The sequence below is a fragment of the Gymnoscopelus microlampas genome, assembly GCF_963454915.1.
Source record: "Gymnoscopelus microlampas genome assembly, chromosome: 17".
Lineage (NCBI taxonomy): Eukaryota > Metazoa > Chordata > Actinopteri > Myctophiformes > Myctophidae > Gymnoscopelus > Gymnoscopelus microlampas.
This window is the reverse complement of record NC_139954.1, coordinates 48,125,655-48,269,833: the sequence shown is the minus strand read 5'-3', so window position 1 is coordinate 48,269,833 and position 144,179 is coordinate 48,125,655. Positions and strand designations below refer to the sequence as shown.

Here is a 144,179-nt window from a genome sequence, read left to right as displayed (position 1 = left end):
TTGCTCTGCTCTGCTCCACACACCAGGCTAGGTTCATGACACCAAAGGATTAGCCAGTGATGTCATCATTACTGGTCAACACACCAGGCTAGGTTCATGACAGCAAAGGATTCGACAGTGATGTCATCATTATGCAACCCGGAAGTACACATCGCCGGCATTGGGATGCCAGGTTGGGATGCCACGCCAGAAACAAGCAAGAACCTGCATGATTTTTTTTTTTTTTTTTTTTTTTTTTACCGTTTGGAGATTTTCCTCCGACGACTTTGCCGCGGACCCCCTGAAACATAAAAAATATTATTTCTTCCCAATTTTTTTCTCAATTTTTTTACTTTTACATTACAACTTCTTTTTTTTTTTTTTTTTTTCCCCAAATGTTCATCCCATATATACACGCGCCCCGTGCGCGGCTAGGGGTTTCTACGGCCGCCCGGACCTCTAGTATATATATATTCCACTATGGAAGAGTAGAGTACCGATGTCTGTGGCCAATAGAGACACAGCTGAAACCTGGCTCTGAAGCAGAGATGAATCACCCCTACCTCTGTCCATAAAATGGATAGAGAGGAGGGCCTTTCAGAGCCCCCCCCCCCCCCCCCCCCATACCCCCCCCCCCCCCTCAGTAATCAGTTCTCTCAAAAGCCTGGGTCTTTATGAGGTCCTGTGTTGTTGGCACAGTCCGGGCAGAGCTTCTCCAAGTTGGGAGCTTGGAATGTTTAAAAGCAACCAGAGGGCTTGATTCATTGTGATAGCCATCTATAAAAGTAACAAGAAACAACTGGCATCAACGTTTTAGCACTGGGGGGGGCAGTGGGGAAAACCCCCCCTTATGGCCCGTTTTGTTCCCAACTCCTCCTCATCGCCCAGGATGGTCATGAAGCAGAAGCACCACTTCAGCCTGTCCTTCCCTAGCTTCTATTCAGGGACGTGCACAGATAGACTCTAGGTGGTTCTAGAGCACCTGCCCTTTGCCCTCTTGACCAGAAGTGCCCTTTTTTCAGTTTACAGCAGGGGTCTTCAACAGGGGGTCCTCAGAGTTACTACAGGGGGTCCGCCAAATCTTTATGTGATATGCTTTTTCTTTTTACCGTAACCACTCGAAACCTAGCATCCCTTTTCTGAGGAGAACTTTAGCCAAAAATAGCAGATCTACAAGCCCACAACGCCTCGCAGCGCTAGATCGGCTATTTTTGGCAAAGAGGTATAGGTGTAGAGGGAAAAAAAGAGCAGACCAAGTAAACAAAAAAAAGTACAATTTACTTGAGCACCTGCCCCTCAAAATGTCTGTGCACACCACTGCTTCTATTCTCCTGTGGGGCACAACGTTTACGGGCCCTTAAATAAAGTTGGTAGGATATTGGTAAGAGGCAAGACTCAAGTTGCACTTTACTCTGGCATCCCACATTAAAACAAAGCCTTTAACCATTTAAACAGTTATTTACTCATTTTTTTTATCATTGAAAAAGGTTACACATATTTCAGAATGATACCTAGCTTGCGAGGTTACTGTAGTTCAGGCAGCAAACACTCGAGAGGTTACACTGCTCATTACTAAGTGAGTGTATACAGCGTCATGCCAGACCCATACGTCATACGCCAGGGTTCACCAATAGGCGGCCCGCGGGCCATTTGCGGCCCGCGAGAGGCAACTGTCCGGCCTGCGACGACTCCTGTCATTAAAAATAATTGGAGAAAAAAAAAGTTTTTTTGTTTCTTTGAAGAAAAAAAAATATTTTGTTTAAAAAAAAAAAAATGTGTATTACTGTTCAAGCAGACTGTAACAAACATATCTGTAAGTAAATTGTTGATTCTGGACTTATTTAGATTTTCAGTATGTTCAACCGGCTGCTGTTAATCTGTATAACTTTTCAAGCAGACTGTAACAACCAAATATTTTAAGTAAATGGTTGGTTCTCAACTTGTTTTGTATCAGGCCTAAAATAAGACAGTGTCAAATTAGCTAGATAGAGGGGAAAAAAAGAAAAATGTGCGCGCGACCACGCGTGCACGATTTCGGCGACCGCGCGCGAATGCCCCTGGCCCTCGGCTTGGTACCCTAGACATAATTTGGCCCTTGGGGAAACTAATTTGGGGAACCCTGTCATATACTGATGTGGCAATCAGCTGACCAACTGGGCGGGTTATTTAAGCTCACCTAAATCTGCGTTCCTTCCGCTGTATCTGTGCCTGGTTTCTTGTTATGCGGCCGTTTGCTCCCACCACCACCACCCCAGCACCACCGGTGGGCTCTGCTATTGGTTCTGTTCCCCATGGGAAGGTTGTGTTATTGTATATCTGTCTCCCTGCTCTTAATGGTTAATGATGGTTGTCTAATTGTGCTGAGCAGGGAGAACAATGTACGCCAGGATCAAATATTACATCCACACTGTATTCTCATTCTATAATATTTGGTTCAATCTATTGGTGAGTTATCTGCCTGAACTTTGTTCTTTTTTCTGCCATTTTCAAAATGTTATTTTATAATGAAAAGGCCCAAAATAGGGACGCCAGGTTGAAAGTGGTTAATATGCTGCCTGAGAGCTGCGGGAAAGAAAAGAATATGTATAGATTTTGAAGTGGAGCCGCAGAATATCCATTGATCATCCTCTATCTGTTAACCTTAACAAAGGGGTCTTCAAGGTTTTCAGGCCAAGGACCCCCTAGCTGAGAGAGAGATGAAGCAGGGACCCCCTCTATATTGTATAAAACTGTGTTTCAGATAAACTTTTGCTGCTCTTTTTTTCCCTCTACACCTAAAACTCTTTGCCAAAAATAGCCGATCTACAAGCTCACAACGCCTCGCAGCGCGAGGCGTTGTGAGCTTGTAGATCTGCTTTTTTTGGCTAAAGTTCTCCTCAGAAAAGGGACGCTAGGGTTCAAGTGGTTAAGGTAAAAAGAAATAATCACACAAAGATTTGGCGGACCCCCTGTAGTAACTCTGAGGACCCCCTCGGGGTCCCGGACGCCCTGTTGAAGACCCCTGCCTTAACAAGATAGGAGGTACTAGACTGAGTAAATGATAGACTACCCACCAACAAAGTCACATTTAAATCGATCGTAAAAGAAACCACAAAAAGTGTAGAATGGCTGTAATAAAACCATAGTACACTGCCTTAAAAAAAAAAGAAGGAAAAAAAGGAACTAAAATAAACAGGAAGTTGACCACCGTGCAATGAGAACAAGTCATGTCATTGTTTATTGAGTGTGTTGTTCACACAGTGGATGGAAAGCCACAGTCACACTACAGTAAATGGTGTTTGTAAATGTCTGCGTTCAGACCAGCTGCTGAGGGAGGGAGGATACGGTTAATGAAGGGCAGGAAGCTGCAGGCTAACAGGAAATGCTTATAAACGGCGGCCTCACACCTGGTGGTGAGGGCCGTGGATGGACGCCCTCTAGAAATGGACTGGACCGGAGGCTATAGTAGATGCTCCACACACTGGTTTCTACCCGACACACTTAGGGCCGCCATCTTGAAATTTCAAGTAGCTGTGGGTGGCTTATTGTCAAGTGACCCACAGAGACTGCTCATGCCAATTGTCATGCTTGTATCACCAAATGAACCATTATCTAACTTAAATGCTCCACTAAAGGTTCGGCCATCTTGAAAAATGGCCGCCATCTTTGAAATTTGAAGTAGCTGTAGGTGGCTTATTGTCAAGTGACCCACAGAGACTGCTCATGCCAATTGTCATGCTTGCATCACCAAATGAACCAATATCTAACTTAAATGCTCCACTAAAGGTTCGGCCATCTTGAAAAATGGCCGCCATCTTGAAATTACAAATGGCTCAGACAATTTTCTTGTCAAGTGACTCATTACTCCGCTCCACTAATGGAAGCATGGATAAAAACACGGTTGTGTGCAGAACTATATTTTGCTGCTTAAACTTGTGTATTCACTCATTGATTCACTCATATACCAAAATCTGTTTTCACTGAAAATAAATCGCTTCTCAGGGCAAATATTGATATGTGATTAAACATGCGATTCATTTCGATTAATTAATTACAAAGCCTCCAATTCATTCGATTAATATTTTTAATCGAGTCCCAGCCCTATTAAATTGTATTGTTGTTTTGTTTTACTTTATTTGATATGTTCAGTTTTGTATTTGCTTTGTTCAGGACCCCAGGAAGACTAGAGGCTCATTCATGTGTCTCTAATGGGGATCCTTTAATAAACATAAACATAAACATAAACCAAGCACTTGGGTTTACTGCCCACAGCTCCTGTTGCCTCTCAGCTGATAACCCACTACCCCAGATCTGGAGAGGGCTGCCTGGAGGCCAGTGATGCAATCCCATTAGAGAGAGTATACCCAGAGAGAGAGAGAGAGAGAGAGAGAGCGAGAGCGAGAGCGAGAGTATACCCAGAGAGAGAGAGAGAGAGAGAGAGAGAGAGAGAGAGAGAGAGAGAGTGAGAGAGAGAGAGAGCGAGAGAGAGCGAGAGCGAGAGCGAGAGCGAGAGAGAGAGAGAGAGAGAGAGAGAGAGTATACCCAGAGACAGAGAGAGAGAGAGAGAGAGAGAAGGAAAAAGGAGAGAAAGAGAGACCTGACCACAATGATTAACCCATTGAGACCTGAAGCCGATTCTACATGTCTCCTAAATCTCAACAGTTTTCTGAAAAACGTATGTTTCTATATCAGTGGTGCTCAATCTTTTTCAAGTCAAGGACCCCCAAAATGATATGTATTTGGCCGCGGACCCCCATCAAAATATCTTGTTCCAGGGACCCCCCAGAAGCAAAGATTTGAGTTAAAAATGTTCGCTTTAAAAATATATATATTCAAGATTTGCCCACATTTATTTTACTCTTTGGGCTTTTCAAAAATAGCAGATCTACAAGCTCGTAGCGCGACACTCGGTGCCGCGCTATGAGCTTGTATATCTGCTATTTTTGAATAGCCCAAAGTGTGAAATAATGCTTTTTAGCTCAAATCTAAAAATGACACAGATACCAGGTCTTAATGATTAAACTTATAGGATTACACTGGCTGGCAGAGAGCCCAGGTTTAGTTAAAGAGAGGAAGTGCAGTACGGTAGCGTTCAATTCATCAGCCTGAACTTTGATTGATTATCCACAAGTTTCCTATAGGGCGTTGTTGTGGGCATCACTTCCTGTCCCATGTGATCCCTGATACCTGATCAAATCGACAGGAAGTGATGCCCCGCAACGCCCATTAGGAAACTTGTGGATATAGATCACAGTTGGTCGTCTTTCACCATAATCAACATCTGCACGCACATAGCTGAACGCTTTACAGCAGGGGTCTTCGACAGGGGGTCCGGGACCCCTAGGGCAGTGGTTCTCAAACTTTTTCATGTCAAGGACCCTCAAATTGACACTTATTAGCCCGCGGACCCCCATTTGAAAAGATATGCCAGGGACCCCCATAAGAGAAGATTGTTACGGCTCTATAGCAGTGGTTCTCAACCATTTTAATTTCAAGGACCCCCTGTTTGACATGCATTAGGCTACGGACCCCCATTTAATGGCATTTCTATCTCTGGGACCCCAATTCATATTGTAAAATGGACCCGTTAGGGTCCATTTGGTTCCATTTGTACACTCTCAGAGTTACAGACCCATAAGGGCCCATTTGGTTCCTATCCATCATCATTTAGCTGGGGACCCCCTGGAACTCCCTCAAGGACCCCTGGGGGTCCCCGGACCCCACTTTGAGAACCAACGCCCTAGGGGGTTCCTCAGAGTTACTACAGGGGGGGGGCACCAAATATATGTGTGATAGGGACTTTTTTTTTTCTTCACACTAACCACTTGAACCCAAATCGTCCCTATTTTGAGGGGAACATACGCCGGAAATAGCAGATCTACAAGCTCACAACGCCTCGTGCTGCGAGGCGTTGTGAGCTTGTACATCGGCTATTTTCGGCAAAGGGGTTTGGTGTAGATGGAAAAAAGAGCAGACACAGTACAGAGCCAATGGTCAAGTTTACAAAGTATTTTTTTTCACGTGGTCACGTGGGCACTTACTTGGCATGGCTAAACTCTTTAACCATAAAGCTCTGCTCCGCTACGTCAGTAGAAACAGTAATCTGGTGTTGCCAAACATGTGAAAGTCAGATAACCTCCTGGGCTGAATAATAATAATAATAATAATAATAATAATAATGTATGGTCTAGTAATTGGAGGTCTTTTTATAGGGCTTTGTTGAATCCCTGCTGACAGAGCCTGCCATGTCACGGACCATAGAATTTAACATGAAATAATCATCTTATTTTCTGTGTGTCCAGAATTCCTGAATATTTTAAGTGCTTCACTTATGGACGCTCAAAAACAAAACAAAAAAGGGGGCGTGTCTAGAGTAGGCCTGTCACAGTCATTACATAATGGGCTGTGGCTCCAGGATTACCACGTATTTTACCTACAATAATATTAGTACGAGACGCGCTTTGTTTTCCCGCCTTTGTCACTGACCCAGATTATTTGGCCTCGGCTGCAGAAAAAAAGGGAAAAAAAAGAATTATATATAATTTACAGGCCCAGCCAGGACGCGTAGCGTAGCGGGCCTTGTGTGCTTTTCCAGTCTCATCTAAAGTGTGAAAGACATCCGTCTCGCTCGCTCACCCTGAGGGAGACGAAACATTGTGCACGCGCACGTGCACACACACACACACACACACACACACACACACACACACACACACTCACACACACACACACACACACACACATACACACACGCCACGTGCTAGAGAAAGTAAAATCAACAAACCATCTGTTACTTATTAGGACGGTTGAACTTTAATTTCTAAAAGCAGTCTGAGTGGCTACCTATCCGCTTCCACCGTTTGTCTGTCTGTTTTTCTGATTTTATGTTTTGTGTGAGGACTGGGGATGAAAATTAGCATCTTTGCTAAATCCGGTATATTTACGTTCATGTGACGTTCATTAATATGCTCTGTCCTGTCTAAATAAACAAATAAAGTAAAGTAAAGTAACATGTGAGTAAAACCACTTAAGCCCCATTTTATACCGTGTCATACGACACACTGTTGTTGCATGACGCACATGTATTTATTTGTTTAAGCGTTTTGCCTGTAATAAATAAATGGCACGCCAGGTTTAGAAAGCGGTTGTTGAATGATACGGACAAAACATATTCTACCTCAGAGGAGTGGCTGTGGGAGAGCAGAACACAACACTGTGTCTCTTCCCAAAGCCAAACAAATGATATTAAAGTCCATTATGTAGTGTAATAGACTGTAAATCCCCCAGAGAGAGAGAGAGAGAGAGAGAGAGAGAGAGAGGAGGCAGGCTGGCCTCCGGTCCCGGGACGGCCGAGTCACAACATCACAGCTTGTTGGCAAATCACACAGATTAAAGTCCTTCCCTATCTAGAGCAGCAGCTAGCGGGCCAACAGGGGCTTTGATAAAGCACTGGCCTGGATCCGCTTTGTTACAGCGGCGGTGGTTCCAAAGACACCATCATGTTAAGGACCCCCATGTTTAAAGATAAAGCAATAGGCTGCGGACCCCCTTTTGCCAAGAACCCCACAAGAGAGGCTTACCTTGCTACTCCCTTTCATGTTCTGCACTATTTGCAAACGGTTAATAAAGTATTCAATCAATCAATCTATCTATCCATCCACCTACAAAGAAGATCATATAAATCTAATAATTGATTAGATTTAAAACGATTTAAAGATATTTTTGGGGCTTTTTTTGCTTTGAGAAGCAGTGCTGAGAGCATTGCTTCTCAAAGTGGGGTCCGGGGGCCCCCAGGGGTACTTGAGGGGGTTCCAGGGGGTCCCCAGCTAAATGATAGACAGGAACCAAATGGACCCATATGGGTCTGTAACTCTGAGAGTGTAGAAATGGAACCAAATGGACCCTAACGGGTCCATTTGGTTCCATTTGTACACTCTCAGAGTTAGATTAACATTGATTTTACAATATGAATTGGAGTCCCAGAGATATAAATGCCATTAAATGGGGGTTCGTAGCCCTAATGCGTGTCAAACTGGGGGTCCTGGTTGAGAATCGCTGCTAGAGCCCGTAAAAATCTTCTCTTATGGGGGTCCCTGGCTTATCTTTTCAAATGGGGGTCCGCGGGCTGATAAGTGTCAATTTGGGGGTCCTTGACATGAAAAGGTTTGAGAACCACTGGCTTAGAAAAGCAGAGTGTAGCTACAGTAGATAGATGGCTGGTTCCAGTGACCTGGAATTCACAGTCTCTGCCGAGTGTGACACTTGACTGACTGTCCTGTAAGATTGAAGAAATGCAAGGAGTTACAGCAACACTAACCCTGCCTGGTTATACTGGACTTTGTATATTTGATCTGACTGCTATCTGAATTGTTCCGTGTTCCTTTCTTCTCCATTGTCTCTCTTTCCCCGTACCAGTCTAGCTCATCCTGATATGCATTGTAGAGCCATGTCTAAAGTTGCATTCTGATAGTTTGCCTCATTCTCAATTATGTAAAAAACGGTAAAAGCATCCGTGTCTATTTTTGATTTGTGCGTTGGCTAATCAATAACTGCAGATCTACAAGCTCGCAGCACGGCGCGAAGTGACGGTGCTATTTTTGGAGGGGGGTGGGGCCGGGGGAACCCCTAATTGCTCCCGATGAGCAGGTTGGTGCCTCCCTTGCATGGTTTCCTCCTCCATCGGTGTGTGTGTGTGTGTGTGTGTGTGTGTGTGTGTGTGTGTGTGTGTGTGTGTGTGTGTGTGTGTGTGTGTGTGTGTGTGTGTGTGAATGAGTGTGTGAATGGGTGAATGTAATGCACAATCCATGTAAAGGGCTTTGAATAGGAGCGCTATATAAATGCACCATCTACCATTATTGATAACAGAACAAACTGTCTCTTTAAGTAGAGCTATAAATGTGTTTTGCATTGAAAGAGAAGTGGCAGCAGGTGGAGACGAACACACGATGTGGCCGCAGGTTAAAAATGATAAGAAACGCTGGCTCTGTGCCAAGTTAACTTCTTAACTGCCGTGGGTTTTCTGTTGTGCCAAAAACAAGGAAATAACAGAGCGATGCATCTTTTGTTAAACACAGAGACTTCAGGGGCTTCACATCCCGAAGGCCATTGTCCTCTCCCCCCCCCCCCCCGGTGAGGCTTAAGTTCCATAAACTGCAAACCCCTGTGTGACTCATCAACATTTTGAACATGTCACTCCATTATGAAAACAACACAGAGCACTTTAACCCATTAAGACCTGCAGCCGGTTCTACAAATGCCTTCTAAAATCAGTCAGTTCTCAACTCTTTCGCGCCACAAGGACCCCCAAAATGATATGCATTTATCTACAAGCTTGGGTTCAAGTGGTTTACGGTTAAACCTGTATCCGTCCATAATAGACAGACTAAACTCAGGCCAACAACGTGAAGACAAAACAACCACTGGGAATATCTTTCCTGACTTCTATTAATAGGCTACAAGACTTAGGTTTGACTTTGTGGAAAAAATACTGTATATACAGTCTGACTGGTTCCTGTGTCATTTACACCTCTCCTTCCTGTAACCCCAGCCAGTGGTGGAAAGTAACTGGGTACATTTACTTAAGTACTGTACTTGAGTACAATTTTGAGGTATCTGTACTTTGCTTGAGTACTTCCAATTTCCAATACTTTTACTTCTACTCCACTACATCTCAGAGGCAAATATTGTACTTTTACTCGACTACAACTATTTGATGGCTTTAGTTATTAGTTACTTTGTAGATTTTGATTATTATTACAAAACATACATTAACCACTTCAGCCCTGTATACATTTCGGCCATTTGAAAATAGCCGATCTACAAGCTCACAATGCGTCGCATCGCGACGCATTGTGAGCTTGTAGGTCTGCTATTTTCAAAAGATTTGTATACATTTTATACATTTGAAAACTTGTGAAATGGGACATACTGCACAATGAGTACTTTCTACTTTTGGTACTTTAAGTACATTTTGATACTAATACTTTTGTACCCTTTTATTCAAGTCAATTTTGAATTCTGGACTTTCACTTGTAACAGAGTATTTCTACATTGCAGTATTGATACTTTTACTTAAGTAAAACATTTGAGTACTTTTTACACCACTGTATCCCCACAGATCTGGATAAGGTGTGACAGAGAAAAGTGTGCTTTGCTTAACTTCCTTTGATCTGACAGTCTAGCCTGTATGGACACAAACACATATAGTCCTCACATCTGAGGTTCTTTCACCAAAAGAACCTGAACCGCTGTAAAAGTGAGCCGTACGTCCAGCCATGTATTCAATTCATACACACAGTGCAATCCTCACTGTTAAATCAATGTGTAACTCTTACAGTTTACACAAGTTCTTTGTTTATGAGAATGATAAATTGAAACATAAGTACGGTTTGAATTTCCAGTATTTAAAATGATGTTGCCCTGCCTTGTAACACTGTGTGTAGTGTGTGTAGTGTAGTGTGTGTGTGTACACACACACACACACACAAGTGATTTACAGAGTGTTTTCCAGTAGCCATAGATATGCACACACCTTCAAACATTCCACTGATTGTAACTGTATTTACTGTAACTTGTAAACCTTGTATCTCCATATTGTTTTATTGACGTGTCATGTTATTTACATAAATCAATGCCCTACTTAGTCACACAAGAGTGTCGCATAAGTAGTAAAAATAGCGAAACTACAAGCTCACAGCGTGTCGCGCCGTGAGCTTGTAGATCGGCTATTTTCAAAATGTTTTTTTTCTTCCAAATACTAATACGAGGTTTCTCCACCCGACCGACAGTGTGGATTATTTGCAGGTTCAGCGTAGGCAGTGCAGCCACACTGGGGCTGATGGGGTTTCACAGAGCTTCACACACACACACACACACACACACACACACACACACACAGCTCAATGAGGAAAGCAGCTGCCCTGGACCTCACAGAGAAGAGCTGTAATGGGCTGAATCACATTGCACAGAATTACACCACTAGGCAGGGAGGGAGAGTGGGAGAGAGAGAGAGAGGGAAGAAATACATCGGGTTCAACCGCTGAACTTGAGAAAGAAAAGTGCTGAGTGTGAAAGCACATGGGTGAGAGAGAGAGAGAGAGAGAGAGAGAGAGAGAGAGAGAGAGAGAGAGAGAGAGAGAGAGAGAGAGAGAGAGAGAGAGAGAGAGAGAGAGAGAGAGAGAGAGAGAGAGAGAGAGAGAGAGAGAGAGAGAGAGAGAGAGAGAGAGAGAGAGAGAGAGAGAGAGAGAGAGAGAGAGAGAGAGAGAGAGACAGACAGACAGACAGACAGACAGACAGACAGAGTGCAAGTGCATGCCATTATGAGTATTGTGATTATCATAGATCAATCCCTATTCCCCATATAGACCACATTTACTTTACAACGACATTGATTTCATGTCAGAGCCATGACGCATTGCACTAGAAACGCCAGCATATATGTTTTATTCAAGCATGTGTAGAAACTTGCTCCCTAGATGGACCCATCTTTGTAGATGCAGGTTTTAAAAATCACATGAACCCTTGCATGATCACCTTCTATTCTGGGTAGTGGGGGGGGGAGGGGGAGGGGGGGGGGAGACATTCTGCGAAAATATAACCGATCTACAAGCTCACAACGGGTCAGGACGTGGGGTCAACCCTAGCCTCGATCTCCAGGCTTTTATTGTTTCTTTTTTCTAAAAAATAAAAGCCTGGACCAGCGCGTCGGTGTACTCGGTATGGGAAGTTTTTAATTTCCCCAACCAACCAGAGCGCAGTGGGCGTCGCTCGTAATGTTGTGTCGAGGGGGCAGGGGCTGACGGACAGATCGGTGAACCAATGGGATCAGGCGCATTCTCTCCGCGCTGATTTTAAACCCGCCCCTCTATACACGAAAGCAGGAAGGCTAGTGCAGCCTAACCCTAACTGAACCTCAAAGGAGTATGATGGGGTCTTATCCATGAAGGAAAGCTGGAGAAGAGAGTTGGGGTGGATGGACCCCTGGAAGCTCTCAAGGACCCCTGGAAGACCCCGGACGCCCACAGTCGGAACCCACTTTTGAGAACCACTGCTTTAACCCATTAAGAGCGGGAAAGCATCTGTCACATTAGATTTTAAGCACTTTAACCATTATCTTATGCTTTGGCTATTTCAAAGATAGCAGATCTACAAGCTCATAGCACGGCACCGAGTGCCGCGCTATGAGCTTGTATATCTGCTATTTTCTTTTGAAAATCATGAAAGAAATTGCAAATCATTGAATATATGTTTTTTCAAGCGAGCATTTGTAACTCAAATCTTTGCTTCTGGGGGATTCTACAAATGTCTTAACAGTGTTTTTTTTTTTTAAACGTATGTTGCTATAATATCAGTGGTTCACAAACTTTTTCACGTCAAGGACCCCCAAAATTATATGTATTTGGCCGCGGAGCACAATCGCAAAATATGTTGTTCCAGGGACCCCCAGAAGCAAAGACTTGAGTTAAACATGTACAGTATATACTGTATGTATGTGTGTGTATCACACACGCGCACACAGACACACACACAAAAGAAATGGCAGATCTACGGCACATTGCCACGCTATGAGCTTGTAGATCTGCTATTTCTACAATAGCCAAAGAAATGTTAAAATGACACAGATGCGTTCCCGGTCGTAATGGATTTACGACCGGGATCCTTTGTACAACTCAGTCTGAAGCCTTATTATTAAGCCCACCTTCCTCCCTCTGGCACAGACAGAACATCACTGTTTGTTTGATCAGCAGCTCTCTCTCTCACTGCTGCTAATAAAGTCCCCATCTGGAGGACGGCCCTGCTGAGACGCTATTGGCCCATGGAAGTACAGCGGTGCATATTTGGTGAAAACCAGAACAACCGCTGAAAGGATCCCAGGGGCATTTCTGATGAGTTCTAGAACCGCTTCTGGATTCACTCATTGGAAAACAGTAAAAAAAATAACTTAAAGTACATAAATAAATAGGAATAAGAAAGAACACAAATCCTCTTTTATCAAAGCGGGAGAACGAGGAACAAAAGTGTTTCAGGACACATATCCACTGTGTACACAGTAAGCTGTTCTCCACTTTCTAAACCTACAGGAACATGGAGATAAGAGGAGCCGCTGCATGTCAACAGCAACATGAGGGCAAACGCAACAAGGACGACAGTCCCATGTTTAGACTCAATACAATCAACAGTCTGCAGGCCTTGAGTCACATACTGGACATTGACGATGATGCAGCAACTTCTGTCTGTCCCTGTTTTGTCTTGTGACTGTCCCCGTCTTGTCTTGTCTTGTCTTGTGACTGTCCCTGTCTTGTCTTGTCTTGTCTTGTCTTGTCTTGTCTTGTCTTGTCTTGTGACTGTCCCTGTCTTGTCTTGTCTTGTCTTGTCTTGTGACTGTCCCCGTCTTGTCTTGTCTTGTGACTGTCCTTGTCTTGTCTTGTCTTGTCTTGTCTTGTGACTGTCCCTGTCTTGTCTTGTCTTGTCTTGTCTTGTGACTGTCCCCGTCTTGTCTTGTCTTGTGACTGTCCTTGTCTTGTCTCGTCTCGCGTCTGTTCCTGTCTTGTCCCTGTCCCCGTCTTGTCTTCCGTCTGTCCCTGTCCCGTTTTGTCTTGCGACTGTCCCGGTCTTGTCTTGTCTTGTCTTGTCCCTGTCTTGTCCCTGTCTTGTCCCGTTTTGTCTTGTGACTGTCCCTGTCTTGTGTCCTTCACAAATCTCAGACTGCTGTTCAGTTCTGCTTGTTTTCTCTTCACACAAGAAAACACTGTCTTTCCTTTGCTTCAAAAGCCTCTAGATTCAAACTGAACGGTTGCAAAGCAGACACAGGGCTTAAAACATCAAAACAGCTGGTGTTGTTGAGCTGATTGTTAATGTTTGCATTTAGATGTAGGAGCCTGTATTATTACAGTCAGTCTATCAACGCTATAATGGCCTCAAACACACAGGCAAGACGTTTCTCAGGGACTGACTACAGTACATCTGCTACCCCCAGAGTGGTTCTCAAAGTGGGGTCCGGGGACCCCGAGAGGTCCTTGAGGAGGTTTCATAGGGGGTCCCCAGCATCACATTCAGTTTAACCACTTTAACCCCATATACATCAGCCATTTGAAAATAGCCGATCTACAAGCTCACAACGTGTCTACTTTCCAAAACTACATCTTTAACATTTTAACAACACAAATCGTGTAGTCAATGGGGGGTCCGTGGTACAACATATGTTTTTAGGTGGGGGTCCACAGCCAATTATACATATGAATTTAGGGGTCCTGCTTGACATGAAAAGGTTTGAGAACCTCTGGTCTATTATTGCAGTCAGTTAATGGGCTCAGACAGGAAAGATGGTTCTCAGGGACTAGTGACTACATGTGTTGGGTACATCTAGGACTAGTGACTACATGTGTTGGGTACATCTAGGTCTAGTGACTACATGTGTTGGGTACATCTAGGTCTAGTGACTACATGTGTTGGGTACATCTAGGTCTAGTGACTACATGTGTTGGGTACATCTAGGACTAGTGACTACATGTGTTGGGTACATCTAGGTCTAGTGACTACATGTGTTGGGTACATCTAGGTCTAGTGACTACATGTGTTGGGTACATCTAGGTCTAGTGACTACATGTGTTGGGTACATCTAGGTCTAGTGACTACATGTGTTGGGTACATCTAGGACTAGTGACTACATGTGTTGGGTACATATAGGTCTAGTGACTACATGTGTTGGGTACATCTAGGACTAGTGACTACATGTGTTGGGTACATCTAGGTCTAGTGACTACATGTGTTGGGTACATCTAGGACTAGTGACTACATGTGTTGGGTACATATAGGTCTAGTGACTACATGTGTTGGGTACATCTAGGACTAGTGACTACATGTGTTGGGTACATCTAGGTCTAGTGACTACATGTGTTGGGTACATCTAGGACTAGTGACTACATGTGTTGGGTACATCTAGGACTAGTGACTACATGTGTTGGGTACATCTAGGACTAGTGACTACATGTGTTGGGTACATCTAGGACTAGTGACTACATGTGTTGGGTACATCTAGGACTAGTGACTACATGTGTTGGGTACATCTAGGACTAGTGACTACATGTGTTGGGTACATCTAGGACTAGTGACTACATGTGTTGGGTACATCTAGGACTAGTGACTACATGTGTTGGGTACATCTAGGACTAGTGACTACATGTGTTGGGTACATATAGGACTAGTGACTACATGTGTTGGGTACCTATAGGACTAGTGACTACATGTGTTGGGTACATCTAGGACTAGTGACTACATGTGTTGGGTACCTATAGGACTAGTGACTACATGTGTTGGGTACATCTAGGACTAGTGACTACATGTGTTGGGTACATATAGGTCTAGTGACTACATGTGTTGGGTACATCTAGGACTAGTGACTACATGTGTTGGGTACATCTAGGACTAGTGACTACATGTGTTGGGTACATCTAGGACTAGTGACTACATGTGTTGGGTACATCTAGGACTAGTGACTACATGTGTTGGGTACATCTGCTTCCCTTTCGCCCTGTCGTTTGAAGTTGCACTGGATTGGATTTGCTTTAACCTCACAGTGTGTGCGTGTGTGTGTGTGTGTGTGTGTGTGTGTGTGTGTGTGTGTGTGTGTGTGTGTGTGTGTGTGTGTGTGTGTGTGTGTGTGTGTGTGTGTGTCTCTCTCTCTCTTTCTCTGCAGTTTAAGTGCACACATGTTGACAATTAGCCATTGCATTCTTGATTAACTATGTTAAATCACCCTTGATTTTTGGGGAGTGTGGGAAAGAAAACAGTTGGGGGGGGGGGGGGTACAACCCAAAAAAACTCCATGCTGTCTGTCTGTCTGTCTGTCTGTCTGTCCCTCCCAACCCCCTCCCTCCTGTCCTGTCCTGCACAAAGTGAACTCGAAATGAATGAGAGCTTTTTGAGTGTAACTTCAGCCTTTGTGTTTGAACACATGTGTCTCTAAACTCTCTATCAGAGACACAATGTAACCAATGGATCAACACACTGTATCAACACACTTCATCAACACACTGGATCAACACACTGCGAACAAACCAGGGTTTGGAACCTCTGCAACAATGTAGCACATAATGTGCTTCACAATGAAACAAACTGTAACAAAGTGCTCACACACTCACAGTTAGTGTGATGTAGGGCTAAACCCTCAGAGCTCTGTGACTCTGAGAGTGTACACATGGAACCAAATTTGGTTCCATTTGTACACTCAGAGTTTAAGGTAAAGGTCCATGTGTCAGAGAGAGAGAGAGAGAGAGAGAGAGAGAGAGAGAGAGAGAGAGAGAGAGAGAGAGAGAGAGAGAGAAGCAGTGATACATATAAAGGGTTTCTACTTTACCTCTGTGTGTCGTATTCCTCCTCCAACTACAATCCACTGGATGGACAAACTGGATGGAAGAAAATCTCGTCGGGTTCTAGACTGTCTCCCTGTTGAACCCCTTCCACTTTTAATGGTGTTTTTAACTGTTTGTCTGCTGCTGGATAAAACGTGTGTGTGGACGAGTCTCCATCCGCTCTGTGTGTGAACGCTGTGAATGGAGAGACTAGACTCTCTGACTGAATGATGTGGGACGGGCTGGGAGGGAGGCGTCCCCCTAATCACCTCCTGCTATGGAGGGAGGGAGGAGGGAGGATTAAAGTTCTCCATTGATGCTTCACACGCTGAACTGAACTCCAGCATCGGGTCCCAGATAGCGCAGCACCGCCCTCCTGTGGTGCGTTGGGAGAATGCTAGCCATGGTTCACACGTGACGCTCGTCCGTCACAACGCGTCATGGCGGAACTTGTTCCTGGTTTTGGAAAGTTTTTCATTTACAACCAGTACATCTACATAAACGTTCATATTTCAAATATAAAGTGTGGAACCCACGGCCATGGATGTTACAAGTTCAAACGCTTAGGTTTAAGTACCCTTATTTTCCGTATTGTTAAATAAAAAAGCATTGTAATCCAATTGGTGGCCATTTTTTAAAGATTTCCTTCATATTTCAACAACGCGACCCTATTGGTTGAAAGGTGTATTGCACTCTGATACATTATAACTCAATAAAAAAAATGGCCACCAATCAGATTAAAAATATTTCTTATTGAACAATACTGAAGATACGGGTACTTACACTAAAGCGTTTCAACTTGTTATATTTATGGCCGTAAATTCAAAACTTTATATTTGAAAAATATAAACATTTATGTAGATGTACGGGTTGTAATGGAGAAAATGTAAAAAACAGGAACAAGTTGCGCCATGACTGTCAGGGCTAGGAGAATGCTAGCTCTGGTTCAGAGCGTTAGTGACTTCTCTCTAACTTCTCTGCTCATAGAGCCAATATTACACTGCCGTAAACCTAAACTACTTCACTATTCACCAAAACAAAGGCTGTTATATGTTGTTTAAAGTCTATTCTCCACGGTGGGAAGCCTTTCAGCACCCCACCTTCTCTGTAGAATACACTTTATGGGCAGAAAGTAAAATATGTCCCGCCAGGTGTAAATGATTAATTCTACTCCACTGCGCCCTCTACAGATCTGGTCACTGGTTATTTATATTGACCAGATCTGTAGGGGGCGCAGTGGAACAGCTTAAATACACAACAGGCAGCTCCACGGATCATGTTCAACCCAGATTTTTCTCAACAAAGGAAATCAATTCTTTCTCATGCTATTCAACACAAATGTGCAATGCCCTACCTAAAGGAGTAAAGGAGTGTAAAACTCTACTCACTTTCAAAACTGCCCTAAAAAAACACCTTCAGGAGGCTGCAATTCCAAACTGGCCCCTGTCAAAGTCTTAACCTATGCCTAATGCCAATGGAACACTGGATCAAGGAAACTTGAGAGACATGATGAGTGATTAATGAAGGGCATGACATGATTTTAAATTGAATGCAGTGTCACAGTAGTTTAATGCGAAGGCACCTAATTTTGATCAGAGGTGAGCTAACCTTTAGGTTGGAAGACGTCCTAGGCCAGGGGTGATGCAACTTTGATGATGGAGAGGGCCTGAACAGATCAGTTTTTGATCTTTTCCTACAGTTTAATTGTCTGTCCACACCACATATGTCCTCCCGACACTTTATGAGTCACCAAAAGTGTTTCAAACCAATTTGAATTCAAAGTCTAGATTGTGAATATACATTATCATGAAAAAAATGTTATTTGTAATGTTATTTTCTTTCAAAATAAAAAAAACTAAAATGGGCCACGGACATAGACAAGTCTTGCCGCGGATATATTTGTCTGTGTACGGACATGTTGATGACCCCTGCTTGTACATATTTCTTAAGCTGATTGTATGACATTCTGTATATAGTATAAGTGTGTATATCTGTCTGTCTCTCATGTCATCATGATTTGTGTGATCTCATTTTAAACAAGCTCAGTGCTTTATGAGTCTTCCAGTTTAGTAGACCTTGTATTGTGAATTTGTACTTCCCTGTACTGTTGTTCTCATGTCTTACTAAATAAAGTACATCAATCAATTAATCAATCTCCGTTTTGGTGAGTAGCAAAATAGTTTTGTTTATTTTTACTACAGTTCGAGACCTCACAGGGCAATGATGTAATGTTGGGTCTGTTCCCTCTAGGATTAACAGATCCATCCATCAATGGTACTGTACACAAGGACACTGTATGGAATATGATCTAAAATGATGACCGAAGAGATGTACGCTTACTATTACAGTACAATGTCCATCGAGTCATTTCTTTTATAAAATGCAAGTGATACATTTTATGACACAAACATCTGGTTTTACTGTAGCAAAAATAACATGAGACAGAAGGGGAAGTGGAGCTGTGTTCACAACAGACTCTGTTTCCTGTATCGATAAAAAAAACAAAAACAATGTGTCATTGACCAAAAACTGAAAATGTGAACATTTGAAAATTCAAGTTCTCATCCAATATAATGCCAAAGTATTTGACTTCTTCACGACATGTACAAGGAGGGAGACATAGCCAAAACATATAACAACACCCACTTGTCTTTATCCTCAAATTAAAATAGAATTCTTTTCTGGTAGTGTGAATACCTATTATAAAGTTATACTTTCCCCTTAAATCTTAACCCGCTCATGATCATTGGAAATTTGCATATTTCTTGATAGTATTGTACTTTTGTTGCAAACATAATTTAGCTATTTGATATTTTCACAAGTTTTGTACATTTTTAGTAATTTAGGAAGTGAATATTTTGCGTGTTCCTGATACTCAACATTCCACACATTTTTTTTTTTTTTAATGAATTGACATTATAGCATTTTTAGTTGATTGATTTCAGATCCATAAGTAGAGATACTCAAGTACTTTCAGACATTGCTGACATTTTCTTTGTAGTTTGTTGTCGTTCAACCTTCCATTTCTCTGAAACAGGTCGACTGGTTACAGAAGAGACTTGTACAATTTTGTACAGCCCGAGAATAATGTCAATTGACCTGCAAAAGGCACAGGAAAGTTGTTTTGTTGAGTTTCCAATTACATTTTGTGTATGTGTTTTGTGTACGTCAATCAAAGTGAATGAAAACTAATGAACTAACTCACTAACCTTATTAATCAACCCAATAACTATTTCATTGAATAATTATAGATGCATGCAAACAGGTGTGAGCTGAGTGCTCGTTCTCTTATCACCTTGTTTCACAGCTGAAGGGAGGGGGCCCCGGGACCCAAATGTCCCTAATGTGGCCACCAAGATCAAAAAAATAAATAAATAAATCGTATAGCCTTTGATTATGTTTTTTCCAAGCCATGGAGGTGTTTCTAAACTGGGGCCCGTTTCACGAAACCTGGATTAGGGATAAACCGGGTTTAATCGGCTATCCTGGCTTAAATTATCCAGGAATCGGTTTCACGAAAGCCGAGTTTAGCCAGTAAACCTGGATATGTTTATCCATGATCCGGTTTCACAAAAGAAAATTGAAGCAATCCTGCCTTAGTTACCATGGCAATTTAGCTGTGAAGTTAGCCTGGTCCGGACCAGGCTAACAGCCAAGGTTTATTAATCCAGTGCCTTGTTCTTCATTTTTTTGTGAAATAGCTGTTAGTCCAATGACTCCAATCGTAAACCAATGAGTTTTTCCACACTTATGCAATTCTTATGCGAAAATCGAAGATCTACAAGCTCGGAAAAAAATTGTCTTACGGCGGCCGGGGGTCCACGGGGTCCCTGTGGCGGCCGGGGGTCCACGGGGTCCCTGTGGCGGCCGGGGGTACACGGGGTCCCCGTGGCGGCCGGGGGTCCACGGGGGCCCCCCGTGTACCCCTGGACCCCCGTTGACCCCCGTGGACCGGGGACCCCCGGCCGCCAAAAGGCAAGCTTTTCATTTGTAGATCTTCTTCTTAATTAGAAATTAGAAAATGATTCTAAGTGTTTATAATTATAATTCCAATATTCACATAAACTCCTCATGTTTAAGCCTAACTGAATTATATATTTATGGACTTGTATATAAATTAGTTGCATATTTTTGGACAACTTTTGCATTTAATTTGTCGGCAATACTTTGCCACGCTTTCTCCCTGGATCTATATTTATTGCGGCCGTGTTTCCTTTCTTGCTTATTATACATTTTACGTCCTTGTATGATTCCATGAGCTGCTGCAGTGCTGCTGTTCAGCCACAGAGAAGAACGCCGCTCTGGTTTTGTGCTTCATGATTGGTCAAGTTCAAGGATTCTGTTATCGACTTTCATGGTCTTTTATAGGAATAGGTGAACTCACATTCAGCCTGGTTTAACGATCCTGGCTTGACAAAGTCGCTCCTTCTCAGCCACGCTTGGCGTGCGTGGAACTGAATAAACCAGGCTGAACAGTGCAGGCTTGTCAAACCTGGATTTGCCTTTTAAACCAGGATAATTGAATTCCGCTTTCGTGAAATAGACCCCTGGTTGGCCAAGAATGTTGTGTTTATATCCCCGATATGTCAACTGTGTCACAAATTGTTCCGCAGATCAATATCCTTTGCAAAACATGACATCACAAGACAGTGTAGACACTAAATGGGATTTCTTTTCTTGGTTAGACTCATGGGCTTTACCAGGCATTTCCACAATTTTTAAAGCTGCAATGCCATTCTTTTCTTGATACATACTGTTGTGTGTGGGAATCCAATGTATAAAATCTATGATTGCCTAAGTATATTGCCTGTTATTGCTCTTTCTGACTTGCATGACGAGCCTTCATGGGACTTTGATTTTGAAGGCTTGTTTGAGGACGAAGAAGAAACAACTGACCCATGAGCAAGCGCGAATCGTGCTTAGAGAAGTGTGATAGTGCTAGTACCCCCCCCCCGCAAAAGCAAACTCAAAAAGGAGAACTGTTCTATCATGGCGGACAAGAGCACACACACACGCCCCTTTCCACACAAACATAAGCCCTCTTTCCACACACACACACACACACACACACAAGCCCTCTCCCCAACCCCCAACAGCCTTTCCACACACACACACACACACACACACACACACACACACACACACACACACACACACACACACACACACACACACACACACACACACACACACACAAACATGGCAAGCACATACACCGAAGACAAAAAGGACAACTATTTTTTTTGGAACGGAAGACCTGAAGAATATTGTGTATGAATTGTCAATTGATACTGATCATATGAATGATATACCCGGTTGAGGGCTACGGCCGCCGATCGAAAGAAAAACAACAAGATATTACATCAGGGTGGTTGTGCAATTAATTGAGGGCGATAGTCATCTTTTCCTATACGTAGGTTTTTCAACTCTATCCACAATCGTATCTATCATTATTGGCCATAATCAATTGACATTCAATTATTATTTCATCAAATGTGATCATTAATGAATAACCTTGCATTTAGTCTTATGAAGATTTTACTTTTAATGAATTAATGTACCAACATTTTCTTTCTTTCTATTATATTTGCATGTAACAAAATAAGAAAAAAAAAGTATGGAATTGAGGAAGAAGTTATATGGCTGCTTATATCTAACCTTTGAACCTCTAGTCCCAACCTCCCAACCTCGGTCATGTGATAAAGAGGTCAGACTTCCTGTATCGGGTTGCTATGGCAACCTGCCAGATCAGGCTGAGGGTCTGATCGGAAATTGGAAAATCAATCAAGCAGAGAGTCTGATCACTGATGGAGGTGGGGTAAGGAGCCTTAAAACATAGCCATAGATCTGACCAACAGTTTGTGACGGGTCTTGGAGGCATGTGGAGTGATCCTGCTTGCAAATCCCGGACTGAGCTTTTTTCAATTATATAGTAGCATATAGTAAGATAAGATAATAAAATAACTGTCCACAACTGGACAAACTGCAATAATATTATAGCCTAATGATAAAATACCTATACCATAGAATAATTGAGACTTTACTGGAGTAGGCCTATATTTCCTATAATTCAATACTTTTACTTCTACTCCACTACATATTAGAGACACATGTTGTACTTTTACTCCACTACAATAATTTGATAACTTTAGTTACTTTGTAGATTTTGATTATTTTTTACAAAAACAACGACGTATACAGTATATATACTTTGAAAATTTCAAATCTTAATTTGAAAATAGCAGATCTACAAGCTCACACGTGAGCTTGTAGATCTGCTATAAGGATATAAGGATTTGTACACATTTTACGTATTTGAAATCTTGTGAAATGGGACCTTCTGCATAATGAGTACTTTTACCTTTGGTACTTTAAATACATTTTGATACCAATACTTTTCTACTTTTACTGAAGTCGATTTTGAATACCTTACTTTTACTTGTAACAGACGGACGGCACCCAGTATTTTATGGACCCGACAAACACAAAATGTTTTTCTAACGCAGTAGGCGAGATGTCAGCTATATCATATGAAATCCAGCCTAACATATAGCAGCTGACAATAAGAGACATTGACAATGACATTAAATTGCATGTTTTCCCCTCATATATGAAATAAATGTCTGATTTAAATTTGAATGCATATCTGTGTTTACTTGTGGACAGGGATTTTTTTTTATCTTTGTCATGTGGCCAGGGATTCTTTTTAAAAACGGAGGACTAAAATATCCGTTTAGAAAAAGATCCATATAAGTGTAGCCTATAGGCCAGAAGTCCTGGGCTTAAACCATTACAGGCTTATTCAATCAGTGGTTCTCAAACTTTTTCATGTCAAGGACCCCCAAATTGACACTTATTAGCCCGCGGACCCCCATTTCAAAAGATATGCCAGGGACCCCCATAAGAGGAGACTTTTTTTACGGCTCTAGCAGTGATTCTCAACCATTTTAATTTCAAGGACCCCCAGTTTGACATGCATTAGGGCTACGGACCCCCATTTAATGGCATTTCTATCACTTGGACCGCAATTTATATTGTAAAATCTATGTCAATTTAACTCTGAGAGTGTACAAATGGAACCAAATGGACCCGTTAGGGTCCATTTGGTTCCATTTGTACACTCTCAGAGTTACAGACCCATAAGGGTCCATTTGGTGCCTAATCTATCATTTAGCTGGGGACCCCCTGGAACTCCCTCAAGTACCCCTGGGGGTCCCCGGACCCCACTTTGAGAACCAATGTATTAAATGACGCTATAGCATGGAATCATTCATTTGATCCCGCAGGAGCGAGCGCTTCTCAGCACCAACCGTGGCCGAATTAGAGATTTGATATGTCATTTTTGTGACAGCACTACTATAAGCACGGACATGCGCAAAGGAATGCATGTATTCGAAACAAACAGGAGTGTTCGGAATAAAGTGTTTACATGGTCAATTCCGATTGGCACATACCGATTCAAACGGTATATACCACCCCTCCAAACCCCAATGAAAATTCACTCGGATCAGAGTGGAATGGAACATTCTATTCCAATTGAGGTGTTTTACGTGAGCATTTCTATTCTGAATCCGGGCTATGGTTGATGCCTACACCCCCTGCCCGACCACTTCGGTCTGCCACCTCGGGGGCGACTGACTGCCTCGTCACTCAAGGGTCCTTCATGGTCGATCGACACGGTCACGACTTTTTTCTGTTCTGGCCCCACAGTGGTGGAATGAACTTCCCACTGAAGTCAGGACAGCAGAGTCACTGCCCATCTTTCGCCGCAGGCTGAAAACCCACCTCTTCAGGAAACACTACCCTTCCTCTTTGCCTGGCCTACTTGTTGTTAACTAGTTGTACAAACTCTTATTTTATTGTTGTACTGTTTTATTGGATCTTGTTTAGTCGATACACTTTTGTATTAGCTCGTGCTCATTTGATTTTGCTATTTTGTCTCATCTGTTTGAGAAAGTAAGTACTGTAGCTGATATATTGCACTTTTACCTTAGCGCTAGGTATACTCTTGGTTGCTTGTTTTTGCAGGAAATGCACTTCAGACTTCTGGTGATTAGTAGTTTCGTTCCCTACCTATGTTGAATGCACTTATTGTCTCCGCCAGGCCGAAGGCATGGCGAGAGAATATGTTTTACCCTCCGTCCGTGTGTGTGTCCGTGTGTCCGTGTGTCCGTCCGTCCGTCCGTCCGTCCGTCCTGTCCGTGTGTTACCACCAAATCTCCGGCACCGTTGGCCCGGTCGCTGCGAAACTGTGCATACACACTCCCTGGATGCTAATTCAGAACCTCTGCCTCAAATTTTTCACATGGGCCTGTTATAGCGCCTCGACTCCTCAGTAGAAAAAAAAGAATCTTTTGAGGGAGACGGAGTGGGGGGGGGGGGGGACGACCACTGGATCATTTGATGACCAAGAGGACCGGTAGGCTAGTGGTTCCGGTAGGAGACACAAAGGAGACTCTTTGTGTCTCCTATCGGAACCGCTGCCGGTCATCAAATGATTGTCTTAGGAATGAGACAAAAACTAAAACAATATCCATGAATTCAAGTCTCCATGAGGTGAACTATCCCTTTAACCCATTAAGACCTGAAGCCCATTCTACATGTCTCCTAAATCCCTACAGTATAATGAAAAACCTATGTTTTATATATCAGTGATGCTCAATCTTTTTCATGTCAAGGACCCCCAAAATTATATATATTTGACCAAGGACCCCCTTCTCAAAATATTTTGTTCCAGGGACCCCCCAGAAGCAAAGATTTTAGTTAAAAAATGTTCACTTTAGATATTCAAAGATTTGCACACATTTTCACAATTTTTCAAAAATAGGAGATCTACAAGCTCGTAGCGCGTATTTTTTTATACTTGAAAATGTGTGAAACGATTGTGACGATGATGCAACAATAATTGCAGTTAGTTTGCTTAGTTTGGTGAAGATGGGAGATGCCTCTGAGCAAATGTCTCATGTTTACCAGGCAGTCTTTTTTTGCCTTTAGGCGGATACAGTATCTCAATCAGTGAAGACATGAAAGAACAGTATGCCTTTCTTTGGTCTTTACTGGTCCAATAGACCCCTTAACAGACGACGTCACACTGATAAGAACCAGTATGCTCTTAATTAAACCCATTCTATCAGGTCTCGCTAGGACGCGCCTCACTAGCCAACACGCAAGAGGGGGTTGGGGTGTGCTGAAACCAGCGCACCCCGAAACAACAGGTTGAGAATTGATTGCGTGAAACAATCACCTGTGCGTCCAGTCTCAATGTTAGTAAACAAATAATTCGTCCAATACAGCGGTACAGGTCATGTACACCAATCCACCTTTAGGCTCTGACCACACCCACATGCAACCCACAGCTGCTGGAGACCGAGGTCCTGAAGTGAGGGGAAACATGGTTGAACAGGCTGATGGTTTTAAAGGGTTTATTAACTCAAAAGGTAGGACTAAAAACAGGAACTGAAACCAAGACATACGACACATAACAGCATAACGAACAAGCAAGGACAGGCTGCAAACACCGGGCTTAAATAGACAGGGAAATAATAAGACACAGGTGAACTCAACAGACAATCAACACAGGGATAGGCTGAGGGACTAAGAGGACACAGGAGGAGGACAACACTAATCAACAGGGAGGTGAGACAAGACAGGTAACAGTAACTAAGCAGAACAGGACACAATACTACAAAATAAGGTACAGAACAGCATGGCAAAAACAACTTGAGCAACAGAACACAATAGGAATGATACAACATAAATCCTAATAAGTCCACAACCTTATAAGGGCAGGAAGGTCTAAATTATAAAGTCAACGCCTATTATTGTCTCTGCCAGGCCGAAAGGCCTGGCGAGAGAGTATGTTTTGAACCCTGTCCGTCCGTCCGTCCTCGCGCGCGCGCGTGTGTGTGTGTGTGTGTGTGTGTGTGTGTGTGTGTGTGTGTGTGTGTGTGTCCGTCTGTGAACAGCTAATCTCCGACACCGTTGGCTTGATCGCAGTGAAACTGTGCACACACAGTCCCTGGATGAGCCAATTCAGAACCTTTGCCCCAAATTATTCACATGGGCTTGTTATAGCGCTACCAGGAGGCCATTTTTTCTTTAAAAAAAATGTACAGTACTCCTACAGATTTTGTCCAAACATCACGCAAATATGCAAGTACACAGTATCCTGATTGGCTAAAAATGGCTTCCAAAGTTTGCAGGAGCGCTCCGTTTTGAACAAAATGCCTGAAATCATGATCACAGCATGCAATTTATATTATTACTAGAGTTTCGGGGGGCTACGCCCCCCTCAACCCCAGCCGCGCACGGGGCCCAGCGTGGCCGTGTGTAGATTGGGGGACCCAAATCGCCGGAGTAAAACTGTGGAAAAGTTTTTTTGAAAAAGGAAAAAATTTGAAGAAATTATATTTGTTATGTTTCAGGGGGTCCACAGGGGGTCCGCGGACCCCCTGCTGGTCCACTGACCCCCTGTGGAGTGTTGGGACGCGCGGGGACACCCCTGGAACATTGCGGAGCATTTCGGTGTTTTTTTTTTTTTTCATGAAGGTGGTTGCTTGTTTCTGGCGCTGGCTGTGCAAACCTGGCAACCCAGCGCATGCTGCCGGTGGCGTTACACCAGAAATGGTTCCTGGAGAAAATGGTGACCAAAAAACATTTTTGGAAAAAAAGGAAAAAGCCCCCGCACCGGCTGCCTGCTGTTGTGGTGATTAGGTCGTGCGCACGGTAAACGGTACGAAGCTGCCTCCCCTTCCGTTTTGTCCGACATTTGGTGAGTAGAATTAATTATGTTGCGCGGTGGAAAAGGTGTAGTGAGCAGTGAGATGTCCCCTACGCGAGGCGTAAATTCAGTGCGGGCGCCGTGGCGAGTCAGTTGGCGACATGTGGTCTGGCGGTGCGTTGTTTATTCGATAACAGAGCTGTGGGGTGTCGCCGCCGAGGGTGCGGAAGTCGGTCGCCATTTATATAGTTAGATAACAGCTAATGATGCCCTGCATCTTTCAAATGTGTCTTTTATAGCGCCACCAAGAGGCCGACTTATGTAAAACATTTGTAATATTACTCCTTCCCGTTTCATCCAAAATTCACGCAAATCGGTACACATGATCTCTATAGTCATGTGATCAAGACGGATCTGTTTGATTTGTCATATTCCATCCTGATTGGCTAAGATTAACATCTAAAGTTTGCAGTAGTGGCTTGTTTTGAACAAAATGCCGCAAATCATGAACGCAGCGTTTGATTGCGGTAAAACTTTCCACGCAAATTCACACTATGTTGAGGAACAAATGCCACCCTTTTCACATTGGCCTGTTGTAGCGCCACCAGCAGGTCAAATTTAGCAAAACACATTTTTAGAACAAAAAGCCACAAATCATGAATGCAGTGTCCGATTGCCATGCACGGCCTAGGAATAAATGCCACCCTTTTCACATTGGCCTATTAGGCTACAGTGCCACCAGGAGGCCACAATAACCTACCTGACCTGGCGGAAACCTGTGCTCTGAGGAACACTTTTTTCACTTCATACTGTTTTCATTACACACGCACGCACGCACGCACACGCACACACATGCACACACATGAATATTTTTTTTATGATATAACATTAAACATGAAACATGATATTATGAAGCTTTATTATAGGACTCAATGTTAGATCAGTAGAGGAGTGTGTGTGTGTGTGTGTGTGTGTGTGTGTGTGTGTGTGTGTGTGTGTGTGTGTGTGTGTGTGTGTGTGTGTGTGTGTGTGTGTGTGTGTGTGTGTGTGTTTTGTGTCTCCCAGAGTCCTGAATTGATTGAATGGAGTCCAGTAAATGTTTAGTCAATATTTGACCATTTCATCACAAACAGCATGACAGCAACAAACAGAGTGTGTGTGTGTGTGTGTGTGTGTGTGTGTGTGTGTGTGTGTGTGTGTGTGTGTGTGTGTGTGTGTGTGTGTGTGTGTGTGTGTGTGTGTGTGTGTGTGTGTGTGTGTGTGTTCTAGTTACTGTTTTAAGTAAATGTACTTAGTTACTTCACCATTGCGAAACACATGTGTCAAATGTCTTCAGTGTGCTGCAGTTGTATCTGGTTTGCCCATTTAATCAGTGATGTAAAGAAACTGGTGTAAAGTACATTTACTCAAGTACTGTACTTAAGTACAATTTTGAAGTACTTTTACTGTACTGGTATTTCCAACTGTCTATACTTTTGCTTCTACTCTACTACATCTCAGAGGCAACTATTGTACTCCATTCCACTACAATTCTTTGAAAACTTTAGTTCAGATATAAATGATTACATTATAAAACATACATTAACCACTTTATTTATACCTAGGTTATTTAAAAATGTCAGATCTACAAGCAAACAACGCGTCTGGGGGGGGGGGGGGGGGGGGTATTAGTCTTTCCACAGTCCGGAATTGACCGAATGGTAAATATTTTGGCTAATATTTGACCGTGTGTGTGTGTGTGTGTGTGTGTGTGTGTGTGTGTGTGTGTGTGTGTGTGTGTGTGTGTGTGTGTGTGTGTGTGTGTGTGAGTGCGTGTGCGTGTGCGTGTGCGCGTGTGCGTGTGTGTGTGTGTGTGTGTGTGTGTGTCTACAGACATGATTGTCCCCCTGAACCAACCAATCAGTGTAGCTGTAAACATATGGCCTTACACCAGCTTCCAATCAGAACAAGACAACCTAGCAGGAACAATGTATAAATGGAGCTGATTGACACAGTTAGAGTCATTAGTCCACAATGACGGGTGGTCCAGCTTTGCTTGTCGTACTGTTGTGTGTGTGTGTGAGGTGGTGGGGGCTCAGGAGACCCCCTCACTGAGCGATGTTTGGAGGGAGGTCAGAGTATTGAGAGGCATGGTGGAAGACCTGAGAGGAGACAACGAAGGTTGGTTTAAAACTCTTCATGTTTCTCTGTGACATTTATTCATTCATTCATTCATTCATTCATTTATTCATTCATTCATTCATTTATTCATTCATTCATTCATTCATTTTCTCTCCTCAGTAATGGCTGCCAAGTTGAGTGCCAGCCAGAAGCAGGTTGAAGTCCTCCAAACCAGACTGGGTACCGGTGAAGACCTGTGGTCAGTCACAGCACCTCACACTAAGTTCAAACCTATCTTAGTTAGACTCACACTAAGTTCAAACCTATCTTAGTTAGACTCACACTAAGTTCAAACCTATCTTAGTTAGACTCACACTGAGTTCAAACCTATCTTAGTTAGACTCACACTGAGTTCAAACTTATCCTACTCGGCAGATTAATTTAGCCAGTAAACCTGGATATGTTTATCCATGACTGGGTTTCATGAAAGCAATGCCACATTAGTTACCATATATATTACCAGTAGTATATTAATATTACATATTACTTTTTAGTTACTTAAAAGAAAAAAGCTAAAATTGAACAATTAAATAATCAAGATTTTGTATTATTATTATTAGCCCACAAATTATTTTTGGGACACAGAGATGGGCAAACATTTCAATTATAAGATTATAAATTACATTAATGAATCAATGTATTTACTTAAATTAATCAATTCATACAGAGACATTACCTTCTATAATGTAGCCTATAATGACATGACAAGACACAAGCCTCTTTCTACACCTTTTTTTTTTAACTAAAGTCCACAAAACAAGGACTGCATGAGCAGCATAGAATGCAAATGAAAGTGCTTGTAGATCTGCTATTTTCAAATGGCTGAAATGTAAGGTTATGGATGATTTTATTTTAATATAGTACAAGAATAACTATCTGTGAAACATAACCCATTTATTTCACAAAATAATGTGTTGGCAAATTACCAATATTTGTACAAAGTTATACTGGTCTCAATATGTCACTTTCAGCCCTGATCTTCACTGACTGAAGTAGGGGTCACATGAATCACATTAGATTCACAGATTAGAGATTTTATGTAAGTTATTTTCATTAAAATTAAATGTGATAAAAAAAAACACACCTTCACTTTGGTGGGTAACGCACAAAGTAACGTAGTAGCGTAGTGTCATTTTAATAATATATTACAGCTTCTCCTTGTAGTAATGCGTTATATTACCCGTTACCGCAATTCTGCAATATATTACGTAACGGCGTTACGTTACTAACGCACGTTACCCAACACTGGCGGTGAAGTTAGCCTGGTCCAGAGTCAGACCAGGGGCCTGTTCCTCAAAAGGGAATTAGAGCTTAAGCCTGGCTTTAACACCTATCCTGGCTTAATTTAGCCAGGATTAGGGCTGAATCGGTTCCTCAAAAGCTGAATTAGCTTGAAGATTAGTTTAGCCAGTTCACCCTGGCTAAGTTTAGCCATGACCCGATTCCTCAAAAGAGAATTGAAGCAAGCCTACCTTAGTTACCATGGCAATTTAGCTGTGAAGTTAGCCTGGTCAGGAGCAGGCTAACAGCCAAGTTTACTTAATCCAGTGCCTTAGTTCTTCAAGTTTTTCCACAGTTAATTCAACACATGTGTTTGAATATGGACTCATTTTAATGACCTTGCATTCAAATAAAATGAAATAAATACAATCAGATATAATCAAATTAATTATATTACTGAAATAGTGTGTGACCATGAATCATAATTGTTTCACAATGACTCATGTGATGTCATTGTCACTCTGTTAACACTATAGTTCATATTGTTGTTAGATGTTTGATAATATATAACAGATTTTTTTCACTGAATGTTAGTCAATGAGGAGCATATTTTAAATTATCAATTTCTAGTCAATGGAGAAATTATTTTTTATTTCTTGTCCACCTTTGGAGTTACATCATGATGGCAAGGTAACTACACAACCCAAACCTCTACCAAAGTGGTCTTGCAAATGTGGGGTTATTGCGTGTCCCGCCCACAGAGAGGAACGCCGCTCTGGTTTTGGACTCCATGATTGGTCAAGTTCAAGGATTCTGCTATCGACTTTCATGGTCTTTTATAGAAATACTTGAAGCCTGGCTTCATTATCCTGGCTGGACATAGCCTGCCTTGACAAGGCCTAGCTCGACAAAGTCGCTCCTTTTCAGCCTGGCTTTGCTTCGAGGAACGGAATAAACGAGGCTTATATGGACCCGACTTTGTCAAGTCTGGATTTGGCTTAAGTCCAGGCTTAGTTTATTCACCTTTTGAGGAACAGGCCCCTGGTCCTGGTCCAGACCAGGCTAACTGCCAGGTTTAACTAATCCTATTGCCTTTACTACTGTTCATTAAACAGTCAATCTGATCACAAACCAATGAGTTTTTCCACACTCATTCAATTCTTATGCGAAAATCCAAGATCTACAAGCCCGAAAAAGAACCTTGGCTTTTGGCCCCCCGGTGACCCCCGTGGACCCCCGCCCGCCTTTTTATTCTACACAATGCGATGTGATTCAACATGATGCAAAGAACTTATAAAGCAAACCAAAAATTCCAACTAGAAAATAATTCTCCTCACAGCACGGGTCTCCGCCAGGCCGGGTTGCCTACCCAGGGCCCACACACTTTGGAATGCAGTCATAGCCACTTGGAGTAGGATCAGAAAAAATAGACTCATACATCTTGATCACATCACCCAGAGATAATGTTAATTGGATTCTGGATTCACCGTTAGGGAATGTTTTACAAATTGTCTTTTGACTCTTGTGCGAGTCAAAGACAACATGGGGTATGTAAACGAAAGAAATAAAGTCATTTCTTGGGTGAACTATTCCTTTAAGCCATAACTAAGGACTGAATTTACGTTTAGCTGCTGCAACCATACACTGATCCAGAGCCTCCAGACCAGACTCAGTACCACTGAAGACCAGGTGGAGAACTCCACGAAAGAAATGAAAGGTAATTAGACCAGAATGGTGTTCAGTCAATGCATGTAAGAGATGACAGTGTTTAATGTCTTACAGCCTATATTAAGATTGCTTAGAGGGTCAACCGACAATGGACGTCACAAATGTAACATGCAAGGCGCACCGTTTCTCTTAACTTGCCACAAACACTGTTCAGGAGTCTGCCATGACAATTGTCAAACAAACAAAAAACTAAATTTCACACATATGGGCCACTACATCAGCATTAAAGCAGTGTGAAAATCTAGTTACTTATAATTACTATGGTTGAGCTCAGACATGACATACGTCATGTACCCAGGACCCGAGCGTACCTGAGTGTTCATGCTGTAGGAAGCTCTTGTTCCAAGCAACCTGGTAGGTACGGCCAGTCAGGTAGGAGGAGAACCACTTTATTTTTATGCCAAGGTCAGCAAGGGTGTCCAGGAGCATGCTGGTGGTTCACTGTGTCAAACGTGTCAACAGTTGTGTCAACTACTTACTAGCAGTTCCAACTAGATACAAGCAGTTACAACTACTTACAAGCATTTCCAAGAAGTCACAAACAGTTGCAACCAGTTACAGGCCAGAAACAATAACTTGAATGAAGTTACAGAGCAAATGTAATAACCTGAATGAACAGAAAGAGCAGCTACTACAACCTTAGAGGTGCGTTCAGACCTGAATATTTTGTTAGAGCGGCGCGATTACATACAAAGTCAATGCAAAGACGCGACGTGGTGCATCGAGCGACGCGAAAGGGGCGACGTGAACGGAGCGACCACTCGCCTCGGTATCTTAGCTTTGGATGGAACAATCCAACTGAAGCGACGATCGCTTCCCCCCCTCCCCATTTCAACAATTGCATCCTGACAGCCAATGAGCGTTGATATTGTTCTGTTGGATATTTGGTTTCATTCTTCCAGCTCCAACTGACCAAGAACCAGCAAAGGGGGAAAGACAATATAAGCTACAACCGAGCCGTCTTGGGTGTTTTCGTAACCCTGAGGTACAAATTGGAACGATCGGGTCCATTTGGTTACACTCCCAAAGTTAAATTAACACTGTAAATTAACACTGGAGGGGTCCCTGTGTACATTTTATTCTTGTTGTTGTAGCCTATGTGCTTGGAAACAAAACTAGTCCCTGTCAACACACTGCGTTCTATTCACTCCCGTGTCCCGAGCCGAAGGTGACATCTCGCCGAGCGGGTGGTCCTGCTCAATCGCCCCGGGCAGTAGGCTACAGCTGCCGGCTGGGAATGAGGTAAAACACCACCCCGACTCGGTCTGTGTTTTGACAGCTTGATTATTAATTTGATTTCATTTGATTTGATTTATTTTGAAAAGCAAAACCACATGGTTACAGCAGTTCGAGGATTACACAAGAAAGTCTTGAGACTTATTTCCATTGAGGTCCTCCCACATTTAAGTCAATAAGTTAAAATACACGGTGATATGTTAACATCGATAACCAACCCTCGTTTCTCTGTCACACCTATAAAATAATTAAATAAGTTAAAAATACATTACAATACAAAGCACAAAGCAAACAAGTGCTCCCTTATCTTTCCCTACACTAATGACCCTCTAAAGGGGAACCTTTTCTATCAGGAATGCTTTTGTGTGCTGCTTAAAAGACCTTTAAGACTGGTTGTCAGTTTGACACTGGTTTCGAGATCGTTCCACTGTGTGGCTCCTGTGTAAGTAAATGAACCTTTCCCACTTCACCTTTAAAGACCAGATGGCTCACATCTGCAACACTGGCTCTAGTGAAACAAGACCAGGAGACCTGGTTCTGCCAGACCCAGGAGACTTTGCATGACGTGTCAGCCTGTGTCCCTTTTATGCCCATGTATGGAGAAAAGAGGGACAGACCGAGTTATGCCCATGTATGGACGAAAGGGGGACAGACAAAGCCTCATGTAGGCCGACCCCCTGGGTCTGGCAAAAATCACACCCAGTGTGAAGTGAGCGGTGTGGTCATCACAGTGGTCATCACAGTGATGGAAGCTCACTTAAGTGCATGGTCCTATTTATAGGTTATTCATTTCATCATGTGTCTCGCTAGCCAATCACAGTGCTGAATAGAGTCAGCCAATAGAGTCAGCCAATCCCAGTACAGCGAAAAAACAGGGGTTACAAGAATAAATCACACTTACAGGCATCTGTCATATCATTCACATACACTAAAAACAGGGCTGGGCCTAGAATGCTTCCTTGAGGAACTCCACATTCTATGATGTTAGGGTCAGACAAAACTCCATTTACCTCTACCCTCGGTTTGCGGCCCGTCAGGTAGGATTGAAACCACCTGCATGCTGCCCTGTGTGCCCCCAGGGCCTCCAGCTTGCTCAGTAACATATTGTGGTTCACTGTCGAACGCTGGCCGTAGATCGAGCAGCACCATTCCACAGAGTTTCCCACTGTCTACCTCTTTCCTAATTTGTTCTGTTAAAAATCATAATAATGTGTCGGTTGAGTACGACTTTCTAAAACCTGATTGAAGTTTATACATTAGATTGTTTCTATTTAAGTACTCGTTTAGTTGCTCATTAATTACATTCTCAAAGATTTTTGACACAGAACCCAAAATTGACATCGGTCGATAATTACCGGGGTAATTATTTTCTCCTTTTTCATACAGGGGGAGTATTTTGGCCTTTTTTGGGGGGGAAATGATGATGAGATGGATGAATAACAATAAGCTACTTTTAGTCATGAAATAGAACGTTTCTTTCGTTTCGGGTGTTTTTGTAATTGTAACCCAGAGAAGGTAACCTACACATAATAGAACCAAATGGACCCGGGACCATTTACATAGTTAAATTAACATGGTAAATTACCAATTGGTATTTAAGTCAACAAATGTTGTATTGAGGTGACATGATGGGAGCGGGGAGGGACCTGCTCTGTGCTCTGTCATGCCCAGGCAGGACAGTGGTCGGCCGGGTCAGGGTGGAGGAAAACACACGGTCGGTCGCTGTGTTTTTGACAACAAGGGTGATTTTTCCCACGGCCGCGTCGCAAACAAGCGACTGGAGCGACGGTACATATTGTTTTTACCAACGCTTACCAGAGCGACCAAAGTGAAGCGATTGAAGCGACTAGAAAACCTATATATCTTCAGGTCTGAACGCACCTTGAGGAGGACACATCAGAGCACAGTTGTACGTAAAACTCTTCAGTTTGTTGATTGTCCTTCTTACAGAATGGATGAAAGAGAAAGACAAGCTGGTCAAAAACCTGGACCAGCTACAGTCCAGATACAACAATTATCTGACTGGACATTGTGACGACTTAGAGTCCAGATGTACCAAACCAACTGAAACCAAAACAACTGAAAGCCCAGAAGAGCTGAAGAGGAGACTCTGTGGTCAGTGAGACATTACTGTTTTTATTCATTGTTCTTTCATCTTCTTCATCATGTATCATTAATCTGAGCAACAACAAAAAAATACAATACAAGTGAATGACACCCACAGCCATTAGAGGGAGTGAACACGATTCGGTACCAACCATGTTTAGTTCAAACAGGAGAAAACTCTCATTCTACTGCCACCAAAATGTGGAATAACCAGACACCATCTATTAAAGGATGTGAATCACTGCTTTCTATCAGAATTTGCCCTGAAACACAATCTATCAGGAGACCACGAGGGGAGGTTAATGTAAAAACATCTATCAGGAGACCACAAGGGGAGGTTAATGTAAAAACATCTATCAGGAGACCACAAGGGGAGGTTAATGTAAAACCATCTATCAGGAGACCACAAGGGGAGGTTAATGTAAAAACATCTATCAGGAGACCACAAGGGGAGGTTAATGTAAAAACATATATCAGGAGACCACAAGGGGAGGTTAATGTAAAAACATCTATCAGGAGACCATAAGGGGAGGTTAATGTAAAAACATCTATCAGGAGACCACAAGGGGAGGTTAATGTAAAAACATCTATCAGGAGACCACAAGGGGAGGTTAATGTAAAAACATCTATCAGGAGACCACAAGGGGAGGTTAATGTAAAAACATCTATCAGGAGACCACAAGGGGAGGTTAATGTAAAAACATCTATCAGGAAACCACTAGAGTTTTACAGATCAGTCTGCAGCCACCGCCAGCGTTTTTGAGCATTTTTACTAATCTTTCGAGACCCACAGAAGATTTAATTATCAGATGTCTGAGACGGTTTAGCCTGGAAGTGTTTTAAAAGTTTATTTTCTTCTTCTATAACCATAGAGGGAGAACATATAGAACGTGAAGAGATAGAAAAGACACTGGTGTTTTGGACTCAATGGACAGACTGTTTATATTGTTTTGCTGTCCTTTCGTGGAGTCTCTTTTCTTCTATTCCTCATTCATCTGCAGTTGAATATTGAATATAGCTCATTTGTTTTCACCAAAATCTGGGAAAATAAATCAGAGATACATTGTTTTTAAATAAACTGATAACATTAGATCGGACGGGCTGGAACTTGTTTAGATCACGTGATTTCTGGGTGTATTCTTCTTTGGGAGTTCTAGTACACTCAAAGGTTGCGGAAGAGCGCCCTCTATCGTAAACCACTGAAAACACCACGTCAATGGCGCTATGAGCCTTGGATTGGAATGATGAATATATGTGTCAATGGCAGTGAATGAGTTCAGAGGCCTCTCTCATTCCTAATTCTCAACTAATCTTTGTCATTCAAATGTTCGTATAATCAGCAGAAGTGAGAGTGTTAATTCCTCGTGTCGATTGTGTTTATATAAGATGTTAGTCTATTCAAAGACAATGATTTGTGCTGCACACAGCCATTCACTCCAAACCCACACACGTTCAGTTTTATGAATCGATTGAGCAGGAAATAAAGAACGGATTACAATAATATAACATTCGCTATAATCAGTAACATATGTGTGATACCTATGTCTATCAAATATGGTTTTATTGAAAGGCAATCAAAAGCTAGAGCTTATGACGCAAGCGTCGGGTAGCGTAGTGTACGATATATCATAAGTGCCTCAGTGAGGCTGCAGAGTCAAACAGAGCAACACTTCTGAATGAAGTGATTGTCATTACAATTTGACTGCACAAAAGTGTGACTGTTAATTCATTGTGCATGTCAATAAGTTGTTTTTTTTATCAGCAGTTGCCAGTTGAGCTTAATAATTCTGTGAATCAAATATAGCATTATTCCAAGGCAACGTGGGACTGCCTCTTCGCTCATCCATGGGCGGAGAGGGAGAGAGCGTAAGATAGCACTGGACATAACGGCTTATGCTCCTCTTAAAGGCAATGGCACTTGGCACGCTGAATGGTTTTATTAATGTAACGCCCAAACCACATCTATACATAATGTAACGGGTAGCGCAGGTGTTGTAGGGATAAGGCATGGTGTTGGAAGATAGCAACTTGGCCACGGCCATGCTAAATCCCCAAATAGAGCGTAGCGTGACTTGGGCACAACATAGGGCCCTTAATGTCTTACTGTACCACAGGCTGTTTAACATTTCTGACTAATAAAGTATTTAATTGAACACTTCAGGGTTCAATTAAAACTTTAGAATTGAAGAAACTTCGACAATTGATTATTTTTGCACAAACATGTCACACTTAAGAACTCAAAGGCCTAAGAGTGCTCTTCAGTGTGTGTAGATTCTGTTCTTACCTGAGAACAGATCACAGCTAAGAAAACATTGGAGTATACCAACATCTTCTTAAAAACTTCCTAAGTGTATGTCTATAATGTCCATAGTGTGTGTGTGTGTGTGTGTGTGTGTGTGTGTGTGTGTGTGTGTGTGTGTGTGTGTGTGTGTGTGTGTGTGTGTGTGTGTGTGTGTGTGTGTGTGTGTGTGTGTGTGTGTGTGTGATAGAGTTGGGGGGGGGGGGGGGGGGTGCATCCATACCTCTGCTTTAGATATCCCCTCTGGTCTTTAATGTTCATGTCCGGTAGTCCATAATGTTTTATTCCTGCTTCTGGTCAGACTGAATTAAATACATGCATTTACTTTTGTGAATTATAGACTGTCTGATATTATTTAAATGTATGTTTGATCTATATCACAATTAACACTTTAATTACTAATATATGCTACCAGATTAACACATGCTACCACATTACCGCATTTCAAAATTCATTACAAAACGTGGGTTATTTGTTTGTTTGTTTTATTTAAAAAAGTAAAAATAGCTACAAGCTCATAACATGTCATTGTGATCAGCTCTGTTCATTAGTTGTAAGATTAGGTAATTTATAGAGGGCTAAAGTGAAGGAAATGTGTCAATCATCCACATAAACACACATGATTCCATGAAACACTAAAGCTATGAATAAATTAATGATGATTCAATCATGTACAAAAATCTTCAGGAATTCATCAGAGGATTGAAACAGAATGATGGTTTTGGATCATGGGTTGGTCTGAAGAAGACGGGTAACAATTGGATCTGGGTGAATGGAATACCAGCGACATCACAGTGAGACATTTTACATGTTTAATTATTGTAACATTCAATACATGTTGTTTATTAACTGTGTTTGTGTGAGTGACAGTGGTGTAAAGTAACTAAGTACATTTACTCAAGTACTGTATACAATTTGTGGGTATTTTTACTTTACTGGAATATTTCCAATTTTCAGTACTTTTACTTCTACTACATCTCAGAGGCAAATTTTGTATTTTTACTCCACTACAATTATTTGAAAACTTACTTTGCAGATATAAATCATTACATTATAAAACATACATTAACCTCGTTGGCCGTATTTTATACCTGCAGTAGGCTATTTGAAAATAGCAGATCTAAAAGTTCACAGTGAGCTTGTAGATCTGCTATTTTTTAACATTTTAGTACTTCTACTTTTGGTACTTTAAGTACATTTTGATACCAACACTTTTGTACTTTTACTCAAGTAAATGGTTTATTCTAGACTTTTACTCGTATAGAGTATTTCTACAATGCAGTATTGATACTTTTACTTAAGTAAGAAAAGTGAGTACTTTTTCCACCACTGGTGAGTGAGTGACTGAGTGAATGTGATTCATACATCATGGTGTTTATTCTGCAGGGACTGGGGCAGTGGACAGCCTGATAACAATGGCAACTGTGGAGCATACTGGCACAGATCAGGAGGATGTTTTGATGTGTCCTGTACAGACACACTCAAGTGGATCTGTGAGAAGTGATGTTTCTCTTAAAGGAGCACTTCACCCATTTTCCACCTTATTTTCATAATTGGTCCTCACTAATGCTCATGATAAAACGGCTTCATTTCTGTTCTACTCACTCTGTGTCTCAGAGGAGGGGCTGTGGACACTTCAGAAACCCGCCTACCAGTGACATCATCAGTAGGCAGGCTTGGTCATTTCAAACAAGATTTAAAAAATAAAAACAAAATACATGCATTTAAAGGGAAAGACCACTAATTTTCAACATTGAACTATGTCTTTAATACACCTTAGAAAAAAGTCCCCCCCCCCTTCTGTCTTGCCTAGAAAAGGATAATTGATTGAGGTCATGTGATCAGTGACATACGCAGGGTGTACTTTAAGCTGAGGGGGCGGAGCGAAAGGTGTATTAAAGACATAGTTCGATGTTACGCTGTAGTTTCTATTAGCTTGGAATCCCCATCGATGATGTCACTGGTAGGCAGGCTTGTGAACTGAACGGAAGTGTGACAGAGTGAGTAGACAGGAACGGTGTCATTGTGATTGATGAGCATTAGTGAGGACCAATTATAAGATATTGTCTGATCCCATAGCCCGAAGGGAAAGGGGGGCCTTTCTTTGGCTGAGACTGTGATTGGTTGAGCCAAAACAAACATGCACGGCCCCGTTTCTGAGCTAAGCTTAGCAAAAAACTAAAGTTATCAATAAAGCCATTTCATGAGGTCTTTGACACAATGTTTCAATAAACGTAATTACAGTATGGTTTGTACCATGTGCTCAAAAACTACATGGGGTTACAGTTATTGGCATCACTGCTCCCCCTGCTGGTAGAGGCTTAAACCTGTCCTAATGCCGTCCATCCCTGAGGACACACCAGTAAAAATACTCACTGTTCATGTTACTCCCACAGTGTACAAATGTAACCAAATGGACCCGTAAGGGTCCATTTGGTTACATTTGTACACTGTGGGAGTAACAAATGGATACATTAAAGGTAGGGTAAGTGATATTTTTTGTTTTTGTTTTGTTAAAAAGGTTAAAGTACTATATTGTGATATTAATCATTGCTACAGAGCGTTTTGGTCACAGGGGTCTCTCCAGCTCTTTAGTAAACACAATATATGTACATTTTTAGGTAGGTGACAACATTTAAACCAATCAGGAGAGAGCACTGATAATACATTTTCTGTTTAATAAAGAGCTGGAGAGACATGGAGACTCCTTTTACTGAAAAAACACTCTATAGCAACGAGTACTATCACAATATAGAGCTATTTAACACTGTTACTGAACAAACGCTCTATAGCAATGAGTACTATCACAATATAGAGCTGTTTAACACTTATTTTAACCAAAGTAAATCACTTACCCGACCTTTAACACAGTATTTTTCTGTGTGCACTTATCACGTTCACATATTTCATCAAACTGGACTTTACATTTGCATCGCTTATTGTTGACACTTCATGTCTTTGTTCCTACCACAGTCAATCTCATTTCTACTGTCAATATTCAATTGCAAGTTTGTTATACCATTTAAAAACTGTTAATATTCCATTATGTAAATATGTTTCAAATTTCCAAATATAATATTATATTTTAATGTTATATAGAGTCGGGAACTACACCTCCTGAATGTTATATAGAGTCTGGAACTACACCTCCTGAATGTTATATAGAGTCTGGAACTACACCTCCTGAATGTTATATAGAGTCTGAACTACACCTCCTGAATGTTATATAGAGTCTGGAACTACACCTCCTGAAAGCTGAGAAAGTAAGCCGTCATCTGTTCTTCATTTCTGTTCACGAAAATATATCTGAACATTTCAAATATATTACATGAACAGAAATGAAGAACAGATGACGGCTTCCGTTCTCGGCTTTCAGCAGGTGTAGTTCCAGACTCTATATAACATTCAGGAGGTTTAGTTCCAGACTCTATACAACATTCAGGAGGTGTAGTTCTAGACTCTATATAACATTCAGGAGGTGTAGTTCCAGACTCTATATAACATTCAGGAGGTGTAGTTCCAGACTCTATATAACATTCAGGAGGTGTAGTTCCAGACTCTATACAACTTTCAGGAGGTGTAGTTCCAGACTCTATATAACATTCAGGAGGTGTAGTTCCAGACTCTATATAACATTCAGGAGGTGTAGTTCCAGACTCTATATAACATTCAGGAGGTGTAGTTCCAGACTCTATATAACATTCAGGAGGTTTAGTTCCAGACTCTATACAACATTCAGGAGGTGTAGTTCCAGACTCTATATAACATTCAGGAGGTGTAGTTCCAGACTCTATATAACATTCAGGAGGTGTAGGGGGGGGGGGGGGGGGGGGGGGGGGACAAACGTCAACAGACATTATTTGCATGCTTGCACTGGCTAATAATAATAATGAAAAAATCAAATAAAAAGTTAAGCTTCAACTTTATTGTCATGTGTGTTAATACTTGTGTGTAACATTTGCCCACGGACCCCATCATCTAAAAATGTTGTGCCAGCCATGGGACCCCCATACAAGATTTGTGTTGATGAAATGTTTCCAAATAAATTCCAAATATGTACAAATTATTAATAATAAATAAAAAAAATAGCAGATATTTTTTAAAAGCTATTTTCTAAAAGCTGATGTATATGGTTGTAAAAGTGCCCCCTTTTTTGGGGGGGCTTGTTTTATGGAGTTACATTTGTGTATTTTATTAATTAAACAAAAGACAAGGATTTGAGAGAGAGAAACAATACCTACAGAGCAACACATGTTTTTTAGTTTTGAGTTGTTTTCATTCAAAATCATTTTCTGCTCTGTCTTTTTCTTTTGTTTTTTAGTTACTTTCTATTGCAGGGGTCTTCAAGGGTCGTCCGGGACCCCTTGGGGGTCCTCAGAGTTACTACAGGGGGTCCGCCAAATCTTTGGTGATTTTTACATTAACCACTCTTCAACCAAGCATCCCTATTCTAAGGAGAACTTTCACCAAAAATAGCAAATTGTAGATCTGCTATTTTTGGCAAAGTGGATTGATGTAGGGGAAAAAAAGAGCAGACTAAGTACATAGTGAAAGGTCAGGTTTACTAAGTATTGTGTAAGTGCATGGTTAAATTTGTCTGGAAATACACATTAACATGAATCCAACATGATAGTGCTGTGAAACAAGTCTATGAAAGCTGCCTATGAAATCTATGAAAAAATAAATATTCTATACAATATATAATGGGGGTCCCTGCTTTATCTCGCTCTCAGCCAAGGGGCCAATTGGCCTGAAAACGTTGAAGACCCCTGTTCTATTGTGAATGAACCAGTGTGATCCGGTCTAGAGCCCCGCCTACTGTATCCGGTTATATGCACGCGCGCACACATGCAAGAAACGTTTCCGTATCCGGTACAGACCCAGATCATCGTCGCTTGTTTCTCTCGCAGTTCCGCTCAACCTGGCAACACAGTGTGTGATCCAACATGGCGGCCTCCATGGCGAGATGAGCTCGAGCTTCATGTTCATTCAACAACTCATAGATATTAAATACTATTTCTGCTGTTTTTACACTCTTTTTTGGGGGATTTTCTTCTTTTTGTGACGGAATAACAAAGACCTTTATATTAACAGGTATTTATAATGACTTACATGAACACCAGACTGTTATATCTACTGTTAGCTTTGAGCTAAGAGCTAATAAATAATACATAGTCTTTTATTGTTAAACTGCACATTGTTTACAGTCATTTAAAGGGGAATTCTGATTACTTTAATATCTAAAGTGATGGTAAAACACAGCTATTATAAAGTTTAATATTGTGTAACTATTACCACTAAACATTTAAAACAACTTTTTTTAAATTATTCTTTCCATTAATATGAGACTCTGTGAAGTTTTGTTTCTTCACAATAATAAGTCTTCTTATATGATGTTATATATCTATCTATCTATCTATCTTGTGAGCTTGTAGATCGTCTATTTTCATTTTTTTGGGCATTTTTTTTTGTCTACAATAACGAGCCCAAAATAGGGATTGATTATTTTAGCAAATTATCGATACATATATATTTTTAAATCAATCAATAATTTTCGATATTCGGATATGTTGTCTTTTTAATATTTTAGGTTTGTGTTGGTATGAAGGCGTCTTGTTGAAGAGATGGAAGCAGCGATGGACTTACAGCAGGGTGGAGACACCCCTCATGTGGTCGACATGACCACCAGTGAAAAGGTGTTTATTTTGACCTATACCTTTTAACCCAGTGGTTCTCAAACTTTTTCATGTCAAGGTCGGACCCCCGTAATTGATTGATATTAGCCCGCGGACCCCCATTTCAAAAGATATGGCAGAAGATTTTTTTACGGCTCTAGCAGTGATTCTCAACCATTTTAATTTCAAGGACCCCCCAGTTTGACATGCATTATTAGGCTACGGACCCCCATTTAATGGCATTTCTATCACTTGGACCGCAATTTATATTGTAAAATCTATGTCGATTTAACTCTGAGAGTGTACAAATGGAACCAAATGCACCCGTTACGGGTCCATTTGGTTCCATTTGTACACTCTCAGAGTTACAGACCCATAAGGATCCATTTGGTGCCTAATCTATCATTTAGCTGGGGACCCCCTGGAACTCCCTCAAGGACCCCTGGGGGTCCCCGGACCCCACTTTGAGAACCAATGCCTCTTAAACCATTAAAACCCGGAACGCATCTGTGTAACCACTTTAACCATTATCTTATACTTTGGCTATTTTCAAAAAATAGCAGATATACAAGCTCATAACGTGGCTACGGAGCTTGTAGATCTGCTATTTTTGAAAAATAATTCAATATCCCAAAAAATCCCAGATAACAGTGAGTCTCATGATATTGATATAATGTATTGGTATATTTCCCTACGAGACACAGATACATGTGACAGCTACAGAGTTGGAAACGTTATTTTGAATCTTTCTTTTATTAGGCTGGTATAAAAAAACTAGACATTTTATCATGTGTCGTGTGTGTGTGTGTGTGTGTGTGTGTGTGTGTGTGATCCTCTCCCCAGGTTGTAGATCTGTTGAATCAGGCTGCTCTGATCTCTACAGACGAGAAGCTCACCACCCTTAGACAGGTTGGTCGCAAACTCTCCTCTTACATTACATTACAGTCATTTAGCAGACGCTTTTATCCAAAGCGACTTACAATAAGTGCATTCAACATAGGTAGGGAACGAACACTACTAATCACCAGAAGTCTTAAGTGCATTTTCTGCAAAAACAATCAACTAAGAGTATACCTAGCGCTGAGGTAAAAGTGCAATATACCAGCTACCTATTTCCTTAAACAGATGAGACAAAATAGCAAAATCAAATGAGCACGAGCTAAAACAAATAAGTGTATCGACTAAACAAGATCCAATAAAACAATACAACAATAAAACAAGCGTTCGTACAACTAGTTAACCTCCTCCTCTTAACTAACATAGTGGTTCTAAATAAATGAGAATGAATCATTGTCCATACCATACATGGGCAACTGGCGGCCCGGTGGCCACATACGGGCGGCCCCCACCTTCACTTAATGCGGCCCCCACCTTCACTTAATGCGGCCCGCACGTTAATATGGGAATACTGATATATTATTGATTTCAGCTGTTACAATTCCAAACATGCAAATATGACCCGCTTTTTCTATATTAGTAGCTTAATGACTAGTATTAAAATTCTATTGTCTTTTTTATGTCCAATGTATTGGTATTTCAGTTCCTAAAGTTAACATAAGTATAGCTAAATGCATTTGAAATTAAATAAAAAACGTTACTTTTCAGGATTCCAATTCAAAAATAGCAAAAAAAAATCTGGATTCCAATTCAAAAACAGCCGATCTACAAGCTCAAAGCGTGTCGCGCTGCGATGCGTTTTGAGCTTGTAGATTGGCTATTTTTGCTACTTTTGTGTGACATAGAATGGCGAAAAAAGTAAAAATGCCAAGAGATAGTATATGCAATGTGGCCCTTTGGAGTAAGTGTGGAAATATAGTGGCCCTCTCCATCATCAAAGTTGCATCACTCCTGGTCTATACTCAGTCAGAGATGAACCATTTGTAGCCTGGCATGGCCAGACTAATATCACCACATAGATATTAGTCTGGAATCTCTGTGTGGAACCTGCATTTACGAGGGGCAAATTAACTCATCACCCGCCAAGGTATTAAACATCGTTTGTTATCCCCTTGCCAGCGTAATTACCTTCATCTGATGATCTTTGAAACGCTGTGCAAGCAACATTGTCTACCAAAAAAACTAAAAAAATCACACCCTGTGTGAAGGTAGCGGCGCCTTTGATACATTATGTCATCGATATGTGTTTATAATGTGTTTATAGCCATGTGTCACGTGAAGCTTGACCAATCACTTTGTTGACGGGTCTGACCAATCAGAACGTTGACGGGTCTGACCAATCAGAACGTTGACGGTGAACACGGACAAAGTCAGGTATAGAGCAGGAGGGCTAGCGCCGCTAAAAATAGTCCCCGTGGGTAGGCGGAGGGATCTGTGTATCCGTAGGAATGACAACATTCCAACCGCGATCCGCCATTTTGGGGCTTTGGCCCGCTGAAAACAGTGGTTTTCAATGCAAAAAAACAGCAACTGATTTACAGCTGTTTTCCTGAAAATCCCATCGCCAGGGTGGGTGGAAGTGACGTTTTTTGGAATGATGTCACATCCACATAGTTCTTCTCTGAGTGACGATGGATCATCCCAGAGCTGTGTTACGGTGCCTAAAACAGCATGCCTAATTTTTTCAATAGAATGCCTTAATGCGCCTTGGTGGGCAAGTGGGCTATTTAATAGAACGACTTTATGCGTCCATGGCGGGAAATGAGTTTAAAAAAATGCCTCTGATGATAAACCCGCCCCATATTTGCATACTGGGCCCTGATTGGTCCCTCACAAACTTCGGAGGGAGAGAAATCCAATCTCTATTGAGAGGGGCCAGACCTAATCTATTCTGCAGAGGGCATTTTTTTTTTGCAATGGCAAATTGGTCAGGAACCAGGCTAAACCATTTGTACCATTGTTTCTGGAACCAGGCTAAACCATTTGTACCGTTGTTTCTGGAACCAGGCTAAACCATTTGTACCATTGTTTCTGGAACCAGGCTAAACCATTTGTACCATTGTTTCTGGAACCAGGCTAAACTATTTGTACCATTGTTTCTGGAACCAGGCTAAACCATTTGTACCATTGTTTCTGGAACCAGGCTAAACCATTTGTACCATTGTTTCTGGTACCAGGCTAAACCATTTGTACCATTGTTTCTGGTACCAGGCTAAACTATTTGTACCATTGTTTCTGGTACCAGGCTAAACCATTTGTACCATTGTTTCTGGTACCAGGCTAAACCATTTGTACCATTGTTTCTGGTACCAGGCTAAACCATTTGTACCATTGTTTCTGGTACCAGGCTAAACTATTTGTACCATTGTTTCTGGTACCAGGCTAAACCATTTGTACCATTGTTTCTAGAACCAGGCTAAACCATTTGTACCATTGTTTCTGGAACCAGGCTAAACCATTTGTACCATTGTTTCTAGAACCAGGCTAAACCATTTGTACCATTGTTTCTGGTACCAGGCTAAACCATTTGTACCATTGTTTCTAGAACCAGGCTAAACCATTTGTACCATTGTTTCTGGAACCAGGCTAAACCATTTGTACCATTGATCGTTTCAGGTCCAGGAGCTCATTATCAACAAGGATCCCTCACTTCTGGACAACTTCTTAGACGTGAGTAAATCAACAGAGTCTGAGTTACATAAACAAAATGATTAGTTTGTTTTTTGCACAGTACACATACAGTGGTAGGCCTGTCACAATTATTACATCATCGTCTAATCGCTATTATTTTATATAATCGCAATTATTTTTGCATAATCAATTCCATGTTAAAAAATGTCATATATTAAAAAAAAAAGTGGAAATAGCAGATCTATAAGCTCAAAACGCACGGCTATTTCCACTATTAATGTTATTTTTAAGTATAAAGTAATTAAATATGTGTTATTTGTCATATCAGCCCTGCTAATTTGTTTACGAAAACTAAAAGCCAAACAGAAATGTAATTTTTATCCACATTCATTTTCAACAACAGAAACACAATTAAATCGTTAAATCGCAATTATTTGAGTGAGAATTAATCGTCAACTTAAATTTGTGATGGTCGCAGCCCTACTGGCCACAGATGCACTTGTTGATGTGAAACCATAGACTGTATAAATGAGATGGACAAAGCCACTCCGCTGCTTTCTACAGACCGAAAATGAAGCCCATTGTTCCAAGACTGTAGGTCCGCCATCTTTCAATATCGCGTCAGAATGAGACCAGACCATTATTGGTTGGGTAGCTTGTCAATCGAGAGCGGGGGGCGGGGAATGAATGCTATTGGTTGTGTAGCTTGTCAATCAAATCATCCCGCCCCTCCTAGAGAATAGCCTACTTTATCGTCAATTTTAAAATAAATAGGACCATAATTTAGCAAAACGCATATCCTGATGATTGAAAGGAGACTTTAAACTAGCGACTGGAAGCATATAGAATTTATGACCATTTGTATTACAGTAAGAACATCTAGTTGTCAAAAAACCCATTCACTTGCGTTAAAATAAATTATTTCTGACACCGCAGGTCGGCGCAGGGTAAAACAGCGCCACTCTGGCCATTTTGTCGGCCTCATCGTAAATATCTAAGACTTGCCCCTTGTGTGAAACGTGTGTCTTTGTGCAGGAGATGATCGCCTTTCAGACTGACAAATCCATAGAAGTGAGAAAGTTTGTCATCGGCTTCATCGAGGAGGCGAGGTGGGTGTTCAGTGTTCACAGCTCACACTGTTTTACTGCTTTTGCGTTATTTTGTATCTGTCCAACAACCTAGACGTACATTCTATGTGTGAGAGGTGCAGCCAAAACCTTTTCCTTTTTCTAATTTCTAACCTTTGTGAGTTTTTCTATCCTCTGCGTTGGGCAGCAAACGAGACAACGAGCTGTTGCTGAGACTGATCGCTAACCTGAACATGCTGCTGAGAGACGAGAGCGTCAACGTGGTGAAGAAGGCTATTCTCACCCTGACTCAGCTCTACAGGGTGGCTCTGCAGGTACGGCCCATCATGGCCCACTTGTCCAAACCGCATCACCAGTCTGTGGAATTACACGTATAGGAGAGTTTAGGATTACGCTTACAGCCAGTGGTGTGTTCTAGATTATACTAGGGCATACTATAATTACTTTTTTTGCACTGGCAGATTCGTCTGGTCCCAGGCTACCAGCGGTCATTATCATCTCAAGACAATTTCAAAAAACTGTTAGGATTTAGAAGACATTTGTAGAATCCCCCAGAAGCAAAGATTTGAGTTCCAAATGCTTTAAAAAACATATATACAAAGATTTGCTCATATTTTCACGATTTTTAAAAATTAGCTACAATCTATCCACAAGCTCATAGCGTGGCACTCGGTGGCGCGCTATGAGCTTGTAGATCTGCTATTTTTTGAATGGCCAAATAAATCTAAAAATGACACGGATGTGTTCCCGGATTGAATGAGTTAAACTCAATCTCAAACGCTAACACGACCGGACTGGTAACTCTCCTTTTTAGAAAAAGAAACGTTGTGTGATTTTGTCCTATTTGTGTGTGTGCGTGCGTGTGCCTGTGCGTGTGTGTGTGTGTGTGTCCGTCCTGTCAGTGGTTGGTTCGCTCCAAGTCGGTGCCAGAGATGCAGGAGGCCTGCTGGGACATGGTGACCCAGATGAAGGGAGACGTCCTGGCCCTGCTGGACTCTGAGAACGACGGCGTCCGGACGCACGCCATCAAGTTCACCGAGTCGCTCATCATCACGCTGTCGCCGCGCACCTCCGACTCCGACGTCCCCAAGAAACAGGAGGGAGACATCAGCCTGGACAAGATCCCCAAAGACCACCCCTACATCCGCTCTGGTGAGGAGAACAGGGGGGTCGCTACGTTTACTGTCACAATACATTTTATACTAGGGGTGTGCCGATACACTAATTTCACCAAACGATATGATACGATATTAGGCTCACAACTTTGATACGATTTAGATACGATACGCACTTTTTTATTATGAAAATATATGGGGGAGAAAAAAAGTAAATGCAAACAAATAATTCTGTTTTTGCATTATTCAGACATGCAAACTTGTAGCTTTTCAGCCGTTTTGAATCCAAATAGGCCAGTGGTTTTCAACCTTTTTCATGCCAAGGACCCCTGAATTGTTATACATTTGGCCGTGGACCACCATTTGAAAATGTTTTGTGCCAGGGACCCCCAGAAGCAAAGATATCAGTTAATTTTTGCTTTAAAAAAGTATAAATATTCAAATATATGCACACTTTTTCAAGGTTTTTCAAAAATAGCAGATCTACAAGCTCGGCACTCGGTGCCGCGCTATGAGCTTGTATATCTGCTATTTTTGAATAGCCAAAGCTAAGTGGTTAAAAATGATTGTGACGCTATTTAGCTGGGGACCCCCTGGTGCTCCCTCAAGGACCACTGGTGGTCCCCGGACCACTGGTTGAAAACCACTGAAATAGGGCAATAGTGTGACACATGAACCGAAGAAAAAAAACATGTTGTCACCCTTTTCACCTCGGGGCTGTTTGCATGCCTGATTATTATTATATTGTTTCTTCAAAACGATACATATCGTCACGAAAACGTATCGCGATATATCGCGGGACGATATATCGGCACACCCCTATTATTTACTTGAGTAAAAGTACAAAAGTATTGGCATCAACTGTTTGATTCTGACACACTATTGATCCCTGTAGAGGGGCACTGTTTCCCAAACAGTGGGTCGGGGACCCATATTTGGGTCACGGACACATTTTCATGGGTCGAGTATAAATGTCCCCATTTTTTGTGTCTTCCATTAAACTCTATTTTCCCCCCAAAGATTGCAAATAAAATCTCTACTTTTCATCAATTAAATGAATTCCAACATATTTCAAAAGTATTTCATAAATATAATAATTGGCATACATAAAAACAACATTGAAGAAGTAGTGAAAATAGCAGAATCTACAAGCTCACAACGCGGCGCGAAGCGACGCGTTGTGAGCTTGTAGATCTGCTATTTTCACTAGTTTGGGAACCGGGTGAACGTCTAATTTCTCTTCTGGGTCTGGTGTTAAACACTTTGGGAACCCCTGCCGTACGGGATGTTTCTTTAGGCTGGTCCAAGAGCAGTCTCAGGGGAACACTTTAGTTATTTTGTGGCTGATTGATTGACCTTCATTATGTCATGTTCATGTTTCATGTGATTATGAAAATGTCTTCATCATGACTGTATTCTTAGCTGCAACCTTGCAGCTTGATTAAATCGGCCAGTCTGTCCCAAAAAAAAGCAAGTTTCAAGTGCAAACTGAGAGTTGGTTGCAGATTATCACAGATTATTTACCATCAATTATTATGACTATGCATTTATGTTAATATGTGCCATGCGACTGAAGCCCAATTTATGCTTTGCCACAAGACGCTGTCACCAGCTGGAAAAAAGCTGATTTACAAGCAACGTGCAGTGAACCATAAAAACTAGGCTTAAAGGGATAGGTCAGCCCCAAAAATGACGTTTTCCCCATCCATGGAGACCTGAATTCATGGATATGTTTTTTTGTTTTTGTCTCATTCCTAAGCCGATAATTTGATGACCGGCAGCGGTTCCGGTAGGAGACACAAAGAGTCTCCTTTGTGTCTCCTACCGGAACCGCTGCCCACCTGGTCATCACATTAGTGACAAAAAAATATCCATGAATTCAAGTCTCCATGGGGTGACTAATCGTGAACTATCCTTTTTAAATCACTGCTGAATTGAATTGCATTCGATATCCCGCTGCTGTCTGTTAGGGTTGCATCTGTCTGTCTGTCTGTCTGTCTGTCTGTCTGTCTGTCTGTCTGTCTGTTGTCTATCTAGTGTCTGTCTGTCTGTCTGTCTGTCTGTCTGTCTGTCTGTTGTCTATCTAGTGTCTGTCTGTCTGTCTGTCTGTCTGTCTGTCTGTCTGTCTGTTGTCTATCTAGTGTCTGTCTGTCTGTCTGTCTGTCTGTCTGTCTGTCTGTCTATCTAGTGTCTGTCTGTATGTCTGTCTAGTGTCTGTCTGTCTGTCTGTCTGTCTGTCTGTCTGTTGTCTATCTAGTGTCTGTCTGTCTGTCTGTCTGTCTGTCTGTCTGTCTGTCTGTCTGTCTGTCTGTATGTCTGTTGTCTATCTAGTGTCTGTCTGTCTGTCTGTCTGTCTGTCTGTCTGTCTGTCTGTCTGTCTGTTGTCTATCTAGTGTCTGTCTGTCTGTTGTCTATCTAGTGTCTGTCTGTCTGTCTGTCTGTCTGTCTGTCTGTTGTCTATCTAGTGTCTGTCTGTCTGTCTGTCTGTCTGTCTGTCTGTCTGTCTGTCTGTCTGTCTGTCTGTCTGTCTGTTGTCTATCTAGTGTCTGTCTGTCTGTTGTCTATCTAGTGTCTGTCTGTCTGTCTGTCTGTCTGTCTGTCTGTCTGTTGTCTATCTAGTGTCTGTCTGTCTGTCTGTCTGTCTGTCTGTCTGTCTGTCTGTCTGTCTGTCTGTTGTCTATCTAGTGTCTGTCTGTCTGTCTGTCTGTCTGTCTGTCTGTCTGTCTGTCTGTCTGTCTGTCTGTCTGTTGTCTATCTAGTGTCTGTCTGTCTGTCTGTCTGTCTGTCTGTCTGTTGTCTATCTAGTGTCTGTCTGTCTGTCTGTTGTCTATCTAGTGTCTGTCTGTCTGTTGTCTATCTAGTGTCTGTCTGTCTGTCTGTCTGTCTGTCTGTCTGTCTGTCTGTCTGAGGCTGACATAATGCAGTCTGTTGTCAATGAGTGTGTCATGAAAGTTCATAATGGTTGAAGACAACACATTTAATTTACACGTGTGACGCTCTGCTCGTTGGTTCCAGAGGTTCTCTGTGAGGAGGGGAAGGCGGCTCTGGAGCAGCTGTTGAAGTTCATGGTCCACCCGGCCATCTCCAGCATCAACCTGACCACGGCGCTGGGCTCCCTGGCCACCATCGCTCGCCAGAGACCCATGTTCATGTCTGAGGTGGTGCAGGCCTACGAGACGCTACACGGTGAGCACTGTTGATATTGCAATTTTTTATTTCGTTTTAGTCAATAGTCTTTTGAATACAATTCAAATGTTTTACTGTTAGTCTATTTTTATTTGACTAAATATCATAAGATTATAGTCGACTAAATCTACAGTTGATTTAGTCGACTAAAAAGTATTTTGGCGGTGCCTTGATGGCGTCGTAATGGCTGATTTTACACTTGGTTGCATGCTGAAAATAGCAGATCTACAAGCTCACATCGCGACGCGTTGTGAGCTTGTAGATCTGCTATTTTCAGAGCACAACACCCGAGCGCGACCAAACATAAAATGACTTGTCTTTTAGTTCTACTGGATCTCTTCTCCACTAGGTCCCTCACTGACATTTTAGTCTAGTTTTTATTTGTTGACGAAATTGTCAGTATGTCATAGTTTTAGTCGTCATAGCTTAGTTTTTATTTAGTTTTCGCCAGTGAAAAAAGGTAGTCGACGAAAATCTTTCGTCATAGTTTTAGTCGACAAAATCAACACTGGTGGTGAGACAAGCTAATCTGTCTACAGCCACTGTCCTAATCTAAAAAAAAGTTATTTAGGAAATAATACCGCTAAAAAATATACACATGGATTAAAGTTTTCAGTCGCCACGACTTGATTTCAGTCATTTTGGTTCCATATGGCTGTAACGATTTAAACAGCAGAGGACGCAATCGAGTTAAAAGATTTGCACACATTTTCACGTTTTTTTCCAAAATAGCAGATCTATTGTGCCGCGCTATGAGCATGTAGATCTGCTATTTTTGAATAGCCCAAAGAAATCTTAAAAATGACACAGATGCGTTCCCGGTCTTAAAAATGTCACAATTTATTTTTTTCTCATTATGGTCGCAAGTCCAATCGTTTCTAAACACACAGGCGATACTTGCAAGCCGCTCAGACCATTGGTTCTCAAAGTGGGGTCCGGGGACCCCCAGGGGTCCTTGAGGGAGTTCCAGGGGGTCCCCAGCTAAATGATAGATTAGGCACCAAATGGACCCTTATGGGTCTGTAACTCTGAGAGTGTACAAATGGAACCAAATGGACCGTTAGGGTCCATTTGGTTCCATTTGTACACTCTCAGAGTTAAATTGACATAAATTGATAGAAATGCCATTAAATGGGGGTCTGTAGCCCTAATGCATGTCTATTTTATGCATGTCTAAATTAAAATGGTTGAGAATCACTGCTAGAGCCGTAAAAAATCTTCTCTTATGGGGGTCCCTGGCATATCTTTTGAAATGGGGATCCGCGGGCTAATAAGTGTCAATTTGGGGGTCCTTGACATGAAGAAGTTTGAGAACCACTGGCTCAGACAACAAACATTCCGATCGGGGCGGAGTTGCTCTCCTCCAGCCCAGTGTAAAAACACCATGTTTCGCCATGTGAACGGTACGGCTCACCTACTACTTTTTCACCTCGCCACAGACCTCGCTAAATCCCTTTATGATCACGTGTTCAACTGTTTGTAGACACACAGGGTAGTTGTGTGAGTGGCCCAGAGAGAAGACTGTTTCAATCGGCGACATTCTGCAGTCGTAGTAGTTTCTAAACAGCGTTCCACGGCGGAGAAACACAAAGCCGAGAAAATGCCGTTTTAGAGGGGGACTTAAAACAGGAAGCAGGCGGAAACGAAAATCTTCGATTGACGTCATTTCCGTATCCAGTGGTGTCACTGAATGAAATGTGTCACTACGAGAGATGAAGGACGGTGAGATCTTTATAAAATCAAAGTACGTTTTTTACGTTCTTGGCAGGGTATGAGTTAATGGATTAATCCATGTATACTGTAGATTGCCTCGTGTCTTTTTTTTGTAATACATTGTTTAACCACTAACTTGTATGTTGTCGTCCTTTCAGCCAACCTCCCACCGACGTTGGCCAAGTCTCAGGTGAGCAGCGTCAGGAAGAACCTGAAGCTGCACCTGGTGGCCGTGCTGAAGCACCCCTGCAGCCAGGACTTCCAGGCCCAGATCGGGACCCTGCTCCTGGACCTGGGCATGCCCCAGAGCGAGATCACACGCTCCACGCCGGCCCCGCGCGAACCCCGCAAGAGACCCCGAAACGAGCCCTACACAGAGGGCAAAAAGCTCAAGATGGGTGAGTCGTTCATTTAACCGGCTCCCTATTTCATTATAGGCTCTTGGCTATAATGGCTGATCATAATAATGGTAAAGCTAATGGCTCTTTTAACCCATTAAGACCTGAAGCCGATTCTACATGTCTCCTAAATCTCAACAGTTTTCTGAAAAACGTATGTTTCTATATCAGTGGTGCTCAATCTTTTTCATGTCAAGGACCCCCAAAATGATATGTATTTGGCCGCGGACCCCCATCAAAATATTTTGTTCCAGGGACCCCCACAAGCAAAGATTTGAGTTAAAAAATATTCGTTTTAAAAATATATATATTCAAAGATTTGCACACATTTTCACGATTTTTCAAAAATAGCAGATCTACAAGCTCATGAGCTTGTAGATCTGCTATTTTTGAATAGCCCAAAGTGTAAAATAATGCTTTTTAGCTCAAATCTAAAAATGACACAGTTCCAGGTCTTAATGGATTAAGCCACCCACTCATGTTGAACATAATTCTGTTTTTTGAACAGCGAAATCAGTTTGTGTGCCTCAGCCTCTGGAAGGGCTTGTGTTGTGTTGTGTTGTGTGTTGTGTTGTGTTGTTTCTGCTTGTTCTCGGTCGGTGTTGGAGGCGGAGCTGTGTGTGTATGAGCAGTTTATCGTATTGTCTCCGCCAGGCCGAAAGGCACGGCGAGAGTATGTTTTACCCCCCCGTCATTCTGTGTACAGCTAATCTCCGGCACCGTTGGCTTGATGGCAGCGAAACTGTACAGAGACACACTCCCTGGATGCCAGAGCAGAACCTCTGCCCCAACTCTTTCACATGGGCCTGTTATAGCGCCACATTCTTTGATCAGAATCAGTACACGGTATCTCCATAGTCATGTGATCAACAGTCAAGTGATCAAGATGGTTCCGTCCAATGTTTCATATTCCATCCTGATTGGCGACCTGTGCTCCGAGGAGCACTTTCTCTATTTTTTTTTATCGTTTCATGATAAAAACATGTTTCTTCTTTTTTTTGGTTGCCAGCCCCAACAGCAGCTTCCCTGCGACCCCACTATGGGTCGCGACCCATAGTTTCAGAACCGCTGCTGTAGAAGACACATGTAATGTGACTTTGAGTAATTAGTAAAGCGCTATATGAATTCCAGGTATTATTATTATTATTAAAGCCACCCTTTAGTCACCAGTTTACATGATGCTGTCCATGCTGGGGATCGAACCTGTGACCTATTTGAGACACTGATCGACCTCCCTACGCCGAGGCTAACCTGCATATACAGTAGAGCATTGGTTCTCAAAGTGGGGTCCGGGGACCCCCAGGGGTACTTGAGGGTGTTCCAGGGGGTCCCCAGCTAAATGATGGACAGGAACCAAATGGACCCTTATGGGTCTGTAACTCTGAGAGTGTACAAATGGAACCAAATGGACCCTAACGGGTCCATTTGGTTCCATTTGTACGCTCTCAGAGTTAAATTAACATTGGTTTTACAATGTGAATTGGGGTCCCAGAGATATAAATGCCATTAAATGGGGGTCCGTAGCCCTAATGCATGTCAAACTGGGGGTCCTTGAAATTAAAATGGTTGAGAATCACTGCTAGAGAGCCGTAAAAACCTTCTCTTATTGGGGGTCCCTGGCTTATCTTTTGAAATGGGGGTCCGCGGGGTAATAAGTGTCAATTAGGGGGTCCTTGACATGAAAAAGTTTGAGAATCACTGCAGTAGAGGAAGGGAAACGATGATAACCTGTACTTTGTGTTGCTCAGAACCTGCGTTGATGGAGGACGATGAAGACAAAGAGGAACCGGCTCCCTCGTCCGTGTCCAAGCCCTCCGCCGCCCCGGTCCCCCAGACGGCCATCGACCTCACCTCGGACTTCCTCCGCCCGCTGCTCTCGCCCGAGAACGTTGCCAACCTGGTGAGTCTCACGCCGTAGAGAGATGTACCTTCATACAGGGGTGGGAATTCGGAATTCAAAATGTACTTAAAGTACCAAAAGTAGAAAGTACTCATTATGCAGAATGTCCCATTTCACAAAGTTTTCAAATGTATAAAATGCATAAAAACTTTTGAAAATAGCAGATCTACAAGCTCAGAATGCGTCGCATTTTCACAAATAATTGTAGTGGAGTAATAGTACAATATTTGCCTCTGAGATGTAGTGGAGTAGAAGTAAAAGTACGGAAAATTGGCCAAAAAGGACTTTTGAATATTCCTTTTAAAACGCCACATATATATATATTCGATTTTCGAATATATATATATTTTTAATATAAAATATTGTATGCAGTAAAACGTAATTCATCCAGTGTTGATTTTGACAGCAAATTTTGATTTAGTTTTAGTCATATTTTAGTCACCTGAAATGTTTTAGTTTTTGTCTATTTTTAGTCGACTAAATACCATAAGATTATAGTCGACTAAATCTACAGTTGATTTAGTCGACTAAAACGTATGTTGGCGGTGCCTTGATGGCGTCGTAATGCCTGATTTTACAGTGGTCGCATGCTGAAAATAGCCGTGAGCTTGTAGATCTGCTATTTTCAGAATGCCCGAGCGCATAAAATGACTTGTCTTAGTTCTACTGGATCTCTTCTCCACTAGTCTTAGTTCTACTGGATCTCTTCTCCACTAGTCTTAGTTCTACTGGATCTCTTCTAAAAAAATAAAAGGTAGTCATAGTTTTTGTCAATGTCGACTAAATTCAAACGCAGCAGAAGTCTCTTTCTTTCTCTATATGCGCCGGGCGTGGTTGGTGCTGAGAAACGCGCTCTCTTGCAAGATCAATTAATGAATAACTGATTCATATTTATTTTATCCTATAGCCTCATTTTATAAAAGCTCTTGGCTGTTCTTGGCGATAGTCAGGCTGTCAATGTGATAACCCATTGAGACCTGAAGCCGATTCTACATGTCTCCTAAATCTCAACAGTATTCTTAAAAAATTATGTTTCTATATCAGTGGTGCTCAATCTTTTTCATGTCAAGGACCCCCAAACTTATATGTATTTTATTATCCCCCCATCGAAATATTTTGTTCCAGGGACCCCCAGAAGCAAAGATTTGAGTAAAAAACGGTTCGCTTTAAAAATATATATATTCAAAGATTTGCACACATTTTCACGAATTTTCAAAAATAGCCTTGTAGATCTGCTATTTTTGAATAGCCCAAAGTGTAAAATAATGCTTTTTTGTTCAAATCTAAAAATGACACAGTTCCAGGTCTTAATGTGTTGACACACACACACACACACACACACACACACACACACACACACACACACACACACACACACACACACACACACACACACACACACACACACACATACATGCTGTCTGCCTCCAGGTCCTGATCAGCATGGTGTACCTGCCAGACGCCATGCCAGCGTCCTTCCAGGCCACCTACACGCCAGTGGAGTCGGCAGGAACCGACGCCCAGATCAGACATCTGGCCAGGCTCATGGCCTCGCAGATGACCGCGGCGGGGATCGGACCAGGTCAGTTTTACAGACGCTAAAGTCAGCGTCTAGAACACAACCTGCATCCATGTTGAATGAATTCACTTCTCTCTGGGCCGCTGAAGGTAATTAGGCCTCCTGAACAGTAGGGCTGGTATATTAATATTCAAATGTTGAATATTCCTCGAATATGGGGGAAATATGTATATTCGAATATGAAAATGAATATTCGATTTTTGTTTTGTTTTAATGTTTCTTTGACAGGAACAATACAAAAAAACAATGTATTGTTGGATCCGAGCACTTGATACATTGTTTTTTGTATTGTCCCTGTTTTTAAATAATAATAATATTCGAATATATTCGAATATCTGCCAATTTTTAAGACCAATATTCGAATATCATTTCTGAGGAAAGTTACCAGCCCTACTGAACAGTACAGTTACTGTATACAAAATGCCTTTTCTTTCTTCTTTTGTTTGTACAGTAATGGTGAGGGAAAAGACATAATGTAAATGTTCATCTCTGCATTAGCTTTTCTAGATTGATTCGTCATCATTTCCCTAAACCACTTGTTTTCTGTACGAGGCTTAATTTGTGCTCCATCGTACAACGGTACAACACACCTAAAATCACTGATATTATAGCAACATAAGTTTCTTTAACAGAAACTGATTTAGAAGACAAAGTAGAATCCCCCAGAAGGTAAGATTTGAGTTTAAATGTTCGCTTACAAATATATATATATATTTATATTCAAAGATTTGCACACATCTTCACGATATGGCTAAAATCTAAAATGACACAGATGTGTTCCCGGATGGAATGGGTTCAAACGGCAGTCGTCCAGGAACACATCATCCTATATCCCTACTGTTATGGATAAGAGTGTCAGTGTAGCGGATCTGTTGTCTGTGTTATGTTATGTGTGCTCGCGGCCGCGCGCCCGCCTTCGCCCTCGTCCTCCCTTTGATGTTATGCAGATCCTGGGTGCGACTCCGTCTCCATGATTGGTGGGGAGCTCTTCACTTCAAGCTCAGCACTCCGCACCCCTCCAATCACCGTTCTGTCCGTCCCTTTATAGCCGACCTGGATCCTTCATTCAGGGCCGCTGTCAGTTGTGATCTGAGTCTAGAGTAGGCTAGTGGCAGCGCGCCCACCGGAGCAGAGAGTTACCAAATGTGCCTTATCATTCCCTTCTCTTTGTACAGGTTGCTACTTACCGTAACATGCTAACTGTGTTATCCAGGGCAAGTATTGTAGCTACTATTATATTTCTTCTTTAATGTGTTAACACCTCAGAGGGCAGGTTCCAGTACCTTGTATTTTTGTGTTTGCCCAGTTCAGACTAGAGTTGTCAGGTAGGGTAAGTTCTTTATTGCTTGCTTTCTTTGGAGTGTATATGTATTATTCAGAGCGTTGGGGTTTCCCTAGTGGTTTAGGAAGTATTGTTTGTTTTATTTAGTTATTTGATTTGGTTCCTGTCCAGCCCTATTCATGTTACGCACGAGTAGCACCTCACTGTATATATTTGTACTGAGTGATTGTATGCCACAATTTAATATGTCTGAAAATAAAAGCTTACGTTTGGCTTGAACCATCTTGCCTTGTTGCGTTCCTACTCCCCTAGACCCGGTGGGTCGTAACACTACCTCCTGTCTGTCTCTGTAGGCCTGGAGCAGTGCAGAGCCCGAGAGGAGGACGCTGGCAAAGAGGACATGGAGGAGGACTCGGCCATCAAGGAGGCTCTGATCAAGCGCAAGGTGCCGGTGCTGACGGGCCAGGCCATCTCCGTGGTGGGGGGCTACACGGACAAGCCCCAGGCCACCCCCCTCGTCAAGAGGCTCCCTGAACCCATCCAGCCCTCTGCACAGACCAAGTGAGAACAACTAAAACATACACTGCATTCTGTTTTCTTTTCATTAACACCAGTGGTTCTCAACCAGTGGTCCTTGAGGGGGTTCCAGGGGGTCCCCATTAAAAGGTGTTAATATATTTTCACCCCTTTGTCCATATTGTACACGTTGGCTATTCAAAAATAGCAGATGTACAAGCTCGCAGATCTGCTATTTTTGAGCATTTTTGGAAAATCTTGAACGTGTTTGAAGAATTTTGTTGTTGGATTTTGCATTTTTTAACACAAATCTTCTCTTCTGGGGGTCCCTGGCACAAACATGTTCAGATGGGGGTCCGTGGCCAAATGTATGTCAATTTAGGGGTCCTTGGCATGAAAAAGGTTGAAAACCACTGCATTGCACTGTATTTAGCTTTTTATGCCTTTATTGATAGTGAAGTTTAGTCAGGAAACGGGGAGAGAGAGATGGGGAGTGGCAGCAAAGGCCGTCGGGACTCGAACCCGCGACGCGCTGTCAGGCTACATTGGAGCCTAGGTGCCCGGACCGATAGGTCAGCGGTCCCGGCCTTCTAAATCGTATTTAAAATAGTAATAAAAAAGCAACGGTTTTCCACCCGATGGCACCGATATACTTTGGTATACATGCTCTCATTTGTGCCCACGGCACCAAAACATAACACCACCTAGGGTGAATATGCCTTTCTTATTGGCCGAAATGTGTCATGTGGGGGTTAGCGCGTGCAGAGGTGACATATCCTTTAAGAAACTACTTTAACTCATTCGCTGCCAGAATAAATTAATGAATAAATCATTGAATCATCACCACTGCCAGCGATATTTACATTTTCTTACCCTTTTCAGTAGTCACAGAATATTTATCTCCGGTATGATCCATCCCCTCATGGTCTCTAATCATTTTTCGAAGATTTAGACTCCAATAGGCTCTATGCACAGCAGCCATTTTGGAGAGAAATTGGGCCTCTTCTTACTTCCTTCACAGGTGTTACCAATGATGCTAATGAAGGCTCTGTTCCATTCTGGTCAGGGTGCTGATATCGTGCATGTTGGCTCACTAGAAACACTCCATTTTGGTTCCCAAATGGCCCCTTATGGTGGCTGTGTAACTCTGAGAGTGTACAAATAAAAAAAAACAAATGGACCCGTCCATTTGGTTCCATTTGTACACTCTCAGAGTTATGGGGGTCCTTGAAAATAAGACGACCACTGTGCTACACTAAATGGAACGGAGCTTTAATTAGTATTATTGGTAACACATGTGAAGGAAGTATGGAAGGGGCCCAATTCATTCCCAATATGGCTGCTGTGCATGGAGCCTATCCACTTCCTGGTTAACTTATGACTTCAAAAGCCTGTATCTCGGCTCCTGTGTACTTTTTGTTTTTACTATGTATTTTCGACTATTTTCAACTGGCTGCAACTCTGGAACGGATTACCGAATGTTTTTAATTTTTTCCCCCCCGATTGTACGAGACCTCTATGTGTGTAATGAGGGGATCACCGTGAGGACGGTGATCACTGAAAATATTTTGTGACTACTTGAAAAAGGTTCAAAAATGGTTAAAAATCCTGACACTCAGTGTACTCTGTTTTAAAAAAAACCTGGCACCCCATGTGTTAAAATAGCATGTCTCACCAAAAATCCATAGTAAAACACAGGAGCCGAGATACAGACGATTTCCTAAAGACGTTAAACAGGAAGTAGATGGAGTAGTAGTACATCTTGGGATCACGTGATCTCATGCTTCTGTGTGTATCTGGGGATGAAGTGGTCACTCATGTGTTAGGGAAGAGCGCCATCTAGTGGAAACACACACACACACAAAAAAAGTCAAAATCGTCCTTGCCAGTGAATGAGTCAACAAAGTTCAATTATTATCTTTTATCAAACTCCTGCTCCAGGACCCATCATAGTAACCGGTCATGTGTGTCCATGTTGTTCTCCAGGCTGGCAGGCGCCGGTGGCAAGAAGAAGGTGTTCCGGCTGTGTGACGTGGTCCAGGCGCTGTCAGACAGCCAGCTGGAGAGACTGACCTCCATGGCGGTCAAACGCATCCTCAACTCTGAGAAGAGCATCGCACAGAGCGGCATGTCACATGTAAGATAACATGTTTAATGACACATATAACATGTCACCTGTAAGACTAGCATGTCTAATGACACATAATGATAGATGGAACATAACATGACATGTTATTTCAGGTGGCATTGTCACGTCAGGGCCCCCCAAATTGTAATATTACACAATTATATTTTTATTCCATATGTTTAAACATTTTCAAGATTTTTCTTAATGACCACTCTACAAGCTCTACAAGCGTTCCTCATTTCTTTTTTTTAAAGATTTTATTTTTGGGCTTTTATGCCTTTATGGATATAGGACAGTAGGCTGACAGGAAATGGGGAGTGACACGCAGAGAAGGACGTCGGGATCGGGACTAGAACCCGCGACGTGCCTGTCAGGCTACATTGAGCCTATAGGACCGTAGTCTGGGAGGGTTAGCGTCGGAGCTTGGACAGCAGGGGCGCGGCCACTGCGTTGTGATTTAAATCAACAGCCAATGAAGAAAAGGGGGCGGGATCCACATGCAGTGGGTGATGCATCTAAATAGGATCGACGGGAAGCAATTTCCCCTTGAGAAATTTCGGCCGCCCTTGTTGTGTACTGCTGTTTGCCTCTCGTCGGACTTTTTAGACGAGTTGCACAGCTCTCAGACCGGTAAGAGGCGTGTCCGCTCAGATTCAGAGCGTGATGTACATCCCGCCCACAAATACCAGGGCTGTGGCCCAGAAGTTCCTCGCCAGAGCTGGCGAAAACTTCTGGGAACTCAGATTAATAGGACCGCTACGCCAGCGGTCCAGGCCAAACTGTGTTCCCATAGGGCATAGCAGTGGCGGCCATTTTCTGGTTCCACTTCAAAATAGTCAATGCATTTTTCCCGTTGACATTTCCAAAAATATTTATATCTTATTTATATATTATTTTAAGCCTAGAATCAAGCCGTCCAGGCTCCTGGTGAATCATGACCATAAAACGTTTGATTCTGTAAAAAAAAATGGTTTTGAAAACGGCAAAACAAAGGGTATTTATTAAATATAGTATGTCATATCATTAAATATAACATTTTAAAAAATCACAGAAAGATGAATTGATATAAATATTTTTGGAAATGTCAATGGGAAAAATGCATCGACTATTTTGAAGTGGAACCAGAACATGGCCGCCACTGCTATGCCCTACCGGGAGTCGAACCCGGGTTCCTCACTTCTAAAATTCCCATTCCCCCCCCCCCCCCCCCCCCACACAGGTGCGTGTGAAGCTGCTGTCTCGGCTGGTCACTCAGTTCCAGGGCATGATGAAGGAGGACGTCCTAGGCTACATCCTGGCGGACATCCGCGGCCGCAGCGAGCTGGCCTTCTCCCTGCTCTACCACGAGTACAACAGCTACCTGAGCCTGATGCCCCACGGCCTGCTGGACAGCTACGACCACTGTCTGTACACCCTGCTGTCCGGCCTGCAGGAGAAGCCCGAGCAGAAGGACGGGTATGATAGCAGATCTACAAGCTCATAGCGTGGCACTCGGTGAAATGATTAATTCATTACTAAAATGTGTATTTTATAAACTTTCTGTCAAACACAAAACCACAAGAATAACATGTTATGTAGACAGATGCCAGGTCATTGTTGACCTGCTGGCATCTTATAGTGTGACAGTGTGTATAGTTTCAATGTACAGGCTGATGATAGGTAGCCTGGTAAACCCTCCCTCCAGAAATCTCATTTCCATTTGGTTTCTGGAGTGAGTCTGGCCTGATCGCCCATTCTGCAATATTGGCTGTGGGCTGGAGTTGGGCGGGAGTAATACCGTTGACTGACAACCCCTTCAGCCAATGATCGTTTTTCCCCTTCAGCCAATCAGCAGTTCATTTTTACCACCTCCAGACTATGTGACGTAACGGGACTTTTGAGACGGCCATGCCCAGAATAGGTTGCCTTATTCGGATACATGCGTGTCACTCCCCGCCCCTGCCGGTTCTCTAAATTTATATTTTTAAATAGGCTCTGTCATGATTAATTGACCACATATATGAAGTTAAACAACTAAATTCTATCCAAACGATATCTTAATAGTAAATTCCGTGCCTCAAAAAAGAAGTTTGAGACCGTTTTAAAAACAAAAGTAAGAAGTGAAGGCACTCGCAGAACAACAATGGCTGCCGTTCGTCTTTTGTCGGCGGCTCTCAGGCTGCACTCGGCTTCATTCGGGCTCACTCGAACTCGCCACCTGATCGGCCAACTGTCGCTGTCAATCACAGAACGACGTGCGCCGACGCTGATAGGCTCGTCAGTTTGGCGCACACAGCCAATATTGCAGAATGGGCGTTCAGGCCAGACTCACTCCTGAAATCACATGGAAATGAGATTTCCGGAGGGAGGGTTTACCAGGCTAGATGATAGGTTCTTGGTTCACGTATGTATTAGTTTATTATGTGATTCTTGGTTTACTTATGTGTTACTTTATTAGATTGCCATTTCTATGCATTTAATGTATTATCTTGGTTTGTCCTTGCGTCTGCTAAATGCCTAAATTGTAAGTTGTAACACGTAATGTCTATTTATTCTTCTAGGCTGTTTACAAAGTTGGTGCTGGAGGCTCCCATCATCACAGAGTCTGCTCTGGAGGTGATCAGGCGATACTGTGAGGACGAGGTAATCGATTACTGTCAAGTTACTTACAATTACATCTTCATTATGTCAGAATACTACTGCTACTAATAGTTACATTACATATTTTAACTATTAACGCTATACAGCTGTAGTATGTCTAGCTGTTTTAACTGCCTGTATTTGTTTGTTTCAGTCGCGGGTTTATCTGGGAATGACGACTCTGAAGGAACTGATCGTCAAGCGGCCGTCCAAACAGTTCCAGTACCTTCACGTTCTCCTGGATCTCAGCTCTCATGATAAGGAGAAGGTGGGATATTTACTCTCTGGAGTTTTTTATACCGGTGTCACTACCCTCGAAAGCACTTAATATTACTGCTATTACTTACTGCCTTAGTTTGATTAGAAAACACATGTTTTATTAACTTTCTCTCCCATCACAAGAACATCATCTCAATGTAATTCTGTTTATTTATGTGACCTTTTATTTGACCAGGAAGTCTCATTGAGAAATCTCTTTTTCATGAGAGATCTGGCCAGGTTAGCAGCTGTATAGAACAACAAAAATCACAACACATTAAAATACAACACACAGTATGCAAAATATGTGCTGTATAAATCCACAATGAAAGACATTAAGAAAGCTTTTCAACCATTTGGCTTCTGCAGAAAAAAACAACGACTTTCCTCCTTCGCCACATGCCTTTTGATCAGGGGTACATAACTGGTGCGCATGCGCACCCAAAATAAATAATGCGCACCACATCAGACGACACGAGGCGCTTTTGCGTACCAACAGCTGGGACAGGAATTTCCAAGCTTTTATTTTTTAGCAAAAATAAAAAATAAAAGCTTAGACATCGAGGCTAGGAATTTACTTCCTGAAGCCACACTCACACAATCTCTCTAAAGCACGCGTCGGCCCCATGTACAGCCATTAGGCGCAGGGAGAGGAGACGCATTGCCTCGCTGCGTGCACGCAGCCAGCAGCGGCTGTTAGAGGCACTGATGAACACATCGTAGAGGTGCCGAATATGCCGTGAACGTCCAAATATGGCGGATAAAAGCAGCGCAGCACAGGGCACCAACCGTGGGGGGCTTCTCCTAACGGTGTGAGAGGAAAAAAACGGCGAAAATCGGCGGAATTTGGTAGCAGAGCGTCCTTTTCTTCTCGCGCAGAAACCCCCCCCCCCCCCCCGGACCATTTATTTGGTGCGCACCAAGTCACATCTCCAGGTTTTTTTCTGTTTTCTTCTTTTTTTTCTCCCGTAGGGTTTTTGTGCTATTTATGTATGTATTAGTCTAGTCTCTGTACATCACCGACACTGCACATCACTAACGGTGGGACAGTCAGTAACTTCTTCTCTTACGCGAAGCTCCACTCTTCTCCTCAATTCATCCAGAAACTACAAGGCACACAGTAGGACAGCGATATCAATCCGTCGCTTATCTTCTGAATCTTTAGTTGAGATGTGGCCTCCGTGTGTACTGTGTACGGCCATTGTTCTCAAAGTGGGGTCCGGGGACCCCCAGGGGTACTTGAGGGGGTTCCAGGGGGTCCCCAGCTAAATGATGTACAAATGGAACCAAATGGACCCTAACGGGTCCATTTGGTTCCATTTGTACACTCTCAGAGTTAAATTAACATTGATTTCACAATATGAATTGGGGTCCCAGAGGTATAAATGCCATTAAATGGGGGTCCGTAGCCTCTAATGCATGTCAAACTGGGGGTCCTTGAAATTAAAACGGTTGAGAATCACTGCTAGAGACGTAAAAAATCTTCTCTTATGGGGGTCCCTGGCATATCTTTTCAAATGGGGGTACGCGGGCTAATAAGTCTCAATTTGGGGGTCCTTGACATGAAAAAGTTTGAGAACCACTGGTGTACAGAATATTACTGACTCCCAAACCGCAACTCGTAACAAACGAGCCGCCACGCTCTTCAGACACCTCCTCCTCCTGTCCCTGCGTGATGACGTTTCACTTATATAGCCGTACCTCCAGTGGCCGGCCGGCGCCGTTGTGACGTACAGAAACGGTGCCAAAACAATAAATGAAAATACACAAAACATGTGTGCATGATGTGAAAAGATATGTATGTATGTGTGCCTACATTACCTACTGCACAATATCCTATATAACAGCAGGAATACAAAACTAGAAATTACTGTTCCTGAAGAAACAGCGTGGAATCGCAAAGATCCCACTATGCATATTCATAGTACATATTGTGATGTCAGTGTGACGCTTGACCAATGCACAATAATAATAGGTGCCAAAAAACGGGCGGAATGATAATAATAAATAGTGGGGAATAACTAACTGTGATCGCTATAGCGATCCCACAATAATTGCACTGCTAACACTGCTCTAGTCTGGATATTAACGTAGTTGTCTCAACTCCACTGTGGTTGCTGTGTTTTCTCTCTGAAGGTGCGGACCACAGCGCTGGCCTTCATAAAGCGCATGTATGAGAAGGACCAGCTCAGAGACTACATTGAGAAGTTTGCTCTCAACTACATGCAGCTCCTGGTCCATCCCAACCCTCCGTCTCTGCTGTTTGGAGCCGACAAAGACACAGGTGTGGATGGGATGGGAAAGGGAAGGGATGTGTGAATCAGTGTTGATTTTGACACAGCACATTTTGATTCAGTTTTAGTCATAGTCTTTTGAATAAAGTTCCATTTAGTTTTAGTCATATTTGAGTCATCTGATTGACGAACGTTAGTCTAGTTTTAGTCGACTAAATATCATAAGATAATAGTCGACTAAATCTACAGTTGATTTAGTTGACTAAAATGTATTTTGGCGGTGCCTTGATGGCGTCGTAATGGCTGATTTTATACTTGGTTGCGTGCTGAAAATAGCCGATCTACAAGCTCACAACGCGTCGCGCTGCGACGCGTTGTGAGCTTGTAGATCGGCTATTTTCAGAACGCAACACCCGAGCGCAACCAAACATAAAATTACTTGTCTTTTAGTTCTACTGGATCTCTTCTCCACTAGATCCCTCACTAACATTTTAGTCTAGTTTTTATTTGCTAACAAAATTGCCAATATATTTAATCTTAGTTTTAGTCGTCATAGCTTATTTGTTATTTAGTTTTTATGCAGTTTTCCTCAGTGTAAAAAGGTAGTCTACAAACATTTTTCGTCATAGTTTTAGTCGACGAAATCAACACAGGTTTCACCTGTGTGGGGAGGAGAACGTCATTAGAATGTCCTCAAAGTAAATACACTGAATTATCTATCTGACATTTGTATATATGTATCTTTACTGTATACAGTCTAAAAAAACGTTTTGACAATTTTAATATTGTGGAAAACGTCACATACGCCTATATATACTTTAATCATGGAGATTAAATCTTATATCTATCTGGTGTGTGAATGCAGAAGTGAACTTCCATCATTTTTAACCCCTTTCAACCTGGCATCCGTATTTGGGCCCCATTTTGGGCTACGCATGATAGGCAAACAATAAAAAATAATAGCAAAAAATGGCAGATCTACAAGCACACAGGCTTGTAGATCGGCTATTTTAACTTGTCGCACAGCAAAATACAATAGGGTAACTATCTATAACTAACGTTCTTCTCTTGCGTTTGGTGGACACAGAGGTGGCCGCTCCTTGGACAGAGGAGACGGTGAGACAGTGTCTCTTCCTCTACCTGTCCCTGCTGCCCCTGAACCACAGGCTGGTCCACGAGCTGGCCTCCGTCTACACCGAGGCCATCGCCGACATCAAGCGCAGCGTGCTCAGGGTCATCGAGCATCCCGTAAGTTTCACTCACATCCCCACAACAACACACTGTCTCACCGCCTCCTCTGTCCAAGGAGCGGAGATTTGAGTTTTTTCTGCCGAGTTATAGGGGTTTTAGAGAAGGAGATAGAACGGAAGCGGATGGTAGCCATGTTTTTTGGCACGGTGATCTATAAGGCCCCTCCTTCTCAGAATCACTGTGGGTGATTCCAGAGCTGCTTCCAGCCCCTCCCTTGTGGAAAAAAACAAAAAGACACCAAACACGGTTCAGACCGTGTTCGGCACCAAAGCGCTACTCTGTGAAAACACGGTTCAGACCGTGTTCGGCACCCGATGTGTTAATAAATTCTGATGAAGTGTTCGATTTTCTTCTGACATTATTTTGTTACTTAGATTAGATAGTCTTTATTATCCACGAGGGAAAATTGTTTTGCTCAGGTCAATCAATGCATACATTCAAACAAGACAATACATAAATAAACACCACGATTAAAACGCCTAGCAAAGTACTTCAATTCTATAAAAGATACAAATTCTGAACATTTAAAAGAGACTTACAATTAAGAAAGCAATGTCCTCTCCACACTTGTGTGAGTGCATGTATGTACAGTGGGTACGGAAAGTATTCAGACCCCCTTACATTTTTCACTATTCGTCAAATTGCAGCCATTTGCTAAAATCATTTAAATTCATTTTTTTTTCCTCATTCATGTACACACAGCACCCCATATTGACAGAAAAACACAGAATTGTAGAAATGTTTGCAGATTTATTAAAAAAGAAAAACTGAAATATCACATGGCCATAAGTATTCAGACCCTTTGCTCAGTATTGAGTAGAAGCACCTTTTTGAGCTAATACAAGTATTCATTAGCTCAAAAGTATTCAGACCCTTTGTTCAGTATTGAGTAGAAGCACCTTTTTGAGCTAATACAGCCATGAGTCTTCTTGGGAATGATGCAACAAGTGTTTCACACCTGGATTTGGGAATCATTTGCCATTCCCCCTTGCAGATCCTCTCCAGTTCTCTCAGGTTGGATGGTGAACAGCCATTTTTAGGTCTCTCCAGAGATGCTCAATTGGGTTTAAGTCAGGGCTCTGGCTGGGCCAGTCAAGAACAGTCACAGAGTTGTTCCGAAGCCACTCCTTCGTTATTTTAGCTGTGTGCTTCGGGTCATTGTCTTGTTGGAAGGTGAACCTTCGGCCCAGTCGGAGGTCCTGAATACTCTGGAAAAGGTTCTCGTCCAGGATATCTCTGTGAGAGCGGTAAAGAAGAACCCAAAGATCACTGTGGCTGAGCTCCAGAGATGCAGTGGGGAGATGGGAGAAAGTTCTAGAAAGTCAACCATCACTACAGCCCTCCACCAGTTGGGGCTTTATGGCAGAGTGGCCCGACGGAAGCCTCTCCTCAATGCAAGACACACGAAAGCCCACATAGAGTTTGCCAAAAAACACATGAAGGACTCCCAGAGTATGAGGAATAAGATTCTCTGGTCTGATGAGACCAAGATAGAACTTTTTGGCCTTAATTCTAAGCGGTATGTGTGGAGAACACCAGGCAGTGCTCATCACCTGCCCAATACAATCCCAACAGTGAAGCATGGTGGTGGCAGCATCATGCTGTGGGGGTGTTTTTCAGCTGCAGGGACAGGACGACTGGTTGCTGAGATGAATGCGGCCAAGTACAGAGATATCCTGGACAAGAACCTTTTCCAGAGTGTTGTTCAGGACCTCCAACTGGGCCGAAGGTTCACCTTCCAACAAGACAATGACCCGAAGCACACAGCTAAAATAACGAAGGAGTGGCTTCGGAACAACTCTGTGACTGTTCTTGACTGGCCCAGCCAGAGCCCTGACTTAAACCCAATTGAGCATCTCTGGAGAGACCTAAAAATGGCTGTCCACCAACGTTCACCATCCAACCTGAGAGGATCTGCAAGGGGGAATGGCAAATGATTCCCAAATCCAGGTGTGAAACACTTGTTGCATCATTCCCAAGAAGACTCATGGCTGTATTAGCTCAAAAAGGTGCTTCTACTCAATACTGAGCAAAGGGTCTGAATACTTTTGAGCTAATGAATACTTGTATTAGCTCAAAAAGGTGCTTCTACTCAATACTGAGCAAAGGGTCTGAATACTTATGGCCATGTGATATTTCAGTTTTTCTTTTTTAATAAATCTGCAAACATTTCTACAATTCTGTGTTTTTCTGTCAATATGGGGTGCTGTGTGTACATGAATGAGGAAAAAAAATGAACTTAAATTATTTTAGCAAATGGCTGCAATTTGACGAATAGTGAAAAATGTAAGGGGGTCTGAATACTTTCCGTACCCACTGTAAGTCCATGGAGCGTGTGTGTGTGTGTGTGTGTGTGTGTGCACGCGCGCGCCTGTGTGCCTGTGTGTGTGTGTGTGTGACTGTGTGTGTGTGCGTTTCTAAACTGTCACTTTACAAATGATTTTATGACATTGTTCAGTGTATTTTAGTCGTGTCTTCATTGTTTTGTCATTAGCTTTATCTGGTGAACAACAATAGCAGACAATAAACTATGAATGAAGGCTGCTTTATGCTGCTATTGAAGTGGATCTTTAGATGAGTTGTTGTCACTGCTGTGTAGATCCGTGGGATGGGGATGAACTCTCCTGACCTTCTCCTCCTGGTGGAGAACTGTCCTAAAGGAGCAGAGACGCTGGTCACACGATGTCTCCACATCCTCACCGATAAAGGTACCACAACACATGTCCTTTCTTTGTTCTCCTCAATGTAGTCGTTATGGTAATGAATTCCTCCCCACACACACACACATATCTGTGTTGTCACTCTGCTGCTGTGTCCTACTGACTGTCCTGCCAGTGAGGAGCCCCCACCAGGAGGACATAGAGCCTCCGACCCGTTCTACTCCTCCCGCCCCAACACGCCCGTGTTCAGGAGGCTTATGTCTCCTGAACACGGGCCAATTGTGTTCGTATAGACCATACATGGGCAACAGGCGGCCCGGGGGCCACATGCGGCCCCCACCTTCACTTAATCCGGCCTGCAGGTTAATATCGGATTACTGATATATTATTGATTTCAGCTGTTACAACTCCAAACATGCAAACGTGACCCGCTTTAATTACTTCAGTCTATACTAGTAGCTTAATGACTAGTAATACAATTCTATTGTCTTTTTTTCATGTTAAGTTCATAACGTTAACATAAGTATAACTAAATGCATTTGAAATTAAATAAAAAATGTTACTTTTCAGGATTCCAATTCAAAAATAGCCAAAAAAGAATCTGGATTCCAATTCAAAAATGGCAAATATAGCAGATCTACAAGCTGAAAACGCGTCGTAGACGCGTTTTCAGCTTGTAGATCGGCTATTTTTGCTACTTTTATGTGACATCGAAAGGCGAAAAAAGTTACAATACTGAGAGACAGTATAATTATGCAATGTGGCCCTCTGGAGTGAGTGTGGGAATATAGTGGCCCTCTCCATCAACAAAGTTGCCCACCACTGGTATAGACGCTCAACAAAGCCAACCCCCAACCTTCGCGGTGGTGGGCAGGCACTTTACCACTGCGCCGCCCGAGCGCCAATGTCTTTAATTGATGTCTTTAAACAATGTTTGTATCACACTCTTGGGGTAAGTCTCAGTCCACTAGGCCTGTCCTCGACTAAGGATTTGTATTCACCTGTTTCCTAGTGTGTTTTCCACTTCCTGTCGATTTGATCCAATGAAATCCATTGAAACTGGTCAGATGACCAATGATATCCAATGAAATCGACAGGAAGTGGAAAACACACATCCTAGGAAACAGGTGAATAGTCGAATCTGATTGCCGACTAATTGCCAATAGTCGACTGGCAGTCAACTAAGGCAACACCCCATGATTCGACTGAGATTGGCAGTGGAATCAGTCTGATTCCACTGCCAATCTCTGCCAAACATGCAAAAAATATGTTATGCAATAGAGGAACATTCCATTTGGGCTGTCCCCTACAGCCCAAATGGAATGTTCCTCTATTGCATGACATATTTTTTGCTTAGTGTCTGATTTAACATATACTATTGGTTTCTCCCAATAAATCATGATGTATATCCTATTTTTGGCAAACTATTAGTTAATTAATATTAAAAAACTAGGCCAGTCTCTCAGTCGAATAATTAAAAAAATAAAACGTTTTTAAAATATTTTTTTAATATAATTCGATTAAGACATTGGCAGTCGACTCAGACACCCCTCGACTAATTAGTCGACTATTAGACTACTAGAGGTCAGGCCTACAGTCCACCAGTAGATTGAACATGAAGTTCATATGAGTCACTTATATTGTGTTTGGATGGGGTTTATCTGAGTTGCTGGGAGGAAAGCAGAGAGAGGACTGAATGGGATCCAGACAGAGGGAAGAGGGGAAGCAAAGAGTAAAGTTTTCCTGTCTTAATCTCGTGTTCCTCCAGTGCCTCCGTCTCCTGAGCTGGTGGAGCGGGTGAGGGATCTGTATCACAAACGTGTGCCAGACGTCCGCTTCCTGATCCCCGTCATCAACGGCCTGGAGAAGGTAAAGAGAGTGGTCCATAACACAGTCATGACCTTATGATAATACAATGTAGGCATTAAGCAGACGCTCTTTATCCAGACTTTCAATAAGCAAGGTAAACACATACATAGAATGCAGAGAGACAGTGTAGTCAAGTGCCTCTGTAAACTAGGAGCACAGCTAGACTAGATTGTGGTTCTCAAACTTTTTCATGTCAAGGGACCCCCAAACTGTTTTATATTTGGCAGGACCCCAAAAATATCAGATGTACAAGCTTGTACATCTGATTCTTTTTTTAATAGCGTATAGATAAAGTGGTTAAAATAAGCGTGATGCTATGTTAACTACTTTTGCTGGGGACCCCCTGGAACCCCCTCAAGGACCCCACTTTGAGAACCAATTAACTGTACATCGAAACTATAGGATACCAGGTAAACAATGAACCTAGCATCTTGCCCCTGCCTGGATGGATGCTCAGTCAGTAGGTGCACACAGACCATAATGCACCTTGAGAGCCCAAGGACCCGGCGCCGGGTTCAAATTTGACCCCCATCTTGTCTCAAACGTCTCTCCTCTCTCTGCTCTTGGTTTCCTGACCTATCAGAATAAAGCATTAAAAAAAACACAATTCAGCTATTGTGTACCGTTTACAATCCATGATTTGGTGATGGTGTGTTTGTTGTGTTTTGTTTGGTACAGAAAGAGGTGATTCTGGCTCTTCCTAAACTGATCAAACTCAACCCCATCGTAGTGAAAGAGGTCTTCAACCGCCTGCTGGGAACGCAACACAGTAAGACTCAAATGGCCTACATACTGTATATGTATGTACAGTATGTGTGTCTCTTTGTTCACTTCTCTTTCCTTCATTTTTTCTCTATTTAAATCTTCTCTTGTCCATATGAACAGATACCATATTGTGCATTAGACTCACCCACTAACCAGGGACTAGTTTAGTACTTCAATAAGTACAGTCCAACTGCTGTTTCAAATTAGCCTCATAATCCATTTAACACGTTGAGACCTGAAGCCGATTCTACATGTCTCCTAAATCTCAACAGTATTCTGAAAAACGTATGTTTTTATGTCAGTGGTGCTCAATCTTTTTCATGTCAAGGACCCCCAAAATGATATGTATTTGGCCGCGGACCCCCATCAAAATATTTTGTTCCAGGGACCCCCCAGAAGCAACGATTTGAGTTAAAAATGTTCGCTTTAAAAATATATATATTCAAAGATTTGCACACATTTTTACGATTTAAAAAAAATAGCAGATCTACAAGCTCGTAGCGCGGCACTCGGTGCGGCACTATGAGCTTGTATATCTGCTATTTTTGAATAGCCCAAATTGTAAAATATTGCTTTTTAGCTCAAATCTAAAAATGACACAGTTCCAGGTCTTAATGGGTTAAGACCGGGAACTCATCTGTGTCATAACATTTCTTTGGCTTTTCAAAAATAGCAGATATACAAGCTCATAAGATTATATATATACGAGCAATTTTTTTGAGAAATCGTGATATTTTTTTTGGCGGGGGCTAATCTTTCAATATATATACTGTAATGTTTTAAAGCGAAAAAAAAAATTACTCCCAATCTGTGCTTTTGGGGGGGTCCCTTGAACAACATATTTTGAGATGGGGCTCCGCGGCCAAATACATATCATTTTGGGGGTCCCTTGACATGGAAAAGTTGGAGCACCACTGATAGAGCAACATACTGTTAGGATTTAGAAAACATGGTTAGATTTGTATTTGGCTGCGGATCTCAAAATATGTTGTTCCAGGGACCCCCCAGAAGCAAAGATTTGAGTTAAAATTGTTAGCTTTAAAACTACATACATTCAAAGATTTGCACACATTTTCAAGATTTTTCAAAAATAGCAGATCTACAAACTCATAGCGTGTGTGTGTGTGTGTGTGTGTGTGTGTGTGTGTGTGTGTGTGTGTGTGTCTCAGGTGAGGGCAGTTCGTCCATGTCTCCTCTCACTCCAGGAGAGCTGCTCATCGCTCTACACAACATCGACTCCACCAAATGTGACATGAAGTCCATCATCAAAGGTCAGTCACACATAGTTACAATAGTGTGTGGTGTGTATTTCTGTGACGTTTACAATACATATATGTGACAGAAATAAACGAGGTGAACGTTGTCTCTGGCTGCAGCCACCAACCTGTGCTTCGGGGAGAAGAACGTGTACACCTCAGAGGTTCTGGCGGTGGTGATGCAGCAGCTGATGGAGCAGTGTCCTCTGCCCATGCTGCTGATGAGGACGGTCATCCAGTCCCTCACCATGTACCCCCGCCTGGGCGGCTTCGTCATGAACATCCTGTCACGACTCATCGTCAAGCAGGTCAGTCCTGGTCTCTATACCGCCTCCCCCTGGTCAGCCGGGGCGCCTGATGGAGGGGAAAGAAACCGGTTGGAATAACGTGGTTCCTTCCACGCGCTACGTCCTACCGGGGAAACTCCCCCCTGTCAGGTGATAAGAAGCTACGTCCTACAGGGGAAACTCCCCCCTGTCAGGTGATAAGAAGCTACGTCCTACCGGGGAAACTCCCCCCTGTCAGGTGATAACAAGCTACGTCCTACCGGGGAAACTCCCCCCTGGCAGGTGATGTGAAACGGTGTGCTCACTCCTCATGCATTGAAGGAGGCATGAGCTCAGTTCAGGGCTCTCCCCAGGCTGGCAGAGGGAGAGTAGCGCCCAGGATTACAGCTTAGGCAATTGGCACTGGGTGAAAAAATGGGTTATAAAATTCGTGGGATAAAAGAAAATCAGTTAATGTAGAGAGGGGGGGTACATACCCCCCCTCTCTACATTGGCTGATGTAGATCGAAGACGAGGGAAAGCAGTTCAAGTACAGAGCCGGTTAAGCCGAATTTATACTTTGTCGTATGAAGGTCAATTCTTAATTTTATTGACCAAATAGCCGTTATGTATTTCTATGTTGTATTGATACTTTTACTTATGTAAAATAAATCTGAGTTCTTCTCCCACCACTGGTAACAAACAAATGTTCTCTCTGGGTTTTAATCAAGTTCTGTTTGATCTTTTGGCTTTAAATGTCACATCCTCACCATGGTAACGGTGGTGTTTTGATTTGATTGATTGACAGGTGTGGAAGTATCCCAAGGTGTGGGAGGGTTTCGTGAAGTGCTGCCAGCGGACCAAGCCCCAGTCCTACAGCGTCCTGCTGCAGCTGCCCTCGGCCCAGCTGACCAGCGTGTTCGAGCGCTGTCCCGAGATGAGGGAGCCTCTGCTGCAACACGTCCACTCCTTCACCCCTCACCAGGTACAACACGTCCACTCCTTCACCCCTCACCAGGTACAACACGTCCACTCCTTCACCCCTCACCAGGTACAACACGTCCACTCCTTCACCCCTCACCAGGTACAACACGTCCACTCCTTCACCCCTCACCAGGTACAACACGTCCACTCCTTCACCCCTCACCAGGTACAACACGTCCACTCCTTCACCCCTCACCAGGTCAGGAGGTCGTCTCATCTCGTCTCACAAGCCCAGACTGTTGACCTCCCCCAAAATGGGACGGAAGCAATATTTAAAACATTTTAACTCATTGAGTGCCATTAACGTGTTTGACGTGTTTTTGAAATAATAATGAAAAAAAAAAAAAACATGTTCAGAACCCAAGATATCATCATCTGAAGATGTGCAGCTCCATCCACTCCTTGTTTAACTTAGAACTGAAAAAGGCTGTATCTCGCTTCCTAAGCACTTTTTGTTTTCTGTGAAAAAAACTCTGGCACTTTTCAGAATCAATTCTGAAATAATTCTGGCAATCCTGGCACTCAGTGAGTTAACTCAAATCTTTGCTTCTGGGGGTCCCTGGAACAATATATATATATATATATATATATATATATTTTTTTTTTTTCAACTGTTAGGATTCAGAAGACATTTGTAGAATCCCCCAGAAGCAAAGATTTGAGTTAAACATTTTCACTTTAAATATATATATATATTCAAAGATTTGAAATGAAACATGATTTTACCGATTTTTCAAAACATAACAGATCTACAAGATCGCAGCTTGGTACTCGGTGCCGTGCTATGAGCTTGTAGATCTGCCATTTTGAATATAGCCAAAGTATAAAATAATACTAATAGAAATCTAAATAATCAAAGCCTATGATAGCTTTGCTGCTTGACACTCACTTACAGCAACACACTTTTAGACATTATATGATATTCATAATGTTGGAGCTTCCCAGTAAAACCACATCCTTGTACTGGTGTACAACATTTATGTAGCACTTTTCTAAGTACCCAAGGATGCTTTACATGGGGGCATGAGAAAAGAACAAAGAAAAACAACTTTTTATCACATCGGGTGCCGAACACGGTCTGAACCGTGTTTACACAGAGTAGCGCTTTGGTGCCGAACACGGTCTGAACTTGGTCTTTTCGTTTTTTTCGTTTTTTTCCACACGGGAGGGGCTGGAGCAGCTCTGGAATCACCCTAGGCGATTCTGAGAAGGAAGGGCCAGATGGATCACTGTGTCAAAAACATGGCTCCCCATCCGCTTCCGTTATTATCTCCTTCTCTAAAACCCCTATAACTCCCAAACTTTTTACGTTGGGTAAAACGACTATGGGCGATCGCTTTGCCGTTGTGACCCGCGTGAAAGATCGTTCCAGGCATTAGCCAGGACCATCGGGCAAAATGCACGCATGCTTTTTTTCACATGGAATGCACGTCGTGGAGTCTACAGCTTAAACGTGAGACAGCTCAATGGTGAGATTTCAGCACCGAACGTAATCTGTTATTATAAAATGCTGGCACCCAATGTGTTAAGGGGAAAAAAACACAAGAAAGGGCTAAGACTAAGGAATCAAATCAATTAAAACAGTGGAATGCAGATGCTTCAAAACCATAAGAAAACATTGGTTTTGTTGGTGTGAGCGTCTCCTCAGGTGGATCGACAACAATGTCCAGTCCTTCTTTCTGTAATCCATTCAACTTTTATTTATATGTTTTACAGGCATGCCCAGAAAGATTCTGTATGGGGTCTAAAACTCTGCACTGAATGTCGGCCCTGTTCTAATGTTGAGTTGTATTGTGTGTGTGTGTGTGTGTGTGTGTGTGTGTGTGTGTGTGTGTGTGTGTGTGTGTTTGTGTGTGTGCGAGAACAGCAAGCCCACATCCCCACCTCCATCATGTCTGTCCTGGAGGCTGACAGGAAGGCCCAGGAGCCAGAACCCACTCCTCCTCCTCCGGCCGCCGTGGAGACCAGAGAGGTGACGGAGGAACAACAACAACACGCCACGGACCACCTGAGGCATCAGAAACCTGCTCCTGTCCCTGTCCCTGCTCCTCGCCCCGTCCCAACGGTATGTATGAACAAAATAAACACTCAACAGTAGGCGGCCGCACACTTAACACTTAAACCTTGAATACCTGAAAATCGTCTCTGTCCGGTGGAAATCTTTTATGTCAAAAACCTTTTCAGGAAATGGAACGAAAATCGTCAGAAATAGTTAAAATAGCCACACCCATTTCACATGCTGTCAATGCACTGAATGGGACATTATCTTGTATGGCTCAGTAGGTGTTTTGTATAAAGTATAGTTTAGGACCGCAACAGAGGCGCGCCGTCTCAAGCCAACTTGAGCCACGAGAGGCACCACCGAGCGAGCTAAAGTGAGCGAATTGCCGTGCCGAACGTTACGAAGTTCGCTTGAGCTGACTCAGCGCCGTCCGAGTTATGTACTCTATAGGTACAGATAGAGTTATGTACAGATAGAGTTATGTACAGATAGAGTTATGTACCGATCAGAGGTCGCTAGTCTGATAATTGCCGGTTTTGACCGATTTTTTATGACAAAGACCGTAAAAAATTAATCTGAAATGCCCAATTGTGTGCAGTGCCCTTTGATTAGAAAATGCATTCAAACGCAATTGATTATTGAGAAACAACACGCAGCATGCGCAAATGGTAATGTAGGTAATTCATGTATTTGTGTAAGATGACCCTGCTATATAAAATGTGTGTATTATGATGGTTCATGTTCAAATAGCTCAATCCAAAATATAATGCTGTAGGCCTAAAGTGTTAGGCTGTATTTACACACCTGCTTGTCATTAATGCATAAAAATAATTATGACCGTTATTTTTGTCAGATGTCCGATAAATTTGAATCCTGCCGGACATTGGGACCGGCAGATTAGAATCCTAGCGCGACCCTTGGTACCGATAGGCACAGAATCCTAAATCATGTTTGGGGTTGAGCGTTTGCCCCAACTTTCATCAATCGCCGGTAGGTCAGTATCTCACCAATCAATAGTCTGATTAAACATGATAATGTCCCAGTTCAGTGCAATGATAGCATCCGAAGCCGGTGAAATAGCAGATCTACAAGCTCACAATGTGTCGCGATGCGACACATTGTGAGCTTGTAGATCGGCTATTTTCACCATTTTTGCGTGACACTGTTGTATGATGAAGTAGAGCATTAATTGACGAGAAAACATTTAAAAAAAAAGTTTCTACCTGTCAGCAACGATACTCATAATGTCTATTTGAACGATCATTCCTGAATCCCTCGCTTTCCTCGTTCTCCTCTCGTTCCTCCATTTTGTCGTCATCCTCCTCAACGTCTTGTGCCATTTCGTGCGTATGACAGGTTGTGGCCCCGCCCATCGCCGTGGCTATCCCGGCGGCCCCGGCTGTGGTAGAGATCGTTGTGAAGGAGGACCAACCAAAGCCGGTCCAGAAGCCGCAGCCGGCGCCAGCGCCTGCGCCGGCGGCCATCAGCACCCAGGAGGACCCAGAACCAATGGAGCAGGGGGATCCAGAACCAGCCGGTCAGGAGGACGCCAGTAACACTGTAACACAGGTAACGTGTCTCAACCTTGTGGGCTGCAAAGGGTACTGCACGTGGGCTCCCTAAATAATTGACTAAACAACATTAATATTAAAGGACGACTTCACCCATTTTCAACCTATCTACATATAATTAATTGGTCCTCACTAATGTTTGTGATAAAATGGTACCATTGTCTTATACTCAGTCTGTGTCTCAGAGGAGGGCTGTGGACACTTCAGAGTCCCGTCTACCAGTGACATCATCGATGGGGAATCCAAGCTAATAGAAACTGCAGGCTTTCTATAGAGGATATGCGTGTGACATCATCATCAAACCCGGAAGTTATGCCGGAATGCCTACTGAGTGTCAAAAAAATACTTTCTGGCCTTGACAGCCCATGCATCCAAACAGAAAAGTCATATCTGTTTGCATTAAACAACATTAAACAATGTTAAACTCACTTTGCATGTTGCTTTGCCACTCTCTTTGCCACTCGATGTGCCATTCACTTTAAGCATGCGCATATCCTCTATTCCTGGAAAGTTGCAATGCAATAATAGAAGCCATTGTTCTCACGTTAATAAAAATCTAAATTATAAACTTGAAATCTTGCCTAACGATGATGTCAATGGGTGAAGTCGTCCTTTAAGTGATGCCAATAAAGTGCACTACGTAGTGGGTTTCTGTTGATCCCAGCCGGAACACTGAATGGTGTTAGTAATAATGCAGGCCATAAGGCAAGCACAAACAAATACATATGAGGGCAACAGGTTAAGAAGATAAATATATGGTAATGCTAATAACTGTTCTATTGTGGATAATTATGTACAGTGGGCATTCAGCCTGGGCTCTTCATTGGTAATGTTATTAAGCCGTAAGGCTCTCTCATTGGTAAACACCCTCCCTGACCTCGACCACACCAAACCCTTGTCCAGAGACATTGTTGCCTCGATGCATGTAACATTAACGAGCATCAACGAGTGTCAGCTGGACACACACACACACACACACACACCCCTCCCCTCTGCAGGGGGTATTGCGATATAGTATGATGTCACAACGATACATATTATGGTCACGTTTTAATATAGCGAGACGATATATTGTGACACCCCTAATTTGTGTGTTTAAAAACACAAACGACTATAAAAGCTTGGATCATTGATGCTAGTCTACTCTAAAGCATTGACATCATCATTACATCGTATGACTCATAAAATCAACCTGGGTTTGAACCATATTAACGTTGTAACCATTTGATTGGCTGGGCCAGGGGGCCTAACGGTGCGTTTTAACAGCGGGCGACTCTCGGGCGATCGCGGGCGACATCGTCCAAAAGATAAAGAAAGTCTATGAGAGCCGGCGATCGGGCGAAGTGGGCGGGGGGGCGATGAAAGATGGATTTTCTTTATCTTTTGGACGATGTCGCCCGGCATCGCCCGAGAGTCGCCCGCTGTTAAAACGTACTGTTAGGGCTTGTGCTTGTACAGCTATACTCTGGGAATGGAACCTTCTAACTCTAGCCAGCGTTGGTTGGTTCCCACGCCTTTAGCCGTTGAGCAATATACATGAGCGCCATAATCACAAGTGTGTGTTTGTTGTTAAGGTGGAACAGACATAATCATAAGTGTGTGTGTGTTGTTCAGGTGGAACAGACATAATCATAAGTGTGTGTGTGTTGTTAAGGTGGAACAGACATAATCATACGTGTGTGTTTGTTGTTCAGGTGGAACAGACATAATCATAAGTGTGTGTGTGTTGTTAAGGTGGAACAGACATAATCATAAGTGTGTGTTTGTTGTTAAGGTGGAACAGACATAATCATAAGTGTGTGTGTGTTGTTCAGGTGGAACAGACATAATCATAAGTGTGTGTTTGTTGTTAAGGTGGAACAGACATAATCATAAGTGTGTGTTTGTTGTTAAGGTGGAACAGACATAATCATAAGTGTGTGTGTGTTGTTAAGGTGGAACAGACATAATCATAAGTGTGTGTTTGTTGTTCAGGTGGAACAGACATAATCATAAGTGTGTGTTTGTTGTTCAGGTGGAACAGACATAATCATAAGTGTGTGTGTGTTGTTCAGGTGGAACAGACATAATCATAAGTGTGTGTTTGTTGTTCAGGTGGAACAGACATAATCATAAGTGTGTGTGTGTTGTTCAGGTGGAACAGACATAATCATAAGTGTGTGTGTTTGTTGTTCAGGTGGAACAGACATAATCATAAGTGTGTGTTTGTTGTTCAGGTGGAACAGACATAATCATAAGTGTGTGTTTGTTGTTCAGGTGGAACAGACATAATCATAAGTGTGTGTTTGTTGTTCAGGTGGATCAGACATAATCATAAGTGTGTGTTTGTTGTTCAGGTGGAACAGACATAATCATAAGTGTGTGTGTGTTGTTCAGGTGGATCAGACATAATCATAAGTGTGTGTGTGTTGTTCAGGTGGAACAGACGCCGTCGCCGCAACCGCAGAAAGCCGAGGAAGCGATGGAGACGTCTCGCCCCGAGGCCTCGGTCTCCCCGGAAGCAGGAAATGATGTCACACAGGAGCGCAGCGGCGAGCCTGAGGCGGACGCCGAGCCCGGAGCCGAGGAGGCCGACTGAAGATGAAATGCACTTCACCAACCACTTGTACTTAACCCATTAAGGCCCGGGAACGCATCTGTGTGTCATTGTAAGATTTCTTTGGGCTATTCAAAAATTAGCAGATCTACAAGCTCATAGCGCGGCACCGAGTGCCGCGCTATGAGCTTGTAGATCTGCTATTTTAGAAAAATCTTGGAAATAATGTGCAAATCTTATATATATTTTTAAAGCAAACGTTTGTAACTCAGATCTTTGCTTCTGGGGGATTCTACAAATGTCTTCTTTAAATCCTAACTGTTTTTTTTTTTTTACTTTGTTGCTACAAAGTTCTCAAACTTTTTTTCATATCAAGGACCCCCAAAATGATATGTATTTGGCCACGGACCCCCATCTCAAAATATTTTTCAAAAATAGCAGATCTACAAGCTCATGAAGTGACACAGATGCGTTCCCTGGTCTTAATGGATTTACATGAGATGAAACTGTCTGCTTTGGTTTTTGTTTTCATATTTCTATTCGTTAAATTTGTGAGTACATTTTTTTGTTGGGGGGGGGGGGAGAAAAGATACATTTGTGCGTGAAAGCATTCCATTTAAGTTGGAGAATAAATAAATAAAAGGTCATCTGTGTTGTCTCTTTAAGTTGTGTTAATGCTGCTGTTCCACAGCTCAACTTGGTCTGATTTTCACCGGGAACACATCTGTGTCATCTTTTGATTTCTATGGCCATTCAAAAATGGCAGATATACAAGCTCATAGCGCGGCACAGACTATGAGCTTGTAGATCTGCATTTTCTTTTTGAAAATGTGTGCAAATCTTTAGTTTGAATATATATATATATATATATATTTTAACTCAAATCTCTGCTTCTGGGGGATTCTACAAGTGTCTTCTAAATTCTAACTGTCTTTTTCTTTTAAAAGTGTGTTGCTATAATATCAGTGGTTCTCAAACTTATTCATGTCAAGGAGCCCCTAAATCAGGGGTCTTCAACGTTTTCAGGCCAAGGACCCCCTAGCTGAGAGAGAGGGATAAAGCAGGGAGTGGGACCCCGTCTATATTGTATAAAATTGTGTTTCAGATTCAACTTTTTTTTGTTTACGTGGTCTGCTATTTTTCCCCTGTACACCTAAACCACTTTGCCAAAAATAGCCGATCTACAAGCTCACAACGCCTCGCGCTGCGAGGCGTTGTGAGCTTGTAGATCTGCTATTTTTTGGTAAAAGTTCTCCTCAAAAAAGGGATGTTAGGGTTCAAGTGGTTAAGGAAAAAAAAGATATCACAAAGATTTAGCGGACCCCCTGTAGTAACTCTGAGGACCCCCTATAGGGGTCCCGGACCCCCTGTTGAAGACCCCTGCCCTAAATGATATGTATTTTGTTTTGTCCGGCGACACTGTCAGTAAAATTATTTTCAATCATGCATCCACAAGTCACCGCCTGTGAGATGATCCTGTGACCTGTGAGTTCAGACAGATCTGTCATGATGCTTCTCTTCTTTGTGTTGGACGTCAGAGTAATCCACTGAGGAGCCAGTGGTCTGAGTGGTGGAAGAAGCACTCAAATGTTTAAGTAAAAGTATCAATACTGCAATGTAGAAGTACTCTGTAGTAGTAAAAGTCTGGAATTCAAAATGATATAATGATAAAAAAAAGTATTGGTGTCATAGATTGGCAATTTTCAAATAGCTGATGTATAAAATTGGGCTGAAGTGGTTAATGTTTTTTAATATAATAATTAATATCTGCAAACTAAGTAACTAAAGTTGTCAAATAATTGTAGTAGAGTAAAGTACAATATTTGCCTCTTGTGATTAAGTGGAGTAGAAGTAAAAGTACTGAAAACTGGAAATACTGCAGTAAAGTGAAAAGAAAAAAAAAAACTCAAAATTGCATTTAAATATAGTACTTGAGTAAATGTACTTAGTTACTCTAGTCTAGTCTCCAGCATTGTCATTGTCAAGACAGTCATTGCAGTGTCTGATGACCAGCCTCCTGAGACAATCGGACCAATCAGCGCACTCAACGTGATAGCGGGGCGTGGTCTGCTGGCTTGTGGACGGAAACAAAATGACGCGTTACACTGAAACCGGTTACCTATCGAATGTTGTGACGCCGGGGTGCCTGTAGCCTCTGGTTCTTCAGAGCGCTAGTGAGTTCTCTCTAACTGCTCTGCTCATCGCCATAGTTCACATGACGCTCGTCTGTCACATGCGTCATGGCGCAACTTGTTCCTGGTTTTGTAAATTTCTACATTTACAATCCGTACATCTACATAAACGTTCACATTTCAAATATAACGTACTGACCCCACGACCATAGATGTAAGAAGTTGAAACGCTTGGGCCTAAGTATCCGTATCTTCCGTTTTGTTCAATAAAAAGCATTTTAATCCGACTGGTGGCCATTTTCTCAAATGTCCTTCATATGCTTTCAACTACGCGACCCTATTTGCTGGCAGGTGTATTGCACGCTGATGCATTATAACTCTATGAGAAAATGGCCACCAATCAGATTAAAATGATTTTTTATTGAACAATACGGAAGATGCAGGTACTTAGACTCACCCGTTTCAACGTGTTATATTTGTGGTCGTCGGGTCAGCACTTTATATTTGAAATATGAACGTTTATGTAGATGTACGGGTTGTAAATGGATAAATCACAAAAACCAGGAACAAAGTTGCGCCATGACTGTCATATGACAAGTTATGTTTTAGGGCCGCTCTCAAATAATGTTATTTATAGACCCCTTAAAAACGTGAATTTCCTGAAAAGTTAATATTTTGGACATTGCTGATTTCTGTCCGACAGCAGATATATTCATTAATATTATATTATTATACATATTATAGTGTACGACAGCAGAGATATTATTAATATAAATTAAAAGAATCCATTCATATAGAATTATATATAATATAGAATCTATTATAGAACTAGTTGAATAATAATATATATTATATATATATATATATATATATATATATATATATATATATATATATATATATATATATATATATATATATATATATATATATATATATATATATATATATATATATATATATATATAATATCGCACTCCATAAATAGCAGATCTACAAGCCCACAAGGCGTAACGGAGGCCACTCATTGTGGGCTTGTAGATCTGCTACTGTTTTCTGTTTTCTTTGGAAAATGGCCCCTGTCTAAGTCCTAACCTAACCTACCCCCCCCCCCCCCCCCTCTCTCCTTCTCCTTTTGTACATATTTCTCACTCTTCATACCAGTAACCTGTAAACTGATTGTATGACATTCTATAGTAGTTGTGTATATCTGTCTGTCTCTTATATGTCATCATGATTTGTGTGCATGGGGAACTCATTTGAAACAAGCTCAGTGCTTTTATGAGTCTTCCAGTTTAGTAGACCTTGTATTGTGAATTTGTACTTCCATGTACTGTTGTTCTCATGTCTTACTAAATAAAGTACATCAATCAATCAATCAGAAGCCCACTGCCTGGTTTCTCTTCTCAGTCAGAAAGGAAAACGGCTCAGTGTCGCCCTCCTGTGGTTCATCATGACCTCAGCACTCTGAGCTCTGAGATGTCATTGTGATGCAAAATGCACTAAAAAGTGGATAATAGCGCCATCTGGTGGTTGATCTACCAACTCTATGTCATTTAGTAAAGTGTTTTTATTTATTATTAGAGTTACTGTAATAACTTTTTATAATAAACGATTAGTGATTATTTAACCTAACTGTTGGACTCATTAAAATAAAAACAGTTTTACAACAAATGAAGGACGTTTCATTAGAGGAGCTAGCTAGCTAGCTAGCCTAGCAGGCTAACTGCTAGCCTAGCATGCTAACATTCTACCGGATGTAAACACAGTCACGTGATGTCAAAGGCGAACGCTCTTCTGTCTACTTCCGGTAAAGGGTTTTCAAAATAAAATCAATCATTGCGTGTCAAGTTACGCGTCAACAGTTCTGACGTCAGTCAAGTGTTTCCGCTTTCTTTTCAAAATAAAACCAGAAGTCTTGTATAGAGCACTGCGCTTGCGCAGTTTGTGTTAGCTTTAGCTATTGTTAGCCTTATTTTATCTTCATGCTATTATAATGTGTTACGTATTTTATTGTTGTTCTAAAGGATAGAAGGTTATTTAATACAAACTGTCGATTGAAATGAAGAAAGTTTTACAACAAATACAGGCTTGTTTTTACATCATCTGAGAAGATAGCTGTTAGCTAACTAGCTGGCTAGTTGATGTAAACACAGTCAGGTCTCAGAATTTAACAGAGATTTCCGGTGTGTTACACTGAAATTGATAATTTATGGAATTCTGTGACTGGGTACTGCGGCTGCGCCGTTGTCGAAAATTGCCGAGCTACAAGCTTTACGGATCGGCTATTTTCGGCGCGTCGTCATCGTACGGTGAATAAGGAAGGCATTCTGCTTTCTATTTACTGTTCTGTGCTCACATCCTGTCTACAGCCCGCCTACTGTATCCGGTCATTTGTTCATGCTTTTAAACTCGCACACAACCCGTTTCCGTATCCTTTCTAGACCGGATGCACAGGGTTATGATGGAACATCAAGTTGGTTCAGTAAGCGGAAGTTCAATCATAGTTCATAGCGTTCGCTGTGACAGAATTTTATTTTATTTTGAAGAGCAACCGGAAGTTCTCTAATGGTTGACAGCGCTGACTTAACAGACATGTTTGCTCATTTTCACCACAGGAGGGCAGCAAAGCCTAGATTCTGCTGATATATTGTGCATTGAGCTGAAAATGAGGATAAATCAGCTCTGCTCATAGAGCCAACATTACACTGCCGTGAGAGGTCTCCGTCTTTAGTCAAAATAAACTAAAGTACTTCACTACTCACTGAAACAAAGGCTGTTTTGTGTTGTTTAAAGTCTATTGTCCAGGGTGGGAGGCCTCTCAGGACCCCACATTCTCTGTAGAATACACTTTATGGGCATAAATGTAAATATGTCCGACAGATGTAAATTATTAATTTTATTCTACTGCGCCCCCTACAGATCTGGTCGATGGTAATTTACATTGACCAGATCTGTAGGGAGCGCAGTGGAACAATTAAGTACTTTTACTTCTACTCCACTACATCTCAGAGGCAAATGTTGTACTTTTTACACCGCTGCAATTATTTGACATCTTTAGTTACAAGTTACTTTTTAGATTTAGATTACTATTACAAAACATATACAGTTATATACCGTTTTTTTTTTTTTTTTTTTTTGTAATTTCACTGTGAGACGACAGAAAAACGCAACCACGACCGGATTCAATAGGTCACTAATTCCGATGTAACACCTGCCACAGACACACCACAGAGAGGAGAGGCTGAAGTCCAGGTTTGGGTTTGGATTTATTTCAGTAAATAACAGCTAAATAGTGAAATATTAAACAATGACAATAACATTAACAGTTAAATAGTGAAATATTAAACAATGACAATAACATTAACAGTTAAATAGTGAAATATTAAACAATGACAATAACATTAACAGTTAAATAGTGAAATATTAAACAATGACAATAACATTAACAGTTAAATAGTGAAATATTAAACAACAACAAGTCCGATTCAGGATACATGAATTAAAACTCTGGTTCTGGTCGAGCCATAACTCTTAATGTGTTGTGTGGTGTTACAGTGAAAGCTGTGAACCTACAGTAAAGTGTGTACAGTTGTTTGATCCAATGAGAGCTGATAGCTATATATTATATTATATACTACGTATTATATTAGATATTTTTATTTTATATTATATATTATAAGAATATATGTTATATTATATATTATATATTATATTAAGTGGTGTAAAGTTACTAAGTACATTTACTTAAGTACAATGTTGAGGTATGTTTAAGTTTGCTGGAGTATTTACAATTTTCAGTACTTTTGCTTCTAGGCCACTACATCTCAGAGGCATATGTGTGTGTGTGTGTGTGTGTGTGTGTGTGTGTGTGTGTGTGTGTGTGTGTGTGTGTGTGTGTGTGTGTGTGTGTGTGTGTGTGTGTGTGTGTGTGTGTGTGTATATATATATATATATATATATATATATATTACTTGTTAGTATTGATACTTTTACTTAAGTAATAAATGTGAGTACTTTTTCCACCACTGATTATATTATGTGTCCAGGTGTTCATAATGAGAGCTAATAGCTATAGCCTATATTACAGTGGTTCTCAAACTTTTTCATGTCAAGGACCCCCAAATTGACACTTATTAGCCCGCGGACCCCCATTTGAAAAGATTTGCCAGGGACCCCCATAAGAGAAGATTTTTACGGCTCTCTAGCAGTGATTCTCAACCATTTTAATTTCAAGGACCCCCAGTTTGATATGTATTAGGCGACGGACCCCCATTTAATGGCATTTATACCTCTGGGACCCCAATTTATATTGTGAAATCAATGTTAATGTAACTCTGAGAGTGTACAAATGGAACCAAATGGACCCGTCAGGGTCCATTTGGTTCCATTTGTACACTCTTAGAGTTACAGAACCATAAGGGTCCATTTGGTTCCTATAAATCATTTAGCTGGGGGCCCCCTGGTATCCCCTCAAGTACCCTGATGTCAGGACAGCAGAGTCACTGCCCATCTTTCGCCGCAGGCTGAAAACCCACCTCTTCAGGAAACACTACCCTTCCTCTTTGCCTGGCCTACTTGTTGTTAACTAGTTGTAGGAACTATTGTTGTATTGTTGTATTGGATCTATTAGCTCGTGCTCATTTGATTTGGCTATTTTATCTCATGTGTTTATGAAAGTAGGTAGCTGATATATTGCACTTTTACCTTAGCGCTAGGTATACTCTTGGTTGCTTGTTTTTACAGGAAATGCACTTAAGACCTCTGGTGATTAGTAGTTTCGTTCCCTACCTATGTTGAATGCACTTATTGTAAGTCACTTTGGATAAAAGCGTCTGCTAAATGACTGTAATGTAATGTAATGTACCCCTGGGGGTCCCCGGACCCCACTTTGAGAACCAATGGCCTGTATTATATATATATCAGTGCTATATATGTTATATTATTATATAATATGTATTCTATATGATGTTGACCCATCCAGGTGTTCACAATGAGAGCGGTGGTCCTGGCAGCAGGATACGGCACCAGGCTGCAGAGAGACCTGGAGAGAGACACCAGCGGTCAGTTCAGCCATCTGTCCGGCAGAGCCAAGCCTCTGCTGCCCGTCGGACACCAAGCTTTAATATCACACTGGGTCCATGCTCTGACCTCTGCTGGCTGTGTGGAACACATCTATGTTGTTGTAAGTGTTAACATCCCTTATGGTCTCTAGGGATGGGACTAGTCCCACAGCCCGGAAAAGCCCCTCCCTCCGGAAAATCTAATTTCCATTTGATTTCAGGAGTGAGTCTGGCATGAAGGCTTGTCTGGGCGTTTCTAGCGCATTACCAAAAAAATCACACCCTGTGTGAAGGTAGCGGCGCCTTTGAATACATTATGTCATCGATATGTGTTTATAATGTGTTTATAGCCATGTGTCATGTGAAGCTTGACCAATCACTTTGTTGACGGGTCTGACCAATCAGAGCGTCGACGACAGATAAAGTTAAATTGAGGATCTAACTTTAAATAACTTACCTAGAAGGAGACTTTAGCCAAATAAAAATATATACAAAAAAAAACATGAGGAAATAAAAAATAAACCTTGACATCATAGTGATGTCATGAATAGTCCCCTTGCCTGACAAATCACAACCTTGACGGGCCTGACCAATCAGAACCTTGACGGGCCTGATCAATCAGAACCTTGACGGGCCTGACCAATCAGAACCTTAACGGACTCTTGGATTCTCGATCGTCTCTATCAAACCATTCTGTCATAACGGATGACTGGGTCCCGAACTCAGACTTTCTATACATTCACCCTTCATCTGTTCTTGTATCTTTCTCTTTCTATTCGTCATATTAACTTTAAATAACTTACCTAGACGGAGACTTTAGCCAAATGAATAATAAGATGAAGTCATTGTCATCGTTTATATAGACATCGAATTCTATATTCATGACATCATAGTGATGTCATGAATAGTGACCAATCACAACTTTGGCGCACCTGACCAATCAGAACGTTGACGCACCTGACCAATCAGAACGTTGACGCACCTGACCAATCAGAACGTTGGCGCACCTGACCAATCAGAACGTTGACGCAAAAGCCAGGCATAGAGGGCTAATATCCGCTCTATACCTAAAGGTATAGAGCGGCTAGCGCCGCTAAAAATCACACCCAGTGTGAAGTGGGCGGTGTGTGGTCATCACAACATGACTCACTTACAAAAAAGGACAAATGACTTTTTTTTAAGTCCATACTGCTATTCATAGGGCTGCACATGTGTCATGTGTTTCGCTAGCCAATCACAGTCCTGCATTTGCAAAGTCAGCCAATCGCATTACAGCTAGTGGTGATGACACTAGCTGTAATGTGATTGGCTGACTTTGCAAAAGTATAGATTTGCATTGACTGTGGAAGGGTTAGGGGTGTAGACTGCGTTGTAGACTATTGGCCAATCACGGTGCAGGATTGGTCAGTGTCCAAAACTCACTTATTTTTGGAACCGAGCCTATCAGCGCTGTTGCTCATCGTTCTGTGATTGACAGCGAAAGTTGGCCAATCTGGTGGCGAGTTCGAGTGAGCCCGAATGGAACCGAGTGCAGCCGACAAAAATGGAACGAGCCGCCATTGTTTTCTGTGGGCAGTTAAACGTTTTACTTTGGGTTTTTAATGGCTCTCAAACTTCTTTTCGGAGGCACGGAATTTACTTTTAAGATATCTCTTTGATAGAATGTAGTTGTTTAACTTCATTTATGTGGTCAATTAATCATGACAGAGCCTATTTAAAAATAAAAATTCAGAGAACCGGCAGGGGCGGGCAGTGACACGCATGTATCCGAATATGGCAACCTATTTTGAGCATGGCCGTCTCAAAAGTCCCGTTGCGTCACATTAGTCTGGAGGTGGTAAAAATGCACTGGCTGAAGGGGAACACTGCTGATTGGCTGAAGGGGTTGTCAGTCTACGGTATTACTCCCGCCCAACTCCAGCCCACAGTCCAAATTGCAGAATGGGCGATCATGCCAGACTCACTCCTGAAATAAATTACAAATGTTTCCGGAAGGAGGGTTTACCAGGCTACTAGTCCCTTTCGGGACCCTGAATATCTTTTTTGTATTCGGGAAGGCGGTAACCAGGATAGTGGTTTTTCAAAAATACCGCTTTTTCAAAAATAGCAGATCTATGAGCTCATAGCACGGCACGAGTGCTGCGCTATCAGCTTGTAGATCAGCTAATTATTTAATAGTATAATGGTTAAAGTGGTTACACAGATGCGTTCCCGGTTTGAATAGGTTAATATATATTTTGTGTGTGTGTGTGTGTGTGTGTGTGTGTGTGTGTGTGTGTGTGTGTGTGTGTGTGTGTGTGTGTGTGTGTGTGTGTGTGTGTGTGTGTGTGTGTGTGTGTGTGTGTGTGTGTGTGTGTGTGTGTGCTCGCTCCATGGTAACGTTCCACAGACCAACAGTGTTTACCATGGAGCTTTCACAGAGTGGGCGGCTGGGTTCTCCATGGTCCACGTCCTCAACGACCAGACCAGGACTAATGATGTAAGAACGGTACCGTTTAGAGCGTTGGTTCTCAAAGTGGGGAAAAAACTGAATTTGTTTTAGGAATGTGACCAAAAAAAAAAGAAAACTCCATGAAATCAAGGCTTCCGGGGTGTGTAATTGATAGAAAATAAGTCATTGTTTTGGTGAACTACTCCTTTAATTTTGGGTGTGTTTCACGTACAGTGGGTGTTAGTCAGACAGAACAAAGCTAAATGACCCACACCCACAATGAACATTATTACATAACACAGTGTTTACCCATTAAGACAGAAAGACATGTGTTTCTCCCACAGGAGCGTCTTGGAGCCGTGGCCTGTCTGCAGCTGGCTGTGAAGCACTTTAAGATAGAAGATGATGTCATCGTCATTGGAGGGTATGTTTTACTATGATTTATAAACATAACACCCAGCTTTGATGTGTGGTGTGTATGAAATGACCACATTTCATACATGAAGATGATGATGTCGTAAATCACAAGCTTAAAGGGCAAGACCACTTTGGTAGAGGTTTGGGTTGTGCAGTTACCTTGCCATGATGTAACTCCAAAGGTGGGCAAGAAATCTAAAATAATTGCTCCATTGTTTAGAAATTGATATTTTTAAGAGGTTCAGAGGTTTGTAACATGGTGCCATGACAACCACCTTGTTCTCAACGTGAGGAAGACACAGGAGATGGTGTTCGACCCTAGGAGTATCTGTGACCACAGGCCTGTGGTCATTCATCACTCGACCATCTCACAGGTCTCCTCATATTAATACTTGGGCATTAGTATTCGACAACTCGCTAACGTGGAATACACATGTGGACAGTCTCTGTAGTAAAGTACAGCAAAGACTGCATTTCCTCCGCCGTCTCAGGGTTCATGGTGTTGACCAAAAGTTTATGTTAGTGTTCTACCGAGCGGTCTTGGAAAGTCTGGTCAGATTTGGCATCACAGTTTGGTTTGGTAATCTCTCAGTGCAACTGAGGTCCAAATTGCTCCGATTGGTGCAGACTGCAGGGAAGATAATAGGAGTAAGACAACTCCCCTCTCTGCAGTCTATTTACGAGCAGGCCACGCTAAGACAGGCTCAGAAAATAGTCAGTGATGCTACCCATGTTCTACATGGAAAGTTTGTAATGATGCCCTCTGGGAGAAGGTATAGCGAACCAAATTGGAACTACGTTTGTACCGGTGTCAACTAAAATGCTAAACGAGGCTCTGAAACAGCATTGACCGTGAAGAGTAGATTGACCACTATCTGTGCACTTGTGTAATGTTGTGTCGTCCTCCCCCCCTGTTATGTATTTTGTATTATACAACAGGTAGTTCCGACCAAGCAATCTGATTGGTTGAAATAGCTATCTAGCTGTGCTTCAAACCAGCATGATAGCACGGGCCTAATCACATTAATAAATCACTCCGCACTGCAGTCTGCACCTGATTAGACCATATATGGCACAGCTGTGCTGTGACTTCACGCTGTCCCACGATAGGAAAACAAACAGACAGTAGCCTGACCCACCGCCGCCACCGGAGAACAAACAGCTTTGCACAGCTATCGCACGGCGAAAATAGACGATCTACAAGTTCACAACGCGTCGTCATCGCGACGCCTTGTCAGCTTGTAGATCAGCTATTTTGGCCACGTGACACGGTCGTACGACGGAGCATATAGCCTACTGGAATCAGCTGTGTTGATGAGTCGGTGCCTCAGAGCGCTGCTACAGGGACTGTTTAATGTCTCAGTCAAATAAACTCTTCTCTTTACAGGGAAACGGATAATAGCGAAACATTTTTATTATGAATTGCCCCACAATATGAATACGTTTGGATGTGTTTTGTTGGTAACTGTTGTATAATCGCAATATTACACTCGAGGGTGTGCTTTACCTACATTATTGGCACTTCAGTGATGCTGGCGGAACTCGGCTCCGCCTCGTTCCTGACCGCATCACTGAAGTGCCAATAATGACGGTAAAGCACATCCTCTCGTGTAATATTGCTTAATTTTGTCTTTGTCATTGTTTTGTGTGTTGCTGCAGCTGGGGTGAAAGCCCAAGCCAAATTTCCTTCGGCACAATAAAGTTTACCTTACCTTACCTTAATTCAAAATATGCTCCTCATTGACTTACATTGTACACTGAAACAGCTCTCAAAGCACATAAACGAATGCAAACAAAGTTGACTCAGACAATATAGAACATCACCAAACCCAGTGCTGTTTGTGTTTTTAATAAAAATGTTAACTTCCTGTTGATTTTACTATTTTTATCCGTGGACTGGATCCGTGAATCTGGATCTTCAAATAGTAAAATCAACGGGAACTTAAGATTTTTATTAAAAAACAAACAGTACTGGGTTTGGTGATGTTGTATATTGTCTGAATCAACTTGATTAGCGTTTGTTTACGTGCTAAAAGACTGACTTGAGAGCTGTTTCACCGTACAATGTAAGTCAATGAGGAGCATATTTTGAATTATCAATTTCTAAACAATGGAGCAATTATTTTAGATTTCTTGTCCACCTTTGGAGTTACATCATGGCAAGGTAACTACACAACCCAAACCTCTACCACAGTGGTCTTGCCCTTTAACCCATTCAGACCGGTAACGCATCTGTGTGTCATTTTTAGATTTCTTTGGCTATTCAAAAACAGCAGATATAGATATAAATCTGCTGTTTTTGAAAAAACTTGAAAATGTGTAAATTTCGTAAATATTCAATATATATGTGTGTGTGTGTGTGTGTGTGTGTGTGTGTGTGTGTGTGTGTGTGTGTGTGTGTGTGTGTGTGTGTGTGTGTGTGTGTGTGTGTGTGTGTGTACTATATATATATATATATATATATATATATATATATATATATATATATATATATATATATATATATATATATATATATATATATATATATATATATATATATATATATATATTAAAAGCAAATATTTGTAACTCAAATCTTATTGCAATAACATCAGAGGTGCTCAAACCTTTTCATGTCAACAGTATGTATTTGGCTGCGGACCCCCATCTGCAAATATTTGGTTCCAGGGACCCCCAGAAGCAAAGATTTGAGTTAAAATGTATATATATGTTCCAAGATTTGCACACATTTTCAAGATCACACATAGCAGATCTATATATCTGCTATTTTTGATTGGCCAAAGAAATGTTAAAACGACACAGATGCGTTCCCGGTCCCAATGGATGAAGCTTCTCTCTGGCGATGTGATTAAAGGTCTCTTCTGTGTATTAACAAAGGGACACGCTGTTCAGAGAAGACTTCAGTCTGAGGCGGGTGAAGGAGAGGTTCTGTGAGCTGCAGACACAGAGTGAAGACAACTGTCTGCTTCTGTCTTACCAGTGTAAAGATGAAGGTAAAGCTCTCTGTTAGATTTCTGAATGTTCTATTGACATTTTTATGGACCACACTCGGATATTCAATATGTCAGGAGGATATTTTCACAAAGACTGTGGTTGTACTGGTCAGCTCCCAGTGACCAACCGTAGAAGACTGTGGTTGTACTGGTCAGCTCCCAGTGACCAACAGTAGAAACAACCCAAACAATAAGTCGGGAGCCGGTCCCATTTCTAAATGTCCCTCTTTTTTGTTTTGCTTTTTTTTTTTAAATCGCCAAAAAAAACAATTATTTAAAACATTTTCTAAAATCCAAAATGTTCAGAGAGATTTTCAAAAATATTTGAAAAGAAAAACAAAATGCATTAATTAAATAAAATAGCTACTATAGGGGGTCCGCCAAATCTTTGTGTGATAGGATTTCGTTTTTTTTTTTTACATTAACCACTTGAACCCTAGAATTCCTTTTCTGAGGGGAACATTTGCCGAAAATAACAGATCTACAAGCTCTCAACGCCTCGCGCTGCGAGGCGTTGAGAGCTTGTAGATCGGCTATTTTTGGCAAAGAGGCTGTAGGTGTAGAGGGAAAAAAGAGCAGACTAAGTAAAAAAAAGAACTTTAATCTGAAACACAATTTTATACAATATAGAGTAGGGGGTCCCTGCTTCATCTCTCTCTCAGCTATGGGGGGTCCTTGGCCTGAACACGTTGAAGACCCCTGCATTACTAATTACAAAAAGCTATTCCATAGAGGTAATTTAAGTGGTAAATGTATGTCATCGATTTTTCTAAGTTTGGGTCCGGGGGAGACACCAAATTTAACGTTTTTGTCTCGGCTGAAAAGGTTTGGAAGACCAATGGTTTACAGTAGAATCATGTCTGTCTGTCCTCACACAGACAGCAGAATCATGTCTGTCTCTCCTCACACAGACAGCAGAATCATGTCTGTCTCTCCTCACACAGACAGTAGAATCATGTCTGTCTGTCCTCACACAGACAGTAGAATCATGTCTGTCTCTCCTCACACAGACAGCAGAATCATGTCTGTCTCTCCTCACACAGAGACTCATAAATATGGGATCCTGGAAGTGGATGAAGACCTGAGGGCGATCTGCATGAAGGAGAAACCTCTTCCTACAGACACCACGTCTAGGAGAGCAGTAAGCCCTCTTCTAACAACACATCTACACCATGCTATGTTACAACATTTTCACTCAGATATTCGTGAAGATATTTAGAAAGTTTTCGTTGTGGCCTATAATGACATGCCATAGGCCACTACTTTGAACCAGCCAGGTAAGGATAATTCCTTACCTGGGTTCAAAGTAATCTCTGAAAGTGGACTTTTTTGGTTCAGTCAGTCAGTCAGCAGTGGTGGTATTGAAGTATTTTTACTTTACTGTATTTAAGTAAAGTTAGTTTTATGAAGAGCAGTGTTGATTTTGACGACTAAAACGATGAGGAAAAATGTTCGTCGGCTACCATTTTTCACTTATGAAAACCAAATAAAAAATAAGCTATGACGACTAAAACTAAGACAAAATATATTGACAATGTCGTCAACAAATAAAAACTTGACTAAAATGTTAGTGAGGGACGAGTCATTTTATGTTTGGTTGCACACGTGTGTTGCGCTCTGAAAATAGCAGATCTACAAGCTCACAACTGTGACACTTTGTGAGCTTGTAGATCGGCTATTTTCAGCACAGCAACCAAGTGTAAAATCAGCCATTACGACGCCATCAAGGCACCGCCGCCAACATACATTTTAGTCGACTAAATCAACTGTAGATTTAGACGACTAAAATCTTAGGATATTTAGTCAACTAAAACTAGACAAACTAAAACTAAAACATTTCAGGTGACTAAAATATGACTAAAACTAAATGGAATTTTATTCAAAAGACTATGACTAAAACTAAATCAAAATTTGCTGTCAAAATAAACACTGCTAAAGAGAGGATTTGTGTCCCAGCCTGATGCTGCGTTCATACTAGTGGCAGCAAAGCCACATGAAGCTACAAAGTGACACCTGACACCTGTCGTTGCGCGCTACAACCTTTTTTCAGCGCTTCAGTGACGCAGTGAGGCGTCAATCAATCGTATATGTTGTTGTTTCACCATTTCTACGCCCTTCATCCCTCATAATTCCTGCGCCATTCTGTAGATGGAAGGACAAAAAGACTTCTTGCCGTTAAGTAGTTCCCTCACTCTGTGCTGTTTTCATTTACACAGTGTGTGTGGCTCAGAGCAACACTTCAACCATGACTTGACAGAAATGTTGCTCATCACGCTTGGCTGTTTTTGTAGCTTTGTTACAGCTATAGCGTGAACACAGCCTGAGATGACGTTATACCGCCTGAGTTGGGTCTCCTGTTGCATCACTTCTCACAGTTTTCTGGCTGATTCAATGTTTTGTTTTGTTTTGTATTGTTTTAACCCATTAAGACCGGGAACGCATCTGTGTCATTTTCAGATTTCTTTGGCTGTTAAAAAAATAGCGTATATACAAGCAGATAAACTGCTTGTATATAAGCTACGAGCTTGTAGATCTGCTTGTAGATCTTCATCATGAAAATTTGTGCAAATCTTTGAATATATGTATTTTTATAAAAAAAAGAAATTTAACTCCAATATTTGCTTCTGGGGGGTCCCTGGAACAAAATATTTTGGTGGTTTGCATGTCTGGATAGCGCGGCAGTCGGTGCTGCGCTATGAGCTTGTAGATCTGCTATTTTTGAACAGCCCAAAGAAATGTAAAATGACACAGATTCGTTCCCCGATTGAATGGGTGAAAGTCTTACTGGCCCTCATTTATCAACACGGTGCAGCCCAAATACTGGGCGTACGGCGAGATCACCGCACCTTTCGGCATTTATCAATATATCCTGACATTGGCTTCATCCTACCGTAGGCTGAAATCTCACGTCTGGTCGGGAGCAGTTGTTGACGTTGGCTGCGCCTGTTTATTCCATTCTAGACCTGCGGAGCACCAGGCATCTGGACACATAATCCACTCCTAAATGTATATCTACACTAATAAATAATCCCTGTGAAAATATAACATTTTATAAAGTAATTTAAACAAACTGCTTTAACAGTCATTCAGATAAGATTGTAGATCTGGCTGCATTGAAAATAGCAGATCTACAAGCTCACAGGCCAGCATGCGTTGTGAGCTTGTAGATCTGCTATTTTCAAAATATACGAGCGCTTCTGCGAGGGCACTTTCGGGAGTTTAGACCGGTGCAACGGCGCTGCTGTTATATTTTCATGGCCACCGGGAGATGAGACATTTAACCCATGGTCCAACACACACCAGCCTTCATCCATTAATGTTCTCTCCAGGCTATCTCTCATTAATGCGGAGCGGGACGGGACTCGCCCGCCCGACGGTCCGAGTCTCACTGGGAAATGGGAATAGCCTACATGAGGGCTTTATTTTAGTGTAACTCGAACGCGCACTGCTCGGTATGGGTTAAATAAATTAATATACAAACGTATTCCATTCATGGCGATATGATTGGTATCATAAAATGTCATTCATGTAGGCTACAAGCCTACGTGACAAAGATTGTACCGCTACGGTACGGATTACATGAAAGACAAAGTTGTGTGTGTGTGTGTGTGTGTGTGTGTGTGTGTGTGTGTGTGTGTGTGTGTGTGTGTGTGTGTGTGTGTGTGTGTGTGTGTGAGAGAGGCGTGTGCGTGTGTGGCGAGGCGAGCTCTTTCTTATTGGCTTTTCATGCTTTGTTTGGGTCGTATTCTGGTTCTTCATGTCGTGAAGTCGGGGCTTTTGTGAATATTTAAGGCTGTGTTATTTAAATGACGCTCGTTTTCAGACGTGAGATTTATCAAAGCTCCGACCTGATGTACGCTAGGATCGGCTGTATAGGATCCTTTGATAAATGTGACTTCGACGTTGGTGTACGGCCGAATATCTGGAAAAATATACGCCAGTTTATACGCTCCGTTGATAAATGAGGCCCACTGTGTTGTTCTCTCTGCTCTGTCCATGGAGTCGTGTTGATGTTGGTTTGTTGAGCTGTTGCCACAGAGGGAGGTTAACAGGAAATGGATTTGAAAAGTGATTGAAAGCACTGAGCGCTCGCAGCCAACAACAAGAGACACTATTGTGACTGTAAGCTTGAAAACGTGTCTAGTATCGTTTTAAATGAATACGTTTACGAGATCAGCATCGCAATATTGAGAGAATATTGAGAGAATATTGAGAGTGTTCTTGAAAGCTGCTTGTCAGTCAGCTTTTCTAATGGGAATCAATCCTCATGATTTGCATGTCTGGATGAAAACTCTGGGAACGAAGCAAGAAACTGTCCCTGATCATTTCTGTGACATTTTGTCCCTCAGTGTCCCTGTTTCTATGTGTTTTCCAAGAGAAGCCTCCCGCAGTTAGACACCTTTCTAGAAGAAAAGAGGGTAAGTTTGTGTGTGTGTGTATGCGTGCGTGTGTGTGTACGTACGTGCGTGCATGCGTGCGTTCGTCATTATGTGGCCTGGTCAATCAGAACTAAAATGTTTAGTCACTAGTTTTAGTCACTATAATAACCCATAATACAGTCACTATAATAACCCATAATACAGTCACTATAATAACCCATAATACAGTCACTATAATAACCCATAATACAGTCACTATAATAACCCATAATACAGTCACTATAATAACCCATAATACAGTCACTATAATAACCCATAATACAGTCACTATAATAACCCATAATACAGTCACTATAATAACCCATAATACTCCTGTCCAGAATGTCTAAATGACATTCATATCATCCACGGCACACAGGTGATTAGCCTGCAGTTTTACCAGAGCCCTAACTGTATGTGTTCTTACTAAGTGAGCCCCCCCCCCCCCCCCATCCGCCCTGTTTCATTGTTTATAGATGGTTTTGGCCTGGGGAGGGTGTAGACCAGGGGTCTTCAACAGGGGGTCCGGGACCCCTAGGAGGTCCTCAGAGTTACTACAGGGGGTCCGCCAAATCTTTGTGTGATAGGATTTCGTTTTTTTACATTAACCACTTGAACCCTAGAATTCCTTTTCTGAGGGGAACATTAGCCTAAAAATAGCCGATCTACAAGCTCTCAACGCCTCGCAGCGTGAGGCGTTGAGAGCTTGTAGATCGGCTATTTTTAGCAAAGAGGTATAGGTGTAGAGAGGAAAAAAGAGCAGACTAAGTAAAAAAAAAGGTTTAACCTGAAACACAATTTTATACAATGTAGCGTAGGGGGTCCCTGCTTTATCTCTCTCTCGGCTAGGGGGTCCTTGGCCTGAAAACGTTGAAGACCCCTGGTGTAGACTATTAGCATGAGCATCCTTCCATTCACATAGAGATCAAATCTCCTCCCCATTTGGCTTTCTTCTTTTTCCCCCCAATATATCTCCAACATACAGTATTGTTCAGTCATTGTCTATGACTATGTTTTGCACCATAATCTCCGGCACCGATGGCCCGATCGACGGGACACTGTGCACACACACTCCCTGGATGCCAGAGCAGAACCTCTGCCCGAGATCTCTCACATGGGCCTGTTATAGCGCCACCAGGAGGCTGATCTTTGTAAAAAACTTTTTTTAAATATATTACTGTAGGATCTGTAGGATATTACTCCTACAGATTTTGACCAAACATCATGCAAATCAGTACACAGTATCTCTATAGTCATGTGATCAACACAGATCTGTCCCATTTTTCATATTCCATCCTGATTGGTCAATTTATTATTATGATATTATGGTCATAACCAGAATATGGATACGTTTAAAATAAAAGAAAAACATTAAGATATCACGTAATGTGAATATATTTTTCCTCTCATAGGAAGCTCCTATAGAACAGAAAGATGCTCCAGGAAACTTCGTATCTTGGCTCATTCCAAGGTAAGATGTTTAGATGATTTGTTCCAGGGACCCTCATCTCAAAATGATTTGTTCCAGGGACCCCCCAGAAGCATTTGAGTTACAAATGTTTGCTTTAAAAATATATATATATTCAAAGATTTCGACACATTTTCCACGATAAAAAATAAAATAAAATGCAGATCTACAAGCTCATAGCGCGGCACTCTGTGCCGTGCTATGAGCTTGTAGATCTGCTATTTTTTGAATAGCCAAAGAAATCTCAAAATGATATAGATGCGTTCCTGGTCTTAATGCATGAAATGAGTGTATGTTCAGTAACAGAAGTCTCCGTGTCTCTCCATCCCTGTCTTAATCATAAAGAGTCTCTATTACAATGATTACTATGAGAATACAGAGCTTTAACCTTTTTAACAAAACGCTTTGTTTTAACAAACAAAAAAATCCCCTTACCCTGCCTTTAACTCATTCAATCTAGGAACGCATCTGTCATGTTATATTTATTTGGCTATTCAGAAATAGCAGAGCTACAAGCTCACTGTGAGCTTGTAGCTCTGCTATTTTCTTTTAAAGATCTTGACAATGTGTGCAAATCTTTGAATGTATATATATATTTTTTTTAAAAGCGAACATTTGTAACTCAAATCGTTGCTTCTGAGGGGTCCCTGGAACAACACATTTTGAGATGGGGGTCCACGGCCAAATACATACTGTATCTAAAAATGTTTTCTAAATAAATGTATTTGGCCGCGGACCCCCATATCAGAATAGTTTGTTCAGGGACCCCCAGAAGCAAATATTGGAGTTAAAAATGTTCGCTTCAAAACACGTATATATATATATTCAAAGATTTGCACACATTTTTCAAAAAATAGCAAATCTACAAGTTCATAGTGCGGCACTCGGTGCCGCACTATGAACTTGTAGATTTGCTATTTTTTAATAGCCAAAGAAATGTAAAATGACACAGATGCTTTGTCTTATTTGACACATGAGTCGTGCTGGTGTTTGCTTTCAGACAGCCGGTGTACGTTCAGGAGATCTCTGGGCGTTTCGACGTGGGTAACCTGGCGTCCTACGTTGAATGTGACCTGTACTTCAGAGCAAAGCTTCACCAGGTCACCTCATACATGGTGTAGAGTAGACCTGTAATAAATATATATAGGGCTGAAGTGCTTAATGTATGTTTTGTAATAATAATCAAAATCTGCAAAGTAACTAGTAACTAAAGTTTACAAATAACTGTAGTGGAGTAAAAGTACAATATTTGCCTCTGAGGTGTAGTGGAGTAGAAGTAAAAGTACTGAAACCCTAACCCTAACCCAGTAAAGTAAAAAATCCTGAAAAGTGTACTTAAGTGCAGTACTTGAGTAAATGTACTTAGTTACTTTCCACCACTGCCTGTCACAAGTATTACATAATCTGAGATAATCACAATATTCTTTTTGCATAATCGTTTCCATGTTGAAAGATGTTCACACAATTTCAAATATAAAAAAAGCAGAAATAGCAGATCTACAAGCTTACAACGTGTCACTTTGTGACACGTTGTAAGCTTGCCACAACACAAGTATTAACACACATGACAATAAAGTTGAAGCTTCACTTTTTATTTGATTTTTTCATTATTATTATTATTAGCCAGCGCAAGCATGCAAATAATGTCTGCTGACGTTTGCCCCCCCCCCCCCAAAAAAAAAATACAGCAGAGATGAATAAAAATGTTCAAAAGTAAGTACTACTACTTCTACTACTATAGTCTTGAGGACAACTATTCTATAATCTCCTGAATGTTATATAGAGTCTGAACTGCACCTCCTGAATGTTATATAGAGTCTGGAACTACACCTCCTGAATGTTATATAGAGTCTGGAACTACACCTCCTGAATGTTATATAGAGTCTGGAACTACACCTCCTGAATGTTATATAGAGTCTGGAGCTACACCTCCTGAATGTTATATAGAGTCTGGAACTACACCTCCTGAATGTTATATAGAGTCTGGAACTACACCTCCTGAATGTTATATAGAGTCTGAACTACACCTCCTGAATGTTATATAGAGTCTGAACTACACCTCCTGAATGTTATATAGAGTCTGGAACTACACCTCCTGAATGTTATATAGAGTCTGGAACTACACCTCCTGAAAGCCGAGAAAGGAAGCCGTCATCTATTCATCATTTCTGTTCATGAAAATATATCTGAAATTTTCAGATATATTTTCGTGAACAGAAATGAAGAACAGATGACGGCTTCCTTTCTCAGCTTTCAGGAGGTGTAGTTCCAGACTCTATATAACATTAAAATACGATATTATATTTGGAAATTCGAAACATATTTACATAATGGAATATTAACAGTTTTTAAATGGTATAACAAACTTGTAATGGAATGTTGACAATATAATTGACTGTGGTACGGACAAAGACATGAAGTGTCAACAATCAACGATGCAAATGTAAAGTCCAGTTTGATGAAATATGTGAACGTGATAAGTGCACGCAGAAAAATACTCAGTGTTAAAGGTAGGGTAAGGGATTTACTTTGGTTAAAATAAGTGTCAAATAGCTCTATATTCTGATAGTACTCGTTGCTATAGAGGGTTTGTTCAGTAAAAGGAGTCTCCATGTCTCTCCAGCTCTTTATTAAACAGAAAATGCATTTTCAGAGCTCTCTCCTGATTGGCTTAAATGTTGTCACCTACCTGAACATGTACATGTATTGTGTTTACTAAAGAGCTGGAGAGACCATGTGACCCAATAAACGCTCTGTAGCAATGATTACTATCACAATATAGTACTTTAACCTTTTTAACAAAACAAAAACAAAAAATATCACTTACCCTACCTTTAATGTATCCATTTGTTACTCCCACAGTGTGCAAATGTAACCAAATGGACCCGTAAGGGTCCATTTGGTTACATTTGCACACTGTGGGAGTAACATGAACAGTGAGTATTTTTACTGGTGTGTCCTCAGGGATGGACGGCATTAGGACAGGTTTAAGCCTCTACCAGCAGGGGGAGCAGTGATGCCAATAACTGTAACCCCACGTAGTTTTTGAGCACATGGTACAAACCATACTGTAATTACATTTATTGAAACATTGTGTCAAAGACCTCATGAAATGGCTTTATTGATAACTTTAGTTTTTTGCTAAGCTTAGCTCAGAAACGGGGCCGTGCATGTTTGTTTTGGCTCAACCAATCACAGTCTCAGCCAAAGAAAGGCCCCTTTCCCTTCGGGCTATGGGATCAGACAATATCTTATAATTGGTCCTCACTAATGCTCATCAATCACAATGACACCGTTCCTGTCTACTCACTCTGTCACACTTCTGTTCAGTTCACAAACCTGCCTACCAGTGACATCATCGATGGGGATTCCAAGCTAATAGAAACTACAGCCATTGTTCTTGAACTAATAAAACTTAAAGGGGAAGACCACTCATTTTCAACATTGAACTATGTCTTTAATACACCTTAGAGCCTTTGTGTGGAAATGAGAAAAAAGTACACCCTGCGTATGTCACTGATCACATGACCTCAATCAATTATCCAGTTCCAGGCAAAACAGAAGGGGGGGGGGGGGCTTTTTTCGTATTTCCACACAAAAGCTCTAAGGTGTATTAAAGACATAGTTCAATGTTGAAAATGAGGGGTCTTCCCCTTTAAATGCATGCATTTTTGTATTTATTTTTAAAAACTTGTTTGAAATGACCAAACCTGCCTACTGATGATGTCACTGGTAGGAGGGTTTCTGGAGTGTCCACAGCCCCTCCTCTGAGACACAGAGTGAGTAGAACAGAAATGAAGCTGTTTTATCATGAGCATCAGTGAGGACCAATTATGAAAATAAGGTGGAAAATGGGTGAAGTGCTCCTTTAAGAGAAACATCACTTCTCACAGATCCACTTGGATGTGTGTGTACAGGACCCATCAAAACATCCTCCTGAGTTGTGCCCGTATGCTCCACAGTTGCCAGTGTTATCAGGCCGTCCACTCATCCAGTACCTGCAGAATAAACACCATGATGTATGAATCACATTCACTCAGTCACTCACTCACCAGTGGTGGAAAAAGTACTCACTTTTCTTACTTAAGTAAAAGTATCAATACTGCATTGTAGAAATACTCTGTTACAGGTAAAAGTCTAGAATAAACAATTTACTTGAGTAAAAGTACAAAAGTGTTGGTATCAAAATGTACTTAAAGTACCAAAAGTAAAACTACAAAAAAGTTTGAAAATAGCAGATCTACAAGCTCACTATGAGTTTGTAGATCTGCTATTTTCAAATAGCCTACTGCCTGTATAAAATACGGCCAACGTGGTTAATGTATGTTTTATAATGTAATGATTTATATCTGCAAATAACTAAAGTTTCAAATAATTGTAATGGAGTAAAAGTACAATATTTGCCTCTGAGATGTAGTAGAAGTAAAAGTACTGAAAATTGGAAATATTCCAGTAAAGTAAATATATCCAAAAATTGTATACAGTACTTGAGTAAATGTACTTAGTTACTTTACAGCACTGTCACTCACTCACACAGTTAATAAACAACATGTATTGAATGTTACAATAATTAAACATGTAAAATGTCTCACTGTGATGTCGCTGGTATTCCATTCACCCAGATCCAATTGTTACCCGTCTTCTTCAGACCAACCCATGATAGATCACCAGGCTGTCTCAATCCTCTGATGAATTCCTGAAGATTTTTGTACATGATTGAATCATCATTAATTTATTCATAGCTTTAGTGTTTCATGGAATCATGTGTGTTTATGTGGATGATTGACACGTATTGTATGATTGTGATTGTACACACGTACACACACACACACACACGCACACACACACACACACACACACACACACACACACACACACACACACACACACACACACACACACACACACACACACACACACACACACACACACACCTGTTCTTCTTTACTGTTAATGACGACCAGATCAGCTCCCATCTTCTGACAGTCTTGTCTGCTGTCCTCCCAGCTTTTCTCTTCAGTAGACATGTAATACCATCTGTCTCCAAACTGCTTCCATCCACTGGGACACGCCATGACTAAACATCCAATATAGGTTTTATTCATGGATTTCCAATGCACTGATTTATCAATTCTACAGCAGAGTAGTTTAAATAATAGCAGTGGGTAATGTAGTGTAAGGTAAACATATGTATTTATTATATAAATATAGTTTCTTCATGTGGTCTGCACTGTATGTTTAACTAGTATTTAATGAACTATAAATGCCACTGGCACTCCTTTCTGTTTTTTTCTCTCAATATAATACTGAGGCCATGATAACAATGTCATTCATAATCCACTAATTAATATTGATTCAAAAAGGTTTGTAATCTCTCTCACCTGCTCTCTTTAGCTGGTTTACTTCACTTTGTAGCTGATCTCTCTCCAGGGTCAGTCTGGTGTAGTTGGCCTGCAGTTGTTCAAATCCTGAACGATCTGCAAAATGTTTGTTGTGAATGTGAATAGATCTCAACCTGTATAATAGTGTACTAGGCCAGTGGGTCTCAACCTATTCAGGCCGCAACCCCCAAAATAATCATATTTGAACTGTGGACCCCCCATCCTGACAAGCACTTGGAATGGTAAGAGTTGAGGCATTACATTTAGTTTGACTCGGTTCCACAGATAAATATTGCGGGGCGTTGTGAGCTGCCTCTTTCTTATATTATTTGACAATTTGGCCAATGTTTGACCAGTTTTTATAGTATAGTTTATAGATTACTAAGTGTCACAGACAGTTTTTTTTTTCAATATAATACTGAGGCCATGATAACAATGTCATTCATAATCCACTAATTAATATTGATTCAAAAAGGTTTGTAATCTCTCTCACCTGCTCTCTTTAGCTGGTTTACTTCACTTTGCAGCTGATCTCTCTCCAGGGTCAGGTTGGTCTCCAGCTGATCTCTCTCCAGGATCAGGTTGGTGTAGTTGGCCTGCAGTTGTTCAAATTCTGAACGATCTGCAGAGAACAAAATGTGATCATAAACACAGTTTTTGTTGCAAACAAGAAACCTCAGTGTTCCTGATCAGGTGTGTTTGTGAATGTGAATAGATCTCAACCTGTATAATAGTCTACTAGGCTAGTGTAGTCCACAACCCCCAAAATAATCATATTTGAACTGGGGACCCCCCATCCTGACAAATACTTGGAATTGTAGGAGTTGAATCATTACATTTAGTTTGACTCGGTTCCACAGATAAATATTGTGAAAATTGTGAGGCGATGTGAGCTTGTAGATAGGCAATCTACAATTTTCTCAATTTCTGCCTATTTCTTATATTATTTGATAGTATAGTTTCTTGATTACTTTTAACACAGTCATGTTATTTTGTTATTTTCTCGTGTTTTTTAGGTATTAAAAAGGTCTTAAAAGTCCTTAAATTGTCACTTTACTGTCATTTAACAGTTGACCAGCTGATACTCACAGTCCATGGCCTTGTGTGTGGTTCTCAATGCTCCTAGAACACAGAGCAGCAGCAGACAGACTGCACACGCTGTGACGATGGCTTTTTGGATGACCAGTTCTCTCTGGACACCTGGAGGATATCAGTACAATACACTTACACTTTATTTAATATGACCACATTTAATGTTTCATTTAGAAGGAATTTTATTGATTGAATAATTTATTGGTAAAAAAGACTCGATAGAGTATAGAATATAATAACACATTTAATCCATGTCATCAACAAATACAACCCAAATCTACCCTGAGCCATCCCAGACTAGCAAAGTGTGTTGGAATTAGGTGGGTCATATAGGCTTAAGGCCGAGTACTAGTCGAATCAGTTTGTTTTGAGAGGTCTGAAGCTTAGATTTCAGTGACTAGAGATGTTGGAGAACCAAAAGGTGCAAGTATAATCCAAATGGTATTGAATGAGGGCTACATAGTCTTTAGTGCAGTGAATATTATTATATAGTTAAAAGTAGGGTAAGTGATATTTTTGGGTTAAAACAAAAAGTATTTTGTTAAAAGGTTAAAGCACTATATTCTGATAGTAATCATTGCTATAGAGTGTTTGTTCAGTAACAGGAGTCTCCCCGTCTCTCCATCTCTTTAATAAACAGGAAATACATTTTCCGGTAGGTGTCAAAATCTCAGCCAATCAGGAGAAAGTACCCATTTTTAAGCTTCATTTTTATAGTGTTCCAGATCCAATTTTGCCTGCTCATTTCTTAGTGTCATCACTTCCAATTTCACTTGTTTAATCTATATCCCGATTGAGTTCTCTATCCTGATTGGATAAAATTGGAAATGAAACTGAAAGGAAAATGCATTTTTCTGTTTTAAGAGCTGGAGAGACAAGGAGACTCCTTTTACTGAACAAACACTCTATAGCAATGAGTACTATCACAATATAGAGCTATTTAGCACGTATTTTAACCAAATAAAATCACTTAACCCTACCTTTAAAGGGGAATTTTGGACCAGGGGTTTCTTAACTTTTCTATGATGTTATGATATCCTAGGATGAATGGTACAGTAGAATAATTTCATAAAGCCAGCCCCCAGTCCGCCACAGCTTAAAACGTGTGCCAATAGGCCTTGTGCTAAATCGCGTATTTGAATAGCTTTTATTGTGAGATATGACGTTCATAGTGACAGAACACTATGCAACCCCAAGAAAAAACGGTTCACGAGATTGAAATCTCAAGATTTCAATCTCGACTTCCGTTTTTTTCTTTCTTTTTTTTGCATAGTGATGTGTCACTATGAACGTCAGATCTCACAAAAAAAAGCTATTAAAATATGCGATCTAGCGCAAGACCTATTGTCTGTCTGTCTGTCTGTCTGTCTGTCTGTCTGTCTGCCTGCCTGCCTGCCTGCCTGTCTGTCTGTGAACAGCTAACCTCCGGCACAGCCTGAATGATTGATGTGAAATTTGCAAGCTCACTCGATTTTGTAATCTGTGTGTGTGTGTGTGTGTGTGTGTGTGTGTGTGTGTGTGTGTGTGTGTGTGTGTGTGTGTGTGTGTGTGTGTGTGTGTGTGTGTGTGTGTGTGTGTGTGTGTGTGTGTGTGTGTGTGTGTGTGCGTGCGTGCGTGCGTGCGTTCCACATGTTGAGGGGGATTGAGCGAGGCATTGCAAAAAAATAATTGCTCTCATAGAATATGATTCGTGTTGATTGTGAATCATGACCATGGCCTACAGATATTAGAAATGTATAGAAATATTAACTTTTTTTAAATGGCCTTTTCTGTTGTTTCTTGTATTTTTAGTCTTTTGCTGCAAACAATAAACAAGCTGAGGTTTGTTTTTCATAACGTCACCTTGCTAAACTAATGGCCTACGTTTTTCAGAAAAAATAAACAACTGATCCAAAACAAAATTATATGATATTTCTTAATAGTTTAACCCAAAACATTTATAACAAATTATGACTATTAACATAAAAATAACACTGTCTGTCAGTTATGTAACATAAGAGATTTAAATAGGTTTAAATAGGATTAAACCTGTGACTTAAAATCATTTGAATTCAAAATCATTTGGCAATTTTTTGGCTTAAGTCACAAAACCATGTGACTTAGGCCCAACAAATGGCCTATTTTGGCCCAAGTCACACTAAGGAGATAGACTGTTATACTAAAAGGAGAGGGAACAACATGATCCTTTTCAATTAGGAGATAGGCCAGTGTCATGAGGAGCTGACTTAGGTCAAAATAAAAAAAAATGACAGAGGCCATTAGTTTAGCAAAGTGACGATAACATCGTCACACCCCAGCATGTCCTGCCGTATGGATACAGTAGCATTTACTTAAGTACTGTACTTAAGTAAAATTTTGAGGTGTTTGTGCTTTACATGAGTATTTACAATTTCCAATACTTCTACTCTATCCCGAGGCAAATATTGTACTTTATTGTACAATATTTGTAGATATACATTTTTATATTATAAAACGTATATTAACCAGCCCTATTTTATACCTAGGCGTTGTGAGCTTGTAGATCGGCTATTTTCAAATATTTTAGTACTTTTACTTTTGGTACTTTAAGTACATGTTGATACCAATACTTGTTGTACTTTTACTTGTAACAGAGCTCTTCTTCATTGCAGTATTGACACTTTTACTTAAGTAAAACATTTGAGTACTTTATCCACCACTGGAAGAGTGTACCTTGATCTCCTGTCGCCCCCTGAGAACCGGAGCCTTGGTCTCTGACGCTGTCTGCATTGACGTAGACCGTGTCCTCTTCCTCCTCCTCCTCTTCCTCCTCCACAACTCTGTCCTCCTCTCTCACTCCTCCATCGTCCCTCGCCCTCCTTGGTCTGACTGGCAGGTCAGACATCTTAAGGAACGACACAACAAAGTAACTCAACTTAATAGAAGTACCGCATATGTTATCATGTACTTAAATTATGCATTGTTTCTAAATGTGTTGAAAAGTTACCTTCTCACTTTGTCTCTTTGTCCTGTGTGGTTCTACATTGGTCTTCACTGTTGCTCTCTGATCTGTCGTCTGTTGGGGTCTGACTCTAACTACTGTTTAGGACACACCTTATAGCGTGCACACAGCGCACAATAACCTATAGTCTCTTTACCACAGGAAGTACGTGTCAACTTGAAACGCTGTGTTGAGGAAGTGGTTTTATCTTCCTCTGGTGGTCCTGAGACCTTTGATCAAGACACTAATCTATTCCAATGTACAATGTAGTCATTTATCAGACGCTCTTTATCCAGAGTGTCTTACAGTAAACAAGGTAAACATAAATACATAGAATGTAGAGAGACAGTGTAGTGTCTCAGTAAACTAGGATCACACACAGGTAAACAATGAACCTATAGCATCAGTCTAAACAATATAATATCAAACATAATAATCTGTACAGTGAAACTATAGGATACCAGGAAAACAATGAACCTAGCATCTGTCTAAACAACTATCTAAATGACATTTTAACCTTTGCATAAGTCTGGTCAGTGACCAACAGCAGAACAATGTGGTTGTACTGTGTGTGTGTGTGTGTGTGTGTGTGTGTGTGTGTGTGCGTGTGCGTGCGTGCGTGCGTGCGTGCGTGCGTGTGCGTGTTAGGGTGACCAATATGTCCTGCTTTGTGCGGGACAGTCCCGCATTTCAGTGACTTTTCATGTGTCCCGCAAATTGAGACGCTGTCCCGCATTTTGATTGATAGGCTCCAGTTTTCAAATGTGCGTTTAAAATCTTGGTTTTATCAACTAACTGGCTGTGCGCAGCAGAGCAGTGGAGCCTGTCATCAGGGGGCGGGCAGAGTGTGTGCGTGTGTGTGTGTGTGTGTGTGTGCGTGTGTGTGTGTGTGTGTCTGTCGAGAAACGCAGCCCAAAACACACCCGCCCCTATGTTTTTCGCCGACCGAGGCCGCCGGATATACCCGGGGCGAGTGTGTTTTGGGACGAGGCGTTCTTGTATTCCACCAGCAACACGTGATTTCATTCACTGGCTTGTTTACAAGTCGGAAAGAAGAGCTATCTGTGCTAGCTGCAAAGTGTGCATATTTAAGCAAGTATTTTAAAACAGTGAAAGCTACCGAGGAAAAAGAAACAGAAAGTGATAGACCCCCGCCACGACTCAAACTAGTGACCACGTTGTGAATAATTATAAACAAACAAGGTATTGAAGAGGAGGACTGTGATGGCTGACTCAGCAGCCACACATTGAGCTTATGGTATGGTGATTCCTTTTGGTTTATTCATTTAGTTGGTTTATTTTCAGTTGTATATGTAACCACACACCAATTGGAATAACAGTTTATTATGGGGCCAGGCTTCCAGCATGGACCCATATTGTTATTCGCATTATTCCATTTCTTCTTCTTCTGCCACTTTTGGCAGTTCTGGCTGAACCGTGCAGTCGCTTTTTATGAAACTCGGCCATATGATAGATGGTCATGAAAAACGATCAAGAAATAATTCTCACAATCTTTCGTCAAAAGGTGGCGCTATAGCACTCAATTGAAAAATGCCAACTTTGAACAGGTACAACTCATGCCGTGTTTGACCTACAGCCATGAAACTTCGATGCACACATGCGTCTCCTCATGCTGAACAACTTTCACACTCTGACTTTTGACCTCTGACCTTTAGATCTCCCACCATTTGGAATTATATGAAAAACAGTTAAAACCTATCTCCTCCTGGGATTTTTGAGTAATCTGCACGAAACTTTTTACACATGAACTTTGGACCTATACCAAAAAACGTTTGCAATATATCTTCCATAAGTGAAAAAATGAAGCTTTAATGAGCCAATGAATATTGCAGTTTTATGACAATTATTCATCTGCCCCTAACACATACATGCAGACTTACCATTCTTTGAAACTTTGCAGAAATGTAAAGGGCCATTCCAAATATCACTGAAACCAATCTTACTCCAATTGGTCAAACGGGGGCGCTATAGCAATTTTTTGAAAATTGAAACTTTAAACAGGCAAAAGTCATGCCTCGTTTGGCCGACAGCCATTAGACCTGCTTACACATGTGCCTTGACTAATGAGGAACACATCTATCACGTTGACCAGTAAGCACCGCCCTTAGATTGTCCGCAATCTTGAGCAGTTTGAAAAACACTTAAACCCAGGATTTTTCAGCTATTTGCGTGAAACTGTATGATCTGTGTGATCTCCTTTCACAGGTTCTTGTCTGTTGGTGGCTTCTCGCTTAAATGTGTGCCCCACAACCTGAAGGTCACCAGTTCAAGCCTCACTTGGTGCAGACTTCATCTAAGTTGCATTTCACACAACATGACTATCAATGAATACATCTGCAATTGTTAAAGATAACATGAAATACTTAATTCAGTGTTTTTTACATACAGCTGATCTACAATCTCAGAACTTTTCAGATAGCAATGAGAGTATGTTTTTTCAATGTATAACATACTTCATTGTGAAAATAGCCGATGTACAATCTGACAACTTTTAATGGTTTGTGAGCTTGTAGATCGGCTACTTTCACTAGTTTTGCTTCTGAGGAGATGTACAATTTCTTAATTGGTAAATGGTTTGTGAACGAGTGATCTTAGTGTTAGTGAAACAGGGGCTTGGGTCATGACAGAAGGCAAGAGTTTGTGATCCTCAAGAGACAATATCAGCCTGGACAAAGCTATAGCACTATAGGTAGTGTTGCAGCTACCTAAGAGTGCCTCACGACCACAAGGTTGCTGGTTCAAGCCTCACTTGATGCACACTCATTTAAGTTGAATTGCAAAAAACATGACTCAATCTATTCCGTTTCCATGGCTCTCTCTCTCTCTCTCTTCAATCTATTCCGTTTCCATGTCTTTCTCTTCAATCTATTCCGTTTCCATGTCTCTCTCTCTGTCTCTTCGATCTATTCCGTTTCTATCTTCAATCTATTCCGTTCCGTTTATTCTCTCTCTCTCTCTCTCTCTCTCTCTCTCTCTCTCTCTCTCTCTCTCTCTCTCTCTCTCTCTCTCTCTCTCTCTCTCTCTCTCTCTCTCTCTCTCTCTCTCTCTCTCTCTCTCTCTCTCTCTCTCTGAGGGTCGGCCATAGCTGAGTGGTTAGTGAGCCCGCCTAGGGAGCCAGAGGCTCTGGTTGCCCCAGGTACGATTCCAGGCCAGGTCAGCAAATGTGTCGATGAAATTTGTCCCTGAGCAAGACTCTTAACCCCTAATTGCTCACAGGCCCTCATTGGAAACAAGACCGCAAGGACTTTCGTGAACTGACCTGTTAAAGGAATTATCATTTCTTTTTCTCTCTCCTGGCCCCATATTATCGCTGCTTGCAGCTATATTTGTTTAGTTGTTTTTCTATGAGTTTATTTGTATTTGATTTGACTGAGTTTTCTTTGAGTTACCAGTGCTGTGGGAGGTTGCTGACTGACATATATGGACATGATGGGCTGGCCAGAGCAATGGGGATCAGCTGCTCCAGATCTACAGCTAATCTGGAGACATTGGACTGCACCACAGTCCCTCTGTACCATGGGGTGGGGCAGGGGTTTTGAGAGTGTGTGTTTCAACTAGAAGCTCGCCCCCGCTACGCGGGGGCTCGCGTCTAGCCCGCGGCCACGCCCACGTAGCGCCCGCGGCCACTTGGCAGCTCATGTAAGTGGCGTAGCGTCCTGAGGGCCAGTGGGGCCGTGGCTCGGTCAGTGAAGACCCTGTAGTGCGGATGATATGTGGCATAGAGGGGCAGATTGTAAATCCCCAGAGGAAACATCTGTGGGCTACCATTGGTTCAGCGATGTGTGCGGTCGCCCTGCGGCCCCTCCTCCTCCACCAATGTGCAGTATTGAGAGCCCTGACGTCACAACAATTGGAGCGATGGGCACTGCACTCTGGTTGGTTAGGGTACACCTAGGGCCCAGGTAGAACCCAGTTAAAGCCTGCATGGGCAAACCCAGTTAGGACCCGCCTTGGTCCCACATAAACATGGCTAGTTGGGGCCCACCTAAGGGCCAGGTAGAAGCTACTTATAGCCTGCATGGGCATCGCAGTTGGGACTGAAGTGGATGCCGCTGACATTGCTGACATGGGGTCCATATGGTTTAGCCCACCTTGAAACCATATGGGAACTACGCTGGCATGCAGGCTGGAATGCAAACGCTGCATCATACCTGTAGTGTGTAGTTTGATGTTGTGTGTGTAGCAGATATACCTGCAGTGTGTAGATCAATGTCCATATGAAAGTCAATGCCCAGCAGTGTTTTTTTTTTCTCCAGCAGAGTTTCTAGTGTCTCTGTCTCTCTCTGGAAGAGGTTGCACATGAACTCTGCAGCCGCACTGAGACGCTCCAACACAAACACTCTGACATTAGGCTGCTTCACACAACAAACATCAGCACCACGCTGCTGTTTGTCCAAAAGACACAATATCTCCTCTCCCACCGACGTCATGTGTTCATTTATCGACAGCCGTACAGACTCCTTTTGACACATTTTACCTCGTTTATCCAGCTCTCACTGACTCTCCACATCGGGCTGTTATAGCGCCACCATGAGGCTGATTAGAGAAATCTCAAGTGGAATTTCTTCCTCGGCATAGTGGGAATGTGGGTGCAAAGTTGCACGGAAAGTGCATGCTGTGTTCATAATGTGAGGCATTTTGGTCCAAACGGAGCAGTCCTGCAGACTTTGGAAGCCATTTTAGCCAATCAGGATGGAATATGAAAAATCTGAAAGGGCTTTTTTTTAATGACTGTGGAGATACTGTGTACCGATTTGCGTGATGTTTGGGCAAAATATGTAGGAGTACTGTGAGAAAAGGTGTTTAGCAAAAAGCGGCCTCCTGGTGGCACTGTAACAGGGCCATGTGAAAGAAATAGGGCAGAGGTTCTGAATTGGCATCCAGGGAGTGTGTGTGCACAGTTTCGCTGCGATCAAGTCAACGATGTGAGAGATTAGCTATCACAGACGGACGGACAGGTCTTGCGCCATGCCTTTCGGCCTGGCAGAGACAATAAAAAAACGAAAGTAAAGGAAATTAGGCCTACCATTTCTGCAACAAAAGTAGTCAACAAACTATACTATAAAAACATTGGCCACATTGTCAAATAATCTAAGAAAGAGGCAATCATGTAGAAAATAGCCGATCTACAAGCTTACAAAGCCTCTCAACGTGAGGCGTTTCGAGCTTGTAGATCGGCTATTTTCACAATATTTACTTGTGGAATGGAGTCAAACAAAATGGGGGGGTGGCCAGATCAATTACGTTTATTTGGGGGGGGGGGGGGGGGGGGGCCTGAAAGGGTTGATAAGCACTGCTCTAATTGGAGCGAAAGTATCTGAAATTACTACATGACCATAATGCAGCCTAACATGCGTTGCACGGGGCGGTCCTGCCATTACGTTAGTTACTGTAGTTGCTGTGGAGCTACATAGTTCTCCAGAAGACACACACAAACATACACCATCTACAATGGACTAACTGAGCAGCAATATTGACATTCACCACACGAACGTGCATTGTTGACAAAGTGATTGCACAGCCGCTGCAGGCATGACAACCACGTTAGCGTTAGCTACATGCCACTATCACAGCTCCCTGTCCGTCGTTGCTGCGACTGAATGTGATGGCTACAGCAAGCTCTCTGCGATGCCATTGTCTGGAGACTGCTCCTGGCATGACACGACCAATGAGAGTGAGCGCTGTCGTTGTTGCTAAGATACGGTGGCGTCACTGCCCCATAGCTTGTAGATCTCTCACACATGATTGGCGTAGGCTGCGTTGCCAGGTCTGACTGTTTGTATAAGCGATTTTGGGCTTATTTGGGTGCACTTTTGGGCTCGTTTCCATAGACCACGGCAGCGCTTATTTCTTTCCCGTGACCGATGTGGCCAAAAAAGGTGCAAAACGAACCATCCGGAAGTAAAGTGCGAGATGAAATATATAGCACTTTTTGATTATTAGAGAAGGAGACAGATGTGAAGGTGGAAAATGGAATGTAGGAGATTATATAGTTTTTCATGAGCGATTTTTGTAGCAAGTTGTGAGTGAATTGGGCCACTCCTGTGGGCGGGGGGCTGATTAGAACCATTGGGGTTTGGGAAGGAGACGCTCTCTGTTTGAGTGGAAAGATGGTAGTCTTTGTCTTTTCCCCCTTTTGTGTTAACAGTGGTCTGACCCGTCCCTATATATGTCCACCTCCTGTGTCATTCTCGGTAGTTCAGTTTTCAGTTCAGTTGTGTTGTTTAGTCCAGTTTTCTGTTTAGTTATTTAGTTTAATTCTCTCCGCCAGGCCGAAGGCATGGCGAGAGAGTATGTTTTACCCTCCGTCCGTCCGTGTGTCCGTCCGTCCGTGTGTCCCTCCTGTCTGTGTGTTAGCAGCTAATTTCCGGCACCGTTGGCCCTTTCGATCCGAAACTTTGCACACACACCCCCTGGATGCCAATTCAGAACCTATGGCCCAATTTTTTCACATGGGCCTGTTATAGCGCCACCAGGAGGCCGATTTGTGCAAAACACATTGTTTTTACATTTATTTTGTGTTGAGCACATTTGTTTTTGTTATCAATTAAATCATTTATTTGCAACCAAGGAAAAAGAAAAGAAAGAAAAATAAATAAAAAAAGAGAACAATATTTTAAAACCAACAAAGTTTTCCCTGTGTCTCTCCTTCCGACCAACTCGGTCCCTGACAAGGACACATAGAATGTTACGGTCATCAGAGATCAGAGGATTTAGCAGCTGCCATTCTGATAATGTCAGGAGCAATGGACCAGGCAACAGTGACACTACGACCAGGTAGGGTCCAACCAAGTGTTTCTAAACGGACTGCAGTCTGCACAGAACCCTATCCATCAGATCCAAAGTAGACTAGGTAAAGACCATGTATTATGCAAGTACATAATGAAGTTGACCAAAGTTTCTCAGCTGCTTTATATTTGTTATTAGTGTCTGTCTATCCTCTGAAACAAAGGGGTTTATAGTGAGAACTTGGCATCACGGCCATTCACTGTGCGTACAACGCGACACCCTCACTCTCAGTGATCCGTCATCATCCGTGATTTCATTTCATTTTTTTGGATTGGTTTTAATTTTGTGTCCCGAGATGTCCCGCAGTCACCCTAGAGTGTGTGTGTGTGTGTGCGTGCCTGCGTGTGTGCGAGTGTATGTGTGTGTGCATGTATATGAGACCGGGTTTAACTGTGTGCGTGTGCATATGCATGTGTATGCGTGTGTGTGTGTGTGTGTGTCTGTTTGCACATTCGTGTGTACGTGTGTGTGTGTGTGTGTGTGTGTGTGTGTGTGTGTGTGTGCATGTATATGAGACCAGGTTTAACTGTAAAAGGTTAAACATATGTTTAAAATGTTCTAATCAGAGGTGGGCGATACAGGTTAGAAACTAATGGTTAGCGGGCCATAGCTGAATGAGTAGAGAGGCCGTCTGGGGAAATGTAAAAGGTCCCAGGTTCCATTCCCAACCCTGGCAATGTGTTGACCTAAAACTACATCTGCTGTCAAAATGAACACTCATCCCTTATGTTCCACAGACAGTGGAGTTAATACAGTAACCAATGGCAACAGGCATGTATGCATCTGGGGTGTGTGTGTGTGTGCATGCAGCCAGTGTCATAGAAACATCTGGGGTGTGTGTGTGCGTGCAGCCAGTGTCATAGAAACATCTGGGTTTGTGTGTGCATGCAGCCAGTGTCATAGAAACATCTGGGTTTGTGTGTGCATGCAGCCAGTGTCATAGAAACATCTGGGGTGTGTGTGTGCATGCAGCCAGTGTCATAGAAACATCTGGGGTGTGTGTGTGTGTGTGCATGCAGCCAGTGTCATAGAAACATCTGGGTTTGTGTGTGCATGCAGCCAGTGTCATAGAAACATCTGGGGTGTGTGTGTGCATGCAGCCAGTGTCATAGAAACATCTGGGGTGTGCGTGTGCATGCAGCCAGTGTCATAGAAACATCTGTTGTGTGTGTGCATGCTCATATATACGAGCTTGTAGATCTACTATTTTTGAAAAAATATTTGCAGATCTTTCAATGTATATATCTTTAAGGCAAACATTTATAACTCAAATCTTTGCTTCTGGGGGATTCTACAAAAGTCTTTTAAATCTTATTGTACGTTTACCAGTTCTGGAGCAGATTGAAGCCACATAAATAGTTCATTGTTTTGTTGTGTTCTAGTGATGACATTGTGGTGATGTGTAGATAAACTAAAAGTTTTAACAGTATGTCGATTGACTCGATAAGGACTGTGCATCAGTTTGTGGTCAATGACACATTGTTTAGTTTTTTTATTGATACAGGAAACAGAGTCTGTTTTGAACATAGCTCCACTTCCCCTTCTGACTCACGTTGTTTGCTACAGTAAAACCAGCAGTTTGCACGCTTGCATGTGTTCCGTGCGTGTGCAGTTTTTTTTCTGGGTTTGTTACTTTTTGGTGTTTTTTGTTACTTTATTTCGGTACAAAAAACTCCATGTACTCCAGGAAGTGTAGATGTCCTAGGTTTTTTATTTTTATTTTTTCTTCATCCCAAAAGTTGGGGGGATATCCGTAAGGGCAGGTACACACTGTAGGACTTTCAGGGGTCGTCTGAACGTTGAGCATTTCACACTACAGGAGTTTATTTCTTGAAATGGGCTGTCATATATCGTTGTGGTTTTCACCCTATAGATTGATCCCCGACCAGGGATTACACACTGTAGGATAGTTCACTAGGATGCTGTCCAGAGTCAGACCCAATACATACATGTATTTGTTTTGATTCCAATTCATTTTAATCAACGTCTCCCGTGATCTCTCTCTCTCTCTCTCTCTCTCTCTCTCTCTCTCTCTCTCTCTCTCTCTCTCTCTCTCTCTCTCTCTCTTGTCAGAAGCAGTCAGTGTTGCCATGTCCGTTTATTATAAGCAACTTTGGGATTGTTTTTCTGTTGCTTGAAAGTGTAGTTGCTTATTTGGTCTTGTTTCCTAATGTTGTTTGAGCCAGTTGTTCTCAAACATTTTCATGGCAACGACCCCCCTATTAATATTTGTCGTCCCCCCTTCTGAAGATATGTTGTGCCATAGACCCCCATACAAGATCTGTGTGGATTTGGAAAATATTCCACAATTTTCCCAAGATTTTTCTTTGAAAATATCTGCGATGCGTTGTGAGCTTGTAGATCGGCTATTTTAAAATATGCAATGTATTTGTATATAGGGTTAAAGTGCTGATGTGGCCTGCCCTATAGTTCGCTTTTACTGGGCTTGTTTTCATAGATCTGGTTGCTTATTTCTCTAGCAAAATCTGGCAACAACAAACAAAAAAGGCATGCGAGGCTAGACAGTGACAGCACACGCACACGCATTACACATACACACTGTTGAACATCTGGAAATGTATTAGAACGTAATTTATGTTGAACAGCTCATTTTAGGATATAGGCTTTAAATGATGTTATTACTTGATTTGCCTAAAGAAAGAATATGATATTGACTGGTTGAAATGACTGCTGAGGTGCACTGGAAGGCTTGCAGCAGGCAGAGGCCTGCATTTCCTTTATGTGCATTTCCTGTATGTGAGCTACACTTGCTGCGTACGTGACATACAGCCTGCATCTATGGCTGATCAGTGAGGTCAAAGAGTACCCAAGATCTGATAGTTTTAACCAAATGTTACATGCACACATGCAAATGTGAATCATTTGATTATCTGATGTTATTAATGATTTAATTTACTCATGTATAATTGCTGATAATATGCAGTATAATTGCATTTACGGAATTATGCTCAGGTTTAAGACACATTTTGGGGCAATGCTGATAATGTCGTGCAAGGTGCAAAGTAAGCGTTGTTTTTGTGTGTGTGGGTGGCTGTTGGCAAAGTCACACATACACACACACACACACACACACACACACACACACACACACACACACACACACACACACACACACACACACACACACACCCACACACACACACTGACTTCTTACATTTTCTAAGAATCACCAAGGCGTCTGACTTCTGAGAATCACGCCTTCGTGCACACACCTACGTGCACACACATACACACACTGATGTCTGGAGAGCTTCCTTTAGACTGTACTACCGTATAAAGGGTAACTTGGGAGGTTTTGGACACGGACGGCTGTTGGGGGCCTTTGGGCCCCTTGGGCTCTTAGGTTTTTGGGGCTTCTTCTCTTGCACCTTGCTCAGATATTAAACAGTCATGGCTCCACATGGAGGAAGGTAAAACATTACTTAAATTAGGAAGGTAAAAAATACTTAAATTAGGATTAAGATATTACTTAAAATCAAAAAGGGTAAATTTCTCTATTTTGAGATTAAACCTATTTAGTGCTACTTAATTAAGGACATTTTTGAAATTACCAAATTTAGACTAGCCTGTATTTCAGGCTGAATGAGATCTAAATGGAACCTCCTCTTTTTAATCTAAATTCTAAATTAGTTTAGGACAAGCCTAACTTAAAGCATTTGTAAACTGACCAGACAGACATGAAACATTACTAGATTTAATTTAATTTCTATTTGTATTTTGTATTTGTATTTTGTATTGTTAAATACACATCTGTAATCCCACTATGAACTGAGCAAATAAAGGGAATCTTTTAATCTTCCAAAAAGCCTCATTTTCTGAGTTAGTGTTATCCTATTATCCTATTATAATTCTAGTAAGCTCACGGTGGTGGTGGTGGTTGGTGGTAGAGTGGTCTCTTGATCAAACTGCGCATGCGTCGTTGTGTGCCAGGTTTCGCGAGAGAAACAAGCAGCGAGGTCTATGAAAATTCTAGTAAGCTCACGGTGGTGGTGGTGGTTGGTGGTAGAGTGGTCTCTTGATCAAACTGCGCATGCGTCGTTGTGTGCCAGGTTTCGCGAGAGAAACAAGCAGCGAGGTCTATGAAAACGAGGCCAAACCAAACGAACCCTATAACACCAACATTGGCCCTAAAGCGCTTACAATCGGCGGACATGGCAACACCGACGCCGACCCTACACCATAGACCCCGCCCACTCTCTGCTGTGGAAAGTAAACACTCCAGATTTGTTTCCCCACACACGACACGATGCACATTAGCTCCATAAAGAACGGTTCTATGTCGTTCTCTTCCAGGATCGGGCGAACGTCCGCCAAGGCTGTTTACCCTTTTGTATACATCGTATCCCAAAACTAATGGTAGATTCTAAACCGCACGGATGTTTAAGGTTTGGTCGGCTGCATAATATTTTAGGTCGCCAGCGAAACTACCCGTTTAAATCGCTTATTTAGTCAGCCTGTGGCCATGTTTCCCATTGTAGCCAAACCGGGAGCAGTAGTGGCAGCGGACGTAGGGTTTTTTTCCGGGTTGAATGGGAAACATGGCCACAGGTTTCGCGAGAGAAACAAGCAACGAGGTCTATGAAAACGAGGCCAAACCAAACGAACCCCATACCACCAACATGCAACCTGATAATAATGTCCAAAGCATGTCTGTGTATGTTTACATCCATTACTGTGTTGGCGTTAGTTGGGATTAATGTTTATTAGCCAAACCAAGTTAATATGAGCCGTTAGCGTGATGCTAAGCTAACGGACGTTTGGCGCTAGCATGCGGCTAACGCTAATGTTAACCAACGCTGCTGTCGTCACTCAAACGGCTACGTTAAACATCTTATCAACAACCTGTATGAACGTCAGTATGGTCAATGTCATCAATGCTAACTAATTAGCCCGTTGAACAGTGTTCATTTGGTGACTTCTGGGGGTTTCTGACTGTGACACAATGTCACGATGTCGCGGACGCAGCTCGCGGGAATCGCGGCCTACTGCGCCACCAGAAGCCTCGGATCATGGTAGTGGCCCTGTCCCCCAATCAACGTGCTTTCAGCACGCACGACAACAACACATCTACCGGATGTACATTACATTACATTACAGTCATTTAGCAGACGCTTTTATCCAAAGCGACTTACAATAAGTGCAATCAACAAAGGTAGGGAACGAAAGCTACTAATCACCAGAGGTTATAAGTGCATTTTCTGCAATAACAAGCAACCAAGAGCATACCTAGCGCTAAGGTAAAAGTGCAATATATCAGCTACCTATTTCCTTAAACAGATGAGACAAAATAGCTAAGTCAAATGAGCAGGAGCTAAAAACAAATAATTGTATTGACTAAACAAGATCCAATAAACAATTCAACAATAAAACAAGCATTCGTACAACTAGTTAACAACAAGTAGGCCAGGCAAAGAGGAAGGGTAGTGTTTCCTGAAGAGGTGGGTTTTCAGCCTGCGGCGAAAGATGGGCAGTGACTCTGCTGTCCTGACATCAGTGGGAAGTACATTCCACCACTGTGGGGCCAGAACAGAAAAAAGTCGTGACCGTGTCGATCGACCAGAAGGACCGTTGAGTGGCGGGGGAGTCAGTCGCCCCTTGGTGGCAGACCGGAGTGGTCGGGTTGGGTTGTGGGCATTGACCAATACCCGGAGGTAAGAGGGAGCTGTTCCATTCACTGCCCTATAGGCTAGCACCAGGGTTTTAAACTGAATGCGAGCCGCTACGGGGAGCCAGTGCAGGGAACGGAGAAGGATAGTTGTGTGAGAGAACTTGGGGCGGTTGAACACCAGACGAGCCGCAGCTTTCTGAACAAGCTCCAGGGGTCTGATGGCAGATGCCGGAGCGCCAGCCAGGAGGGAGTTGCAGTAGTCCAGGCGGGAGATGACAAGAGCCTGGATGAGCACCTGGGCTGCCTTCTCCGTGAGGAAGGGCCGAATTCTCCTGATGTTGTAGAGGAGGAATCTGCAGGACCGTGTCACTGATGCGATGTTAGCCGAGAACGACAGTTGATCGTCCAGGGTCACACCCAGATTCTTCGCAGTCCGAGTTGACGTCACCACAGCGTTCTCAATGGTGATGGCCATGTCTCGGTGAGGACAGCCCTTCCCCGGGATGAACATCAGCTCGGTCTTGTCCAGGTTGAGCTTCAGGTGGTTCGTCGACATCCACTCCGAGATGTCAGCCAGACAAGCAGCAATGCGTGCCTCCACTTGTGTGTCAGAGGGGGGGAATGAGAGGATCAGCTGGGTGTCATCGGCATAGCAGTGGTAGGAAAAGCCATGGGAGCGGATGACAGCACCAAGAGATGTAGTGTAGAGAGAGAAGAGAAGAGGACCCAGAACCGAGCCTTGGGGAACCCCAGTAGTGAGCCTGTGTGGTTCTGACACAGACCCTCCCAGCATCACCTGGTAGGAGCGACCCGTCAGGTAGGATGCAAACAGGGAGAGTGCAGAGCCTGAGACACCCATCCCCTCGAGGGTGGAGAGGAGGATCTGATGGTTCACTGTGTCGAACGCTGCAGACAGGTCCAGGAGTATCAGGACAGAGGAGAGAGAGTTCGCTCTAGCGGCATGGAGTGACTCCGCCACTGCCAGGAGGGCAGTCTCTGTCGAGTGACCCACTTTGAACCCAGACTGGTTGGAGTCCAGGAGGTTGTTCTGGTGGAGATACGAGGACAGTTGTTTGAACACAGCACGTTCGAGAGTTTTAGATAGGAAGGATAGAAGGGAAACCGGCCTGTAGTTCTTGACTTCAGAGGGGTCAAGTGTCGGTTTCTTGAGGAGGGGGGTGACTCTGGCAGTCTTGAAAGTAGAGGGAAAGTAACCAGATGTCAGAGAGGTGTTAATAAGGTGGGTTAAGAAGGGAAGAAGTTCAGGTGCAGTGGACTGCAGCAGAGGGGATGGGACAGGGTCCAGAGAGCATGAGGTGGGGCGGCTAGAGGTAACAAGGAGAAGGACCTCGTTAGGAGAAAGGGGAGAAAAGTGGGATAGAGAGGTGGAGGGGGGGGAGAGAGGAGTAGATGAAGCTAGAGAGGGGAGGGTGGAAGAGGGACGGGTGTGGGTAGTGCGCAGGGCACCAGCCGGGGGAGGAGGGAATGAGGATCGGATATCGTTCACCTTCTTGTCAAAGAAGTTGGCGAAATCGTCAGGGACGAGGGACGAGGAGGGAGGAGGGGGAGGTGGTTGCAGGAGAGAGGAGAAAGTTTCAAAGAGTTTTTTAGGGTTAGAAGCAGAAGCCTGAATTTTAGTGCAGAAGAAAGCAGCTTTAGCAGCTGATAGAGAGGAGGAAAAGGTAGAAAGGAGAGATTGGAAGGTAAGAAGGTCCTCCGGGAGGTTGCCATTTCTCCATTTACGCTCAGCTGCTCTTAGGCTCCGTCTCTCAGTACGCACTGAGTCCGACAACCAGGGTGCAGGTGGAGTTTGGCGTGCAGGCCTGGTGGTGAGGGGACAGAGATGGTCCAGGGAAGAGGATAGAGTAGAGAAAAGAAGATCAGTGGCAGTATCGGGGGATAGTAGAGCAAAGGATTCGGGGGCAGGGAGAGCAGAGAGGACAGAGGAGGAAAGATCAGAGGAGGATAGTGAGCGAAGGTTGCGACGTGAGGAAATCATGTGGGTAGGGAGGGGCTGTGGGGGGGGGGAGGAGAGAGAGAGAGAGTAAGACATGAGGTAGTGATCAGAGAGTTTCTTACCCTTTTCACTGGGAGGAGGAGTGACGGACAGGTTAGCAGTAGAGCAGCCTCTGGTGAAGATCAGGTCCAGTTGGTTGCCCTTCTCGTGGGTAGGGGGAGATGGGGAAAGGACTAGGTCGAAGGCGGCGAGAAACGACAGTAGTGGGTCTAGCTGCTTCTCGGTCGGGAGGTTGAAGTCACCCAGAAGGATGATTCCAGAGCCGTCGACCGGGAAGTGAGAGACTAGATGGTCGAGTTCCTCCAGGAAGCCACCAGCAGAGCCCGGTGGGCGATAAACAACTGCAATGGTGAGCTTGACTGGATGAGAAACCGTGACCATGTGATATTCAAAAGAGTTAGGAGAGAATTGTGACAGTGAGACAGGAGAGTATTTCCATTTTCTGGAAATTAGCAGACCAGCACCACCACCTATCCGCACGCCTCTGGGAGTGTGAGAGAAAGAGAACACATCTGACAGAGCCGCGGGTGTAGCAGTGTTTTCTGGTGGGATCCAGGTCTCAGTCAGGGCAAGGAAGTTAAGGGAGAGCCCGGATGCGTAGCCTGTGATGAAAGCAGCTTTGCCTTCCACCACAGCCGATCGGCAATTCCAGAGCCCCCCTGTTACCACTTGCTCGACGTGAGTGGAAATGGTAGGATATATTAGATTAGCGGTCTCGCGACATCTGGGTGTAACCCAGTGTTTTTGCGACCGCCAGGAAGAGGAGAGGACAGGAATAGGGAGAAAGCACATTGTAGATCACTAAACATAAACACACTACTATATCTATCACACCCCTATATATAGAAGAAGCACTCAATGGTCCAGGTCTTACATTGACTAAGTCGCGCTTTGACAAAGTCGCCTGCAGCTGCCTTTGTTCGTCTAGCCTTCGTTCGGCTGGCCGCTTTGCAAGCTGCCGCTTTCAGCGCTGGTTTAAAACCACTTAGCTTGATTGCTAATTGTCTGCCGGGGAGTGCTGCCCCACCCAGCCACTTAGCACAGGGCTATTAAGTGGCCTGTTCTACCTGAAATTGCCTCAAGTGCTCTGTGGGACACACACAGAGTATCAATGGCCTACAGCTTATAGCACAAATACAAAAATAGAAACTACAGACTAACACAAGCTGAGAATACAGCACCAGTAACAAAGCACTTAAACTACACTGCTAGCAACTTGCTAGATAAGAAATATGCTATACTCACTACCCAGCAGCCAGGAGCTATGTTCACTCCAGATGTTGAATCACACACTGTACCATCTCAAGAGTGTTATGTAAACACGGAATGAATAGCTTAGCACTTCCGGTGGTTCCTTCACAATAAAGGTTGAAACAAATACACACACCATGCAATGAAATAATCATATGCGTTTCTTAAACTCTAAATTGATACATTCCTTTATTAACTGTTTTCACTACTCCTGCAATTACATTTATATGAAATAAATCACAACACCCCCCTATAACATTAAAAAAACGCCCAGTGGTGGACAAAGTCCTCACATTTTCAACTTAAGTAAAAGTATCAATACTGCAATGTATAAGTACTCTGACACAAGTAAAAGGCCTAAAGTACAAAAGCATTGCCATCAAAATATACTTAAAAGTTCCAAAAGTACAAGTACTAAAATGTTTGAAAATACCTCATCATCAGGCTCACAACGCGTCGCCATGCGTTGTGAAAATAGCAGATCTACAAGCTCACAATGCCTCGCAATGCGTTGTGAAAATAGGGAGATGGAGAGAGAGAGAGAGAGGGACGGAGAGAATACTCAAATACCTTGAGTAAACATAATTCAGAGTACTCAAAATGAGTAAAAATACTTAAAAGTACTGAAAATGAGTAAAAATACTTCAAAGTTGAAAAACAAAGTACAAATACTTAAAAATTGATAAAAACACTAAAAATACCTAAAAGTTGAGAAAAAACGTACAAATACTTAAAAATAGGGGGGCGCCACGACGGGGCGCGCGCGGGGGAGAAACCGCGACAGGACGTGCATTAACCCCAACTTTGCAACTACTTTCGCCTGCGCCCTTCACCGGGTATGGTCTATAAAGATAAATAGACCACCACGCCCTCGGTGAGTATGAGAATTGTACTCTGTTCTTGTTCAAAGGGTCCCTGAGAGCCAGGGACCTCCTATCTGGGATTGGGCCGCTCCAGTGCGGGCTGGACGGTCTTACAATTCATATGTCCCTCTGTTTACAGTCTGTGTTGGTTGGTTAATGTTGTTACTGTGTTCAGTCACTTACCTAGTGTTGTCTTTATATTCCCTGTTTAATTAATAAACCCCCCCTGCATCTGAATCGTTCCGTCTCCGCTTCACTGTCTGTGCTTGGCTCCTACACCTCTCTGCCTCGCACCGTGACAGTTTTACTAATACTGTAGTGATAATAGTATAGCTTATCAGTGTCCTAAATGCTGTCTAACAGCCCCGGTCAATTAGCTATAGTAACAATGAAAGCAGTCTGGTTAGGTTAGTCTGGACAAATGTTTCCATGAGGAAGACAATACTCTGATCTTTGTACATGCCAGGCATGCCACAGAGGAGGGTAGCAAAGCCATTGTGATCAAAGCCAATGACACTGACATTGTTGTCATAGAGGACTAAGCATGTTTCCCTCACTTCAGGACCTCGCTCTCCAGCAGCTGTGGGTTGCATGTGGGTGTGGTCAGAGCCTAAAAGTGGATTGGTGTACATGACCTGTACCGCTGTATTGGACCAGTAAAGACCAAAGAAAGGCATACTGTTCTTTCATGTCTTCACTGATTGAGATACTGTATCCGCCTAAAGGCAAAAAAAGACTGCCTGGCAAACATGAGACATTTGCTCAGAGGCATCTCCCATCTTCACCAAACTAAGCAAACTAATCGCAATTATTGTTGCATCATCGTTTCCTTGTTAACAGATTTTCACACATTTTCAAATATTACAAATAATTTCAGAAATAGCTGATATACAAGCTTACAACACGTCACGTAAGCTTGTAGATCAGCTATTTCTGTATTATGTATACATTTTTTTTAAAATATGTCAATAATTTATTTGTATATTTCAGTTATTTGTCATATCTGTTCTGTTTAATGTTTTATTACAAAGCCTTAAAATGCTTCATATGTTCCAACGTTCACTGGCTAAAAAAACACAATTAAATCATTAATCTGGATTATTTGAGTGACAATTAATGGTCATCTTACATTAGTAATGGTGACAGTCCTGTAGAGCAGTTTGTTCAGGCTAAGACCCTTTAGCTGAGACAGAGATGCTCGTAACGCCCCCCCCCCCCCCCCCCCCCCCCCGTGCGCTATGAGCTTGTAGATCTGCTATTTTTGAAAAATTGTGAAAATGTGTGCAAATCTTTGAATATCTAAAGCGAACATTTTTTAACTAAAATCTTTGCTTCTGGGGGGTCCCTGGAACAAAATATTTTGAGAAGGGGGTCCTTGGTCAAATAGATATAATTTTGGGGGTCCTTGACATGAAAAAGATTAAGCATCACTGATATAGAAAACATAGGTTTTTCATTATACTGTTGGGATTTAGGAGACATGTAGAATGGGCTCCAGGTCTTAATGGGTTAAAGGGATAGTTCACCTCATGGAGACTTGAATTCATGGATATTGTTTTAGTTTTTGTCCCATTCCTAAGACAATCATTTGATGACCGGCAGCGGTTCCGGTAGGAGACACAAAGAGTCTCCTTTGTGTCTCCTACCGGATCCGCTAGGCTACCGGTCCGCTTGATCATCAAATGATCCAGTGCCCCCCCCCCCCCCCCCACTCCGTCTCCCTCAAAAGATTCTACTGAGGAGTCGAGGAGAGACTTTATGGGCTTTGCTGTTTTAATATACAGTTCACCCAATCATTTATATACTGTTTCATAATACAATTCAATGTAAAGGGCTGTGCACCAGACGCTCACACACACACACACACACACACACACACACATAGAACACTTAAATAGGATGTATGAGCGGACGTCTACGGAGCTTGATATGAACAAATACATATAGTTAGTTATAGTGCTGCTGAACGGCCCTTAACTCTTTAACTGCCAGAGTAAAACTGTAATAGTGTCACCCCAGTGCCAGTGAAAACTGGTGTTTTTACCTACCTTTGAAAAATCATGGAATAGAGGGGAAAAAAATCTGATTGTGGTAATCCGTTCCATAGTTGCGACAAGTTGAAAATAGAATGTTTTGCCAAAAATACATAGTTAAACCAAGGGGCAAGGCTGAGATATTTACGATGAGGCCGACAAAATGGCCAGAGTGGCGCTGTTTTACCCTGCGCCGACCTGTGAGTTCAGAAAGAATTTATTTTAGCGCAAGTGAATGGGTTTTTTGACAAACTTTAGACTAGATTTTCTTACTGTAATAAAAATTGTCATAAATTCTATATGCTTCCAGTCGCTAGTTTAAAGTCTCCTTTCAATCATCAGGATATGCGTTTTGCTAAATTATGGTTCTATTTATTATAAAATTGACGATAAAGTAGGCTATTCTCTAGGAGGGGCGGGATGATTTGATCGACACGCTACACAACCAATAGCATTCATTCCCCGCCCCCCGCTCTTGATTGACAAGTTACCCAACCAATAATGGTCTGAACTCATTCTGACGCGTATTGAAAGATGGCGGACCTACCGTCTTGCAGCAAAGGCTTCATTTTCGGTCTGTAGAAAGCAGCGGAGGGGGTTTGTCCATCTCATTTATACAGTCTATGAGTTAAACACAGGAGCCGAGATACATAATATTTCCCAAATACTTTAACCAGGAAGTGAATGGAGCAGCAAATCTTTGGATGGTGTTATCTCCTGGTTCTGTGTGAAAAACGTTATTTTCAAACGCGTCCATGGCAGTAAAAAAGTTAAGGTATTGAATGAAATGTTACTAATTCTCCAGGTACCAGAGAGACCCTCTCTATAGTGTTACATTGTTATGTTAAGGGCCAGAGAGCCACAACACAAGTATTAACACACATGACAATAAAGTTGAAGCTTAACTTTTTATTTGATTTTTTCATTATTATTATTATTATTATTATTAGCCAGTGCAAGCATGCAAATAATGTCTGTTGACGTTTGTTAAAAAACGTCAACAAAAAACGTAAAAAAATAATAATGGATGAATGAATAAAAATGCAAACAAGTAAAGTACTACTACTTCTACTACTATAGTCTTGAGTCTGGAACTATGCCTCCTGAATGTTATATAGAGTCTGGAACTACACCTCCTGAATGTTATATAGAGTCTGGAACTACACCTCCTGAATGTTATATAGAGTCTGGAACTACACCTCCTGAATGTTATATAGAGTCTGGAACTACACCTCCTGAATGTTATATAGAGTCTGGAACTACACCTCCTGAATGTTATATAGAGTCTGGAACTACACCTCCCGAAAGCAGAGAAAGGAAGCCGTCATCTGTTCTTCATTTCTGTTCACGAAAATATATTTGAAATGTTCAGATATATTTTCGTGAACAGAAATGAAGAACAGATGACGGCTTCCTTTCTCAGCTTTCAGGAGGTGTAGTTCCAGACTCTATATAACATTCAGGAGGTGTAGTTCCAGACTCTATATAACATTAAAATATAATATTATATTTGGAAATTTGAAACATATTTACATAATGGAATATTAACAGTTTTTAAATGGTATAACAAACTTGCAATTGAATATTGACAGTAGAAATGAGATTGACTGTGGTACGGACAAAGACATGAAGTGTCAACAATCAACGATGCAAATGTAAAGTCCAGTTTGATGAAATATGTGAACGTGATAAGTGCACACAGAAAAATACTCTGTGTTAAAGATAGGGTAAGTGATTTACTTTGGTTAAAATAAGTGTTAAATAGCTCTATATTGTGATAGTACTCGTTGCTATAGAGTGTTTGTTCAGTAACAGTGTTAAATAGCTCTATATTCTTATAGTACTCGTTGCTATAGAGTGTTTGTTCAGTAAAAGGAGTCTCCATGTCTCTCCAGCTCTTTATTAAACAGAAAATGCATTTTCAGAGCTCTCTCCTGATTGGTTTAAATGTTGTCACCTACCTGAACATGTACTATATATTGTGTTTACTAAAGAGCTGGAGAGACCATGTGACCCAACAAACACTCTGTAGCAATGATTACTATCACAATATAATACTTTAACCTTTTTAACAAAACAAAAACAAAAATATCACTTACCCTACCTTTAATGTATCCATTTGTTACTCCCACAGTGTGCAAATGTGGGTCCATTTGGTTACATTTGCACACTGTGGGAGTAACATGAACAGTGAGTATTTTTACTGGTGTGTCCTCAGGGATGGACGGCATTAGGACAGGTTTAAGCCTCTACCAGCAGGGGGAGCAGTGATGCCAATAACTGTAACCCCATGTAGTTTTTGAGCACATGGTACAAACCATACTGTAATTACATTTATTGAAACATTGTGTCAAAGACCTCATGAAATGGCTTTATTGATAACTTTTGTTTTTTGCTGAGCTTAGCTCAGAAACGGGGCCGTGCATGTTTGTTTTGGCTCAACCAATCACAGCCTCAGCCAAAGAAAGGCCCCCCTTTCCCTTCGGGCTATGGGATGCAGACAATATCTTATAATTGGTCCTCACTAATGCTCATCAATCACAATGACACCGTTCCTGTCTGCTCACTCTGTCACACTTCTGTTCAGTTCACAAACCTGCCTACCAGTGACATCATCGATGGGGATTCCAAGCTAATAGAAACTTCAGCCATTGTTCTTGTACTAATAAAACTTAAAGGGGAAGACCACTCATTTTCAACATTGAGCTATGTCTTTAATACACCTTGGAGCCTTTGTGTGGAAATGAGAAAAAAAGTACACCCTGCGTATGTCACTGATCACATGACCTCAATCAATTATCCTTTTCTAGGCAACACAGAAGGGGGGGGGGACTTTTTTCTTATTTCCACACTACAGTTCTAAGGTGTATTAAAGACATAGTTCAATGTTGAAAATGAGTGGTCTTTCCCTTTAAATGCATGTATTTTGTTTTTATTTTTTAAATCTTGTTTGAAATGACCAAACCTGCCTACTGATGATGTCACTGGTAGGCGGGTTTCTGAAGTGTCCACAGCCCCTCCTCTGAGACACAGAGTGAGTAGAACAGAAATGAAGCCGTTTTATCATGAGCATTAGTGAGGACCAATTATGAAAATAAGGTGGGAAATGGGTGAAGTGCTCCTTTAAGAGAAACATCACTTCTCACAGATCCACCTGCGTGTGTTTGTACAGGACAAATCAAAACATCCTCCTGAGCTGTGAGAGATTCCTCCACAGTTGCCAGTGTTATCAGGCTGTCCACTGGCCCAGTACCTGCAGAATAAACACCATGATGTATGAATAACATTCATTCAGTCAGTCACTCACCAGTGGTGGAAAAAGTACTCACTTTTCTTACTTAAGTAAAAGTATCAATACTGCATTGTAGAAATACTCTGTTACAGGTAAAAGTCTGGAATAAAAAATGTACTTGAGTAAAAGTACAAAAGTGTTGGTATCAAAATGTACTTAAAGTACCAAAAGTAAAAGTACTAAAATGTTTGAAAATAGCAGATCTACAAGCTCACTGTGAGCTTGTAGATCTGCTATTTTCAAATAGCCTACTGCATGTATAAAATAGGGCCAACGTGGTTATTGTATGTTTTATAATGTAATGATTTGCAAAGTAACTAAAGTTTTCAAATAAATGTAGTGGAGTAAAAGTACTCCACTACAATTGAGATGTAAGTAAAAGTACTGAAAATTGGAAATATTCCAGTAAAGTAAAAAATACCCACAAATTGTATATAGGACTTGAGTAAATGTACTTAGTTACTTTACACCACTGTCACTCACACACACACACACACACACACACACAGTTAATAAACAACATGTATTGAATGTTACAATAATTAAACATGTAAAATGTCTCACTGTGCTGTCGCTGGTATTCCATTCACCCAGATCCAATTGTTACCCGTCTTCTTCAGACCAACCCATGATCCATAACCACCATCCTGTCTCAATCCTGTGATGAATTCCTGAGGATTTTTGTACATGATTGAATCATCATTAATTTATTCATAGCTTTAGTGTTTCATGGAATCATGTGTGTTTATGTGGATGATTGACACATTTCCTTCACTTTAGGATAAATAGCCCCCCCCCCCCCCCCCCCCCCCCCACACACACACACACACACACACACACACACACACACACACACACACACCTGTTCTTCTTTACTGTTAATGACGACCAGATCAGCTCCCATCTTCAGACAGTCTTGTCTGCTGTCCTCCCAGCTTTTCTCTTCAGTAGACATGTAATACCATCTGTCTCCAAACTGCTTCCATCCACTGGGACACGCCATGACTAAACATCAAATATAGGTTTTATTCATGGATTTCCAATGCACTGATTTATCAATTCTACAACAGAGTACTGTAGTTTAAATAATAGCAGTGGGTAATGTAGTGTAAGGTAAACATATGTATTTATTATATAAATATAGTGTCTTCATGTGGTCTGCACTGTATGTTTAACTAGTATTTAATGAACTATAAATGCCACTGGCACTCCTCTCTGTTTTCACCAGAACTCTGCTGCTTATAGAGCTAAACACTGACCCCTTGTGTCTCAGCGTGACAGAACAGGAGTAAGAAACACACACACACACACACACACACACACACACACACACACACACACACACACACACACACACACACACACACACACACACACACACACACACACACACACACACACACACACACACACACACACACACACACACACACACACACACACACATTGTCAGGAGTCACCATATAGAGCAATGCTCTTAAGTGTCACAGACAGTTTTTTTTCTCAATATAATACTGAGGCCATGATAACAATGTCATTCATAATCCACTAATTAATATTGATTCAAAAAGGTTTGTAATCTCTCTCACCTGCTCTCTTTAGCTGGTTTACTTCATTTTGCAGCTGATCTCTCTCCAGGATCAGGTTGGTCTCCAGCTGATCTCTCTCCAGGGTCAGTTTGGTCTCCAGCTGATCTCTCTCCAGGATCAGTTTGGTCTCCAGCTGATCTCTCTCCAGGGTCAGGTTGGTCTCCAGCTGATCTCTCTCCAGGATCAGTTTGGTCTCCAGCTGATCTCTCTCCAGGATCAGGTTGGTCTCCAGCTGATCTCTCTCCAGGATCAGGTTGGTGTAGTTGGCCTGCAGTTGTTCAAACTCTGAACGATCTGCAAAGATCAAAATGTGTGTTTGTGAATGTGAATAGATCTCAACCTGTATAATAGTCTACTAGGCCAGTGGGTCTCAACTAGAGGTCGTCGGGTTAGGCATGTAACCCGAAATACCCGGGACCCGTACCCGGCTCGGTCACGGGTCCATTCACAAGAAGTGACTCCGGGTCCGGGTCGGAGCCGGTACATAGTCCGTCTCGGGTCTCGGTTCTCAGACTGTGAAATGCACGGTTCCACTAATACCCAAGTTGACCCGGCGAGCGGGTTTCTCGGGGCTCAGACTGTGAGATGGACGGTTCCATTAATACCCGAGTGGAGGGAGGGAGGTCGCTCAGAAGAAGACAGACTGGCAGTAACGCAGTCAAGGACTGGCTGCTATTTATATTATATCACTACATAATGTTATATCATTGACCTAAATGGCGATATATTAACAAGGATAGGATGATTAACACTGGCATGACTGAGGTTACATTATCCAACACACAGCCTGCAAAACGGTCATTTTGAACAAGAAATCAAGCTCTCCTATTCGTTACTGTCTCACCTCTGTGCTCCAGACTAGCTGACACCTTCTCACCCACACAGTGGGGGGTTCCATTGTCTTCTAAATAGCCATTAACATCTCAATTGCACTCTGCGCAGTCAGTGAGCCCACATAATGTTGTTGTTGTAGGCAGACACAAACATTATAAAATTAGGCTAACTTGTAATGGTAACTGCAGATTCTGTATGTAAAATCTTTATTTAAAAAAAAGCGTATAAAACAGCGCGATCTGTAGCGTCACACATTAAACTCTTCAGTGAAACATGGAGCCTATATGAACCACTGAAGCCACTGTCTAATTACGTGACTCCAGGGTTAGGGTTAGGGTTAGATTATGTGATCTCCATTGTGCAAAACACATGGATATCTCTTGACAAACCAATATTATATTATATAATATTCACATTATTGTCTGAGCGTAAAGCTCTCATTCTATCAGCTGTTCACGCTGATGAGAAAGCGTCTCCTCTCCTGTCCCTCTCATCTCCTTGTCAGCGTAACAAGTGAACACATCGCTATATGTTCCACAAATGTGCTCATTCCTGCGCTAAATATCTGATCTACAAACATAAAACAATCGCTGCCTGACGAGCCATATGCTTGTAGATCACATCTGTTGGCACAGCATTTTAAAACAGCGCGATCCAGTAGCAAACACTCTGTACACTGCAGTGAAAGGGTTGCCAAATTTTGCGAGAAAAATAAGCAGTCAGGTCTATGAAAATGTTACTGCATGCATTGTGCCCTAAGAAAACAGTGAGGCATGAAACCATTGCATTATAAATGGGGTTTATATCCGAGGCAGATTTGCAACCCCAGTCCCTGGTTAGACCTTTCTATATAAATATTTACCTAATAAAAATTATCTACAAAAGGACATGCATGAAGCTCTAATCTAAACAAGTATGAAAATATATTTATATCTGCAAAGTAACTAGTAGCCTAACTAAAGTTTTCAAATAATTGTAGTGGAGTAAAAGTGCAAGATTTGCCTCTGAGTTGTAGTGGAGTAGAAAAGTATTACCATTATAATGTAATTATATATATCATTATAATAATAATAATAATAGAAAGACGCCCAAAGTCGCTTATAATAAGCAGACATGGCAACATAGAATAGTTGCGCAGCAGCAAGTCTGCTGTCTACGGGCCGCTCTGTGGGGGGTCTCGAGGTGTAAAGTGCTCTAGGGAGGGGGAGAGAGGGGGAGAGCGATCAATTTAGCCGAAATAAAACGGCTGGGATGGGATACATGGTATGTATTTCATATTTATAATGAGTTTAAAAAAAAAAAAAAAAACGGAGATGGTTTGAAACATATATTTAGGAAAAGTCATGAAAGGGGAACTTTCTCAGAGCTTCCTGAGAGAAGTTAAGCCACTTTCAATTCTCAAAATCGGTCCCATTGATTGCTTAGTCACGGAAGTGTTAAAACATATTTATGTCTGTATTAGCCTTGATGATCGTCTTTCTTGAGCGAAGGCTCTGTCTGTAAATAACTTTGGACAGGTGGAAAACTTTAGTTAAACTTGCAGAGTGGCGCATTACTTTACCTGAGTTACATCTTCTGATAGTTGCACTTGAATATTGACATTAAATAATAATCCTGTTTAGTGTTTCACAACCACGAGCAAAGACTACAGCGCAATATTAACGGCGCTGATCATCAACACACACGTTGAAAGTCTAGGACAAAGATACCAAGGATTCGACAGTGACGTCACTATGCAACAAGGAAGTAGCGACGGACGCTATGCCATGTTGTTTTAAAAATAGCAAGGATTCTTCGGCGATCTGATATGACATCACCGACCAATCCTTGGACATATTTTACCCACTCATTTATATACACCAGTTATATCAAATATTGTCGATTAACGTAACGCTTTGGTTAATGGTTAAAATGGTAAAATAGTCGAGTTAATATCATAGCATGTTGTTACCGGTATACTCTGCAAAGCACAATGGAAACTCCAAAGCCAATTATAATGTTAAACAACATTAAATGTGGTTTAACAGTAGACATTTACGTGGATTATAGTTGGCAATGAAGAAGGATTACAAACATCTAGAACGTGGATTTATTTTTGTATAGCTGTCCAATGAGCATTGACTGGGATTATACATCACAACCACGGAGGCTACGTTAACATTTAGGTAAGAAAGTATGAAACACATCTTATTTAATGCTGGACAACTTGTACTAATGACGTTGGCAAACAATTTTGCGTTCGGGTTTTTCGGAGGCTCGGGTTATGTACGGGTTCGGTTCTTGTATATCACGGTTCTATATGGGTCGGTTTCCGACAGCTCTCGGTGCTGTTCGGGTCCGGTTCTCAATTTCTAATAATGGCCCGGGTCCATTTGGTCAAGGGTATTTTTTTCGCGGGTCCATTCGGGTATCGGTCCTTCATATTTGGACCATAGGCCGGGTCCATTCGGTTCCAGGTAAAAAATTCACGGGTCCATTTGGGTTCGGGTATTTATATTTGACCCGTGAAGACCTCTAGTCTCAACCTATTCAGGCCGCAACTCCCAAAATAACCATATTTGAATTGCCCCCCCAAATAATCATATTTGAACTACGGACCCCCCACCCTGACAAGCACTTGGAATGGTAGGAGTTGAGTCATTACATTTAGTTTGTGGGGCGATGTGAGCTTGTAAATAGGCAATTTTCACAATATCTGCCTCTTTCTTATATTATTTGATAGTATAGTTTCTTGATTACTTTTAACACAGTAATGTTATTATTTTTTTCATTTGTTTTCTTGTTTTTTTAGGTATTAAAAAGGTCTTAAAAGTCCTTAAATTGTCACTTTACTGTCATTTAACAGTTGACCAGCTGATACTCACAGTCCATGGCCTTGTGTGTGGTTCTCAATGCTCCTAGAACACAGAGCAGCAGCAGACAGACTGCACACGCTGTGACGATGGATTTCTGGATGACCAGTTCTCTCTGGACACCTGGAGGATATCAGTACAATACACTTACACTTTATTTAATATGACCACATTTAATGTTTCATTTAGAAGGACGTTGATTGGCATGTGGAGGGGATTGAGCGAGGCATTACTTGGAATATGATACGCTACGTATTGCAATACATGTTTATTATGAATCATGACCATGGCCTAGACTATTATTCTGTTTAACAGAAAAGGTAAAACCTTAAATATTACACAACATAAAACACAGAGATCTCATCCCAGAGATTTCAAATCCCAGAGTTCCTTAAAGGAGCATTTCACCCCTGGAAGAAATTGCAATCACTCAATGTTAATAGTATTTGTAGTAGATAACAGTAGAACAATTTAAAATTTGCACCCTATGGCCAGAAAAATAATGAAATCTGTGTGTTTGACTAGGATTTGACTGGACTGCTGCAATACTACAATGACCATAATGCTTTGGTACACTGCCCCTCCTTGAGGGGGAGTGGAGGCTGCCTGTGGGTGTGATCTTCAACGACAACACACATGTGTACCAGTGTTCAGTGTTGCCATGTCTGCTTATTATAAGCGGCTTCTTTCTAAAATGTAGTTGATATTTGGGCTTGTATCCAAATGTTTTGATTGTTGTTTAAACCAGTGGTTCTCAAACATGTTCATGTGTATTTTTCCACGGACCCCCATCTGAAATTATAATTTGTGCCAGGGAGCCCCAACCAAATATGTGTTGTTAAAACGATTAAAAAATATTCCACATTTTGCACTTTTTTACCCTCAAGATTTAAAAAAAAAATAGCAGATCTACAAGCTCACAATGGGTAACATCGCAACATGTTGTGAGCTTGTAGATCGGCAATTTTCAAATATATAATATCCCATGTCTAGGTTTTAAGTGCTCTTGGCCTAGTTATCTTCTTTTGGGCTTGTTTTCATAGACCTGGTTTCTTATTTCTTTCACAATATCTGGAAACACTGGAAGTCAAAAGCGTCCATCTCATCCTTCAAGTCCAAGGATTCGTTAGTGATGTCACATCACTGACAAATCCTTGGTATCTATATGCCGTTCTACTTCCGTGTAGCATAGTAGCGACATAACTGTCGAATCCTTGGTATTATGATCCTAGCCTTTCAACAGTGTTTGTTTGTTTACCGTCGCTCCACACTGATTTGGATTCTTTCACGCTTGCGCTTATGAAACACTAAACAGGATTATTATTTCATGTCAACATTCAAGTACAACTATCAGAAGATGTAACTCAGGTAAAGCAATGCGTCACTCTGCAGCTAAAGGGGAGGGGATTATTTACAACTCTATGGGGTGGAGTCCAAGAAGGTTCAAGGTTGGACCAAATCTTGGGGACACCCCTTGGGGCTGTCTTTGGAGCTGTTCTGACAGAGATGCGTTGAGAAATGTAGTGCGGAAAGGAATGAGACCATATGGTCGTGACGTAAATAACTTCACGATATCTTCGAAGATTACTAGATATCTAAAAACACAGATTATACACAAGGATCTTGTTTCTTGAGTCGTAAACTTCATTAAAATAAGATCTGGTTGCAAAATCGGCGAAATGTCCCTTTAATAAATGCAAATTTAAATATTACCTTTTTTAAATGGCCCTTTCTGTTGTTTCTTGTATTTTTAGTCTTTTGCTGCAAACCATAAACAAGCTGAGGTTTGTTTTTCATAACATCACCTTGCTAAAATAATGGCCTAAGTTTTTCAGAAAAAATAACCAACTGATCCAAAACAAAACTATAATATTTCTTAATCATTTCACCCAAAACGTTTATGACAAATTATGATTATCAACATAAAAATAACACTGTCTGTCAGTTATGTAACATAAGAGATTTAAATAGGTTTAAATAGGATTAAACCTGACTTAAAAGCATTTGAAGTCAAAATCATTTGGCAATTTTTTGGCTTAAGTCACAAAACCATGTGACTTAGGCCCAACAAATGGCCTATTTTGGCCCAAGTCACACTAAGGAGATAGACCATTATACTAAAAGGAGAGGGAACAACATGATCCTTTTCAATTAGGAGATAGGCCAGTGTCATGAGGAGCTGACTTAGGTCAAAATAAAATAAAAAATAACTTAGGCCATTAGTTTAGCAAGGTTACGATAACATCGTCACACCCCAGCATTTCCTGCCGTATGGATACAGTAGCCTCTGTATGGATCGTATAGATAGTCGGGCGAGCGAGCATGACCATGCCATATAACGCTGTATCGATTTTTCTGAGCACAGCCTTAGTATCACCAACCTTGGAAAAGTAGTTGGATACATATATGGGTACTACTGTACATGGTGTGAGTGAGAAGAGTGCAGTGGTGTAAAGTAACTAAGTACATTTACTTAAGTACTGTACTTAAGTACAATTTTGAGGTATTTGTACTTTACTTGAGTATTTACAATTTCCAATACTTCTACTCCACTACATCTCAGAGGCAAATATTGTACTTTTACTCCACTACAATTATTTGAAAACTTTAGTTACTAGTTACTTTTCAGATATACATTATTATATTATAAAACATACATTAACTACTTTAGACCTATTTTATACCTAGGCTATTTGAAAATAGCCGATCTACAAGCTCACAACGCGTCGCATCGCGACGCGTTGTGAACTTGTAGATCTGCTATTTTCAAACATTTTAGTACTTTTACTTTTGGTACTTTAAGTACATTTTGATACCAATACTTTTGTACTTTTACTTGTAACAGAGTACTTCTACATTGCAGTATTGACACTTTTACTTAAGTAAAACATTTGAGTACTTTATCCACCACTGGAAGAGTGTACCTTGAGCTCCTGTCGCCCCCTGAGAACCGGAGCCTTGGTCTCTGACGCTGTCTGCATTGACGTAGACCGTGTCCTCTTCCTCCTCCTCCTCTTCCTCCTCCACAACTCTGTCCTCCTCTCTCACTCCTCCATCGTCCCTCGCCCTCCTTGGTCTGACTGGCAGGTCAGACATCTTAAGGAACGACACAACAAAGTAACTCAACTTAATAGAAGTACCGCATATGTTATCATGTACTTAAATGATGCATTGTTTCTAAATGTGTTGAAAAGTTACCTTCTCACTTTGTCTCTTTGTCCTGTGTGGTTCTACAATGGTCTTCACTGTTGCTCTCTGATCTGTCGTCTGTTCGGGTCTGACTCTTAACTACAGTTTTAGACACACCTTATAGCGCGCACACAGTGCAGAATAACCAATAGACTCTTTACCACAAAATGTACGTGTCAACTTAAAAACGCTGTTTCATCTTCCTCAAAAGTTTGAAGTTTTGAGGAAGATGTTTTAACTTCCTCTGGTCCTGAGACCTTGATCAAGACACTAATCTATTCCAATTTACAATGTAGTCATTTATCAGACGCTCTTTATATCCAGAGTGTCTTACAGTAAACAAGGTAAACATAAATACATAGAATGTAGAGAGACAGTGTAGTGTCTCAGTAAACTAGGATCACACACACAGGTAAACAATGAACCTATAGCATCAAATTGACACTTAGTACCCCGCGGACCCCCATTTGAAAAGATAAGACAGGGACGCCCATAAGAGAAGATTTTTACGCCTCTAGCGGTGATTCTGAACCATTTTAATTTCAAGGACCCCCAGTTTGACATGCATTAGGCTACAGACCCCCCATTTAATGGCATTATACCTCTGGGACCCCAATTCACATTGTAAAATCAATGTTAATTTAACTCTGAGAGTGTACAAATGGAACCAAATGGACCCGTTAGGGTCCATTTGGTCCCATTTGTACACTCTCAGAGTTACAGACCCATAAGGGTCCATTTTGTTCCTGTTCATCATTTAGCTGGGTACCCCCTGGAACCCCCTCAAGTACCCCTGGGGGTCCCCGGACCCCACTTTGAGAACCATGGGTCTAAACAATATAATATCAAACATAATATTCTGTACATTGAACCTAGCATCTGTCTAAACAACTATCTAAATGACATTTTAACCTTTGCATAAGTCTGGTCAGTGACCAACAGCAGAACAATGTGGTTGTAGCCTACTGTGTGTGTGTGTGTGTGTGTGTGTGTGTGTGTGTGTGTGTGTGTGTGTGTGTGTGTGTGTGTGTGTGTGTGTGTGTGTGTGTGTGTGTGTGTGCGTGTTAGGGTGACAATATGTCCCGCTTTGTGCGGGACAGTCCCGCATTTCAGTGACTTTTCATGCGTCCCGCAAATTGAGACGCTGTCCCGCATTTTGATTGATAGGCTCCAGTTTTCAAATGTGCGTTTAAAATCTTGGTTTTATCAACTAACTGGCTGTGGAGCAGCAGAGCAGTGGAGCCTGTCATCAGGGGGTGGGCCGAGTGTGTGTGTGTGTGTGTGTGTGTGTGTGTGTGTGTGTGTGTGTCTGTGTGTGTGTGTGTGTGTGTGTGTGTGTGTGTGTGTGTGTGTGTGTGTGTGTGTGTGTGTGTGTGTGTGTGTGTGTGTGTGTGTCTGTGTCTGTCGAGAAATGCAGCCCAAAAGACACCCGCCCCTATGTTTTTCGCCGACCGAGGCCGCCGGATATACCCGGGGCGAGTGTGTTTTGGGACGAGGCGTTCTTGTATTCCACCAGCAACACGTGATTTCATTCACTGGCTTGTTTACAAGTCGGAAAGAAAATAATCAGGAGCTCAACAACATAATAAGAGGATAGAAGAGCTATCTGTGCTAGCTGCAAAGTGTGCATATTTAAGCAAGTATTTTAAAACAGTGAAAGCTACAGAGGAAAAAGAAACAGAAAGTGATAGACCCCCGCCACGACTCAAACTAGTGACCACGTTGTGAATAATTATAAACAAACAAGGTATTGAAGAGGAGGACTGTGATGGCTGACTCAGCAGCCACACATTGAGCTTATGGTATGGTGATTCCTTTTGGTTTATTTATTTAGTTGGTTTATTTTCAGTTGTACATTATACACAAATGCCATCTAATATATGTAACCACACACCAATTGGAATAACAGTTTATTGTTTAGTTGTTTTTCTATGAGTTTATTGTCTCCGCCAGGCCGAAAGGCATGGCGAGAGAGTATGTTTTACCCCCTGTCCGTCCGTCCGTGTGTCCGTGTGTCCGTCCGTGTGTCCGTCCGTCATTCGATCTGTCTGTGTACAGCTAATCTCCGGCACCGTTGGCTTGCTCGCAGCCAAACTGTGCACACACAGTCCCTGGATACCAGAGCAGAACCTCTGCCCCAAATTTTTCACAGGGGCCTGTTATAGCGCCACCAGGAGGCCGATTTGTGCAAAACACATTTTTTGACAGTACTCCTACAGATTTTGTCCAAAAATCCCACAAATCGGTACACAGTATCTCTACAGTCATTAAACGAAACGGGTCTTTCAGATTTCTCATATTCCATCCTGATTGGCTAAAAATGTCTTCCAAAGTTTGCAGGAGTGCTCCGTTTTGAACAAAATGCCTCAAATCATGAACACAGCATGCACTTTCCGAGAAATTTTGCAAGCACATTCCCATTAGGCCGAGGAAGAACTACCATTTGAACATTTTTAAATCAGCCTCATGGTGGCGCTATAACAGGCCGATTCGTGTTTTTACCTATAATTGCACCGATCTGTGTAAAACTTTGTATGCACACTCCCTATAGGTCAAGGAAAAACCTTTGCCCTGCATTTTTCACATCTGCCTTTTATAGCGCCACCAGGAGGCCGACTTGTGTAAAACACATTTTTTTATACTACTCCTTCCAATTGTATCCAAATTTCACGCAAATCGGTACACATGATCTCTATAGTCATGTGATCACGACGGATGTGTTTGATTTTTCATACTCCATACTGATTGGCTAAGATTGACATCTAAAGTTTGCATTATTGGCTTGTTTTGAACAAAATTCTGCAAATCATGAACGCACCGTCCAATTGCGCTCAAACTTTGCACGCACATTCACACTATGTTGAGGAACAAATGCCACCCTTTTAACATTGGCCTGTTATAGCGCCACCAACAGGTCTAATTCAGCAAAACACATGTTTTTGACAAAATGCCTCAAATCAAGAATGCAGTCAGTGTCCGATTGTCGTGCAAGGCCTAAGAAGAAATGGCACCCTTTTCACGTTGGCCTATCATAGCGCCACCAGGAGGCCACAGTAGCCTACCTGACCTGGCGGAGACCTGTGCTCCGAGGAGCACTTTTTCTAGTTTGCATTTGATTTGACTGAGTTTTCTTTGAGTTACCAGTGCTGTGGGAGGTTGCTGACTGACATATATGGACATGATGGGCTGGCCAGAGCAATGGGGATCAGCTGCTCCAGATCTACAGCTAATCTGGAGAAATTGGACTGCACCACAGTCCCTCTGTACCATGGGGTGGGGCAGGGGTTTTGAGAGTGTGTGTTTCAAT

The 144,179-nt window shown here is 42.0% G+C and overlaps 4 protein-coding genes across 10 annotated transcripts in view; 2 read left to right on the top strand and 2 right to left on the bottom strand.

The window, feature by feature from the left end:
- myo1b (myosin IB) overlaps positions 1–16,492 on the bottom strand; it is a 324,638-nt gene extending 308,146 nt beyond the window's left edge. For all 6 annotated transcript variants that reach the window (XM_084085494.1, XM_084085496.1, XM_084085495.1 and 3 more), the window contains exon 1: positions 16,313–16,492. The gene's annotated coding sequence lies outside the window, so the exon portion shown is untranslated. The remainder of the gene's footprint in view (positions 1–16,312) is intronic.
- Positions 16,493–42,717: 26,225 nt separating this feature from the next.
- Positions 42,718–82,297, top strand: sympk (symplekin). The gene is made up of 27 exons (XM_084084684.1): positions 42,718–42,871; positions 43,368–43,473; positions 44,296–44,361; positions 46,966–47,019; positions 48,016–48,089; positions 48,256–48,382; positions 48,971–49,220; positions 52,199–52,369; positions 54,241–54,480; positions 56,229–56,380; positions 57,812–57,962; positions 59,595–59,802; positions 61,744–61,894; positions 63,105–63,340; positions 64,426–64,507; positions 64,659–64,772; positions 66,899–67,046; positions 68,084–68,244; positions 70,847–70,955; positions 72,676–72,776; positions 73,455–73,545; positions 74,711–74,812; positions 74,918–75,105; positions 75,872–76,048; positions 77,915–78,112; positions 79,406–79,618; positions 82,037–82,297. Exons 2-27 carry the CDS (start codon positions 43,402–43,404, stop codon positions 82,196–82,198), a joined length of 3,798 nt encoding a protein of 1,265 aa, XP_083940810.1. The 5' UTR covers positions 42,718–42,871; positions 43,368–43,401; the 3' UTR covers positions 82,199–82,297.
- A 4,265-nt stretch (positions 82,298–86,562) lies between these two features.
- Positions 86,563–103,198, top strand: LOC311064209 (uncharacterized protein). 2 transcript variants are annotated; one of them, XM_084084031.1, is made up of 10 exons: positions 86,569–86,600; positions 87,512–87,543; positions 89,273–89,473; positions 91,741–91,830; positions 92,127–92,206; positions 95,080–95,195; positions 96,239–96,336; positions 99,545–99,613; positions 101,026–101,084; positions 102,082–103,194. In XM_084084031.1, exons 3-10 carry the CDS (start codon positions 89,282–89,284, stop codon positions 102,200–102,202), a joined length of 825 nt encoding a protein of 274 aa, XP_083940157.1. In that variant the 5' UTR covers positions 86,569–86,600; positions 87,512–87,543; positions 89,273–89,281; the 3' UTR covers positions 102,203–103,194. The 2 variants fall into 2 exon arrangements, with proteins under 2 accessions (XP_083940158.1, XP_083940157.1); XM_084084032.1 differs by lacking the exon at positions 91,741–91,830 and having other exon boundaries at positions 86,563–86,600; positions 102,082–103,198.
- A 121-nt stretch (positions 103,199–103,319) lies between these two features.
- On the bottom strand, positions 103,320–140,940 carry LOC311064726 (uncharacterized protein). Its single transcript, XM_084084653.1, has 9 exons — positions 140,882–140,940; positions 140,608–140,779; positions 137,696–137,806; positions 133,998–134,291; positions 106,956–107,084; positions 106,463–106,558; positions 106,016–106,158; positions 105,674–105,777; positions 103,320–105,079 (listed from the first exon to the last, which is right to left on the bottom strand). The coding sequence occupies exons 2-9, from the start codon at positions 140,777–140,779 to the stop codon at positions 104,962–104,964; spliced, it is 1,167 nt and encodes a 388-aa protein (XP_083940779.1). The 5' UTR covers positions 140,882–140,940; the 3' UTR covers positions 103,320–104,961.
- Positions 140,941–144,179: the final 3,239 nt, after the last annotated feature.

Coding starts and splice junctions, on each gene's coding strand:
- sympk (XM_084084684.1), top strand. CDS start 43,402: ATGGAAGCAGCGATGGACTTACAGCAGGGTGGAGACACCCCTCATGTG. Junction 43,474..44,295: donor ACATGACCACCAGTGAAAAG/GTGTTTATTTTG, acceptor TCCTCTCCCCAG/GTTGTAGATCTGTTGAATCA. Junction 47,020..48,015: donor TTCTGGACAACTTCTTAGAC/GTGAGTAAATCA, acceptor GTCTTTGTGCAG/GAGATGATCGCCTTTCAGAC.
- LOC311064209 (XM_084084031.1), top strand. CDS start 89,282: ATGAGAGCGGTGGTCCTGGCAGCAGGATACGGCACCAGGCTGCAGAGA. Junction 96,337..99,544: donor ACACCACGTCTAGGAGAGCA/GTAAGCCCTCTT, acceptor TTTGTCCCTCAG/TGTCCCTGTTTCTATGTGTT. Junction 101,085..102,081: donor GTATCTTGGCTCATTCCAAG/GTAAGATGTTTA, acceptor GTTTGCTTTCAG/ACAGCCGGTGTACGTTCAGG.
- LOC311064726 (XM_084084653.1), bottom strand. CDS start 140,779: ATGTCTGACCTGCCAGTCAGACCAAGGAGGGCGAGGGACGATGGAGGA. Junction 107,085..133,997: donor AAACCAGCTAAAGAGAGCAG/GTGAGAGAGATT, acceptor TGTTCTCTGCAG/ATCGTTCAGAATTTGAACAA. Junction 106,159..106,462: donor AAACCAGCTAAAGAGAGCAG/GTGAGAGAGATT, acceptor TTGGATGTTTAG/TCATGGCGTGTCCCAGTGGA.